Source organism: Triticum urartu, chromosome 6, assembly GCF_003073215.2.
Source record: "Triticum urartu cultivar G1812 chromosome 6, Tu2.1, whole genome shotgun sequence".
Taxonomy (NCBI): domain Eukaryota; kingdom Viridiplantae; phylum Streptophyta; class Magnoliopsida; order Poales; family Poaceae; genus Triticum; species Triticum urartu.
The window spans coordinates 377,667,170-377,811,348 of record NC_053027.1 but is presented as its reverse complement, the minus strand read 5'-3'; positions in this window follow the sequence as shown (position 1 = coordinate 377,811,348).

Genomic DNA, 144,179 nt, shown 5'->3' with positions numbered 1-144,179 from the left:
GAGGCCGAGGCCGCCGATGCGGAGAAGAAGCATGCAGAGGAAGCCGCACGCCGCCAGTCAACGGTGTTTGTCGTCACCTTAAACTCCGCACCGCCTCCACCGAAGTTCTCGACGCAGACTGGAGAAGCCGGCGATGAGAAACCGGACATGCAGAGGGACACCGATGTCACCGCTAAGCCGGAGGTCATTGTGCCGCCACCGCCACCCTCTGAAGGCGCGCCAGGCGGACAAAAGGCGGATCCGCCAGTGCCGCCAACCGGAGGCGCGGCGGTGACGGGCCTGGCCCTCGAGGTCAGTATGCAGACGCGCCGCCGTCTCGCGAAGGCGGCCTCAGCGCCGCGTCCTCTAGAGACCGGCGCTGCGAGCTCCTCGATCCCGGACACCGAGGTGTCGAGCGCCGTGCCCACCGGGTGGGTGCGGGGAGGCGGGGCGGGCCCGTTGAACTGGGCGCTCTTGGACGTCCATGCTAAGCTCCGGGCCGAGGGCGACGCCATCAAGGAGTGCACTAAGGCCTACCTGGCGTCACGAACGGCCATCCAGGTACGCATCCTTTCTTTGCTTTGCTTCCTTATTTTTTCTTTGTGGGGGCGCGCCAGCGCACCCACTGGGTGTAGTCCCCGAGTTTCGGGCCGGCTGCTGAGCAGGCGGCTCGGAACTCTAATCGGCGAGTTCCAAGTACCAACGCTTTTTCTGAAATTTTGATGCAGGATTACCACAATCTTCGCGTGACCTCCTTCAACGCCAATGTTGAGGAGCTGGCCAAGTGGACCGCCGACTTGTCGGACAGCCGGGGTGAGTTTTCTTCTTTCTCTGCGGGGGCGCGCTGGTGCACCCGCGGGTTGTAGTCCCCGAGATTCGGGCCGACTGCTGAGCAGTCGGGCCGGATCTCCCCGGCGACCTTTCTTCTTTGCTGACGACTGAAATCCCTCCCCCTCCTTTTCAGAGGCCAACGCCGCCCTTCAGCAGCAGCTGGGCGAAGTCAAAACCGCGCTGCGCGTCAGGGAGGAGGAGTGCGGTCAGCTGATGGAGGAGCGCGACCGGCTGGCTACGCAGCTGGTGGAGCAGAAGAAGCTGCTCCAGAGGGCCCAGAAGGAAGCGGAGGACAAGGAGACCGCCCTTCTCGCTGAATTAGCGTCCGAGCGCTCCTCCTGGACCGACAAGGAGGCGACGCTGGTCTCCGGCTTCCAAGCAATCGAAGATCTTGTCGATGGTGAGCTTCCACTTGTTTCCTTTTCCGGGCTGCCGACTGCTAGTTGAGTCGGCCTTAAATTTTTATCTTTGTTTCTTTGCTCTTCTTCCTTAGCAGACTTCTTCCCCGGCCATTCTAATGCCTCCAATCAAGCCATCGAGGCTGACCGTGAAGCACGGAGGGCGGACGGCGCACACGTCGCCGCCGACGCCCCCCGAACTCTCAGCTAGCAGATTCTAAGCATCGAGGCCTGTCTTCGGCCAGCCCACCGGATGCTGCGCCGGCTTCAACATGTCGGCGCCCAGGTGATTGCCGCCCTGTGGTCGGACATGCAGGCGCCACGCACCCCCAGTCAGACTGCCGACTGGTTGGAGGTGGCAGCCGGCCGTCTAGAGGCCTGGAAGGGTTCTGCAGCCCGGGCTGGAGCCCGCCGAGACTTGAAATTCACCAAGGCGTGGTATCCTGGGCTGAGTTTAGCCCAGTTAGCCACGTTCCGGCTGGATGCTCAAGCAGAGCTGGCAACGGTGGAGGACGATCTCGTCAGGCGTGCCGCATTGATTGCTGAGTACACCGACACCAGTGTCTTCGTCCCAGAGCAGGCTGAGAATGGCGAGGAGGCGCCGCCGGAGTGGTTCGGGCTGAACCCGGATGACGGCGAGGACTCGGCGGAGGTGATCGACTCCAGTGGCGAAGAGGAAGGCGAGGAGGAGGAAGGAGACGAGGAGGAGGCACCAGAGGTCGAGGCAGACGGCCAGCCCCAGCCCGACCGCGCCTCTAGCAACGAGCCGCGCTCAACTGAGCCAGCTGTCGCCAGGGGTGATCAGGCGGAGACCAACCAGCCAGCTGCCCTGCCAACTGGCACCGCCGACCCCTCTGGTCCTCCGAGTCCGTCCGCGGCTTCCTAGGCTGCCACTTTATCTTTGTTTTACCTGCTTAGTAGTCTCAATGAACTTGTTATTTTGCACAATTCCACCCACTGGTTGTGGGTGTATCCTGAACTCCTATTTGATGATTCGGCCAAGGGCATTTCTATGTAAATATTTATCTGCGTTCTATCTCTTCTTGCTTATTGCTCTTTGGCTTTTTCCTTTGCTGCCTTCCCTTGGTTGCCGTTTGGCTAGTCGGTCAGCCGCTCTGCGGACTGCCGCTAGATCAAATACTTGGCTTCTTTGGGAGGCAAGTACTTAGCCATTTAGAGTTTTTAGCAAGTTAATTTAGAAAACGACGAGCCGGCTGCTCAAGAGTTGGTTGCAAAAGGCTGGAAACTGGCTTGAGCTATGTGCATGCTTTGAGTCCTTAGCCATTTTTCATATGGACACCCATTCTACCTTACTCCTGCTTGCCAGTCAGTCGCTCTACGATCTGCGGCTTCTAACAGGAGACGGCTTGAGTGCCACACACTACTTGTTCGGCTGCAGGAAGTCATTTCATAGCTCGAGACGGCAAGTCCTCGGGCCGACTAGTCGAACCCGGTGCCAAGTGGTAAAGAATAACATATTCATAGGCATAACTCTTTATCATATAGATAAAAGAAGGTAGTCCCCGAGATCTTCTTGAGGGGCCCGAAGTCTTCGTACTTTAATACAAAAGGTAGCGTGATACATACTTCATTAACTGTAAAATCTTCGGAGGAGATTTGCATTCCATGGCCGCTCCGTCTCTTTGCCGGAGTCATCCCTTTTGCGCGCTCGGGGCTTCTGAGCGTCGATCAGGTAGTAGGAGTCATTGCCCAACACCTTGCTGATGATGAAGGGGCCTTCCCAAGGTGCTGAGAGCTTGTGCTGGCCAGCTGTTCGCTGAATCAGCCGAAGCACAAGGTCTCCTTATTGGAAAGACCGCGGCTTGACCTTCCGATTGTAGTATCCGCGTAGGCTCTGCTGGTAGATGCTGGACCGGCTGAGTGCCAACAGCCGGCCCTCTTCCAGCAGATCAATGCCGTCTTGACGTGCTTCCTCTACTTCCTCCTTGGTGTACATGGTGACTCGAGGGGAGTCGAACTCTATGTCCGTTGGGATGACGGCTTCGGCACCGTAGACGAGGAAGAAGGGCGTGAAGCCGGTTGACTTGTTTGGAGTCGTGCGCAGGCTCCAGAGGATGGCTGGCAACTCATCAAGCTAGCAGCCTGCCGAGTGCTCCAGAGGCTCAACCAGCCGGGGCTTGATGCCGGACAGGATTAGGCCATTTGCTCGCTCTACTTGGCCATTGGACTGCGGACGGGAAATGGATGCTAAGTCCAGTCGGATGCCCTGTGTCGCGCAGAAACGGGCCAAGGCACCCTTGGCAAAGTTTGTGTCGTTGTCGGTGATGATGCTATGCGGTATGCCGTACCGAATTGTGATGTTGGAGATGAAGGTCACAGCAGTCGGACCATTCAAACTCTTGATTGGCTTTGCTTCTATCCACTTGGTGAACTTGTCCACTGCAACAAGTAAATGAGTCAAACCATCTCGCGCCGTCTTGAATGGTCCGACCATGTCCAGGCCCCAAACAGCAAAGTGCCAGGCAATAGGAATAGTTTTGCGTGCCGAAGCCGGCTGATGAGGCTTAGAGCGGAACTTCTGGCACCCCTCGCATTTTTGGACTAGAGATTTGGCGTGTTCAAGAGCAGTCGGCCAGAAGAAACCATGGCGGGAAGCTTTGGCGACGAGTGCTCTTGAAGCCGTGTGATGGCCACATTCACCTTGATGGATGTCTTTGAGGATTGCCTGGCCTTGCTCTGGCTCCACACATCGCTGGTGAATACCAGTGACGCTGCGCCTTACGAGCTCTCTATTGATGATGGCGTACGCTGCCGCCCGACGTTGTACTTGCCGAGCCGAGATCTCATCGGCTGGCAGCTCTTTGTTCACCATGATTTCTAGGATGGGCTGGGCCCATGAAGGTGCTGCAATTTCTGCAACTGCCAAGACTGTGACTTGGACGAGGGCGGCTGGGCCGGGAGGTGGCGGGTTGGAGTCGGCAGCCGCTTGCTGCGTCGATGAAGCCCCTGGGCAGAATGGCGCAGTCCCTGGGCCGGGCTCGAAAGTCTCCGGGCCGGGCTCCGCAGTCCCCGGGCCGAGTGCGACTGCCACGATCCCCGCGCCACCTGCCGGAAGCCGTCTGCGGGGGCTCTTGATTCGGATCCGACTACTTCAGGAGGAGCCCGCACGAAGATGGAGTCTGACTCCGGTGATGGTTTGACTGACGGCTTGAGGATGCGCTCGAGGGCGACGCCAGACGGTATCGCCTGACGGGTGGAGCCGATTCGCGCCAGGGTGTCTGCTTGGTCGTTGTCGTTTCTTGGTACATGGAGAAACTCGCATCCCTCTAAATACCCACTGAGTTGCTGTATGAGGAAGCGGTAGCTTGCCATGTTTGCGTCCTTGGCGTCCCAATCGCCTGACGACTGCTGGACCACCAAGTCGGAGTCACCATAACACAGGATCCGGTGAATGCCGAGCTCTTTGGATAGCCGGAGCCCGTGAATGAGTGCCTCGTACTCGGCCACGTTGTTGGAGGCGGCAAAATGGATTTGCAACACATACTTGAGCTTGTCGCCCTTGGGAGAGGTGAGGACGATGCCGGCTCCCAAGCCAGTGCGCATCTTGGAGCCGTCGAAGTGCATTCGCCAATGGGTGGAGTCGGGCGATGGTGGTAGATACTGGGTTTTGGCCCAGTCGACGAGGAAGTCGGCTAACTCTTGTGACTTGATGGCAGTGCAAGGTTGGTAGTAGATGGTGTAGGGGGCCAAATCTATGGCCCACTTGTCCACTCGTCCCGAAGCGTCTCGGCTGTCGATGATCTCGGCTAGAGGAGCCGTGCAGACCACAGTGATTGGATGCTCTTGGAAGTAAGGCTTCAATTTCTTGGCGGCAAAATGCACACCATAGCACATCTTCTGGTAGTGGGGGTAGTTTTTCTTGGAGGTCGACAATACTTCACTCAAATAATATACCAGTCTCTGAACTAGTAGTGCTTCGCCTTCCTCCTTGCGTTCTACTACAATGATCGTGCTGACCACTCGGCTGGTGGCGGCGATGTAGAGGAGCATGGGCTCCTTAGGAGTCGGAGCAGCCAGAACAGGTGGAGTCGCCACCATCTTTTTTAGTTGGACAAATGCTTCATCCGCCTTGTGGTTTCACTCAAAAAAAGTGGTCTTCTTCATGAGCTGGTACAGGGGGAGGGCCTTCTCGCCCAGCCGACTGATGAATCGGCTGATGGACGCCAAACAGCCGGTGAATTTTTGTATGTCCAGTAGTCGGCTGAGTACCTCCATCCTTTCAATTGCCTTGATCTTCACAGGGTTGCATTCTATGTCGCGTTCGGAGACCAGGAAACCAAGGAGCTGGCCGGCTGGTACTCCGAAGACGCATTTCTCCGAGTTGAGCTTGATCTGAAATCGGTGCAAGTTGTCCAAGGTCTCCTTGAGGTCTTCTAGCAGTGTTCCACGCTTCTCCGTCTTTACCACCACATCATCCACGTAGACGTGAGCATTTCTGCCAAGCTGCTTGAGGAGACACTTTGCATGCATCGTTGGAAGGTGGCACCGACGTTCCTCAAGCCGAACGTCATGGTTAGGTAGAAGAAAGCTCCAAACGGCGTGATGAAGGCAGTCTTCAGTCTGTCGGCTGGGTTTAACTTGATCTGGTGATACCCTGAATATGCATCCAAGAAACTCAACAGCTCGCATCCGGCTGTGGAGTCTATCACTTGGTCGATCCTTGGCAAGGCGAACGGGTCCTTGGGGCATGCTTTGTTGAGGCTTGTGTAGTCAATACACATTCGCCATTGCTTGTTCTTCTTTAGTACCAAAACCGGGTTGGCCAGCCATTCTGGGAAGAATACTTCCATGATGAAGCCGGCTGCGAGCAGCCGGGCAATCTCTTCTCCAACAACTCCCCTCTTCTCTTCTGACAAACGGCGTAAAGGCTGCTTGGGCGGAGGGGAGGCGGCTGCCCAGCAGGTGGGGGAGGCAAAAGGTCGTCTCCCTTTGCGATCTTGGTGAGCCAATGGCATTTCCGAGTTGTGTGGTTGGACAGCTTCGCGCCACTGTGGAACATGCAGGGTCCATCCAGAGTCTGCTCATATAAGAAAGCCGGCTGCCAGTTGGACTTGCCGCCCTTCTGTCGTCTGAGCGGAGGCTGCCCTTCTGACTGTTGGTCTTCAACTGTTGCCACCTGCCGACTAGTGGAAGTCGGCGGGGGGGCTTTACGCTTGTGGTCGTTCTACTGTTGACACCGGTTGGTGTCCCCAGCTGGGGTTCGGGGAGCCTGAGGAGCCACTTTGCCAGTTGCGCTGACTTGAATCTCTATCTTCATGGAGGAATCGGCCGTGGCGTATTTGTCTGCTATGATCAGCAGCTCGTCGAGGGTTTTCGGCTCATCGCAGAGAAGCATGTGCTTGAGGAGGGTGCCCTCTCGGCATCCTGCGGTGAAGTACTCAATAGCCTGCTCCTCGTGCACGCCCTCACAAGAGTTGCGGAGCTCGGCCCAGCGCGTGAGGCAGTCACGAGTTGACTCGCTGGGGCCTTGCACGCACAAGGAGAGCTGGTGGGGTTTGGGAGGTCGCTTGTACGTGCTGGTGAAGTTGCGGATGAAGGCGTCGGTGAAGTCGACCCAACTGTTGATGCTGCGGGGCCTTAAGCTGTTCAGCCACGTCCGGGCCATGCCCTGGAGCATGAGTGGAACGTACTTCACAGCAACACGCTTGTTGCTGTTTGCTATGCTGACGGTCGTGGAGTAGTTGACCAGCCAGTCCTCCGGCTTCATGGAGCCGGTGTACTTGGCTATGTCTCTAGGGAGCGTGAACTCTTTGGAGAAGGGCTCATCTCGGATGCAGGGGCCAAAACACGGCGGACCCAACTCATCTTCTTCCTCAAGCGCCAGGGATTGGTGGAGACGGTCAATCCGATGGCGGGCGTCGTTCTCACCGACTCCCTCTCGGCGGCCAAGGCGGTCGCCGAGCGTCGGGTGATCAACAGGCGGTGGGGAGACTCACCTTTCCCTCCGAGGGGGAGGAGGCGGACAGTCGTCCCGTTGTTCCACTGTTCTTGGGCGGCCGTCTCGGTCGCGCCCTATGGTGATGTGAGTCCGACTGTGGCTGGTAGCCGGCTCCTTGTCTTTTCTTCCGCGAACGCCGCCAGTCGGCGTCCGAGACTCCGTGCCTTGGTACCGGCGCAGAAGCAGGTTGTCGTTCCGTCGGCGCGGCACATCAGTGTGGCAGCCGGCCTCGTTCTGCTCAGCAGCCGCGTCCAGGAGTCGCTGGACGCGCTCCGTCATCAAACGACGCTCTTCGCCCTCGAACTTGTCCAGCTCGTCTGCCGCTGCCTAGGCGGCTCGAATATTCTCCGCAGGTGTGGCGTAGACGGGGCGATTCGCCCCGAACAGATCGGCGATAGCCGCACCGCGCTGCTGGACCGTGCCAAGGCGGCTAGGCCCAGCTGGAGCCGGCGTGCCGCCCACCGCACGGTCCATCTCGCACTGGTAGGCTTCTGACAGGCGTCTCATGCTGGCCAGCTTTTTGGCGCCTTCGACTAGCTGAAGGCGGCGTGCCTCCAGCGTCTCGGCGTCGGCATCTTCAGGGATGGGCGCTGCCAGGTCTTGCAGCGCCGCGTGAAGCGGGTCGTAATCACCCCCGCCGGAGTGCTCGCCATGATCGATGACAAGCACTTTCGTGACGGTGCTTCTGCCGCTCTCCGCGCGAGGAAGCGGCTCATCGCAGACCACCACGTTGGTGGGGAACGTGTCAAGCGACACGGTGTCAGAGTCGACCAACATCGGATCAGTGGAGCCTACGGACTCCGAGTCCCCAGCTGGCTCGCTGGCGACGTGAAGTTGATCAAGGAGGCCCGTGAGGAGGCTCTCGGGGCTGCCTGTGCCCGCGTCGGATGCGGGCTCGTTGGAGAGGTGGACCTCACCTACAAGATCGGCGAGGCAACTGGCCGCGCAGGCGATTTCGGCGCCGTGCAGCGCATCGGCGCAGACTCTGTCTGGCGTGCCGGGCTAGCTGCGCTCGCCAGGGAGGAAGAGGGTTCCCGTCCAGAACAGGTCTCCGGACGATGGTGCACCAGGCCCCACGGTGGGCGCTAAATGTCGGCGGTTGGGTGTGACATATGCCAATGGATGGCTTATCATGGTGGGGGCGAGTAGAACGTCGCCAGTGCCTGGAAACGGGATGAGGCGTAGACATGAACGCCGGCAGACTTTACCCAGGTTCGGGGCTCACCTAGGAGATAACACCCCTTGTCCTGCTCTGCGGGGTCTCCGCATGATCACTAAGGAAAAAGAGAGTACAATGATGCTCCTCGAGCTGTATCTGTGGGCAGGAGGAGACTAGGCCAGCTCTCCCCCTTCTCTAAGGTCTGGTCTAGTTCTAATGGATCGGAACCCTTTGCATGGGTGCCCTGGGGGGTTTATATAGGCCTACCCCCCCAGGGGTACAATGGTAAACTGACTGGGCACAGGGCCCAGCCGTCAGTCTCTTTGCCTGCCGGCCTCCATGCCGACTACTGGGGCCCGGAGGCTGGTGGGCCCCACCGACTGGTCTGGTACGGAGCCGACAGGCCATACTCGCCACTTGTGGGTCTTGCCGGCTGCCGATTACTATAGCCGTGCCTCTAATGACGTAGGCTTGGTCATGGGGTCATGGCTACAGCCCTGCTACCTGGCGGGCGATTACTGTAGCCACTCCCCGTCTCGTCTGGTTAATCGCGCGTGGGACCCGTGAGAGGGGCAGGCCGACTTCCGGGGGCCGGCTCCCTTCGGGTCCGACTGGTGGCGCTCTGCCGTCTTCTAGACTCTCGCTGACCGGTAGGGCCCATCATCCATGGTCCGTACCGATAGGCCGACGTGGGTGCAGGACTCTGCCCATTGTTGATAATGTCAGGGATGGCACGGCAACAGTGCCTCGCCAGATGGAGATCTCCACTGGTACGGCGCACTATGGCCTAGCCATCCCATGAAAAGGGGAGGGAGTGGGCTTTACTGTTGTCACTCCCGTCCCATCCCCCCTTATGAGGGCATGGGCTTTGTTGGTGTCGTGGGCCAACTCCCCGTGGCCGGCTTCTATGGGAGCCGCTAGGCGGGAGTCGGCCCGTCTTGACCTCGCCTCCAGGACTCGGCCGCATGCGGGCAGTCGGCTGCTCCTCTAGCCGGCCTCTGGAAGGCGGCTCTCCATCCTGGTGTCTTGAGGGGCGCAGTCAGCCCCGATGTCTTGAAAGGTTCTGGGCCTCGGGTTAGCCTACCCGTGGCCCATTACTCCGACACAACCCCTTATCGCGTTGGTTGCGAGGAATTATTTGTTTTGTGCAGGTACTAGGGACGCGCGCGCAACCTCCTACTGGATTGATACCTTGGTTCTCAAAAACTGAGGGAAATACTTACGCTACTCTGCTGCATCATCCTTTCCTCTTCGGGGAAATCCAACGCAGTGCTCAAGAGGTAGCATGGTACGTTTGATGTTTTCCAGGGGCTTCATAGCACCCCACACTACGACAACAAAAGTCTGAACACTTTTTATAAGTATAGTTCGGCACCCTGAATTTAGCATTATATGCATTGGCTCTGAATCATGTCTTTGGTCAATAGTTGGGTTGCCCGGCTCCTGTGCTTGCTACCTTACGTTCCGCTATATCTGCTAAGGTAGTAAAGGTAGAACTACTGCGATTGTGCCTTGGTTTATCCAAAAGAGCACCTCAGTAGAGAAAGCCAAAAACTGACTATCATGATGCGGCGAGAGCCGGTCAGCTGTTTGGAGGTTACAAATCGTTGGAGATTTCTTCCGCATTACGCGAAGGATTGGTACTTCCTGATCAGACGCTCATAGCACTCTAGTTCGAATACTAGGGGTTGCGCCCATGTTTTTATTGTTAAACTCCTATGGCTAAGTGAGGGCGTTATAGCCGCATAGTCTGGTTGCTTGGTTTGTTGCGCTAAACAACTCCTTCAAGCATTGGATCAAGATTGTTTAGATTCCATCCCGAACACCCCCGTACTACCTACATGGGGGCATAAGCTGACGACTAGGAAACCCTCAGATTTCATACAACACGGCCGCACAGGAAGTAAAAATATAAAAACATAACAAGCATTACATTGCGCAATCACTTTGTTTTATCATACAAGATAGAGGGAGCTCGAATACATTCATTCAAATATAGTGTCTTTCGCACAATGATCCGCAACAATGCGGGACCCCTCCAAGACATCGCTGAAGTATCGCTCGGGTGTGCGGTCCTCCTTGCCCTCCGGCGGCCCCTCGGTCGCTAATTTGACAGCGTCAAGCTTCGCCCACCAGACCTTGCAATAGGAAAGGCCAGACGTGCGCCCCCGATGCAGACGGACCACTTGACGACGTCCAGCCGAGGACAGGCATCCACTAGTCACTTCACGAGGCCGAAGTAACTGTCGGGTATAGCTTCGGCTGGCCACAACCGGATTATTAAATCCTTCATGGCCAGTTCGGCCACCCTATGTAGCTCGACCAACTATTTTAGTTGATCGCTAAAGGACACCAGATGTTCCAGCGCAAGATATTGCGACCAGAATAGCTTCTCCGCGGAGCTCTCTTCTTCGGCTAGGAAGAACTCTGCGGCGTCAGCCACACTGCGTGGCAGATCAGTAAAAGCCCCTGAAGAACTCCGAATCCGGGTTAGTAAACGATATTTCATCTTCACATTATTGCTTTACATGTTGAATGCCTTACCCGCCGCGATCTTCCTGGCCTCCCGGATCTCCTGGAGGGCGCCCTGGGCCTCACTCCGGGCTGCCTCCGCACTCTTACGAGCCTTGTCGAGTTCGATCTCTTGAACCGACGCATCGCGCTCCAAGGCCTCGCACTTCCTCACCGCGTCCTCGAGCTCCTGTTGGACCTCGTTGACCCGGGCCTTGAGCTTCTTCCGAGCGGCCTGCTCCTTCACTGCCTTCCCATCGGCTTCGACCAGGGCTGTTCTCAGGGTCTCGACCTCGATCGTAGCCTCTGTACACATCATGGCATTCCGGTCATTGCATATCAGTTTCCTTTTTTCGAATACATAACAGGTTATTACTTACCTTGTTTTTCCTGGAGTTGCCTCTTCACTTGGCCCAGATCCTCCTCGGCCTCCGCCAGTTTCTGCTTCAGTCCAGAAACTTCGGCAGTATGCGAGGCTGTGGCCAACAGCGATGCCTGTGTTTACATTTCAAAAAAAAATAGTTAGTTTCCTACAATAGGAGATTGATCCTTTGCCTGGCTTTTTCTCACCGAACGCCGGACAGTGTCTCAGGGGCTACTATATATATTGGGAATTTCTCTTTTTTGCGTCGCTTACCTCAAAACATGTCAGCAGGCTACTGCAGGCTTCGGTTAGTCCGCTCTTGGCGGACTGAACCCTTTCAATTACCGTGCCCATAAGGACACGATGCTCATCCACAATGGAAGTGCCTCGCAGCGCTTCCAGCAAATTATCTGGTGCCCTTGGTTGGACAGGGGTCACTGGCGGAATAGGCATCCCCCCTTCTTTCGAAGGAGGTTGCGTGCTGGATTCCGGAGCCGCATCGGTCTCTGGAATCGAGTCCGGCTGAGGGCCGAACTGAATACGGCCCTCCCCACCAGTCTCCTTGGGGATTGATTCCCCCTGGTGTCCGGTGACGGGGGTTTCGCCTTCTGGCGCCTCCTGAGCCTCTCCCTCGCCTGGAACAGTCCTTCAGGACAGCACCTCTGCATCGTCTTTGGCCTTGGGGGAATGAGCGGCCGGCGGTGACTCGCTGGCCATCGCCTTGGAATCCAACGAACCTCCTGACGAGGAACGCGGGGAGCTGTTGTGGGCCGGACTACAATAACATAACCAATCATGTCAATGCAATGAGGAGAAACTTTATGGGCGGATATAAGTCTTAGCACTTACGATGCGGCCCGCGGCTTAGTGCGGGGGTGTTGCTCCGGACTGCTTTCAATGTCCCATGCGGAGATGCCCACGAGTGGGCCTTTCCCCTTCTTGGGCGCCTCCGCCTCCAGAATTAGGGAGGCCGCCCTCTTTTTCTTACCCTCATCAGGGGGAGGGTTGTTTGCCTCCTCCTCCTCATCGTCGTTGTTTTCAGCGGCAGAGGACTGAGTATTGTCTTCAGACGTTGCGTCTGGAGCACCCTTGTGCCTGGCCCACTACGGACCCCCTTGGCCTTCCCTGTGGCCTTCTTCTCCGGCGCCTTGTAGGGCGCCGGCACCAGCATCTTCGCTAAACGCGGGATGACTGGTTCTTCAGGAAGCAGAGCTGAACATTGGATCCGCTTCGCCCTCTCCGTCCAGTCCTGAAGAAACGGTGACGATAACTTAGTCATCATCCTTGAAACGGGCAAGTAGGGGATGCAGTAAGAATAACATACCTCATTGGCCAGGTGGTTAATGTCATGACCGCGGTTCGAATCTGTGGCCGACGGTGTCACGTTGCCCTTAAAAAGAAACCTCTATGCATCTTCGTGAGTGGTTTCGAAGAGCCTCTTCAGGGTATGGTGCTTCTTCAGATTGAACTCCCATAGAGCGCGGCTGCGGCTTTCACTACAAAAAAAGACACATCCATGACATTTTGGGCTGAACGAATTTTTTTCTGTCATACATATGACACTTCTATGACGATAATTGTGACAAAACCTGGTATAATCATAGATGTGGTGGGCTCCTACTTCTATGACAAAAAATCATAACAGAAAATGGACTTTTCGTCCTGGGCGGGCGGGAGACGTAGCTGCATGACGTTCTTTGGGCCGTTCATGACGGAAAAAACCATGGTAGAAGCAAGGGGGAGGAAAATTTCGGGGAGTTCCCGGTTACGGTGGGAGGTCAGGGGCCGAGCGATGCGCGTTTCTCTCGTACACGTACGCGCGTGTGTGCGAGGCGTTGGCTCTAACTAAACCCGAGTGAGGTGTTGGGCTCTAACTGAGCCCTAGCAATTGCACTGCAGGCTACGCGTTACTGAACCCGAGCGATCGATCGATGGCTGTTAGCTGAACCCGATCGAGTGATTCCTTCGCTACTGCTGCTAACTGAAGTCAATCGATGGGATGAACAGTGAGCGTTGCGGGGGGGTTTGGATGAACAGTGGGCGGTGGCATTGCCTCTGGATGAACAGGAGGCCGTGGTGTGGTGGAGGGCTGGATGAACAGTAGACGGTGGAGGGGTGCCCGTGGAGGGGTGGATGAACAGGACCCCATGGTGTGGAGGGCTGGATGAACAGTAGACGGTGGAGGGGTGGTTGAACAGGACCCCGTGGTGTGGAGGGCTGGAGGAACAGTAGACGGTGGAGGGGTGGTTGAATAGGACCCCCTGGTGTGGAGGTCTGGATGAATAGTAGACGGTGGATGGGTGGTTGAACAGTAGCCAGTGGAGTAGCGCGCGGTGGAGGCTGGATGAACAGGAACCCGTGGAGGCTCGATGAACAGGAGCCCGTGGAGGCAGGACGAGGTCGACGGTGGAGATGAACAGTATCCCGTGGAGTCCCGTTTTGCGGTACACCACACCCCTCCCGATGAACAGGACCCCCGTTTCGACCGTAGCGCTCCAACACAAGTCCGTTTCCTCCATTTTGCGGTACGCCACACCCCTCCCGATCAACAGGACCCCCGTTTCGACCGTAGGAGGTCCGTTTCCTCCGTTTTGCGGTACGCCACACCCCTCCCGATCAATAGGACCCCCGTTTCGACCATAGGAGGTCCGTTTCCTCCGTTTTGCGGTACGCCACACCCCTCCCGATGAACAGGATCCCGTTTCGAACGTGGTCGGTCGAACACAAGGCAGTTTCCTCCGTTCTGCGGTACGCCAGGCCTCGTTTCCATCGCATGTTCCGTCCAAGCCCTCCCAATGAACACGACGCATTCCGTTGCCTCCCCATGAACATGACGCATTCCGTTCCGACCCAGTCAGTTGGCTCCCACGCATTCCGTTGCCTCCTGATGAACACGACGCATTCTGTTGCCTCCCCATGAACACGATGCATTCCGGTGCCTCCCCATGAACACGACGCATTCCATTGCCTCCCCATGAACATGACGACGACGCTATTTCTCTGTTCCGACCCAGCCATGTACACGAGCCCTCGCCGTACGTATGCGCGAGTAGGCGTTCGAGACCCCGCCCGTATGTACACATACGTGGCCGTATTTTCTTTCTTGTGCCCTGACCGCTGTACGTACATGTACATGCTACGTGCGCTCCTCTACTACGACACGTGCGCACCTCTACATCGACCAGTATATATGTATGTACACGTTCGTGACCAGAATGACAACGCTACGTACGCTTCGACCAGGTGGGTCCCGACTGTCAGGCACTTCCTTGCGTGCGAAGATGTAGCTGGTGAGTCCCAGCAGTCAAGGGGGCGAATCGTTTTGTTTTTTTGCCCGGACGCACTTCCTTGCGTGTGAAGGTGTAGCTGGTGGGTCCCAGCAGTCAGGGGGGAAACATTTTTTTCACGAAATACGGTGGCCCGTCGGATGGGTCCCCGCTGTCAGGTGGAGGAATAATTATTTTGCACGTAATAAGGAGGCACTTCCTTGCTGCGGCCGCGGACCCAGCTGTCAGCCTCTCCACATACAGTCCACGTCTGATGGAAGTCGTTCCTTGACCACGTTGACCACGCCGCGCCGAGAGCACCAGGGCGGTGGACGACGGCCAGGCCTAGGAAGGGGACGACGGGGAGCCAGGGAAGACACGGCAGTGGAAGCCCGCGCGGAGAGGAGTACGAGGGTTCACTGGTTTGGCTGCGGTGTGAGGCTGCCGTTGCCGTAGGGCCTGGCCAGTGGTGGGAATAGTAGGGGCGGTGAGGCCTCCGCGGCAGCACAGCCGGCCATGGGAGGCAGGAGCATGCGGCATGACCGGCGCTGCTTTGGGCGGCTGGAGCAAGAAGACCAGAGGTTGAAGAAGCACTACGGCCGTTGGATGGACATCGTACGGTCATTGGAGCTAGAATCGTTCATATTGACTAAAGTTGACAAAGGCCCCCGTCCCAGTCAACTTAGTAGGCCCACAAGTCAGCCTCCCACCATGGTGGGTCCCAGCTAGCAGGGGGAGTATTCATTTTTTTTGTGTAATAAGGAGGCACTTCCGGTGGGTCCGAGCTGACAGCGGGGGGAACGTTTTTTTCGCAAAATACACTGGCCCGTCCGGTGGGTCCGAGCAGTCAGGGGGGAAACGTTTTTTCGCGAAATAAGGTGGCCCGTCCGGTGGGTCCCTGCTGTAAGGTGGAAGAATAATTATTTTGCGCGTAAAAAGGAGGCACTTCCTTGCGTCCGCCTGGACCCAGCTGTCAACCTCTCCACATACATTACTCTTCCGATGGAAGTCGGTCGTTGACCATGTTGACCACGCCGCGCCGAGAGCACCAGGGCGGTGGTCTGGACGACGGTGAGGCCTAGGAAGGGGACAACGCGGAGCCGGGGAAGACACAACAGTGGAAGCCCGCGCGGAGAGGAGTACGAGGGTTCGCTAGTTCGGCTGTGGTGTGAGGCTGTCGTCGCCGCAGAATAAAAGGGGGTGTGGGTGAGTGGAGGGATGGCCTGGCCAGCGGTGGGAGTAGTATCGGGGCGGTGAGGCCTCCGCGGCAGCACAGCCGGCCACGGGAGGCAGGAGCAGGCGGCACGACCGGCGCTGCTTTGGGCGGTTGGACCAAGAAGACCAGAGGTTGAAGAAGCACTACGGCCGTTGGATGGACATCGTACGGTCACTGAAGCTAGAAACGTTTATTATTGACTAAGTTGACAAAGCCCTTGGTACGCTCCAACTTAGTAGGCCCACAGGTCATCCTCCGAAACGGTGCGCCCCAGATGTCAGGGGGAGGAATCATTTTTTAGGCAGCCGAAGGTAAGAATATCCGAGATTGAAGAAGAAGCACGACATCCAACGGCCATTGCTGCTAGAACCATGTGTTGACTATAATAAGTTGGCAAAGCCTTGCATACGCGTCAACTTATTTTTTTAGGGGACGCGTCACTTAGTAGGCCCACAAGTGTGTGGCAGAGAACTTATAGCCCATTTGTGTTTTGTAAGAATGTACAACCCATTTTGGAATTCTAATGGAATTTACAACAGCCCATTTATAGTTTGTTAAAAGTACAACCCATTTTCTAGCTAGGACAATGATTAATAATTTCAACCAACCGTTGAAGACAGAATTCAATAAAATTTCACACATTTTGATGGGCTCCGAAATATTTTTATCCCGAAATTTCTAGTTAGATTAAATATAAATTTGTATTACGTAAAAATCCAACGAAACATTGTGCGTGCAACAATGAAAATTTAAGATTTTCAAAATCCATAAATAATATTTTATAAACTAATTTCGTGTTTGGTGCATTTTTTTATAGTTACTGCCCAGTTTTTATAATTACATCTCATTTATTATTTTTAAAGCCCATTTTCCTGTTAAGCCTAATGCATCCCTCCTAGGAAAGATTTGCAGCCCAGCGGGGCGGAGAATAATAAGTTGACCTTGCCTGGGTATTCCTCAAAAAGACGTATAGCTGGGCTAGCCATTTTCATCTTGAAAAAATTAGTATCTAGGCTGGATATCTGGCCTGGGCTAGACGGGCCACAGCCCACCCAGTTAATACCCTGCTCTCCTCTAAACAACAACGAAATCATCGCCAAGAAAAACTCTGCAGTGCTCACGCCTCAAAAACACAAATACTGCTCGAGCTGCTTGGTCCCAGCTGTTGGCCGCACCTTGTGCAATTCTCTCGTTTATATTGACTACATAGGTTGACAATGGTGTGGGACCGTGATGTCAGGAAACCAGGAGAAAGCAAAAAAAATATAGTTGTACATAATAAGGAGGCACTTGCGTACGTACGGCTATGGCCCTAGTGGGTCCCTAGTGTCATCCAGTCAAAATAAAGTCATCTCCTGAATCCTCATGTTCGTTGATGATGTTAATAATGCTCGGCGCCACGGCGAGCGCAAAAACTCGAAGGACAACGGAGAGGGCCTCGCGGGCCCTACGGATGGTCTGATACAGTGCCTGCTACTCATTCAGCAAGCCAGGATCATCGGACACCTATGAGCACCTTCGAGAAACTGAGACGGCATGAAACGGTAAGGTCGCGCTTGGGAGCTCTGGTTTATTTCAAACATGTATTAACATACAAGTGTAATTTACTCGTCATCGAAAACAACACATAAAATACAGGCATAATGAAACCGAGGGCCCGAGGTCTGTAAGTAAAACCGGCAGATTACGCGTGTAATTTGAGAGACCAGTGTATATTTTACGGGCACTGCGATATGGACGACATTACCAGACGATACATGCACGACGTGCGTATCATGCCATCCATGAGCAAGGCTGAAACAGCAGCTAACGGCTGGATTAGCAATCGTCCGAGTGTCGTTCAGCGTTTTTATCGTGTGTCAAGTACTTCCGGTATTTTACTAGTCGAAATCAACCAACCAAGCGCCTTCACCCGAGACCATCTGCTTTAATTTACAAGCGTCAGTTTTACGAGCGGTTTTGGTTGGAAAACGACGATCCAATCACGGCCTAATATCATGAGTTGGTCGGAAGATCATATGGTTTCATGTCTAACCTACCCGACTTGTCGTATAGGCTATGAATGAAACATCAGACGATGAACTTCTTAAGCACGGAAACAACACAAGAGGATGATCTTCTTAACAAGCAAATCACTGGCATTAGATCGACATGCAAAACAATACAAAGCATTATTCTCAGGAGGCACGGTGAACAGCTCGTGATGCCACATGCCACAACATTCCAAGCTCAACTTTGCAATCAAACACAAGGCCTGGCATTACATAGACAATATTCAGAACAAACTCTTAACACAGGAATATCTCAGTAGAGTAACTATTTACTTCTAAACTGAACACATGAATAGGAAAAAACACTCGACGCTGCTCACGGCAAGGGCGTCCCACTCAAAAATATCAAATGCATGTCCTCTGGCTAACATCAATGAGCAAATTTTGACAAGGTTTTCCAATTCCAATATATTAAACTAACGTCTTCTTGCTAACATCAATGATTAAACTTTGACAAGATTTTCCCATTCAAAATATGTAATGCATATGATCGTGGAGTCCTATCATAGCTTTTGTACTTGTTTGGGCACTTTTTGCCCAGGGCATTCCACGTGTTGTTAAATTGTCAATGGTCTCTGCAGACTAGTCATGTCACTGGTGTCTAATAATACTCTGTAAAGCTTCTCGGTCATTCCTTCTGTAATGTAGCGCAAACAGTGACTGCTTCTTTCTGCAAAGTGGAACGACCAACTAGACCCAGTAATGCAGCAGTTTGCCTTACACATTGGCTCCTTTTGTGCAGTTCAACTAAAATTGAAGTCGGAATAAAACCGAGCTTTAATTTTGATATCCCTGTAAGCAACAATAGGTATAAGGGAAACAATTACTAAGAAATAACGGTTGATGACTTGTACTCCTAGAATAAAAGCATCTATTGATCTACTTTATCTTAATTGGAAACAAAGCAGGAGAGTAGCAATTCTCCATCAGTGTGATTCATTCATATTGGCTGAGACATTATCTTAACAATGCCTTGTTTCAACATGTATAAAGAACGACAAAGCTTATAAAGCGGGTGATGCTGAATTTGTTGTAACAAAGCAACAAGCATCATGTCTGGGTTGGTCCCATTTTTGTTCACTACTTAATGGGAAAGACAGCAATACAATAGCTTCAATTCATCATTTATTTAAAACAGTAGCAATACAAGTAGCACAGCATCTCAAAACACACTGCATGATCATGTGGATGAAGGCAAGTACCAACCTATCATGACGCACACAAGATCACGTATGAATCTGCCAACATGAATAGGAAAACCAATCAAGTTTTGTGCAGTTGCACTGAAATCAAGCAAAGTGTTCCGCGTAGCGAAGCAAAATGTCACAATAGCAACAAGTTGAATAGATATCCCTGTATAAACAGAGGCAAAAAAGGAATCAATTACTGGCTAATAAAGGAGGATGAAACATGCGGCCACAAAAATGGTAATCCCGCCAATCCCTAACAAGTGTTGCAGTTTTGAAATAAGATTCAGTAGTTAATTCTGAGAGTGGCATCAATTACTGGCTTATAAAGGGGGTGATGCTGAATTTGTTGTAACAAAGCAACAAGCATCATGTCTGGGTTGGTCCCATTTTTGTTCACTACTTAATGGGAAAAGACAGCAATACAATAGCTTCAATTCATCATTTATTTAAAACAGTACGAATACAAGTAGCACAGCATCTCAAAGCACACTGCACAATCATGCGGATGAAGGCCTGTACTGACCTTTCTTGAGACGACCAACATAAAATACGAATCTACTAACACGAATAGGAAATCCAATCAAGTTTTGTGCAGTTGCACTAAAATCAAGCAAAGTTGCCGGTGTGACATTTAAGTTTTATATAGCAACAAGTTGAATAGATATCCCCGTTTTAAGAGGCAAAAAAGAAAACAATTACTAGCCAATAAAGGAGGATGAAACATGCGGCTGCAAAAATAAGCATCTACCTTATCTTGATGGAAAACAAAGTATAGGACAGTAGCATTTCTAAAACGGTTGCATTGATTCATATTAACAGAGAAATTCTTTTAAAACAGATCAGTAGTTAATTCTGAGATTAACAATAGCAAAATAGCTGCATGGGACATGCCAGCACCATGTGCGTCCACACGTATAAATGGGTGATGCAGAGTATGTAGCCAAGCAGCATATATGCGCTGGTCCCATATTTGTTCTCTTTGAACCTTCATGCTATGTGAGGGCAGCAAATCTAGTCGTGCACAAAGTACCCGACCCCCCAGTTTCTTTCCCTTTTCAACAAAGAGATCGGTTCCTTACAGATGTGTGTACTGGGTTACCCCCTTTTTCCCTTTTCGACCTACAAAGCGGCTGCATAGCCAGTCTATACTACTTTCCGCCCCTCCTTTCCTCATTGAACCACGTCCTAGATTCTTGCTCCAGCCCACCGCGCCCTTCTTTCCTCTTTGAATCAAGACCTAGATTATACTATAGAACAAAAAAGATCCACATGCATCTAGAGCAACGATGATTTCAAAGAAACTTATACCTTAGGGTCGCCGGGATGTGGCAAGGCATGCGGCAGGAGGCCGGATCTGCCCACACTACGTACGTCAGCGAGGAAGAAGGGGTCGGTGGCCCTCCCGCACAGGGTGCTGGGTGAAAGAGAATAGCGTAGCCGGCAGTGGATTGCCTCCCTCGCCGAAGGCGATAGAGTGAACGCTGCACCTCCTCCCCTTCCCGGTGCGACGGGATACGGACGCCTCCTTCACCGGCTGTGAGGGGGGAGAGAGAGACAAGAGGCCAACGCAGTTTTTTTAGATCTGGTGAAGAGAGGGTGAGAAATTGTGAATATAGCAAACCCTAGCAAATGAACGCTGAGCCTCCAGCGTGTAACATATCTGTAGTGCGGCGAGCTTGTGTAGAGTGCAAACCCTAGCGAACAAGCGCTGAGGCTCCCACTTATATATATACTACTGTAGTACGGACTAAGCTCCGGTGCCTTCACTGCACCTGCTTTTGGCTGTATGACAGGTGAGCCAGCCACATTTTGGGCCCACCTGTCGTAAAACCCTAGCGAAAATTGCACCAACGTGAAAGACGACTGCGTCTCCAACGCAACCAAGGTGAACTGACGAAGGATATCATCTTTGTGCGTAACAAGCAAAGAGCACTGATGGAAGATAGCTTGTTTTTCGTTGAAAATCGATCAGCTTCACCAGCCGGCGCAACCATGCGGCGCAACCATGAGCATCGATAGGTCATCGCGGTGATGCATCATCCATTTGGCATCAAGTTTGGGTGAGGCACCTAAGAAGTTCGACAAATCCTCATTGTGGTCTGTTTCTTCTCAGTAATCAAGCTCGAGGAAGGAAGAACCACGTGGTAGAGGACAGTGAGGCGGAACAACAATGGCCATCCAATTTTGTGCAGTTCCACTAAAATTGAGGAAGACATGCCCGGGTATGGAGACACTCATCGCTCTTTCCAAAAATATAAAAAAGGGTTAGCAACGACATCTCAATTGTCAGTAAGAATTAATGAAAAGTACACCAACAAACAGAAGCATCATAATTATCTTGATGGGAACAAACCAGGATACCCGAGAAAAAAAAGCATTTCTTCATTTAACCAGTGATAGTACTACCACCATATGGACAATGACTGCACAACCACCATGTACTTTTTGTCGAAACAACATGTATACCTCCACCGAGGCATAAATCAGGACAACTTTTTGAGTGGCATTTCCTCTATAATAGTACTAGTAGGTGATGTTGGACCAGCCGACGAACCCTAGCTACTATGCATGGGGAGCTGGGGAGTAGTCGCATAGAAGAAAACCCGCACGCGGAGACCTGGGGAGTTGGACCGGTACAAGAAGTTATACCTCAGGTGGGCGAGATGTCGTTTAGGTGGGCGGGCGGGATCTGCCCACACGATGGCAGCGAACAAGGGCGCGGAGGATCTTCGTTCACGCCAGCGCCAGCTCCGAGAGGACGGTGCGCATCGGCTTCCTCCGTCGCCAATGGCGACAACGTCAACAGTGCACCTCCTCACCTCCCGCAGCGGACGGGATTCGGCCGGATCTGTGACCACCGGTGAGGAGAGAGATAGAGTGGACACTGTCATCTTGTTTTGATATGGAGAGGGTGAGAGAGCGAGACGCGAGAAACTCTATCAAACAAGAGGCTATAATGGAGTAAAAAAATCTCTCCATAGCAGTGGTTTTAAATAGAATACGCGCGTTCATGGAAAAAAGAAACAAAAATTGGCGGACAATTTTTTAAGGGTCTGTCTAGGACACATCTAGATGTGACATAGTTATGTCACATATAAGTTGATGTCCACTCTGTTTGTGGTTTTTTCCTAGTTTTTTTTGTTTCTTGTTGCTATATTATATACTTGTGGGAGCTTAGATGTGATATCCTTAAATAACATCTAGATGTGAATTAGACAAACTGATTTTCTAACGTACCAAGAAAGAAAACTCGATCAAAAACACGCCCCCGCTTCCAGGTCGCGAGAGTCGTCGCGCACACACAGATAGACATAGACATGCATATCCGTGTTTACGTAAAATTCCATTTCCATCTCCAATCATATTTGTCCAACTGGCACATTATTTACGTTGTTAATTATATACGCATCAACATTAACATACAACATCTCTTGTTTGCGCACGTCCGGACCGCTGCCACGGCCGGTCCTGACCAACCGGAACCCTCTTCATCACCCGCACATGCTTCCCGCCTGAAACGGTCAGTGCCGCATTCATGCCTGGCCAGAGCGGACGCGACCTCTCACTGGCGCCGGCATTGATTGCGGCGCGCCGGCCGAGAGAGCGTCGCCCGCGCCGCTTCCGAGTGCACGCGGCTGCTCCGCGTTCAAAGGTCGCAATAGCCGACTACAACATGCGCGATCTCTTCCAGTAGTAAGTTCTTGGGAGTCCGTGCTACAGCTAGCTGTCCTCCCCCAACTCATTAATCTCTTCCCGTAGTGCTAGTACTCCATGGCGTGATCCATCGACAAGCAGGCGGGAAAGTTATGGTATACTACTCGGTTTGCGGTGAGTGGCATGCCGAGCAACCATGTGGGGTCGAGCCGTGGAGGAGGGTGAGACATGAACACGACAGACGTGATTTAAACGTTGGTTTTGCTCGATGGCGCGATCCAACAAAATGAAACGTTGGTTTCTCTCCGTTTCCATTTTTTCTCCAGAAAAACGGAAACTTTTCCACTCCATTTTCATTCCTATTCCAAGGTTGCCCCGTTACAACATTCCACCAAATACAAAGGAAAACTAACACGCATGCTGATGCATCTCAATGATTCACAGATCATAGCCAATATTTACTTCACAACTAAAGAAAAAAGTTGTGAGAGCGTGTACGATAGAAAAATTACTGATGGGGTCACTACGACTTAAATCCTAAACCCTAAACATGATTTAATTTCCTGGCCAGGTAGAACCTGTCGAAGGAATGTGCTAGAGGAGATTCTTTAGTGAGAATGTCAGCAACAATAGAAGCAGCACTCTTTGGTTCTCCACCTTCTGGTACCTCTTGTTCCGTAGCACTTTCCATGTCGGGAAGGAAAGACAGCTGGCACCCTCGGATCATACGATGCTTTTGTGAAGTTCCACTAAAATCGTCCTAAGCATCCCTGATGGCAAAGATATTGAAGAAGTGTGATTAGAATAATAGTACTGGCACTAGTTCATGAGACATAAACTCATCACAAATAGAAGCCAGTAGAAGTAGAGAAAGATCAACATGGAGATGGAGCTACGGCAGTGGAGCAAGCCGCTCCAAAAGGAAGATGGACTACCTGGGACGTCGGGCTGTAGCTAGAAGGGCGGTTGGGACACGGCATCGGCCCATACCGCGGTGACCCCCGATTGGGACGCACCGACTGTGGGTTTTCTCCCTCGCCGATGTCGACCGCGTCTACGCAGAACATTGTTCCCTTCCCCCAGCTGCGGGATCAGGCCCGTCGTTCTATGCTTGTGAAGAGAGCAACCTAGGCAAGCAGGCTTGTATCTTAGGCTCCTGCTAGTGTATATATAGTGGTTTTCTTTTTCTCTCCATATCAACCATTTTATATTGCGTACGTGTCATTCAAGAGTGAAATGATGGTTGCTTCTTCCGACTAACTTACTGTGTGATTTGACTGCTCCTTAGTGGCCCTTACACGTACTCCCCCTACATGTATGAAACAGTCACACGTACACATGGACGCAAAAACGCGCACGACGCCCTAATGCATGCATGTCCGAGCACACGATGGAACACACACAATCACGCTCAAGTGCTAAACCTACGTGTGCATGCACACACATACTCAGTCAGGGTGAGCTAGTGACCGTATGAACACCGGAAAATATATATATTGAGCGCAATGAGCATATTATGAAGTCCACTGACCGTATTTTTACAAATATACAGTGACAGACAGTGTATTTATCTCGTTTGAAATTAAGCCATATTAACCGGAGAGGAGGCAGCATGGACTAGCATTACTTTGTTGTGTCCCGTCAACTTGCCGAACGAGGAGAAGGTTGCAGGACGGGAGAAGCTTGCGCACGGTGGCTTGCAGGACAAGGAGAAACTTTTGACTAATGCAAGCTCTCCCTCGCTCAGGCGGTGGACGTGCAACAGTTAATTCGGTGTCAGATTACCAGAAGCATACACTATACTACTACTAGTGCTATTATTGTTCGACTTCCTGAACAGCCAAGCGGAAAGTTTACTAGTACTACTACTATAGTCCATAAAGGTACATACTATACTAGTACTAGGAACCGGATGGAGGAGCGTCTGCACTCTTATTATAATTTTAAAATGTGATAAAGCAATCTTCAACACATTTGGTTCTCTTCGAGGGTTCTTGCATGTGATAATGGAAGTTGATTGCATGGAACACTCGCCACAATTCTCGCTTAATTCTGGCTCATATCCTGTTACAAATAGTAGCGCTCAGTAATATTTCCTCTTTTTTTGTTATTCAGCATGTAAACAGGTCAGCAAACCTTGCGGCACATCTTCGTGTGAACCGTGCTTGCTGCACTTTGAATGTGGCCGAGAGCTGGCTTGATGAAACACCTCGCTTCCTACTTCTTTTTTGCGGGGTACCTCGCTTCCTAGTGACCAGTGTCTTGGCTGATCGTCCTAACAATGCTTATATATGAATAAAACTCTCTCATTTACCCGCAAAAAAGATTAAGCCATATTAACCGGAAAGGAGGGAGTATGGACTAGCACTACTTTTTGGTGTGTCCCGTCAACTTGCGGAACGAGGAGAAGCTTGCAGGACAAGGTGAAGCTCGCTTACGCCTTTTGACTAATGCAACCTACCCTCGGTGGACATGCATCAGTGCATTCGGTGTCAGATTATCAGAGGCATACACTATAGTACCCAACATGCGGAGTACCATCATTGTTCGACTTCACGAAGGGGCGAAGAGCCAAGCGCAGTAGTACGCGTACTTGGTTTTGCACCTTCATACTACTCCACCCTCTGTCACAGTTTACAGGGCGCGCTTCATTATGATGCATTTCTCTCAATGCATTTCCACCACCAGAGAGACTTTAGACGTGTTTGGTTTAATGCTCAATTAATTAGGGCGTGGTAACCGCAATCAAGTCCACAATTTTCTCTCCATGTATTGTACTACTACGGAGTACATGCATGTGTGTACCCGGGGTCGAAGCACTGCATGCATGTGTGTACGCATTATTCCCTCTAGTAATAGACACCGTGCTATAACTACCAATGCTATTCTTCAGGCCGATTGCTAGTCGCCTTGGTCCCATAGATTTTTTTTCTTTTTTTTGAAGCGTGCTGTATAAACAGTGACGGATGGAGTAGTATGAGCGGATTCAAAGAAGAGCGTATTGATGGTTGCTTCTTCAGAGCAACTTACAGTGGGAAAGGTGGGGCTTATGATTTGACTACTCATTACTCACTATTAATGCGGCGCAATGACCGGGCTGAGTCTCCCATGCGGTTGTGCACTACCCCCTCGGTTCTTAAATATACTCTGGAGTATTTGTCTTTCTAGAGATTTCAACGAGTGACTACTCAAATATTTGTCTTTTTAGAGATTTCAAATGGACTAGCACATACGGATGTATATAGACATATTTTAGAGTGTAGATTCACTCATTTTGCTCTGTATGTAGTCACTTGTTGAAATCTCTGTTAAGACGAATAGAATATTTAGGAACGGAAGGAGTACACATACGAAGCAAAATGAGTGAATCTACACTCTAAAATATGCTCGTTTGAAATTTGTAAAAAGACAAATATTTAGGAACGAAGGAGTATAATTTTGTGCATGGCACATGGACCCGGATGATGAAGAGGCTTCTGGCAATGCTATCAAGCTTCCATCATTTGTTTACATAATTGACGTACTATACAAATAATTTTCTAGCGACATGAAATTGTACAATGGTGTGAGCTCTCAACTTTTGTTTCGCGTGTCTTGCCATCGATGCTCTTTCGGAAACAATAAAAAACTAACTTCCTTGCTAATGCATGTCAATTATTAGCAGATCAGAGCTAATAATTACATCACAATTGAAGACAAAGTTGTGAGAAGGTGTTAAATTAAAATTGATCCATGCTTTCATTGGCAGCAACGTCCCCCCAGCTCTGTCTAAATCAACAAGGCATGTTGGGAAAAAAGTAGCTGTCTGGAGCATGCAACATTCTGATCATTTTGTCCAGTTCCACTAAAATAGAGCTGAGCGTCCCTATTCCAAAGATATCAAGTGTGATTACGATAATAGAGGACTGCTGATGAAACAATAAACACACAAATAGAAGCCGATCACCTTTGTAGTCTCTCTTAAGACTAACTAGTTGGAGAAGATTAGGCTCGGAGTTGGATGAGGAGGATAGAGCAAAACCAATCTCCCTTTGTGCAGTCGCACTGAAATGTAGAGACGTTGCCCGTGTGACATTTTAGTACAACTGCACAAAACACTCTTAAGAAAAAAGTGATTTGTGCAGTTCACCAAAAGTTCGCAATAGCAACGACGTGAAATGGATAGCCCTATTTGCAAAAAAGAGGTAGAAAGGAAACAATTACTGGCCAATAACAGTTGATGACACATGAGACGACAAAAAAGAAGCATATTCCTTGTCCTAAGGGAAGATAACAACACGGTTGTGTTTGTCTAAAACGGTGTGAGGACGAGAATGCAATATGGAAAGTACGCCGGACGAGCTACGTTTTGGGCAAAGAACTATGGAAGATCCACATGCAGCGATGTGGGAAAACAGGCAGTGGAACAAGGCCGGAGGGGATACTTGGAGGTCGTTGGGATGTAACTAGGTGAGCGGCGGCGGGCGGAATCTACGAGCAGGTGGCGTAGGCCTTGCCACGCTGGAGCTTGGTCAGAGAGAACGACGTGTACCGCAGATCGGGACGTGCTGCCTCGGCGCCATCGAACGGAGAAATGATGCACTTCCTCCCTTTCCCCCGGCGGACGGGATGCGACCGGATCAGTGACCAATGGTGAGAGAGAGAGAGGCCACCACACTCCCTTTCCCCCGGCGGACGGGATGCAGCCGGATCAGAGACCAACGGTGAGAGAGAGAGAGGCCACCGCACTCCCTTTCCCCCGGCGGACGGGATGCGGCTGGATCAGTGACCAACAGTGAGAGAGAGAGAGGCCACCGGAGCCTTGTGTGAGATACTTTGAAGAGTAGACTACCTTTTCCTCCATAAAAATCGTTTTATATTCTGTGTACGTGCCATTGAGCATTATAACTTTATTTAAAAATAACGCGGCAACGCATCAAGTCGAACTTTCTTTCGTGCACGCATGGTACATGACCTCCCTAGGTAAACAACCGCTACACGCGTTCAAATTAGCACGTGGGATGCCATTTCGTAAAGAAATGAGCTCCACCGTGTACCCGCGCGGGTGTGGCTGGGCACGAAGCGTGAGTATGTGCACAGTGCACCTATTCTCTTATTATATACGTACACCACCTACGTGGGGTTGTGTGAGAGAGATACAAACCTAGAGAGATATAGTGTGTGGGTTCTTGAGAGTTTTTTTTGGGGGGGGGTCAATCAAAAAATTTAACATATGCAATGTGTGTGAAATAGAGTCCTGGATATAACATATATATAGATGGGGCGATCCACAAGAAGAGAGTGGAGGTATCATCGGCTTGAGGTGTCCATAGAATCGAAGAGAGGGATGATGTGTGTGTGTGCGTGCGCGCGATCGATAAAGAGTGCCATCGAATTTGTGTGTTCCCACGTCAAAGATATAGAGTGGTTGGCCTACTGGAACGTGAGATGGGACATCTGCAGTTTGTCTCTATGGCATGGATACCTACCTGCAGCGCTCGACTATCGGTGTGTGGTGGGGGAATAAGGAGACCCAATTAACTATAGAGGTACAATGGCCAGTATATGTGTGGAGGAGGAGAGAGGCCTACCTCATGTATTAAGGAGATTGATCTGCCTCATGTATTAAGGGAGATCGATCGGCATCCATGCATATGTGTAGGAGATGAATAAGGTTGGGAGAGAGACAGAGCTAGAGTGTTGGAGGGGGTGGTAGTGGAGTTGCTTCTAACAAATGGTGGGATAGGCTTGCTAGAAAAACGGAGGGCACGCCCGCAATATCAATAAGAGAGGAGATGGCTGCTTGTTGTCTGTGCACGTGCGTGTGAGAGACGGGTCAGGAGGCATGCACGAATGATGAGGGGGGATGATGTGGCTATGGTAAGCAGACATAACTACATAGGAAGATCAATCGCCCTCTGTAAGAGAAAGGAGAGACATAACTTGTGAGGTACGTCGATCGATGGGGGGGTAGTTAAAGTCGATCTAGGTATATGTTGGGAGATCGATCGGTATATATGCATGTGTGTGTTAGAAGCAAACGAGGCACGAGGAGAAGGATAGAGAGAGAGAGGGATGCATGTAGGAGGTGGTATGAGAGGCATACTATATCGAGGGGGAGGAGTGTGCGAGTACGAGAACGATGAAAAGAGTGGTGGGAGTGAGGCATGGACGGTGAAAAGAGAAGAGGGGAAGCATGTGTTTGTGCTAGGCACACCTAGCTAGAGAGGCATATCGATCGATGTGTGCCGTAAAGAAGGAGCTGGGGGGCCTACACACACCGTGGGTGAACGACCTAAAGTGAAAAGACGAATTTGCGTGATGGAGCTAGAGAATGCTGAGGGAGGGTGAGAGGGATGCGGGCGTGTGCATGCACAAGAGAAAGTTAGCGCCAGCTACAAAGATCAGAGGGTTGTGTGGGTGTAAAAGACGAATAGAGATCATATATACTTCATTATAAAAAGTGAGTTTGGATATTTGAAAAATTTATCATAGTGTTTCAAACCGACGGATGTGTGAATATATATAACGGTGATACACATGGTGTGGTTATGAAAAAGGTATACTACATTTAATATATTTTATCTCTACTCTTATAAAAACAGAGTTGTTGATGATGGTGTGCCTGGCATCCTGCATTATAGGCCGTCTGATTTATATCTGGCGGATAGCAAGGAAACTATGATGGTTGAAGTTGGCAACAATCATGATTGTAGATTCTTATTGAAATAGAGAAACGAATTCAAATTTAGTTCGAATTGCAGCGGTAGTATAGACATTTGGAATGCACTAAAATGTTGGTATGAGTAGGTTACATGCATTACACAGCAAGCGAAAAAATTTAATCGGACATAACATGGATTCATACTCCCTCCTTCCATCTATATAGGGCGTAATGAGATTTTTAAGACCGCCTTTGACTATTGACAAGATTAATAGTACATGACATGCACAATGTGAAAATTATATCATTGAAAGAACCTTTCACAGACGAATTTAACGGTGTGCTTTGTGTAAGTTGCATGTCATATATCATTGCTCTAATATTTGGTCAAAGTTAGCATCGAAAAACGCATTAGGCCCTATATAGATGGAAGGAGGAAGTAGCTTTGAATAGCATTTGTATAGTAAAATGGGGCAAGGCTCTCTCTTTGTGTGGTGTGAATAGTTTTATTTTTTTCGTTTTCTTTTTGGTTGAGGGAAGTGCGAATTGATTTGGTACGTACAAGTACAATATTACTACACGTTAGGCTTGTCCCTAAAATTCAACCCGCGTCTTGTTATATCCCGAAAATTCAGATGTCGTGCTCCCAAAACTGGCGCCTTCACAACCCGCGCCTTGCTATCCCAAAATTACAACGTGCGCGAAAACTCCCTCCAGCTGCCAAATCCCGACACGCGAAATCCCCCTTCTAACCCTGAGCCGGAAGGGCCTCTAGTTCAAATCGGTGGGGGGTACTTTTGTAACACACCCTACATTTTGGACAAGCGCGTTCCTAAGTCATGCTTCACCCCCTCCCATCGCCCCCTTTTCGCCATTCGAAATCCCAGGCCGCCATAACCTCTCCGCTCCAGCCGCGAAACCCCACCCTCCTCCGTCCTCCACGTCATAGCTACCTAGCCAGAGCCTCTTCCCCGATGACGTCGTCCACCGCAACAGCTCGACGTCCCTCGTCCACCTCCCAGGATGAGGATCCGTCGTCCATCTCGCCGTCCCGCCAGTTCAGCCCCCCCGTCCTCCACCTCCAAGGAGCTGCTCCGATGATCGCCTCATCTATCGTGGCTGCTCCATCCCCACAGCGCCGCCTTAACCTGCTCTACCGGAACCGCAGCATCCTCACCGACTCCTCGGACGAAGCCGAGGCCTACTCGGCGCCACCAAAGAGGTTGTACACTCATCGCATCGCACCTTCTCCTTAACTCGACCTCCCAGCGCTGACAGTGCTCCATCCCGCACCCCCATGGAGCGGCTACCTTGAAGCCGGTGCCGCGGGCGACATCTCCACGGCGGCTCTCCCCCAGTGCGAGGCCCCTTCGGCGGCGGCGGCCATACCAGCCGGATCTGGCGCTCGATCGCTCGCTCGCCCAGCTGCTGCTGCTGCTCTCCCCCTCGCTCGTGCTGCTGCTCTGCTCCGATTAAGCCACACTTCAGTCGACTGAATCGAATTTTGGGTCAGTCTATTTTTAGGGGTTGGGGGCTCGCCGTAGTTAAGGAAGAACCACCCGCAGCGGGGACGGGCGCTCGCCGGAGAGGTACCCCACTATCTATCTTAGGGTTCAGGGTGGGGGCGGGGGGCCTAGAGGGCTGGCCGGGGCGGCGGTGGCGAGTTGTTTCAGGCGGCGAGGCGGCGCTGGGGCCGGCGGTTCGGCCGGTGGTGGCTGGCGGCTCAGGGGGGTGCAGGTTGAAGATAAACTGCAGACCCTCCCTAAACTATATGTCAAGTGCCTCTCTGCTACCATTGCGTTCAGTTTCGACAGTAGCATTCAGATTCCACAGTAAATTTCAGTTTCGACAGTTAAGTTCAGAGTCAACAGTTTTTACCTCATCTGTTGTAGTCAGGTGGTTTTTGGTGATGTTAAATTTACATCCATTTTACATCATCTATTGGAGATGCTATTACAATCCCACTTGAGATTGACGATGTCTATCTTGTGCTGCTTTAGCCTTGACGTCTTACGGCTCACTGGAGCTGCTCCAACGACAGAACGATCCATCACAACAGAGCAGTGCCCTGGACGTCATCTACAGATTCCTCAGATCATCCTCCACACCTCCGACAGCCACCTCTGCCTCAACTGCTTCAGCGACCAACCCAATGATGCTGAGGTCGACACGGCTACGGAAAGAGGTTGTACACTTGTTGCATCACTTATTACTATACATTCACTTCGATCCATTAGGGCTATTTTGGTTCAACGGAAAAACATCGATCCACTGGTTGTTACCATCACTCTAAATTTCTGCATGCTCTCCTTACATAATCTCACCATATTTTTTTGTATGCATGTCAGATATTGTACACAGTCATGCTGAACATGTAGAGAAAACGAGAAGAGGTTTGCGCGGCAATACAATGTCATGCAGACATCGCTCCATGGTGGGTTCAATGGCAAACCCTCCCCACCCCTCTCCAGATTGTAATCCAGAGGAAGATATCTATTCTGAGGCGGATTCGGACGCCGCTGACCACTCCTATTTACCCCCCAAGGTGTTTGCTCTACCTTGGCATGATGATGTTAGTCATATCATGCATATGTTGCCTTGCAGTGCCTACTTTTGACATCATATATGTCATCTGCTTAGTTTAGACATGTTATGTAATGCCACCTGTTTAGTTTCTATATCATATATGGGAATTATGCAGTCTCATGTATTTTAGCCAGCCATAATATATGTGAAATGTGCAATGCCTTCCTGTTTAACTAGGCATCATATATTTGAATGATATCTTGCCCATCCTTTTCTTCATTACGTTTCCATTTGTCGACAATGTTTGTACATTAAACTACTCTTCCTGTGAATCAGCCATTTGGGCGGGGGATGGAAAAATCTGGAGTGAAAACAAGGCCTTCAGAGCAGACAGTGCTACCTGTCGAAGCAGATCTCTTGTTGGGTCCCGATAGCTCCTCAGAGATGGATTCAGAGACAGATGACCAGTCCTATTCCCCCACTAAGGTGTATGCTCTAACTTGGCACGGTTATACTGCTCATATCATGCATACGGTGTCTTGCATTGCATAGTTTAGGCATCATATACACAATATTCAACACCATGTTCTTAGTTCAGACATCATATAGAATGCCCTCTGTTTAGCATATAAATCACATATGTGAATTAAATGATGTGATCCTGATTACTTAGATAACATGTAGGTGAATTATGTCATGCGATCCTGTTTAGTTATTCATCATATCTTTGAATTATGTTATGCTATGCTATCCAGTTTAGATAGACATCATATATGTGAAATTATGTCATGCTATCCATTTTAGTTAAACAATATACATGTCAACTATTTCATGCCCTCTTTTTTACACACTATCTATTGCATTTGTCTCTCATACGATGTCTGTACATTCAACTATGTTTCCTGTTTATCAGCCATTTGAATTGGAGCGGGTGATGCCAGTATCTAGTGGACTAAAAACACGGTCTTCAAATAAAACAGTGCTACCTCTTGGTGGAGATAGCACCCCCGTTGTACATGCACAAGAACCAGCCCTACCACACATAACCCAAACTCTCGCAAATTGTACCCCTACTACGATGGACAGAGAACCAGCTTCACCCAATCTAACCCCAACCCCAGCCGATAGTAACCCAGTTCCTGTTGAGACAGCACCATCTCCACCACAGAGCTCCCAACAAGAGCAGTTAGTAAGGCAGCTCCATTGCCCAAAGGGCCAGTACTATCACGGCGAACCCCAACTCCACCAGTTAGTACGCCTATTCCTGTGGAGGAAGCACAACCAGCTAGTCGTAGTTTAGCATCTATCGCATTTGATGTTGTTAAATTGTATGTGCGTATCTTCCCATCTTGGAAATATTATACTGAAGATGAAGGAAAATGCCAGTTGCAGGTGTTTGTCCAGGAGTTATGTGTAAGTAATGTTATTCATGGCAATTACTTTGCTTCGTCCCATACATCCTACCTCCATGATGGTTATAGTACAGCAAATTTTCCCATTTTTCTCTATAGAGAAGGACCGATTTGGAAACTCAGGATGAGGTAACATGTGCTAATACCTCTGCTATCTTCAAGAATGCTTGGTGGCGGTATCGGAATTACCTGAAGAAAACGTACTTCACCGACAAAGAAACTCATCAAATTCCCTTACGTTCTCCTGAGACACATTTACTAGACGATGACTGGGAACGCCTTCTTCTGTACTGGTCCCGAACCAAGAATGTGGTAAGGTCTATGAGCTCATTTTCTATTTTTTTTAAGTATTATATTCTTGCATCTTACTGTACTCTGTTCATGTAGAACAAGTGCCTAAACCTGAAGAACAACTGTTCTAATTTAAGATTCCATTGCTACCGTAGGACATAGATATATGTTTGTTTGATGCTTTTATTATGTACTAGTACTTGGCAATAGAAGACTTGGTAGTTTAATCTTGTCCACCTTACTAATGAACTGGTTCACCGAAATGAGTTTCATATACTAGTACATGCTAAACTTGTTATGTGTCTGCTTGTTTCTTCTTTTAGAATGTTGACAGAATATTGGGGAAGAGTGCCTTATTAAGCAACGGTAAAGTAAGTAATGCAGATAAGGTTTAGGATAGTGACACATCCTGTCTTGGTTTAGTGTTGGAGTTACTGGCCACTACCGCTTGCACAAGCTATTCAAACTCACTATCTGAATCAGTTCGGTTTCTTGAGTCTCAACTACAAGCTGAAAGACATCGATCAGCTATGCTGCGACAAGAAGCGGAAGGACTGCGAAAGTCCCTGGAGCATTTAGATGCATACTTTCTGGTGCAACAGCAAGCGTTGGAGGATTTTAGCGCCAAACAGGACAAAGCTAATCAGCTTGCTAAGCTTATTGCCAACATGGTGGATACCCAGGATAACGTTTCTTGACCTCTTCTGAAGTTGTTTTAGTTATGCTCTTGTTTTGCTGCCACGTTTATTTGCACTGGTGGCCAATTTTGACGGCTAGTGTATATGATATGCTGCTTTGTTCCCTATATTTGCACTGGTGGCGAACTTTGATGCCCAGTGGATGTAATATGTGTAATAGTCGTGATAGCCTAGCGTTAGTTGCTTGCTTATTTATTTCCTTGTTGTCTTGTTTATTTGTTTGCTTGTAGTCATTGCAGTTCTTTTTCCGCGGTTAACTAGTGGCTGCAATAACCTATTTTTTAAAACTAGGACACAATAACCATGGGCTAATATTTACTGTAGTGACACTGGGCCTCCTATGGGCCGTAGAAACAGTGGGCCTTCTACGGGCCGTAGAAACAGTAGGCCTTCTACGGGCCGTAGAAACAATGGGCCTTCTATGGGTCGTATCATCAATGGGCCTTATACGGGCCGTATGATCGATTGGCCAAACATGGGCCAATAACAGGCCGCATTATGGCTGTAAACGGGCTAGAGTTGGAATCGTCCGTTCATGGGCCGACCGTAACGGGCCATCGTTAATAGGCCATATTTGCTGATGCTATGAAAACGGCCCAACGTATTAACGGACAACAAACGAGCCGACTGTAACCACGGGCTGAATTTGGCCCACAAGCAGAAAATGATAGTAACGGGCCGTAAGTAAACAAATGCTGGAAATGAGCCCAAGAATATATGGGCTCTGAGAAGGCCGAAAGATAACATGGGCTGGAAACGGCCCAACGGAATAACGGGCCATTAATGGGTATAAATTGATACACTGTTCATTACGGGCCAGTTTCACCATGGGCCGTTAATGGGTGTAAAGTGATACAATGTGCATTACGGGCCAGTTTCACCACGGGCCGTTAATAGGCCAAGAGTTACATAGGGCCTCATATGGGCCGAAAGACGTCATGAGCTATACATGGGCCAGAAGTGAAAACGGGCTGGAATCATATTGGATGGCCCAGATGACGCTACTAGGCCTAATTCAGATAGGGCGTAATGGGCCTTGGGTTAGCGGGCTGTAAATGGGCTATATGCGAACAGGCCGTTAACAGGCTTTCCATGGGCCGGCCCGCCACCTTTTGACCAAGTCAAACGGGCCGGCCTTTTCACAGGAATGGGCCTCTGTTGGGCCGTGCCACGTGTGGACGTATCATAGGCGCCTATCTGACCCACTAACGAGCTGACACATGTTTCATCCGGCCAATAAGAATTTTACACGTGGAAATTTCCCATTGGTCGGGGCTGTTAATGGGTTATCGGATCCAAAACCCGACCCGATAGCTTATCGGCGTTCCATTACGGTGGATGCCACGTGTCAGTCACCCTTGACGAAAGCACTTCTGTGACGCGCGATTTATCGTCATGGAAGTGGACACTTCCCTGATGATAATTTTGGTAATGTCATGGAACACTTCTACGACAACACAGGTATGACTATCTTGATTCTGTCATAAATTTTTCATGGATGTACATGCATGACAAAAAAGCGACCTACTGTGACAAACACGTATCAGCATGGAAGTGTTTTCTTGTAGTATTTGGCATGGGAGAATCCGATGAACTAGCATCACCTAGATTATATCGACGAGTTTGATATCTTTATCCACCATGCTTTGAATGCGCGTTTGTAGCACTGTCAGCTCGTTTGGCGAACACGAGTTTGGGCCCATCTCGACCCAGGAGGTGAGTCGCATGGGAGCGCGAGAGTTGAATTCGGCAGTTGTGGCCCAGGTGGTGCCGCGGGGTTCTGTGATATAGAACCAATGTTTCTGCCATTCTTTCACAGTCTCCATGAAAGTGCCTTTTGGCCAGGAGACATTGGCCAGCTTGCTCACCATGGCGCCTCCGCACTTTGAGTGTTGGCCATCCACCACCTTCGACTTCACATTGAAGACCTTGAGCCACATCCCGAAATGGGGTTGGATGCGGAGGAAAGCCTCACACACGGCGATGAACGCCAAGATGTTGAGGAGGGAGTTCGGGAATAGATCATGGAAGTCTATCCCGTAGTAGAACATCAGCCCGCAGATGAAGGGGTGGAGTGGAAACCGTAACCCGCGGAGGAAATGAGGGATGAATACTACCCTCTCATTGGGCTCCGGCGTGGGAACAATTTGTCCCTGGGCCGGAAGGCGGTGGGTGATTCCCTTCGCTAGGTACCTGGCCGCCCGAAGCTCGGCTATGTCCTCCTCCTGGACGGAGGAGACCATCCACTTGCCTTGACCTCCTGATCCGGACATGGTTGAGTGCTTGCTCGAGACGGAGATGATGAGAACTTGGGCACTGGAGCTCAAGAATGGAAGGACAGAGGAAGAGAGAAGGTGTGGGTGGAGAAAAGGGATTCTTATCTCCTTATAAAGGCAGTAAATATTGGATGACTCCCCACTCACCTTAAAATTTGCCTACTCCAAGGGATGTGTAAACGGCACAGTTGGGTTACCCACGCCCGTATTGATGAGAATCCCGTAATAAGGGGACACGATCTCTGCTTTGACAAGACGTGCCAATGGCAAGCGCGTCTCGAAACATGGAGCGGCAGACGAAAAATGGTTCAAAATTATGACCGGACAGATGTGATGTCATGTTACGAAAAGTTGTCAGCAGATTGGACTCGTGTAAAATTATATTCTCTCTGCGGTTGTGTGTGTGATGTGTGTTACAGGTCCGGACACGTTCAATATGTCCGAAGACTATCTTGGAGTTCGGAAGGAGGAACCCGCCCTGCAATGCCGAAGACAGGTCTACGCGCTGGATACGTTGTCATTGATGCCAGGTTCAGGCGATACTGAGGGAGTCCTGGACTAAGGGGTCCTCGGGTGTCCGACCTGTTAGCCATGGGCTGGACTGATGGGTTGTGAAGATACGAAGACCGAAGACTGCAGCCGTGTCCGGATGGGACTCTCCTTGGCGTGGAAGGCAAGCTTGGCGACTAAATATGTAGATTCCTTTCTTTGTAACCGACCTTGTGTAATCCTAGATCCTCCCGATGTCTATATAAACCGGAGGACTTAGTCCAGACGGGATACTCATTATCATAGCCATACAAGCTAGACCTCTAGGGTTTAGCCATTACAATCTCGTGGTAGATCAACTCTTGTAATACTCATATTCATCAAGATTAATCAAGCAGGACGTAGGGTATTACCTACATAGAGAGGGCCCGAACCTGGGTAAAACATTGTGTCCCCTGTCTCATGTTACCATCGACCTTAGACGCATAGTTCGGGACCCCCTACCCGGGATCCGCCGGTTTTGACACCGACACTAGCCACCTATGTAATTGGATGTTTGCCGCGTATTACACACATCTTGTTTATGTGAAACATTTCTATTCTCTTGGCTCAACACAAACAATTTATCGAAATGAACTGTATGCCCTCCATTGCGCACACCTGGATCTGGATGAACTGTTTCTGTTGCGTTGCCTAATCGAAAACAGTTCATCCGAGTGAACCGTATGACGTATATCGCACACACCTTGATCTGGCTGACCGTTTCTGTTGTGTTGCCGAATCACAAGCAGTTCATCCGAGTGAACCGTAAGTTGTATATCACACATGCCTTCATCTGGCTGCCCATTTTTTTGTTCTGCCACACCGCAAACAGTTAATTGAACTAAACCGTATGCCTTGCATCACACACGTAACTAATATCTGAACCGTGTTTGATGCATCCGTCATCGCAAACGTTTTGCACCTTTTTTGATGCGTTTTTACACCACCGTTTGCGATTAATGCATTGCACATAGTTTTGTCAAAGGGTCTCTAATCGTAGTGTCGCGTTAGCAGCAACCTGCAGTAGTGCATGTGCCATTTCAGTGTGCAAAATGATGACAAACCCTGCCCATTCCACAATCATAGGCATTACATATTTTGAATGGGAAAAGCTTGTCAAAGTTTAATCATTGATGTTAGAAAGAAGACATTCGTTTAATATTTTGGAATTGGAAAACCTTGTCAAATTTTGCTCATTGATGTTAGCCAGAAGACATGCATTTGATATTTTGGGGGACGCCCTTTGTTGTGAGCAGCGTTGATCGTTTTTTCCTATTCGTGTGTTCAGTTCAGAAGTAAATATTTACTCTGCTAAGATGCATAGTCATGAATGTTGATTAATGTAAGGTATTTTAAGAGTTTGTTCTGAATGTTGTCTATGAAATGCCAGGCCTTGTGAGTTTGATTGCAAAGTTGAGCTACGAATGCTGTGGCATGCGACATCACCGTGCCTCCTGAGAATAATGCTTCGTATTGTTTTGCACATTGATCTAATGCTAGTGATTTGCATGTTAAGATGATCATCCTCTTCTGTTGTTTCTGTGCTTAAGAAGTTCATCGTCTTATGTTTCATACTTTCATTCATAGCCTATACGATAACTCGGCTAGGTTAGAAGTGAAACCATATGATCTTACGACCAACTCATCATATTAGGTCTTAATTGGATCGTCGTTTTCCAACCAAAACCACTTCTAAAACCGACGCTTGTAAATAAAAGAAGATGGTCTTGGGTGAAACACTTGGTTGGTCGTTTTCGATTGGTAAAATATACACTGATTTCTCAGATGAACACGTAACTCGTTGGTTTTCGTTACAGACCTTGGGCCGTCGATTTCATTCCGCCTATATTTTACGCGTTGTTTTTGGAGACGAGTAAATTACACTTGTATCCTTAATATAGGTGTGAAACAATCCAGAGCTCCCAAGCACGGCCTTACCGTTTCATGCCGGCTCAGTCTTTCGAAGGTGCTCATAGGGGTCAAATGATCCCGGCTTCCTGAACGACCAACAGGCGTTGTATCAGACCATCTGTAGGGCCCATGAGGCCCTCTTCGTCGTCCTTCGAGTTGTTGCACTCGCCGTGGCGCCGCGGTCTCGCGTTGTCAACATGGTCAACGAACATGAGAAATCAGGAGATGACTTTACTTGGAGAGGGTGACAGTAGGGACCCACCAGGGCCATAGTCGTACGTACGCAAGTGCCTCATTGTATACAACTATAACTTTTTTGCTTCCTCCTGGTTTCCTGACATCACGATCCCACACCATTGTCAACCTATATAGTCAATAGGTGAGATAATTAAACAAGGAGCGGCCGATAGCTGGGACCCAGCAGCTCGAGCAGTATTTGCTTTTGGAGGTGTGAGTAGAGTTTTTCTTGAGGAATGTTTTTGTTGTTGTTCGGAGGAGCAGGGTATCAACTGGGCGGGCTGTGGCCCATCTAGCCCAGGCTATTATTTTCTGTCGACCAAATATCTAGCCTAGATATTAATTTTTTTAATGTAAAAATGGCTAGCCCAGCTATACTTTTTTTTGCGGAATACCCAACCCAGGTCAACTTGTTATTCTCCGCCCCGCATTCGGCTTGCCAAGAAAATGTTTAAGAAATAATAAATGGGATGTAATTATAAAAAATTGGTTGTAAACATAAAAAAACACATCGAACAGGTAATTAGTTTGAAAATTACTATTGTTGGATTTTTTAATTTCATTACTTGTTGCGCGCACAAAATTTCGTTGGATTTTTACCTAATACCAATTTATTTTGAAATTATATTTAATCTGACTCCAAACTTTGGGATAAAAAATATTTCGGATCCCATCAAAATGTTGGAAATTTTGTTGAATTTTTTTTTTGACCAGTTGGTTGGAATTATTAACCGTTGTCCTGGCTAGAAAATGGGTTGTAATTTTAACAAAAGTAAATGGGCTGAGTAAATTCCATTAGAATTCAAAAATGGGTTGTACATTATAACAAGTCGCAAATGGGCTATATTTTCTCTGCCATGGATGTGATGGTCACTTGTGGGCCTACTAAGATGGCGCATACGCAATGCTTTGTCAACTTATAGTGAATACACGATTCTAGTAGCAGTGGCCGTTGGATGTCCATCCAATGGCTGTGGTGCTTCTTCAATCTCGGATATTCATGCTTCAGCCGCCCAAACCACCGCCGGCGGTACCACCTGCTAACGCCTCCCATGGCCGGCTGTGCTGCTGCTCAGGCCTCACCGGCCCACCCTACTCCCATCGCCGTCCAGTCCATTCCTCTATTCACGAACACCTCATGTTATTCTCTAGTGATGGCAGCCTCACACCATAGTCGAACCAGTGAACCCTCGTACTCCCCTCCATGTGGGCATCCACTGCTATGTCTTCGTCGGCTCCAGGTCATTCCCTTCCTAGGCCTCACCATCGTCCATCGCGTTGGTTCTCTTGGCGCCGCGTGGTCAACATTGTCAACAAATGACAGCCATCCGAACAGGCATGTACATGGAGTGACTGGCAGTAGGGACCCACATGGCCCATGGCCACATGCGAGCAAGTCCCTCATAATGCGAAACAAATGATCCCCCTGACAGGTTAGAGCCACAAACTACATCTTCGCACGCAAGGAAGTGTTTCCTTTATTACGCAGAAAGAAAGTTACCTCTCCCTGACAGCTGGGACCCATCAGCTTTATTATGATCCATTTCGCGAATATATAGATTGTACCAAAGATGCTAAATTTTTTTTTATTCTAACTCAAAAAAGAAGAAATTTTAGAAACCAGAAAACATCTTTGTACGCAAGCAATTGCCACCTTATTACGAGCAAAAAAATGACTCCCCCCTGCTAGCTGGGATCCACCAGATTTGGAGGCTGACTTGTGGGCCAACTAAGTTGATGCGTACGGGTTCTATCAACATAGTCAAAATGACTAGCTGTAGTGACCGTTGGATGTTAAATCAACGGTTGTGTTGCGTCTTCAACCTCTAGTCTTCTTGCTCCAGCCACCCAAACCAGCGCCCGCCATACTGCCTGCTCCAGCCTCCTGTGGCCGGCTGTGCTACCTCATAGGCATCATGGACCGACCATACTATGACTGGCCAGGCCTTCCCTCTACTCACCCACATTCCATGTTATTCTCCGGCAACGGTAGCCTTACGCCGCAGTCGAACAAGTGAACCCTCATACTCCCCTCAGCGTGGGCATCCACCTGCCTCGTACTCTCTGGCTCGGTGCTGTTCCCTTCCTAGGCCTCACCATCGTCCACCGCCTTGATGCTCTCGGCGCCTCGTGGTCAATGAGGTCAACGAATGACAGCCATCGGAAGAGGACTTTAGGCTGTGAGGCTGACAGCTAGACCCACTAGCTACATCTTTGAACACAAGGAAGTGCCTCCTTATTACTCGCAAAATAAAAATGATTCCCCCCCCTGACAGCCAGTACCCACTAGTTATATATTTGCACACAAGGAAGTGCGTCCTTATCCTCCCTGACAGCTGGGACCCACGCGGGTGAAGCATACGTAGCGTTGTCTGTCTGGCCGCGAACTTGTACGTACATACTGGTCGATCGGTCTCTCTCAATGATGAACCGTGGCTGAACAAGCAGCGGCACGTGTAGTAGTAGAGCCCCCGACGTAGCAGTTCAGGCAGTCCAGTCTAAACCGTCTACACGTACGTACATCCAAATGCCAAAAAATATGGCCACGTACGTACATACGGGCGTAGTGTCGAATGCCTACTCGCACAAATGTATGACTAGGGCTCGTGTACGTGGAGAGGCAACGGATGGCAACAACTACGTCCTATTCATCGGAAGCCAACCGGCTGGGTCAGAATGGAGAAACTACGTCGTGTTCATCGGGAGGCAATGGAATGTGTCTTGTTCATCGGGAATGAACCGGCTTGGATGGAAAAGCCGAAACGGGGTTTGGCGTACCACAATACGGAGGAAAACGGCCTTCTGTTCGACCACGTATGGTTGAAACGGGGTCATGTTCATCGGGAAGGGTCTGGCGTACCGCACAACGAAGGAAACAGACTTCTGTTCAAGTGCCTACGGTCGAAACGGGGTGCTATTGATCGGGAAGGGTGTGGCATACCGCAAAACGGAGTAAACAGACTTGTGTTGGAGCGCCTACGGTCGAAGCGGGGTCCTGTTCATCAAGAGGGGTGTGGCGTACCGCAAAACGGGACTCCACGAGCTACTGTCAATCCATCGTCTACTGCCTCGCTCCAGCCTCCACGGGCTATTGTTCATCCACCGTCGACTTCCTCCAGCCTCCACCTGCTACTGTTCATCCACCGTCGACTTCCTCCTGCCTCCACCAGCTACTATTCATCAATGGGGTCGCCTCCACCGACTACTGTTCAACCAGCCCTCCATGGGGTCCTGTTCATCCAGCCTCCACCGCCTACTGTTCAACCAGCCCTCCACTGGGTCTTGTTCATCCACCCCCACCTCCTCGATCGGGGTCCTATTCATCAAGCAGCAATGGCCTACTACTACCACGGGGTCCTGTTCATCCAACCCTTATTGGGAACTGTTCATCCAACCCCCAACAATGGTCACTGTTCATCAAGAGGGAACAGGTTCGATCGGCTTCAGTTAGCAGCAGTAGCCAAGAAATCACTTGATCGAGTTCAGTTAACAGCCAAGGAATCGATTGATCTCTCGGGTTCAGTAACGTGAGTAGCTAGCACAATCGCTCGGGTTTAGTTAACAGCCAAGGGATCGATTGATCTCTCGGGTTCAGTAACGTGCGTAGCTAGCGCAATCGCTTGGGTTCAGTAAGCGAATGCCTTGCTTGGGTTCAGTTAGAGCCCAACGCCTTGCGCACATGCGCTTACGTGTACGAGAGAAACACGCAAACCTCCATGCATCCCTTGGCCCCGACCACCCACCATAACCGGGAACTCCCAGATATTTTCCTCGCCCTCGCTTCTACCATGATTTTTCCATTATGGATGGCCCAAAGAATGTCATGCAGGTTTCGTGGCTCCCCTAGAAGGTTTTGGGGTATTTGAGAATATATATATATATATATGCAAAAGAAATAGGTCGGTGGAGTCACGAGGGGCCCACAAGGGTCGGGTCGTGCCCTCCAACCACTACAAGAAATATGTCAACTTATGACCACCACTATTGGTCACTGAATGGTCACAAATTTCCATTTATGACCTTTTTGTGACCAAAAACATAAGGTCAAAAGCTGGGCGTCGTAAACTGACTATAGCGACCTTTCTTCTGGAATGGTTCCAAACATTTATGACCAAAATATGTCCACTGTGGCGTTTTGGTCACTAGCAACCTCCCCAGGCCACGTAGGCATCCAGCGTGGCAAGCTGATGTGGCACAAGATTCAGCCCGGTCCAATTCAGTTTTCTACATGGGCCGAGCCCAACAATTCGGCCTTTTTATGATTTTTTTTTCCTTTTAATTTTGGTCAGCTACATGGGTCTGGCCCAACAATTCGGGATTTTATTTATTTCTGGTCCATGGCCTTTTAACATTTCTGGTTTACATTCAGCCTTTTTATACATTCAAATAACAATTCGATCCTGAAGTTGGTCCAGTACTCTTTTCATCCCATTCACATATTCGTACAAATGATCCTCCTTTTCGACAAATTTTGCAAATAATTTCATATTTCAGCACTAAATATCTTTACATCACAGGCCATAAAGCCCTACAAAATAGTATCACTTGTTCCTATACAAAAGTATCAAATGATACGTACAACAAAACAGAATACATAAAATTTAGTTCAACAAAAATAAGTTTTCTTCCTCTTCCGTCTTCCAGAACACACAACACCTGTGAAAATAAAGATGCCACAATAAAAATGGAAGGATCAGCCATTAGAACCAATAATATTGAATACAAGGGAAACAATCAAACTAAAGAAATGAAAGGCATGCTGATGATTACCATAACAAATAGAAATGTAATCTGATTGCACAAGACATATGTCATTATCACACACCCAGACAAGCAAAGCATTAACATGTGAGGATCAGACAAACGAAGCATTCACGTTGATGATTAACTTATAAGCCTAGCCACCCTCAATCCTCAATACAACACTAAGTTTTACTACTCCGGCAACCTAATACACTACAGTCCAGAGGCACCTCAATGCATTACTGTCACAGTGGGGATGAAAGGTGCTTGTTAATTAAAAAGGCACCTCAATTTTAGCACAAATAGGAGAAGGCGTCCAAGCACAAAACAGACGCAGCCATTCCCTCCTTGCTGCGAGGCTCGGTTCAAAACAGAGTCTTCAGCCAAGGAATGGGAGAAGTAAGCAGTAGTACTCGTCAATGTGAAAATCAGATATATATTTTTTGGGTTGATGATAAACTCTGGCACTAAACTGAAAATTAAACTTGAACTGAACATTGTATACAGTACGTTTGGTAGTGCTTCACTTCCTAATTTAATTTGTAGTATTATTAAAACTTTCCTAAATTATACAGTAAGCCCTCGTTATTAATCTAAGAAATACTGTACAGATTTTGAGCGTTTATAAACACTGGCACTGGTCTAAAAATGTACACTTAAACTGAACACTGTTAACGTTAGTTTTAGGCATTCTGTACCATTTCGTCCCCAGCTCAGGCAAAACATCAAACATGCAGCATGCAAACTGATAAAAGCACATGTAGAGAAAACGCATTTCAGCATGTTCTGAATATCTTCACCAAGCTCCGTTTCCGACAGTACTTACAGAGTTTATTGGTTGCAGAGTCACCTATGCGTAGACCTCGTCAGTGTCCTTGTCAGCCTGTGCAAAAAAAGCAGCATTCATCAGGATTAAATGGTTAATGCATAAGGCCACTAACCCCTACACCTGAACCTGAAGATGAACCAAGTAGACCTACATGCATGGTGATGTTGTGGACTTGACACAGCAAAATCGACTCCAGGAAATATCAACAATCCAATTCACAGATATAGAGAAAAGTAATACTTAAAAACGGGAAAATGTCTAAACAACAAGCTAGCTGCACGTTATACAGCGTCAGCTTATTTCACTGCTCCATGGATGGAGCTTACAATACACTAACCACTTAGACACACTAATGCAGATTAAAGGGATGATATGCATGTTTTGTGCATGTTGGTTTAGGTAGATCTATTCTGGATACCAATGTTTATCTCCTTAGACCTTAGGCATTCCATCAAATTGGTATTCTACAATGAACTGAATAATTCAAGGAATCACCTAGTAGTGGCAAGAATATACAATTGTACAAATGCAGTGCAAAAAGACTAACTACGCAATAGTAGTGGCAAGAATATTCTACACCTGAAGCGTACAACCTCAACAAGCATAGCACACAGTAGCAGAATTAGACAGTCTGATCCTGATGAAACAACCAATTATTGCTGCTTGATCCAGTTCGGAATTTAGACACTGTTGTGGTTAGCTTGCGTTGTCTTAATTACCTTGAGGCTGCCGTGGCAGGAGCAGGGGGCTTCCATGCTGGAGTCCTAGTCCTGCTCCTGGCAGATCCTGCACTCCACCATCTTGCTCGGCGTTGGCGGTCCGCGGTCACCGGCGGCGGCAGTGACGTTGCAGCAGTAGTCGATGGCCAGCGCCGCCTCCGTGTCAGGCTGCTTCCTGGTCCCGATGGCCGTCTCCAGCATGGACTCCGTGAGCAGCCGGTCCACCAGCAGCGCGAGGTGTTCACCCATGGGCCCTACAAGCACGCACGCACAGCATCATCAGCAGCATCGAGATGGGGATGCGTCTAGTGGAGGCAGCCAGCAGTAGAACCTGATCTTGCCGTGGCTCATCTGGAAGTCCAGCGGCCGCACCTCCACGCCGATCGTCGCTACAGAACACCGTGCAGATCAACAACAACAGTCAGCAACATCAAAGGCAACATCGTCCCTCGATAGAAACACGAGATGCGACCGAGGGGCGGGGAAGGAACCGAAATAGAATTGTCGACAAGCGAAAACAATGCAGCAACCGCCTCGAAATTCGTCGAAAAGCAACCGCCTCGGAACAGATAATAGAGGAAGTTGAGGAGATCCACGCACCATTGCGTCGTTTCCTCGGCGCTCTGCTTGGACTTGGAGCGGCATGATGCCCATGGCGGCAGCACGCGCCCGGGAGTGCGAGGACGAGAGGTCGGCCAGGCCGAGGAGCTCCAGGGTGGTGGTGTACTCGACGTGCTGCGGGTGGCGCTGGAGGACGCGCGCGACAGATCTCGACAGGGAACGCCGGCCTCCCCAAGCCCCGCCGGTGGGGAGAGCCAATAAATTCCCCGCAGGCGTAGATCTCATCCCCCAGTCAGAGGGCACGGCTTTGCTTTGTTGGAGGAGGAAGGGTGCCGGGTGGGCTGGTTGCTTTGGTTGGGTGGGGGAAGGGGAAGGGCGAGAGGATTAGGGCGTGGGGGGGCCATGGGCGGCGGCGAGCTCGGCCGGAGGGAGGTGGCGGCGGTGATCTGGAAGGGAGGAGGCGAGCTCTCGCTCTCTCTCTCTCTCCATCGGGCGAGACAGCGAGGAGATGGAAGGGGATCGATGGATGGATGCGGGAAAGAAAGGAGGCGGGGGGGTGGATGGAAAATGACCAGCTAGGGTTTCGGGGTTGGTGTGAAAGGGTTGAAGAGGGTCGTTGGATCTGCGAGCATCCGACGGCGTACGATGCATGATCCGTGTGAGACACCCACGGACCAATCAGAATGCAGTATGATGTTATGACCATCTAAATAGGTCATAGTTGCCTAAAAATAATGTGTTAAAATCGTGTCAGTTATTTTATGACCTAACAAATTCAAAAAGGAAATGGAAAACCTTTTCATTGTGTCACCAAAATGTGAACAAGTTTTCATAAAAGAATAACAAACATGAAAAAAGATAAATATCTTTTAAAAGGTGTCGTGAGAAATGAGTTTTTTGGCAAAAAAAATTATTTTCCATTTTTCGAATGCCCAAAATGAGTTTTTTGTGAAGGACCTCCCATATATTTGTTGCAAAATTGTACCAAATTGTTTTGATAAAATACTAGGCCATATTTAATGCACAATTGACAAAATGGTTGGGTGTAAAATGTTTTTATCCACCTCTCGTGAAAAAGACAAATTTTCGCCGATTCAGCTGGAAGCGGGTCAAATTTGAACTATAGCTGCCTTGTAGTTTGCTCTTTATTTTTTCCAAAAATCATTTCTAGGTACATAAGTATCAATTTAATCATAGAAACACCAAAAAAATTCCAAGATTCAACCACTAGCTAGGAACGGTCAAGCCCGCCGTTTTGACCGCATTTTCAAACGGGCATAAAAAATTCAAAAAAAATCAAAAAATTGGGAAACCTTCGCATTGTGTCATCATATGTGTCCAAGTTCCCAGGAAAAATAATAAACTTGTAATACGGCAATTATTATAAAAAAGTGTTCTCAGAAACGAGCTATCACGTGTGGAGATCAATGGCTTTCAAGCCAAATGATCAATCTTATGGCCACATTCATGGCATAGTTTGTTCAAATGATATCATATTGTGCACAAGGGTGCATATTGGAATGGCAAACGATGTTGCTTAAGGAAGTTTTCATTTTCTTTGGACGAAAAAACCATTTTCCATTTTTCGAGTGCCCAAAAGGAGGTTTTTTTTGTGAAGGACCTCCCAAATAATTGTTGCAAAATTGGACCAAATCATTTTTCTAAAATACTAGGCCATATTTAATGCAAAATTAACAAAATGGTTGGGTGTAAAAGTTTTGATCCACCTCTCATGAAAAAGACAAATTTCCGCCGATTCAGCGGGAAGCGGGTCAAATTTGAACTGCAGCTGTCTCATAGTTTGCTATTTATTTTTTCCAAAAATCATTTCTAGATACATAAGTACCTATTTAATCATAAATACATGGTTTGGTGGCGATACGTCGAGGTTTGGGCGGTGGCCGAGGGCCCCAACTCTAGAGCGCGTAAACTCGCATGCCCGCCGCGTGGTCACCGCGTGACCCTGGCATTGCCATGTGTTCTGGGCGGCATAGGCATGTCTAGTGGGTTGGGCACTCCCCAGGTAGGTGCTAGGAAGAAAATTACAACATAAGATTCTCACGAGGAGACCGATCGATGCTCAAACATGAATAAGCAGCCAAGTGTTTGATTAGCGGTACGGGAAATGCACATGGCCAATGGGCGTGAGTTTTGGCCGAGGATGATCATCTACTAAGGAGAATGTATTCACAAATTTTCAGCTCAAAAGGAGGATCCTAGGTGGTACTTGCTTTGCAAAGTACCACACTGGAAAAAAATATGAATGTTGAAGCTGGGCTCAAAATAATGAATGGATTGAGCTGAAATTTGGTGGAGAATGGTTATTTGGGCATAGGAAAGCATTGTAGAAAATTGATATCATTTTGACATGCCAAAGTAGTACTTCCTTCACAATGCTCTTCTATGGACAAAAACTTAGGAAAACTAGTGAGAGAGATTGGATGAATGAAATAAGCTAAAAATTGGTGTATGTAAGTTACATTGGCATGGTCATGCGCTGGTAAATTTTCAGATCATTTGGGTAAGCCTAGCTAGTACTTACTTCACAAAGCTTCTCTCAAGGTAGAAACTTTGGAAATTTCCTGAGAAAGATTTACTAGGAAAATTGAGCTGAATATTATCATGTGGAAATGATTTGGGTATGGAAGAGTGTCTGAAAAGTTTGAGGGTAATAGGAGGGGTCTATATAACACTTGCTTTGCAACGTGCCAATTTGGCCATAAAATATAAATTGAACCTGGGCTCACATAGATGATTTGACTAAGCTACAATTTGGAGGAGGGTGATAATTTGGGCATATGAAGGAACTGTATAAATTTCATGTCATTTAGAGATATAAAAAAGGTACTTCCTTCACAATGCTTCTAGGTGGACAAAAACTTTGGAAATTTGCCGAGGAAGATTTGCTAGGCAAATGGAGCTGAATTTTGTCATGCGGTAATGATTTGGATAGGAAAGAGTGCCCAAAAATTCCAGGGCAATCAAGAATATAAAAATAGCACTTCCTTCATAAAGTGTTGTTGTGAACAGAATAGGAAAATGAATATTGTTGAATTAGTTTTGAACTAGCCAAGGAAGGATTTTTACATATTTGATGAAGATATGCCCCAAAGAATTTATGAGATTTTTTGGGAATTTTGGGAATGATAGAAATATAGGTTGCTTCACAACCTAGGGCAAAAACTGCCACATGGACATGACACATAGGCAAAACTGATGAGATGGCGCCTAGTCATCACAACCCACCACAATCTACAAGGCTATGACCATCTATATTAGTCATTAACAACTAGAAATAAGGCAGCGGACTAGCACTGTTTGCTTTGTGACCATTTCGTGTAAGGAAATTACGACCTTTCTGACAAAAATGGTCGCAATGGTTTAGGGTTTGGAACCCCCTGAACAGCTTTTGACCAATTGGTCTAAAATGGTCATAAATTTATGACCAATTCTTCGAGGGTCACTGACAGAAGGTCATAAGTTGACATATTTCTTGTAGTGAACCTTGTGGCCGCCTCGTGGCTTTCTTGACGTGCACTCCAAGCCCTGTGGATGTCTTTTGGTCTAAGAAAAATCATCATGAAAGTTTCATTCCATTTGGACTCTGGTTGGTATTCCTTTTCTACAGAACTCTAAAACAAGGGGAAAAAACAGAAACTGGCACCGGGCTCTAGATTAATAGGTTAGTCCTAAAAATTATTAAAATAGCATATAAATGCATATAAAACATCCCAAAGAGATAATATAATAGCATGGAACAATAGAAAATTATAGATACGTTGGAGACGTATCACCCACCACATCTATGATGGTACGTGCTTTTGTCACAATTATCGTCATAGAAGTGACATAAGCATGACAGGAAAAAATTCGTTCAGCCCAAAATGTCACGGATGTGTCTTTTTTTGTAGTGTCTACATGCTTCCACTCCACAATGGTGAGACACCAATAGAGAGTTGGTATTCTCAGATATTTAATAGAGAATTAGCCATGTGCGCAAGCAAACATGTGAGCATAATGGGAAACCACCTCAACGGCTTCTTCAAAGAAGAAAAGTTTGCTTTTATGGAAGTTAATTTTCAGACTCGGTATTTGCTCAAACGTTGAAAGCAAGAGTTTCAGGTTTCGAGCCTTGTCCATGTCATCACTGGTACGTCGAGGTGCTATACAAACGATTTTTAACCCCTTTCCGCGGCGGCATTTTGAACCATCGCCAAGTGAGTGTGTGCGATAGGGGGGTCCTTCCCACACGACCCAGAAACCGTCAGGGATAGGCCCTCACGCTAGGAAAAATGAGATCGTGTGCAATGGGCAAGCGATCAAATACAATTATTCAGGCCCAATCGGTTCCGGTCATAAGTACATCCCACACAGTCAGTCTCAGACAAACGTTTGTTTGTTATGTCATTCTGCACAGTCAATCCAAGGAATACGTTTCTGTTCTTATGTACATCCCACACAGTCAATCCAAGAAGTACGTTTCCGTTCGTATGTACATCCCACACAGTCAATCCAGGAAAAACGTTTCCATTCGTATATACATCCCACACAGTTTTATGTATAGCCTCGTGTGTGATAGGTGTAACTATCACACACACTCTGCCTCGGTTAACCGTTTGCTTTTATTCAACTACATCACACACGGTTTGATGAAGAATATTGTATGGCATTGGGCTATCCATCACAACCGCTTTTACTGCTAGAACCGTTTGCAAAGTTCCATGGCCCATTTAGCAGGTTCATTAGTTTACTATTAATAATTCCATTATTACGCAAATTCACATTTCATATCGATCAGTTGTTTACCAATTTCATATCAGGCACATGAATATATTTTAACATCATAGTATGATAGATACCTGAAAACGGCACAGTACAATATATAAGAACAATATTAGAACAGTATATTCATTTCCCAAATCGAGATGATCCAGGCTCGTCTTATCCACCTCTGCTTTCAGTTCAGTAAGAACCTGTTTTGCACTGACCAACTCAGAAAGTGCCTCTCCTTCGCCAACACCATCTTAGCAAAGTCTAATTTAAAAAATCTGAGCTCATTCTCCATTTTCCTCTTTTTTCCCGCATCTTGAAATATTCTTTAGTGTTGACAACACTTTCTCTAAGCCTACCTTTGTTCTCTTCCGCATACATGCTCCAGAGCTTTGCTAGGCACATCTTCAAAGACTGTGTCCACTCTTGATCAATCCACTCCAGGTAAGAACACTTATGTTCATCCTATTATATTTAAGACTAGATCAGTAACAATTGTAGCGGAAATGGGTTTCTAGCAACATAGAAAATCACCAAATACATATTTTGAAAAATTGAAGAAGCTATAAGTAACTATAACAATGCTACAAGTTCTTAGTCATTTACTATAAATAACAAATTGAACATTTTATGAGGAAGCTAAATATAACTGCAACAGAATAGCGACAGTGTTTGGATGACATCAAATTGATACTAACGGGTGTGTACATGCACAAATTTAGTAACATAGAACACATAGCACTAAGAACGTCCACTATGTATGCCAAAACCGGTGTCAAGACAACTGTTGCTACATTTGGCACCGATGCCCTGCACTGGCGAGCCGATGCAGTGGAAAAAAAATCAGGGAACCGGACTCCAGAGCTCCTAGTTGCTCCGATGCCTAGTTCCTTCATGCCATAAAGATTTAGTATTTTACTGCTTGGCTGCTCGGATGTGTGGAACAAAGTTGGCTGCACAAACTACTGAAGCGGTGCCAAATAATTTTCTAATGGCACAGTTGATGAGATGGAAACATTTTTAGATACTAGGTACAAACTGTGACACTATCTTAACATCCAGAATAACATAGCATAGTGACAGTGTCTGAATCACATCTAACAAATGATTTTTAACAATGAAAGTGGGACCAACCTTCTCTGTACATGCTAGAAACTTCCTCCCACTGTCCACAGATTCAAACGCAACTAACTTCATGCATGGAGATTGATGGTGACAATGAGCAGGCAAATCTTTAGCCACCTCGCTCCATTCGTTCCAACTGATGGTCCTAGGGAGCTACAAGAGGAAGAAATGACTCAAATCGACCGCTGGGTTAAATTCCTTCATTCCAAGTCATAACCCGAGAGAGAGAAGAGAGGCATACCCAGATGGTGAAAGAGTCATCATCAGAGGAGGAACCGCTTGAGAGGTCATTGAAGAAGACCTTAGCGACCCCGACGGTAGGATGCGAAACGGCGAGAGAGAGGAAGCAAGCGAGGAAGCGACGATAGCTTCAGAAGGAAGGAAGGAGGAAACAGGGGAAATATGACTTATGGTCGGGGATAAAAGGGGATGGGGAAGGGGGCGGGGGTAGATATTTTTGTGGTAGGCCAAAAATTTTGAAATGTGGAGGGGAACTTTGCGCGCGGTGCCGCCTGACACCATTGACTTTGAACGATTATGTGCACCGCAAACAATTCTTCTGCTATACGCGCATGGGATGTGTTTGATAATTCAAATTTTGGTGGAAATTTCCCTGGGTACTATCCTCATCCACGTAATTGCATAATTTAACATCGCTTGCTAATTTGGGCACACAAAAGAGCGTACAGCACACAGACCACACTTACTGAATCGAGCAATTTCAGTAATTAAATAGAGCCAGTTGACCTAAATATTACTCTAACAAAAGACCAGCATTAAAAACAAAGCCTGAGTACGCATAATTTTAAAAAAGCCGCCACCGAGTCGGCCTATGCATCGCTGGTGTGAGATGAGACGTCGATGACCTGTCCTGGCGACATGCCGCCGTTGGTGGACTCTGCGTCCCCCTACTGAAGTCGACCGCGTCCTCGTCCTTGTCCTTCGCGCCGCCCTCATAGTACTCGTATTAGTGGTTGCGCCAGAGCTCGCGTTGGTACTCCACCAATGATTCCTCGACGGACAGACTCTTCTCTACCTCGACCTCGGCCACGCGCAACTCCTCCTTCCGGCGCTCCTCGATCTCTGCCGCCTCTTGCATCTCCAGCTCCCGCTCGAGGATCTCATGAGGAAGCCGGTGCTCCATGGCCATTGCCGCCTTTTTGGATGTGGGTTGCATGCTGGATTCCAAGGTGGCATGGAATATCTTGGCATGTGTGTCCTCGATCTTGGCATGGATGGCCTCGACCCAGGCCAGGGCGACATCGGTGGCACGGACGCCAGATCGAGCGCTCTCAGCATTGGCAGCCACCATCACAGTAGCTGCTGCAACCGTCTCGGCTGCTGCAGCTGCCATGTCGGTTGCAACAGATGCCTTCTCGGCAGATGTGGTCGCGCTCAATGCGGATGCGGCGGCACTCTCGGCGTAGGTGGCCGCGCTCTCCGCACAGGAGGCGGCGCTCGGGGAGGATGCGACCACTGTACGGGCCCTCACGAAGTGTTTCCATGGCGTCATCTTTGCAAGAAGGGGTTGTGAGAATGGGCATCGGGATTCATGGATTCGAGGGTTGCCGGCACCGGAGCAGATGAGCCGGCGAAGCTTAAGGAGGGAGACTTAAATAGACCCACGAATTTTCATCGCAAATTGTTCCCACAAAAACATTGTGTCTGATGTTGTTGATATTTTTTATAAGCTGTGAAAGACGAATCTAGAGTAAAGTGGCAACGGATGGTGTTTTAAATGTACGAGAAACATTCGTAGTACTAATACAACTGTCATGTGAAAATTTGGAAATTTTCAGGGGTCATTTAACCTTTTAAGACATTTAAGTGATTTTTTATCCATTTAATGACTGTAATTCAAATTTGAACTACATGAACATGAACATGCAACAGCTAACGATAATGGTTGGAAAATTCATATTTGTGTACTTGTGTGCAAGTTAATTCCATCTGCAGTAAATTGGAAGGAATTTTCAAACATACTAGTCTCACGGCTATGACACAGCATGGAGTGTCGTGGCATTTAAATTCCAAAAAATTAAAAAAAGATCAAAAACACGTGAAACCTTGCTTAATGTAATGTCATGCCACCAAGATGATGTGGTAAAAAATTTGGCATGTTTGACAAAAGTTTGGACACACACCCCTCACAAACCGAAGCAACTCACTAGAAGGCTCGTGGTTCCGAGAGGGAACAATGCATGTTTGATGACGAACGGGTGATAGCTTCCTATTACAGCCTTCAAAATTTTCTACAGTTAACATGCACTAATACAACTGTCATTTGAAAATTTCGAAAATTCCACGGGTCATTTGACCTTTTAAAGACATTGAAGTGATTTTCTAGCCATTTAATGACCGTAATTCAAATTTGAACTATATCTACATGCAACAGCTAACCATAATGGTTTGAAAAATCATATTTGTGTACTTGTGTGCGAGTTAATTCCATTTGCAGTAGATTGGAAGGAATTTTCAAACATATTGGTGTCACGACCTGAACACATGCATGGGGTTCCATGGCATTTAAATTCTAAAAAATTAAAAAAAGATCAGAAACACATGAAACCTTGCTTGATGTAATGTCATGCCACCAAGATGATGTGGTAAATTTTTGGCATGTTTGACGAAAGTTTGGACACACACCCCTCACAAACCAGAGCAACTCACTAGAAGGCTCATGGTTCCGAGAGGGAACAATGCATGTTTGATGACGAACGGGTGATAGCTTCCACTTACGGCCTTCAAAAAATTTCTACAGTTAACGTGCGCTAATACAACTGCCATTTGAAAATTCAGAAAATTCTAGGGGTCATTTGACCTTTTAAAGACATTGATGTGATTTTCTAGCCATTTAATGACCGTAATTCAAATTTTAACAACATCTACATGCAACAGCTAACCATAACGGTTTCAAAAATCATATTTGTGTACTTGTGTGCGAGTTAATTGCATGTGCAGTAAATTTGAAGGAATTTTCAAACATATTGGTGTCACGGCGTGGACACACATGCATGGAGTTCCATGGCATTTAAATTCCAAAAAATAAAAAAAATCAGAAACACATGAAACCTTGCTTGATGTAATGTCATGCCACCAAGATGATGTGGTAAAAAATTTGGCATGTTTGACGAAACTTTTGACACACCCCTCACAAACCGGAGCGACTCACTAGAAGGCTCGTGGTTTTGAGAGGGAACAATGCATGTTTGATGATGAATCGACGATAGCTTCCTCTCATGGCCTTCAAAAAATTCTACGGTTAACGCGGACTAATACAACTGTCATGTCAAAATTTGGAAAATTTCTGGGGTCATTTGACCTTTTTAAGACATTTAAGTGATTTTCTAGCCATTTAATGACTGTAGTCCAAATTTGAACTACATTTACATGTAGCGGCTAACCATAATGGTTCAAAAACAATATATTTGTGTTCTTTTGTGGGAGTTAATTCCATGCGTAGTAAATTGGAACGAATTTTCAAACATATTGGTGTCATGTCTTGGACAAATGCATGGAGTGCCAAGGCATTTAAATTCAAAAAAAATAAAAAAATGACCAGACGATGTAAATATCTGGTGTTCAAAAAAGAAAATATAAAGATCTGGCAAAACAACCAGGCCCCACACGATTGGCACTCTATTTCGCGCATCGAGGTTTGGAAGGTGAGTAGCGTGGGTTATTAATCAGACACGGTTCTATATTGGAAACCATCAGCTATTAAGTTCATACACGGCTTTTCCTGCAGGAATTGTGTGTAATTCAAACTACAGTACTCGTAAGTTCCAGCGACCGGCATGTTTATTATTCCCGTTGATCTAGATTCTGGCCGCCAATAAATACTACCTTGCTCATGTCGTCCCGCCTTCATTCTCATCAAAATACTCCCCTCGCTCGCCCTCTCTCTCTCAAATCTCTGTCATGGCGCCACCAATCTGCCCACGTGCCGATGAGGAGGCGCCGCCCCCCGAGGACGCTCGATCGAAGAGCAGTGATGAGGAGGACGCCTAGGCACTGCTGGACGATGTTGCACCAGATGCCCCCAACTTTGGAGTGATTTGGGGGCCAATACAATCTTTGTCTGTGGAAGTTGTTGCCGCCAGCTGAGAAAGCCAGGCAAGTGGCATTCAAGAAGGAGATGGCAGAGGAGGAAGCTAGGTATCAGGCGGCCTGTGAAGCCCGTGATGCCGCCTGGAAAAAGGAGGCAGTGGAGCCTTGGGGGCGGGCGCGTTGTCGTGCTGAGGAGGTGTACGAAGATGGGTACTTCACGAGGAAGGTCAAAGGCGCTAGGCACCTCATCGCTATGTGGAGGTGGGCCGATAAGCTCCAGTGTGCCACTGACGAGAGCTCTGGTGGGCTCCCAATGAAATGGCAAGATCGTTCTTGCTCATCTGCTAGCAAGAGGTAGATCGGTACGTCAAGCTCTGCAAGGCGGAGTACTGCCTCCACACTGGGAAGACGCCCCGCGCCAGGGAGCTGCTGGTGAGGGGCTGCCGGAATACTGCCCCCAGGTGGGATTATTAGTGTTAGTATTGTTCGTTTTCAATTTTATGCATTGTACCTAGTAGTTAAGTATCATTGACGAACTAATGAACAATTAATATATATATATTATGAATTACATTTCTATCTATTTTCGTACACTAATTTCTATCTAGATGTTATCATCCACACGTACAGAATGGAAAGCATATATACGCACATTAAAATAGAACATATAAGAATGGAAAATATAGTACACACATTGAAACAGAGCAATATTATGACTGCTGTGAATACATAGCAATCCACGTCAAAACAACTCAACAAAATAAAACGCGTCCATGAGACCATGACCAGCAGCCCTTGCCTACGGTAGCTCTTGGCTCTTCCTGAACTCGTGCAGGCGTTTGTCCAAGCGGTCCACACACTCGCGGTACATCTGGAGCGCGATTTCGAGCTCCAAGTTGGCTATTTTATCTGAGATCACCAGCTCGAGGATGCGACGGCCATGTTCCTCTACTGCGCCCAGGTGGAAAACTGGGCCAAGGAGGCGGCCGAGCCTAGCGACCAGCGCGTTGGCATCGAGCGGGCCGCGGACAAGGCGAACGGCGTGACCCATGCGAACGGCACGGCAGGCGTCCGGTGCAAGTACATCACAGACGGCCTCTGCCCACTCCCGGCGAGGAATGGGGGTACTGACGGGACGTGTACCCAGCTACGACGCCTTGTCGAAAGCAGGCAAGCGCTGATGGGTCCGCTCTTGCTATGCGGCGCACCGCGCCTCTCGCTCTGCGGTGCTCCAACGGTCTCGCTATGCGGCAAGCCACAGCCTATCAGCACAGACACGCCTAGCTTGCTCTGCGGCACGCCATCGATCATGTTGTGCGGCGAGCTACAGCCTCTCGGCGCTGACATGCCTATCTTGATCCGCGGCGCTGAAGCGACATGCTCCAAGGGTCTGCTCAACCCTTGTGATGACGCGCATCACGGCGTCGTCCATCACGTTGCTGGGGAGCGCCCCAGCCTCGACGGGTTGTGGCGCCTTCTCGTTTTCCTTGTCGAGGAGGTTGATGGCAGAGGCGGCGCTTTGGTGGGTTGGCATGCATGGAAAAGGTGGATGTGCTATAGGCCGCACTTGTTGCCTTCGCGCTTCGCGTGCCGCCTAGTTTTATGTGCAATATCACTATGGTGGTGACAGGAAACCGGTGAGGAAATGGCGGAAAACGGTGGCATGTTCATAAACGCCATTAATTAATGGAAACTTAGCATAGAAGGATCATCGAGCTAGCATGATGCGTGCGGGCACATTGCTCGCCCAAGGCTATTATCCATATACTTGTGTGCCCAACAAAGCACACTATTCAGAGTAAAGAATATTGTTCTGTTTATCCTAGTAGAGTAGTGGCGGCAAGCGTCACAAGAAGTAGATGATGATCAGATGATCGTTCATCCTAGTTAATTATGCATGTAATAGTTTACTTTGGTGTGTGGAAATGTCATGTGTGTACTATCCACCTATGCAATTGGATGTTTACCATGTATCACACACATCTTGTTTACATGAAACATTTCTGTTCTCTTGGCTCAACACAAACAGTTTATCAGAATGAACTGTATGCCCTCCATTGCACACACCTTGATCTGGCTGAACCATTTATGTTGCCTTGCCTAATCAAAAACAGTTCATCCGAGTGAACCATATGTCGTATATCGCACACATCTTGATCTGGCTGACCGTTTATTTTGAGTTGCCTAATCACAAACAGTTCATCCGGGTGAACTGCGTGCCGTATCTCGCACACACCTTCATCTGGCTGCCCGTTTCTGTTGTTCTACCTCATCACAAACAGTTTATCAGAGTGAACTGTATGTCATATACCACACACGCCTTCATCTGGCAGCCCATTTCTATTGTTTTGCCTCATCATAAACAGTTCATTGAACTGAATCGTATGCCCCGCATCACACACACAACTAAAATCTGAACCATGATTGATGTACCCGCCATCGCAAACATTTTGCATCTTTTTAGATAGTTTTTTTACATCATCGTTTGCGATTAATGCATCGCACACAGTTTCGTCGAAGGGTCTGTGATTGTAGTGTTGAGTTAGCAGCATCCTGCAGTAGTGCATGTTCCATAAAAAGAATTGTGTGATACGTCTCAAATGTATCTATAATGTTTTTATTATTCCATGGTACTATAGTATCAATCTTGGATGTTTTACATGCAATTATATGTGATTTTATCTCATTTTTGGGACTAACCTATTAACCTAGTGCCCAATGTCAGTTGTTGTTTTTTTGCTTGTTTTTGGCTTTTTAGGAAATCAATATCAAATGAAGCCCAAACAGAGAAAAATCTTTGGATTCATTTTTTATGAACTAGAAGGAACCCACGAAGGTTCAAGAGAAGACCAGAAGAGCCAGGGGGCGCTCCCTGAGCTTGTAGGCCCCTCGTGGCACTCTTAACCTAATTTCGCCTGTATAAATTCCCAAATATTCCCAATATACTAGAGAGCCACCCGAAATGTTTTTTCCGCTGCCGCAAGCTTCTATTATTCCGTGATCCCATCTGGAGGCCTTTTTTGCTACTCTGTTGGAGGGGGAATCGATCACGGAGGGCTTCTACATCATCCTTGCTGCCTTCCGATGATGCGTGAGTAGTTCACCATAGACCTACGGGTCCATAACTAGTATCTAGATGGCTTCTTCTCTCTCTTTGATCTTCAATACAATGTTCTCCGTGATGTTCTTGGAGTTCAATCCAATGTAATCTTCTTTTGCAATCTGTTTGTTGGGATCTGATAAATTGTGGGTTTATGATATGAATATTTATGAGAAGTAATGGAGTCTTTCTGAACTTTATTATGCATGATTGTTATAGCTTTGTATTTCCCTCTAATCTATCCGTTTGGTTTGGCCAACTAGATTGATTTATCTTAAGTGGTAGAGGTGCTTTGTGATGGGTTCGATCTTGTGGTGCTCTATCCCAGTGATAGAAAGGGACAAGACATGTATTTGTATTGTTGCCATTAAGGGTAAAACGATGGGGTTTATTCATATTAGTTCAGTTTACTTTGTCTACATCATGCCATCTTGCATAAGGCATTACTCTATTTCATTAACTTAATACCCTAGATACATGACGGATAGCGGTCGATGAGTGGAGTAATAGTAGTAGATATAGGCAGGCGTTGGTTTACTTGTCTCAGAGTCATGCCTATATACATGACTATTTCCTTAAATATCGTGACAACTATGCGCTTTTATATCAACTGTCCACAATAATTTGTTCACACACCGTATGCTATGTGTTTGAGAGTGAAGCCTCTAGTGAATACTATGGCCCGCGGGTCTACTTTTATCATATATAAAATCCAAAATATCCTTAATGCAATTCTATTTATTTTCTTTTTTGTTTTTCAATTTACTATATCTATCTATCACTATGAGAATTAATCCTTGCAAGTAATGAGTTCAAGGGGATTGACAACCCTCTTGCCCGCGTTGGGTGCAAGTATTTGCTTTTGTGTGTGTAGGTGTTGTTCACGAGGGTTTGCGTGATTCTCCCACTGGATTGATACCTTGGTTCTCACTAAGGGAAATACTTATCTCTAATATGCTGCATCTCCTCTGCTCTTTAGAGAAAATCCCAACACGGCTCACAAGTAGCAGGAAGAATTTATGGCACTGTTGCTGGGGAGACATCATCAAAACCTATCAAGTACCGTCACACAAACTATCATCTACTTGCTCTAATTTTTTTGACTTTTTATTTGCCTTTGCCTCTCAATTTTATCGCCCCCACTTCTCATAAATTTACAAAAACACAAAAATATTTTTGTTTGCTTGCTTTGTCACTATGTCTAGTGTTACTATCCCTCCTCTCTATCCAGATCTTGAAGTTCTTTACTTCAAACAAAAACAAGGAGAGAATTTAAAAAGGTGATTGGTATAGAATAATGGGATCTTATTGTGTTTGCACTATAAAAAGGGATATAAAAATTTTGCTTCGAAACTTTTATGTGGGGCTTACTATGTCTAATAGACAATTTCTTGATTTTGCTACAAAGGGTAATTTTATTGAAAGTGACGCTAACGTTGCCTATGAAATAATAGAGGGATAGTAGGAACTCCACCTCCACAAAAAAGATTAAATTATACTCAAGGAGGAATCCAAATCTTGGAGAAACTAGGTGATATGCAAAAAAAAATTAGTAGAATTGCAAAAGTCTAATGAACCTCTTAAAAACATTAGTGGAAACCTCGATCGCATGAACTCCCTTCTTACCATTTGCAATAAGCGGCTAGATACTTTAGACAATAAAATGCCTCTGTCTCTGAGAATAATGGAAAATGCAAAGAACCTCCCGGCTTTGAGAAAAGCCCTACTAGGTTGGTTAAAACTAAGGATGACAATACTTGAAACTATGCATTACACCTAGCTAGGGCGTAAAACAATAGCGCTTGTTGGGAGGCAATCCAATAGTTATATTTTATTTTCCCTTTTCTTTTCTGTTTTTGAGTGTTCACACAATTATGCTACTGTTATAATTGTGTTTTTATGTTTAATTAGTGTTTGTGCCAACTAAAGCCTTTGGGATGATTTGGTTGATAGTTGACTTGATCTTGTGAAAAATAAAGAAAGCTTTGCGCCATGTGCTGGAATTTCCATGACTTACTGAAATGTGATAAAAATAATTTTACACATTATTGATGTACAAATTTCCCACATGTTCCTAATTTTTGAGATTTTTTAGAGTAACAGAAGTATTGTGTTTGTTCACATCATTATAGACTATTCTATTTTAGACAAATTTTGTTTTTGTTGCATAGTTTGCTTGTTTTAATGATGCTATGGATTATATTGGGGGTATAAGTCATGGAGAAGTTAGAATACATTATGTATCATGCCATAATAAAATATGAATGGTTTCATAACAGTACCTAAAGTTTATGATTTGCTTCTTATACTAACGGATCTCACGATCTTTCTGTTGAGTTTTGTGTGCTGAAGTTTTTAAGTTTTAGGTGAGATCACGATGGATGAAGGAATAAGGAGCCGCAAGACCCTAAGCTTGGGGATGCCCAAGGCACCCAATGTAATATTCAAGGAAGGCTACCACTTGTGAGTTGCGTTGGGATTTCCTCGAAGAGGAGAGGATGATGTAGTACAGTAGAGATAAGTATTTCCCTTGGTTAAGAACCAATGTTATCAATCTAGTAGGAGAACCATGCAATACCTCATGAACAATACCTACACACAAAATAACAAATACTTGCACCCAACGCAAACAAGGGGTTGTCAATCCCTTGGCGGTTAATTGCAAGGATCAAATCTCATAGTGATAGACAGATGAACAAAAACACAAAATAAAATAAAAGTAAATAAAGTGCAGCAAAGTATTTTTGGATTTTAATATATGATAAAGATAGACCTGGGGGGCATAGTTTTCACTAGAGGCTTCTCTCTTGAACATAGCATATGCTCGTTAAACAAATTATTGTTGGGCAATTAATAGAAAAGTGCATAGTTGTGACGATATCCAAGGCAATGATCATGTGTATAGGCATCACGTCCGAGACAAGTATACTGACTCCTGCCTGCATCTACTACTATTACTCCACACATCGACCACTATCCAGCATGCATCTAGAGTATTAAGTTCATAAAGAACGGAGTAACACCTTAAGCAAGATGACATGATGTAGACAAAGCAAACTCAATCAATATGAATAAACCCCATCTTTTTATCCTTAATGGCAATGATAAAAGATGTGTCATGTCCCTTTCTGTCATAGGGATTGATCAACGCAAGATCGAACCCATCGCGAAGCACCTCTCTCATTGCAAGATAAATCAATCTAGTTGGCCAAACCAAACGGATAGATCATAGAGAAATACAAAGTTATAACAATCATGCATAAAAGAGTTTAAAGAAGACTCAAATAATATTCATAGATAATCTGATCATAAACCCACAATTCATTGGATCCCAACAAACACACCGCAAAGAAGGATTACATCGAATAGATCTCCAAGAACATCGAGGAGAACATTGTATTGAAGATCAAAGAGATAGAAGAAGCCATCTAGCTACTAGCTATGGACCCATAGGTTTGTGGTAAACTACTCACACATCATCAGAAGGGAAGCAAGGTTGATGTATAGGCCCTCCGTGATTGATTCCCCCTCTAGCATAGTACCAAAAAAGTCTCCTAATGGGATCTTCAAAGAACAGAAACTTGTGGCGGTGCATAAAGTATTTGGGGTGGCTCCTTGATGTCCGGGGAATATTTGGGTATTTATAGAATCTGATTTAGGTCAGGAAGTGCCACGAGGGGCCCACAAGCCTAGGGGGCATGCCCCTCTGGGGCGCACCTGGTAGGCTTGTCACTGCCTCGTGGCACTTCAGGTCTTCTCCTGAAACTTATAGGGTCATTTCTGGTCCAGAAAAAATCGTCAAAAATTTTCATAGCGTTTGGACTCTGTTTGGTGCTGATTTTCTAAAAAGCCAAAAACAAGCAAAACAACAACAATTGGCACTGGGCACTAGGTTAATAGGTTAGTCCCAAAAATGATATATAATTATATAATAAACATCCAAGATTGGTACTATAATAGCATGGAACAATCAAAAATTATAGATACGTTGGAGACATGTCAACCAAGCTTAATTCCTTCTCGTCCTTGAGTAGGTAAATGATAAAAACAGAATTTTTTATGTGTAATGCTACCTATCATATTCATCATGTAATCTCTTTTATGGCATGAATATTAAGATCCAAATGTTTCAAAGAAATAGTCTATAATTTGGCATAAAGACGCCAATACTCAGGCGTACCAACAAACAATCATGCCCTTCAAAATATCAATGCTAAAGAATGTTATCCCTACAAAATCATATACACTTGTCATGCTCCATCTTCTTAACACAAAATATAAATCATGCACTACCCCGGTGTCAGCCAAGCAATTGGTTCACACTTTTAAACGTGCTTCAGCATTTTCAACTCTCACGCAATACATGAGCGCAAGCCATGGATATAGCACTACGGGTGGAATAGAGTACAGCGGTAGAGATAATATGGAGAAGACAAAAAAGGAGAAAGTCACACGTCGACGAGGCTAATCAACAGGCTATGGAGATGCCCATCAATTGATGTCAATGCAAGGGGTAGGGATTTCCATGCAACAGATGCACTAAGAGCTATAAGTGTATGAAAGCTCAAAAAAAGAAAACTAAGTGGGTGTGCATCCAACTTGCTAGCTCATGAAGACCTCGGGCATTTGAGGAAGCCCGTCATTGGAATATACAAGCCAAGTTCTACAATGAAATATTCCCACTAATTATATGAAAATTAAAGCATAGGAAATTCTCAATACGAAAAATATGGTGCTACTTTGAAGCACAAGTGTGGAAAGGATAGTAACATTACCCCTTCTATCTTTTTCTCTCACTTTTTTTCTTTCTCTTTTTTGGGCTCTTTTGGCTTCTTTTTTCTTGGGCAATTTTTGGCCTTCTTTTATTTCCTCACTCGGGACAATGCTCTAATAATGAATAATGATGATCATCACACTACTTACAAGTCAAAATTACAACTCAATACTAGAACAAAATATGACCCTATGTGAATGCCTGATGACCCACAAGTATAGGCGATCAATCATAGTCCTTTCGATAAGTAAGAGTGTCGAACCCAACGAGGAGCAGAAGGAAATGACAAGTGGTTTTCAGTAAGGTAATGTATGCAAGCACTGAAATTGTAAGTAGCGAGTAGTTTGATAGCAAGATAATTTTCTAACGAGCAAGTAATGATAATAGTAACAAAAGTGCAGCAAGGTAGCCCAATCCTTTCGAGGCAAAGGACAGGCCAAAACGGTCTCTTATGATAAGCAAAGTGTTCTTGAGGGTACACGGGAATTTCATCCAGTCACTTTCACCATGTTGGTTTGATTTGTGTTCGCTACTTTGATAATTTGATATGTGGGTGGATCGGTGCTTAGGTGTTGTTCTTACTTGAACAAACCTCCTACTTATGATTAATCCCCTCGCAAGCATCCGCAACTATGAGAAAAGTATTAAGAATAAATTCTAACCATAGAATTAAATTTTTGGATCCAATCGGTCCCTTACGGAATAGCGCATAAACTAGGGTTTAAGCTTCTGTCACTATCGCAACCCATCATCTAATAACTACTCCACAATGCATTCCCTTAGGCCCAAATATGGTGATGTGTCCTGTAGTCGACGTTCACATGACACGACTAAGGGAATCACAACATACATACCATCCAAATATCGAACACATATCAAATTCACATGATTACTTGCAACAAGATTTCTCCCGTGGCCTCAAGAACAAAAGTAACTACTCAAAAATGATAATCATGCTCAAGATCGTAGGGGTATTAAATAGCATATTGGATTTGAACATATAATCTTACACCAAATAAATCATATAGTAATCAACTACAAGATGTAATCAACACTACTAGTCACCCACAAGTACCAATCTATAGTTCTGGTACAAAGATTGAACACAAGAGATGAACTAGGGTTTGAGAGGAGATGGTGTTGTTGAAGATGTTGATGGAGATTGCCCTCCCCAAGATGGGAGAGTTGTTGGTGATGATGATGACGATGATTTCCCCCTCCGGGAGGGAAGTTCCCCGGCGGAAGCGCTCCGCTGGAGGGCAAAAGTGCTCCTGCCCAAGTTCCGCCTCGGGACGGTGGCACTTCCTCCCGAAAGTCCTCTCCTTATTTCTTCTAGGTAAAAATGAGTTATATACCAGAAGATGGGCACGGGAGGTGGGCTGGGCTGAGCACAACCCACCAGGGCGCGCCTGGGGCCTGGCGCGCCCTGGTGTCTTGTGCTTACCGGGTGGCCCCCCTCCGGTAGTTATTTGCTCCAACATTTATTATTTATTCCATAAAAATTCCTTGTGAAGTTTCAGCCCATTTGGAATTGTGCAGAATAGGTAGCCTGACGTAGCTTTTTCAGGTCCAGATTTCCAGCTGCCGAAATTCTCCCTCTTTGTGTGTACCTTGCAAATTATGAGAGAAAAGGCATTAGAATTACTCCAAAAAGCATTATTTTGCATAAAAACATTATAAATAATAGTAGGTAAATATGATGCAAAATGGACGTATCAACTCCCCCAAGCTTAGACCTCGCTTGTCCTCAAGCGAAAACCAAAATCGAAAAACATGTCCACATGCTTAGAGAGACATGTGTCAATAAAATGAAATACAGACATAGAAGCATTATGTGAATTATTATAACAGCAACAAACTTTAGCATAGAACTTTTATCATATACTTCTCATGAATAAGTAACAATTCATCACAACATCGAAGTATAAAGCATAAACTCTATTGGAAACCAACAAACTATGTTCTTAGTCAACTTTGCAACTACAATTCATCATCTCTTCAGGTAGGGTTGTGTATCGGAACCATTAGGCAAGTCCACATACTCAACCATCATATAGTCTTCTATGATTTCTAACACTCGCCACATACACATGAGCAAAACGTTTCAACCGGACACATAGAAAGATAGGGGCTTATAGTTCCGTCTCCCAACGTATTCACCTCAAGGGTGATGTCAACAATAATAACTCATGCTACCCATATCCAACTGGATATATGTGCCTAGATCTTTCCTCACCACATGATGCTTGCCAAATGAGAAAAATAAAATGGAATAGAGAGAAAAACTTTGAATCTTGCATGAAAGTAAATACATAAAAGTAAAAGATAGGCCCTTCATAGAGGGAAGTAGAGGTTACCATGCGCTTTTTGTTTGTATGCTCAATCCCTTAGTGCAAAAGAATGTCACGTTATATTGTCCCTTGTGATAGCAACCTTTATTATGCAGTCTGTCGCTTTTATTCTTTGCCATCACAAGTTCGTATAACGCTCAATTTTCTCTTACACTAAATGATCTAACACTTTTAGAAGCAAATTTTATTGCCTTATGCACTGATGACAACTTACTTGAAGGATCTTACTCAATCCTTAGGTAGGTATGGTGGACTCTTGAAAATAAGATTTGGGTTTAAGGGTTTTGGATGCACAAGTAGTATCTCTACTTGGTGCGGAATTTTTGGCTAGCAAAGATGGGGGCAAGCACCACATGTTGAAGGATCTATGACAATATAACTTCTATGTGGATATGAACAAACATAAATCATTAGGTTGTCTTCCTTGTCCAATGTCAACAGTTTTGGCATATAATATTTTGATGGGGGCTCACAATCACAAAAGATTTCCAAGATAGTATATTTGCATGTGAATCTTCTCTTCCCTTATTAATTCTTTCATGAATTGCATCATTAACCAATGCTATGTTTGTCAATCTCCAATAAAATTTTCTACTTATACTTTTCCTTATGTGGTGTCATTACTTACCATAATATTAGCATATGATCTTTTTCATTTATTTCCTTTCTTTTTATTGAACATGAAAGTAAAGAAAGAAAAACTCAAACTAAACTTTATTATATATCTCACACACGATTACAAAGATAGATCACTAAGCAAACTCTCGAAAAGAAATGATCGTACTAAACTTTTATTCATCTAAAGCAAAAGATAACTATGGATCGAACTAAGATAAGTAAAGGCAAAAGATAATGGAGGTGATACGATACCGGGGCACCTCCCCCAAGCTTGGCGCAAGCCAAGGGGAGTGCCCATACCTGATACTCAATTTTCTTTTGGTGATGAAGAAGGAGGTGATGGTGATGAAGTGGAGGGTTTGTCTTTCTTCCTTAGCTTACGCTTGAGGATGGAATTCTCCTCCTTTAAATCACCGATCTCCTGCTCGAGCTCCAATACCTTTTTGCATAAATCTTTCTTGTTTTCCTGCAAAAGACGATAGGGATAAACTGGATCTTAGGCTTCTTTGCTTTGTTGGGAAGACTTGACTTCTTAAATTCAACGTGCATATCCCCAGGTTGAGGCAAATGGGCTTCATCCTTGTCTGAGCTCGTCTCCTCCTCCCTTTTTGGCTCATAGTATTCTTCCTCCTCCGAAGTCCAGCTATAGTGCTCCACATCCCCATAAACCTTAGGGTTTACGATATAATCAGCAACATAGCTCTCACCCTCCGAGTCTTGGGATGACATATTTTCAGATCTGTCAGGAAAATAGCGAGAAAATACAATAGAAGATTTCTCTGCAATACGGTGGTCAATAGGTTCGGGGGGTATATAGATATTTTTTATCTTGGAAAACAAGCAAACGGAAGAAAAACGGAGTCCGGAAGGTACCCGAGGTGGGCACAACCCACCTGGGCGCACCGTGGTGTCTTGTGCCCACCAGGGTCACCTTCCTGGTAGTTTCTTATTTACCTAATTTTTTAAATATTCCAATACAGACAAAAAATATTTTTACAGATTTTTCGGAGTCCGTTTACTTACCGTATCACGTACCTCCTCTTTTTAATGATTCTGGAGTGTTCCGGAAGGTTTCTTTTATGTGCTCTTCCAGTGTCATAGTTTGGATAATATTGCTTTCAACACTAATGGGCGTACCTGAGATATAATGTTTTATTCGTTTCCCATTAACAACCTTCAGGTTAGTACCTTCGGCATTATTTATTTTGATGGCTCCAGATTGATAAACCTCCTCGATAACATAGGGTCCTTCCCATTTGGAGAGGAGTTTTCCCTCCAGATTGATAAACCTCCTCGATAACATAGGGTCCTTCCCATTTGGAGAGGAGTTTTCCTGCAAAGAATCTGAAACAAGAGTTGTACAAAAGAACATATTCTCCAACTTTGAACTCACGCTTTTGGATTCTTTTATTATGCCATCTTTTAACTTTTTCTTTAAATAACTTGGCATTTTCATAAGCTTGGGTTCTCCATTCATCTAGTGAGCTAATATCAAATAACCTCTTTTCACCGGCAAGTTTGAAATCATAGTTGAGTTCTTTAATTGCTCAATATGCTTTATGTTCTAACTCAAGAGGCAAATGACAAGCTTTTCCATAAACCATTTTATAAGGAGACATACCCATAGGATTTTTATATGTTGTTCTATAAGCCCAAAGTGCATCATCTAATTTCTTAGACCAATTCTTCCAGGACCTATTGATAGTATTTTGCAAAATTAGTTTTATTTCTCTATTGCTAAGTTCAACTTGACCACTAGACTAAGGATGATAGGGTGATGCAATTCTATGGTTAACATCATACTTGGCAAGAATTTTACGAAAAGCACCATGAATAAAGTGTGAACCACCATCAGTCATTAAATATCTAGGGACTCCAAACCTTGGGAAAATAACTTCCTTAAGCATTTTGATAGAGGTGTTGTGATAAGCACTACTAGTTGGAATAGCTTCTACCCACTTAGTAACATAATCAACAGCAACTAAAATATGTGTATACCCATTAGGGGAAGGAAAAGGTCCCATGTAATCAAAACCCCAAACATCAAATGGTTCAACAACAAGAGAATAAATCATAGGCATTTCTTGATGCTTACCAATATTACCTATTCTTTGACATTCATCACAAGATGAGACAAACTTACGAGCATCATTGAAGAGAGTTGGCCAGTAAAATCCATATTGTAATACCTTGTGAGCAGTTCTGTCTGCCGCATGATGTCCTCCATAAGCTTTGAAGTGACATTTCCATAGGATTTGTCCCTATTCATGCTCAGGTACACAACGTCTAATAATACCATCTACTCCTTTATAAAGATGTGGGCCATCCCAAAAGTAATGTCTTAAATCATAGAAGAATTTGTTTTTCTTTTGTTGATATGTAAAGCTAGGTAGTATGTATTTAGAAACAATATAATTAGCATAGTCAGCATACCAAGGTGTACTATTAGAAACATTTATTGCAGCTAATTGCTCATCAGGAAAACTATCATTAATAGGTTGTGGGCCATCAAGATTATTTTCAAGCCTAGAAAAGTTATCAGCCACGGGGTTCTCCGCTCCTTTTCTATCAGTGATATGCAAATCAAATTCTTATAGCAAGAGAACCCACCTATTGAGTCTAGGTTTGGCATCTTTCTTTTCCATAAGATATTTTATAGCAGCATGATCACTGTGAACAATAACTTTAGAATCAACAATGTAAGATCTAAATTTATCACAAGCAAATACCACTGCTAAGAATTCTTTTTCAGTAGTAGCATAATTTCGTTGAGCATTGTCTAGATTTTTACTAGCATAATGAATAACATCCAGTTTCTTATCAACTCTTTGTCCTAGAAGCAGCACCAACAGCATAATCACTAGCATCACACATAATTTCAAAAGGCAAGTTCCAATCAGGTGGTTGAACAATAGGTGCAGAAATTAAGGCTTTATTGAGTGTTTCAAAGGCTTCTAAACAATCATCATAAAAACAAATGGAATATCCTTTTGCAAGAGATTTGTAAGAGGCCTAGAAATTTTAGAGAAGTCTTTAATAAACCTCCTATAGAAACTAACATGACCGAGGAAACTACGAATACCTTTGATATCTTTAGGACATGGCATTTATCAATTGCATCAACCTTAGCTTTGTCCACCTCAATACCTCTTTCAAAAATATTATGGCCCAAAACAACACCTTCATTCGCCATAAAGTGGCACTTCTCCCAATTCAAAACAAGATTTGTTTGATCACATCTCTGCAAAACTCGATCAAGATTGCTTAAACAATCATCAAAAGAATTCCCATAAACAGAAAAGTCATCCATGAAAACCTCAACAATCTTTTCACAAAAGTTAGAGAATATAGCAGTCATACATGTTTGAAAGGTAGCAAGTGCATTGCATAAACCAAAAGGCATATGTCTAACAGTGTAAGTTCCAAAAGGACAAGTAAAAGTGGTCTTTTCTTGATCAGGTTGGGAAACAGGTATTTGTGAACCAGAATATCCATGAAGGAAGCAAAAAATGTGTGTGCTTAGATAATCTTTCTAGCATTTGATCAATAAAAGGCAGAGGGTAATGATCTTTTCTAGTTGCTTTGTTTAATTTTCTAAAAATCAATTACCATTCTATAGCCTGTAACGATTCTTTGTGGAATGAGTTCATTCTTATCATTAGGAACAACAGTAATGCCTCCTTTCTTAGGGACACAATGAACATGACTTACCCATCTACTATAAGCTATAGGATAGATTATACCTGCTTCCAGAAGTTTTAATATTTCCGTTCTTACCAGTTCTTTCATATTCGGATTTAACAGACGTTGGTGATCAACAATGGGTTTAGCATTAGGTTCCACATTAATCTTGTGCTGACATAGAGTGGGACTAATGCCCTTAAGATCATCAAGAGTATATCCATTAGCAGCTCGGTGCTTCCTTAGAACTTTCAATAATCTTTCTTAGTCATGTTCTGAAAGGTTAGCACTAATAATAACAGGATAAATCTTTTTCTCATCGAGATAAGCATATTTCAAAGTGTCAGGCAATTATTTTAATTCAAACATGGGATCACCTTTAGGTGGAGGAGGACCTCCAAGAGTTTCGATAGGAAAATTGTGTTTAAGCAGAGGACATTGTTCAAAGAAAATCTTGTCTATTTCATTTCTCTCATGCATATGTAAATCATTCTCATGGTCTAGCAAATATTGTTCTAAAGGATCAGTAGGGGTACAACAATAAAAGCAAGACCAATAATTTCATCCTTATTAGGCAATTCTTTTATATGAGGTTTTCTACTAAACTTGAAAAAATTAAACTCATGAGACTCATCACCAAAGCTAGCACCGATAGTTTGTTTTTCACAATCTATTTTAGCATTAACGGTGTTCAAGAGAGGTCTACCAAAGATAATGGGAAAAAAGTCATCTTCTGGGGAATCAAGAACAAGAAAATCGATAGGGTATTTTACCTTCCCACACAAGACTTCAACATCTCTGACAATCCCAAGTGGTGTGATGGTGTCTCTATTAGCTAGTTTAATAGTAACATCTATGTCTTCTTTTTTAGTGGGTGCTATGTCATTCATAATTTCTTGATATAAGGTAAAGGGAATAGCACTCACGCTAGAACCTATGTCATATAAACCATGATAACAGTGATCTCCTATTTTAACTAAGACAACAGGCATGCCAACAACGGGTCTATGTTTATCTTTATTATCGGGTTTGGCCATTCTTGCAGCTTCATCATAGAAGTAAATAACATGCCCATCTATATTTTCTTCCAGGAGATCCTTAACCATAGCAACACTAGGTTCTACTTTGATTTGTTCATCTGGTTTAGGTCTTCTAATATAACTTTTGTTGACCATAGTTGAAACTTTAGCATGTTCCTTCATCCTAACAGGGAAAGGTGGTTTTTTTATATAAGCAGTAGGAACAACTGGATCAACATTTTATAAATAATAGCATCATCTTTAGCTATTACTGGTTCTTCAATTTCTTCTTTAATAGGTGGGTGATATTTAAACCACTTCTCTTTAGGGAGATCAACATGAGTAGCAAATGGTTCACAAAAGGAGGCTACTATCTCAGAGTCAAGTCCATATTTAGTGCTAAACTTTTGAAAAGCATCGGTATTCATAAAAGATTTAACACAATCAAACTCAAGCTTAATACCTGACTCTTTACGTTCGTCGACTTCCCAATCTTCAGAGTTGCGTTTAATTCTTTCCAAAAGATCCCACCGGAATTCAATAGTCTTCTTCATAAAAGAACCAGCAGAAGAAGTATCAAGCATGTATCGATCATTATGAGAAAGCCGAGCATAAAAATTCTGAATAAAAGTTTCTCTTGAGAGCTCATGATTGGGGAATGAATATAACATTGACTTAAGCCTCCCCCAAGATAGAGTGATACTTTCTCCTTCACGAGGCCAAAAATTATATATATATAATTTCGATCACGATGAACTAGATGCATAGGATAATTTTTTGGTGAAACTCCAATTTCAATCGATTCCAATTCCAAGATCCAATATCATCGCATAGCCTATACCATGCCAATGCTTTTCCCTTCAAAGATAAAGAGACAACCTTCTTATTAACTTCATCTTTGGGTAAACCTGCAAGCTTAAACAACCCACAAATTTCTTCCACATATATCAAGTGCATATCAGGATGTTTGGTTCCATCTCCTGCATAAGGATTAGCCAGCAGTTGTGTCACACCCCGGATGTAACTTACCATATTTGTACTCTGACTCTTGCCATTTTCGGCTCTAAGTTATGAGATTCCCTCGTGGTTGGGTTTTGTCTTCATTTTTCATTTTGTTCATGTCATGCATTTCATATCATGTCATCATGTGCATCTCATTTGCATACGTGTTCGTCTCATGCATCCAAGCATTTTCCCCGTTGTCCGTTTTGCAATTCGACACTCCTATGTTCTCCGGCACCCTCTTTTGCCTCTTTTTCCTGAGCGGGTGTAAAACATTCTCGGAATGGACCGAGATTTGCCAAGTGGCCTTGGTACACCATCGGTAGACCGCCTATCAAGTTTCGTGCCATTTGGAGTCCGTTTGATACTCCAACGGTTAAACGGGGAACCGTAAAGGCCTCGTGTGTGTTGCAGCCCAACACCCCTCCAAAATGGCCCAATAACCCATCCAAAACCCTTCCATGTCCTCAGCCGTCGGATCACGATCGCGTGGCGAAAACTACACCTCATTTGGACACTCCCACCTCTTCTATGTATAAATGTGTGCACCTCTCCAAAATTACCGGTCTAAACCCTAGTCTCCCCCTTCCTCCATGCGCCGGACACGTTCGCCCGGCGCCGGACACGTCCGTCGCCGTCCCCTCGCCCAATCGTTGTGCGCCACGTCACCGGGACGCGCCCCACTTCACCATCGCCGCCACCGAAGCCCGCAGGGCCAGCGGGAGGCCCTCCCGGCCCGGATCGGGAGCCGCCGCCCCGCGCTGGACCCCGCCGCCTCGCCGGTCGCCGGCCCCGCCGCCTCGACGCCCGCCGCCCGCGCCTCCTCGCCGGACCGCGCCGCTGCTCGTCGGGCCTCCACCATCGTCCATCGCCGTGCCCGACCACCTCCAGCACGTTGCCCGCCGTCGCCCGCGCCTCTCCTCACCTCCGGCCGTCTCCCCACACTGTTCTCCAGCGAGCTCGCACCGGCCTTCCTCGGATTCCGCGCCAGATCCAGATCTGGAAGAGAGGGTTGACCTTGTTTTTCTCCATTAAGTCTTTTTCTGCATTATTTTGTGCCTCTGTTCATCATGCCATAACTCCTCATCCGTAGATCTGTTTTGCATGCATGATATATCAAAATGTTCATCATGATGTGCTCTTCATTTTGTTTCATTGTGCCATGCTTGTTTGAATCCATCTTGATGCCCAAATGACTGATGCAAGAGTGCTATAAAATGTTAGGTGCTGATTCTTAGCAGAGTCTGAGCATTTGTCATTTTTGCTACATTTGTTGTGTGCTGCATATGGGCATGAGCTCTACATGTGTTTTGGGCTATGCCATGCCATATTTACAGGGGTGTATGGCATGTATTTTTTTGATCAAGGTGGTGACTAGCACAAGCATGCAAAGTAGCTCTTGTGATATTGCTGATTTCAGGGACTTAGAATTTTACTAAGTCTTTGCTCTGCTGTTATTTTTATGCCATGTATCCATGATGCTACAGAGTGATCCATGATTGTTTTGAGTATCTTCAGTAACAATGATTATGACGTATGGTTATGCTCTATCCATCCATACCCCTGTTTGCAATTATGGAGTGCCCTAGCATGACTTAATCTTGCTCTACTTTTGCTATAAAATGTTCCTAGCAGATTGTTTACGTGTTAATCAATTTTGCCAAGGTTGTTGTACTTGATCCATGCATGCTATGAGCTTGTTCTTGCTTTGGTTAGCTTCATGATCATGTCTTCTTGCTGGGAGTATGCTTAGTTTGTCATGCAAGGCTTTGTGATGAGTGAATCGAGCTCGCAAAGTTGCCTTCATATTTCTGTTTATGACATGCTTAGTTTTCTGCTCAGTCTGAATCTGTTAACAAAACTTGCTATGTTTACATGGGTGCCATAATATCTTATGTGCCTTTTTGGCTCTTGGTCAGTAAGGAACTTTTGTTCTATGCTTTGAGTAGATTCATGCCATGCCTTTATTTGCTATGTTCTGTTCCTGTAGCATGTTGTTATCTTGCTCTAAACATTGCTTCCTGATGTTAATTCCTAGCATGTTAGTATTTTCACTTAAGTCTGTGATGCTGATATCTTTTGCACTTTTGCCATGCTTGTTTGAACCTGTTATAGTGTGATTTTGCCGTAGCTCAGTGTTCATTTTTGTCAAGCATCTTTACTAGATCACTGCCATGTGCTTTGTTGCTATGTTGGAGTGCAGTAGCTTAGTTTCTTGTTGCATTTTAGATGGCATTGTGTTGTTAATCCCAGAATTGTGTCATTCTTGTTTTGCTTGCCATTTGCAAACCGTGCATCCGATTCCGGTGATCTTTATATCGATTTCGACCGAAATCAACTCATCTTTCCAGAGGCGCACTTGGTTTGCCAAGTTGAGGCCTGGTTCAATCTTTCCCTTCCGGAGCACGCATATGCATTGCATATCACATCCCGCATATCATGCCATGTTTGCATCATCTTTCTTGCGCATTGCACCGTGATTGATTGTTGGTCCTTTGCCTGTGTTTTTGCTTTGGGTAGAGCCGGGAGACGAGTACGTGATCGAGGAACCCGTTGAGTACGCTTACGAGGATCAAGCTTTCGTCAACTCGGAGAACTTTGCAGGCACGGATGACCATACCCTCCAAATCACTTCTATCTTTGCTTGCTAGTTGCTCGCTCTTTTTCTACGCCTATGCTGCGATACCTACCACTTGCTTTTCATGCCTCCCATATTGTTAAGCCAAGCCTCTAACCCACCTTGTCCTAGCAAACCATTGTTTGGCTATGTTACCGCTTTGCTCAGCCCCTCTTATAGCGTTGTTAGTTGCAGGTGAAGATTGGAGTTTGTTCCTTGTTGGAACATGGATATTTTGTTGGGATATCACAATATCTCTTATTTAATTAATGCATCTATATACTTGGTAAAGGGTGGAAGGCTCGGCCTTATGCCTGGTGTTTTGTCCCACTCTTGCCACCCTAGTTTTCGTCATATCGGTGTTATGTTCCCGAATTTTGCGTTCCTTACACGGTTGGGATATAATGGGAACCCCTTGATAGTTCGCCTTAAATAAAACTCCTCCAGCATGGCCCAACATTGGTTTTACCATTTGCCACCTAGCCTTTTCTTTCCCTTGGGTCGGCCGGCTCAAGGGTCATCTTTATTTAACCCCCGGGGCCAGTGCTTCTCTAAGTGTTGGTCCAACTGAGCGATGTTCGGGGCTACCAGGGGCAACTCTGGGCTGGCCTACCCGATGTCTTGCTTATCCAGTGTGCCCTGAGAACGAGATATGTGCAGCTCCTATCGGGATTTGTCGGCACATCTGGGTGGCTTTGTTGGACTTGTGTTACCATTGTCGAGGATGTCTTGTAACCGGGATGCCGAGTCTGATCGGATTGTCTTGGGAGAAGGAATATCCTTCGTTGACCGTGAGAGCTTGTGATGGGCTAAGTTGGGACACCCCTGCAGGGATTTGAACTTTTGAAAGTCGTGGCCGTGGTTATGGGCAGATGGGAATTGGTTAATGTCCGGTTGTAGAAAACCTGAAACTTATCTTAATTAAAATGCATCAACCGCGTGTGTAGCCGTGATGGTCTCTTCTCGGCGGAGTCCGGAAAGTGAACACGGTGTTAGAGTTATGCTTGAATGTAGGTTGTTCTAGGATCACTTCTTGATCATAGTTTCTCGACCGTGCCTTGCCTTCTCTTCTCGCTCTCATTTGCGTATGTTAGCCACCATATATGCTAGTGCTTGCTGCAGCTCCACCTCATACTTTTACCCTACCTATAAGCTTAAATAGTCTTGATCGCGAGGGTGTGAGATTGGTGAGTCCCCATGACTCACAGATACTTCCAAAACTAGTTTGCAGGTGCCGATGATATCGTGCAGGTGACGCAACCGAGCTCAAGGAGGAGCTCGATGAAGATCTTGTTCATTGTGTTGTTTCATTTCAATTGATCAGTAGTGGAGCCCAATTGGGACGATCGGGGATATGTGTAGCATTTGGGGTAGTCTTCTTTTATTTTGGGTTCCGTAGTCGGACCTTGTGTGTGTCGGGATGATGTATTGTTATATTCATGTATTGTGTGAAGTGGCGATTGTAAGCCAACTATGTATCTCTTTCCCTTATGTATTACATGGCTTGTGTGAAGATTACCTCACTTGCGACATTGCTTTCAATGCGGTTATGCCTTTAAGTCGTGCTTCGACACGTGGGTGATATAGCCGCATCGAGGGCGTTACAAGTTGGTAATCAGAGCCTTCCCCGACCTTAGGAGCCCCCTGCTTGATCGAATCGCTGGCGTTGTTGAGTCTAGAAAAATGTTTTGAGTCATTTAGGATTATATATATCGGAGAGTAGGATTCTTTTTACTCCTCAGCCCCTTCGTCTCTCTGGTGAGGTATCCTGACACAGAGTTTTGACTCTTCTCTTCTCAAATTTTCACTAAATATTTTTTTAGGATCACGCGGGTATCTTGGAATCGTTCCGATGGTTTTGTGATGAGAACATTGTTCTTGGTGCCTCCTGACATTTAGGGGTTGTGGCAGTGTCCCGGGGAGTTGAGCTCCGAGGTGTTGTCGTCACAATTTTATCGTTGCAGTTCTGGAATACCTGAGTGTTGCCGACATCGAAAATCTCTTTTATGCAGTTGTTGGTGAGATAACCTCGATGCCATCCAGTACTGGGGCGGGAGTTCGGGAGTATTGCCATAACTTGTATAACGGATGCTTTTCGAAGGTTGAGGTAAACGATTTCCAAAGGTTTCTTGGTTATGTGTTGAAGGATGGATACACCTAGATGTAGGATTTGTTAGTTCTAGGTGAGATATTATGCTTCCCCTGTATCCCCAACACTTGATTGCATAACCGGAAAATTTCGGGAGTTTATAAGTGGGAATTCAAGTAGCTCTTAGGATATCTTTCTGACAGATGTATGATATGATATTGGGGTTCGACGTCTAGTGGTCCGCTTATCCATGGTCGGTTTTACAGTGGTCTCATTGTGTCTTAAAGAGTCCTTGGCTTTGCTGACTCGGGGACGCTTCATATGTCATGTGCACTGCCTTGTACATGATGGTGTTGTACGATCGAGCCCGTGTAGGCCCAACAACGAAAACTTCGGACGAAATCTCGATCATATGTTTGTTCTGGCTTATTCTGCAAGCCAATCCTTTGTTTTGTTTTGAGTTGTGGTATTCGAGTTGCTTCGAAGTCAAGAGTTGATTCCATACCTTTCCTAAGCGATGTTCTCATACTCCTATGCGAATACTAATCCTTCTTGATAATCGAGATTGCCATGTCAATCCTTTTCACCGGTGTGTTTCTCTTCAAGTGGACCCGATCATTTCAACAACCGCAAGATCAAGTATCAGTTCTTCTCAACGGTGTTTGTTTCATCCGTCTCCAAGTTGCCTTTGTTTTACCCGCCCACCCACCCTTTTTCTTCAAGGACTAAGATTTTTTATCAAGTATCTATCTTGTGGTTATGAAGTCTCTCCATTCTTTTCCGTCAATGTCCTTACCCGGTGATTCTCAGGAAGATCCTAACGGAACCTCAAGTTCATCATTCTTCATTCTTTTCCTTCTTCGGTGGATTCAATTCAAGCTTTGGTATTGAGCATAGTCTTTTCTTTTTACCCAATGCTTTTCTTATGTCGGTGCACCTCATAATCATTCCCCGCTTGCTATTCAATTGTTCCGGAGTGTTGAAGAAATCTCAGAAGGCTCGTTTTGGCATTCAAGATCCGTTCAACTTATTTCGAGGTGGTTATCTCATTCAAGCCGTTAAATTCAACCGGTGCATTCTCTCTTTTAAATTGTTCTACGGTGTTTCTTTTGAGTGGGCCCTAACCCACAGGTCTTTTTCCAGGATCTTACCTGACTCTTTTCTTTTCCTGGGGCTATCCTCAAATTTTCTCAAAGTTTGACGTAAGTATGTGTTATCATCAGTCATATGTCTTTCTCTAAGATCTTTCAAATTCATTGTTGATTCAACTTTTATATTCTTCTTTATTCCGGAGTGCCTCAACAATTCATGGTGGTGTTTCTCGTCGTCATTCTCAGATTGGAAGACCGAAGAAGATTTTTTTTTCTCTCAATCTTCCTCCATTCTCTCGGAGATTCGTGATTCTAGCTTGATGTCATCCTCTCATAATTGGTTTTGATTGTGAGAATTCTTTTCACCCATCCGGAGCAGTTCAGGAGTCTTTTCAGTTTGATTCTCCGGAACCCATCATCTCAGAATTATTCTTTCTACCTTTCAGCTCTCCTTCTCTAAATCTTACCGGTGCGTCATCCAAGTATTCTCTTCCTAGCTCGGGATCTCTTCGTTTCACTTGTATCTAAATTCTCTCAAGCATCTTCGTTCATTTGCAAATTCTTCCCGGTGTTTCGTTATCTTTTATTCGTTCATTTTCAATCCTTACGGTGGTTCGTTTAAGATTTCTCTTCCTTCCTTATCATATCAATTCATTCGTTGTTTTGATTCCATCGGTGGTTCGTTGAAGACCGTCTCAAGTTTGTGCCATATCTCTTCTTAACCCTTTCTACGAGAATAAGTAGTATGCCAAATCCATTACTTATCATCAATTTAAATTGGTGAAGGATAAGCATAATGTAATTCTTATTATTGTTTCACCGAGTAAATTCAATTCCTTATTCCGGAGGCTCATCAAATTCTCGTTTTCATTTGTTTCATCTTTCTTTCCCGGTGTCCCAAGTTCTATCAAATGTATCATCATGAAGTTCCATTTAAATCATCGCAAGGCTTCACCTTGTGTTTTCAACTTCTTTTTCCTTTCGTCTTCATCATCCTTTTTGTTACTAGAGTTCTTCATGGAGGTTCTACATGGTGGTTCATCAAGGAAATAATTCCTTCTCCAAGTGTTCATTGAGATTCTTTTCTAAGGAGCTCAAGCATTTCTTCATCTCGCATTCCGAAGTGCAATCCTTTCTACCGTATCATTGGAGATCGTATTATGTCATTCTTGATAATTTGAGTTCATGTTTCATGATTCACTTGTTGGTTAGAATGAGATAGTTAAACCCATCAATCTCTTCTAGCATGAGCTCTTCTCAATCCATCAATCTCTTCGTTGGAGTTATCTGGTGTTATATTTCACCTAAAGCTTTCACTAAGGATCGTTGCTATTTGTGGTGCTTATAAATGACCCAAGCTCTTCATTTATCCTCCCAGTGAAATAAGTTCTCGTCTCCTTGTTGATATCAATCCAATCTATTGTTTCGTTAGTGGCAGAATTTCACCTTAAAGTTTTGAGATGTTTTCATAAGACCACAACAAACTTACTTCTTTTCGTTGTTGGGTTTCCAACAACTCTGTTCAATAATTGTTTCTAAGGATGCTTCTCAAATTCTATCGTGGTAGGAGATATCATTTTCTTCTCAACTCTTTCCTTTCCAACGATCCAACTTCCATTCTTTTGTTCCGGAGGCATTATGTTGTTGCTCTCTTCGTCACATCAACTCATTTTGCCAAGATCATGTTCTTTCCTTGCTTATCCGTTAAACCGGAGTGTTGTATCCTCTACTCAAGTTCTTTTCGCCTTATCAAGCCTTGCATCTCTTTTCAACCGGAGTGCTGCCCGAATTTGTTCTTCCTTGTTCCTTTTTCCTAACAGAGTGCTTTCAACTTCGTTCATCTCCGTTGTTTTCTTTTCTCAAAATGGATTAACCTTTCAAGGTTCTTTGGTTTCAATCGTTTGTCAAAGAAGCAACTTAGTTTTACCTCTTCTCTTTCTCTTCCGTTTTCCCTCCAGTGCCATCCTAGATCTCGGGACGAGATCCTCTCGTAGTGGTGGAGTGTTGTGATGCCCCAAGACCGGAGCTTCAGATGCCTTCCAGGGTTTCTGGGTTTTCATCGTGTGATTTGTTTGGTCCGTTGCATTTCATCTTTGCATCACGTGCATTGCATCATTTCATCATGCCATCATCTCATAAGTCTTCTGCATCTCAACTAAATAAATGGCATGGATCTTTGATCCATTTAAATCGAGGGAATTCACATGGTGATTCTCTTTATAACATATCCTCCCGATATTAGGGAGCTATATTAAATATTCCATCTTTGGAATCACCCATAACACACGTGCAAAATATTTTCCATGTCTATTCCTCTTCGAGTTTGATCTTCAAACCTTGCCAATATTTTCTCATCCCTTTTATCGAGGCTCCTCTAAAAATCTCAGCCCATTTAGAGTCCTTTCGAATGGGTTTCAAAATTCAAACATGTTGAATTAAATTCAACATGTGTGAATCTATTGTTCTCCAAAAATCCTCTTGCCATTTTATTTAAATTCCTCACATTTTTGTGAGTCCAAGAAAATTATCCGCTTGTCCAATTTCTTCCCCTAACACCTCCTTCCTTTTTCTTCTCTTCTTTGTTACTTTTCCTGTTTCAGATATGAGAGAGAGGAGTTCAGCCTATCTGGCCTTCTAGGCCTCTCAATCATCCGTCAGCCCACCTAAGCCCTCTCTCTCTCTACTAGGCCTCCCTGGCACAAGGTTCTCCCGCAGCCCCACTTCAAACCCTAGGCCCATATTCCTCTAAGGCCCAGCCTCCTTTTCCCTAACCCTAGTCTTCCTGAGCCCGATTCCCTTGTTGCCCATCTCTCTCCCTCAACCCTTTCCTCTGCCGCCACCTCCTAGCGATCCCCAGCGCCCGCGCCCGATTCCATCGAGCCCCGCTCGATCCCCTCGCGCACCCCATCTCCCTCGAACCCCCTCCTCCTCCTTCATCCCTTTTCCCTCGCGCCGCCAGAAGCTCCCTCGACCTGCCCGCGCCCCTGCCGGCCCTCCTCCGACCTCATCCTCACGAGCATGGCCACCGGGACGCCACTTCGCCGGTCCCCGTCGCTCCGCCTCTCCAGGAGCCAGCAGGGCGCGCCGCCGCCTCGCCAGGAGATCGCCGCATCGTCGGAGTACGCTGAGCGCCACCACCCCATTCGGCTCCCTCATCGGAGGCCGCCACCGCGACCCTGCCGGCGCCCGCCGTCCTCCACGAGCAGCCAAGCCCCGCCATGGTCGCCCCCATCCTGCTGCTTCACTTCGCCCGGCCCTGTGCCACCTCGTCCACATCGCTCTTCAGTTCGTGGCCGCCGGCGACCACCTTGTCCCGTTGCCGCCTTGCACCAGCGCCGCGACTTGCTCCTTTGCTCGCGAGTCCCTGCTTCGCCGCTGCGCCTCCTCTGGCCTCGCTGCAGTGTTCTTCCTCAAGCCACCCCTTCATGGTTCCTCTTTGCTGTGGACCGCCAAGTACCACCGCCCCGAGTCTTTGCCTTTGCTTCGTTTTGGACTGAAGACCGAGACGAGACCGCCAAGATGCATCCTGGTGTCGCCGAAGACACATGCACGACTACATGACGACCCGCCAAGACCGACTACGATGCCCGAACGAGCACTGTTTTCGCGGATGGCGCCAAGTTCCACTACCGTCGACCTCGAAGACCTCGGATTCACAAGTTCCCACGACGACAAGTGTGACCCTTTGGATGTGCCAAGTTCGTCTACACAAAAACGCCTCATGTCGGCAAGACCCGCAAGTCGGACCCCGAACGATCGATGTCTCGTGGACCGTGTACAACTACCGTCGCTCGAACGTTTACAGAACATGTACCGTCGACCCTCGAAGACCGGTGGACGGCAAGTTCCTTGTTGACCCCGAACACCTACGGAGTGTGAACATCTACGAAGCGAGAACGACTACTTCCACTACCGCCGTCGCGATAACGCCTACTTCCCTCTACGAACGAGAACCATCCCCTTTGCACGCTCCGAAGCTATAACCCCGAGACGACGTCCGTGAACGAATGCTTGCGATGTTTGAGATGCTCATGTTTGAACCGTGTCCGAATTGTCGATGCACGTTGCCCCTCTTTCGCCTTGTCACCATCGTTGACTCATGGGACACCCGGTATCCGAGAGCGCCCCACCATCTTTTGCACGCTCCCGCCACATTTCTTTGCACCGACATCTCAATGAGTTGTCGGAACCGGAACATTGCCGTGGTACCATTTCGTTATCGTCGTCGTGGCACCCCTTTTGTTTCCACCACGATGACAAATGCCTCATCTCTTATCATGTTAACTTTTAATAAAACTTGCATAAAACTTGAACATGTCATCCGCATCATGTTAACAACATTTGAATGTTTAAAATTGTTGTTGCATTTAATTGCTAAATGCATATGGGGATTTACCGGATTTGTTGTTTGTTACATCCGGCCCCATTTAAATTGATTAGATGGTATAGTTTTTGTTATGCTTCACCTCTTGCCATGTTAACCAACATTTAATATTGTTGAGTACCTAAACGAGAGAGACCTAAATAATTGATGTGGTGTTCCGTCAATATGCAACCCGTTTCATATTGAGCTCCACTTAATTTGTAGTATTGTTTCTTGCACTTTGCCATGACATGCTTCTTTAAACCGGACATGCATCATACTTGGTTGTGCATCATGCCATGCTTGTGTTGGTTGTTTACTATGTTGTTTGCTTCTTTCCGGTGTTACTTCTTCGGGTTGGTTTCGATAACGCCGCGCTTGTGAGGATTCGTTCGACTACATCCGTTTATCTTCTTCATGGACTAGTTCTTATTCCTTGCGGGATCTCAGGCAAGATGACCATACCCTCGAAATCACTTCTATCTTTGCTTGCTAGTTGCTCGCTCTTTTGCTATGCCTATGCTGCGATACCTACCACTTGCTTTTCATGCCTCCCATATTGTTAAGCCAAGCCTCTAACCCACCTTGTCCTAGCAAACCGTTGTTTGGCTATGTTACCGCTTTGCTCAGCCCCTCTTATAGTGTTGTTAGTTGCAGGTGATGATTGGAGTTTGTTCTTTGTTGGAACATGGATATTTTGTTGGGATATCACAATATCTCTTATTTAATTAATGCATCTATATACTTGGTAAAGGGTGGAAGGCTCGGCCTTATGCCTGGTGTTTTGTTCCACTCTTGCCGCCCTAGTTTCCGTCATATCGGTGTTATGTTCCCGGATTTTGCGTTCCTTACACGGTTGGGTTATAATGGGAACCCCTTGACAGTTCGCCTTGAATAAAACTCCTCTAGCAAGGCCCAACATTGGTATTACCATTTGCCACCTAGCCTTTTCTTTCCCTTGGGTCGGCCGGCTCAAGGGTCATCTTTATTTAACCCCCCCGGGCCAGTGCTTCTCTAAGTGTTGGTCCAACTGAGCGATGTCCAGGGCTACCAGGGGCAACTCTGGGCTGGCCTACCCGACGTTTTTCTCATCCGGTGTGCCCCGAGAACGAGATATGTGCAGCTCCTATCGGGATTTGTCGGCACATATGGGTGGCTTTGCTGGACTTTTTTTACCATTGTCAAGGATGTCTTGTAACCGGAATGCCGAGTCTGATCGGATTGTCTTGGGAGAAGGAATATCCTTCGTTGACCGTGAGAGCTTGTGATGGGCTAAGTTGGGACACTGAACTTTCGAAACCATGCCCGCGGTTATGGGAAGATGGGAATTTGTTAATGTCCGGTTGTAGAAAACCTGAAACTTATCTTAATTAAAATGCATCAACCGCGTGTGTAGCCATGATGGTTTCTTCTCGGCGGAGTCCGGGAAGTGAACGCGGTGTTGGAGTTATGCTTGAACGTAGGTTGTTCTAGGATCACTTCTTGATCATAGTTTCTCGACCGTGCCTTGCCTTCTCTTCTCGCTCTCATTTGCGTATGTTAGCCACCATATATGCTAGTGCTTGCTGCAGCTCCACCTCATACTTTTACCCTACCTATAAGCTTAAATAGTCTTGACCGCGAGGGTGTGAGATTGCTGAGTCCCCGTGACTCATAGGTACTTCCAAAACCAGTTTGCAGGTGCCGATGATACCGTGCAGGTGACGCAACCGAGCTCAAGGAGGAGCTCGATGAAGATCTTGTTCATTGTGTTGTTTCGTTTCAGTTGATCAGTAGTGGAGCCCAGTTGGGACGATCGGGGATCTGTGTAGCATTTGGGGTAGTCTTCTTTTATTTTGGGTTCCGTAGTCGGACCTTGTGTGTATCTGCATGATGTAATGTTATATTCATGTATTCTGTGAAGTGGTAATTGTAAGCCAACTATTTATATCTTTCCGTTATGTATTACATGGGTTGTGTGAAGATTACCTCACTTGCGACATTGCTTTCAATGCGGTTATGCCTCTAAGTCATTCTTTGACACGTGGGAGATATAGCCGCATCGAGGGTGTTACACGTGCATCCGGGAGGAGCCCTTCCCCAAAGGATTCATGCTCCCTCGCGACACCCCCAAGTACAACGGGACAGTGAAGCCAGAAGACTAGCTCACCGATTACACCACGGCCATTGGCATCACCGGTGCCAATCATCGTCTCGTCGTGCGCTACACACTGCTCATGCTCCAAGGGTCGGCCTGCACGTGGTTGAACAGCCCGCTGATGAGCAGCATCAACACGTGGGTGGACTTTGAGGAAGCCTTCGCCCGCAACTTCACGGGGACCTACAAGCGGCCCGGCCGCCCTAGCCAGCTCGCCATGTGCATGTAAGGGCCTACGGAGACCGGTCGCGAGTACCTCGCACGCTGGACCGAGCTCCGAAACAGCTGCGAGGGCGTCCATGAAGTCCAGGTGATCAAGTACTTCGTCAGCGGGTGCCGAGACGGCACCCTCCTCAAGCACAAGCTCTTACGCTCTGAGCCGACCACCATGGCCGCGCTCATGGTGACGGCGGACAAGTACGCCACCACCGACTCCGCCATGAAGATCTAGGTGGCGCTGGATGAAGCCGGCAAGACGAAGCCGGTTCCCCCTCCGAAGCCGGCCGGCGAAAGCAGCCGGCAGCAGCATCACCAAAACAACAAGCGCAAGGCCGACCAGCCAGCACCGCGTCAAGACAACCGGCTCATCGCGGCCACCGAGCCCGCGGCGGACCCGGCGGCGAAGCGCCGGCAAACCGGCAAGATGGCATGGCAACCCGCCATGAGCTTCGAGCAGATGCTCGACGCCCCCTGCAAGCACCACAGTGGCGCAAAACCCTCCACGCACACGCTTCGGTAGTGCGCCATCACCAAGCGCATCATGAGGGGCGACGTCCCGCCCCCTCTGGCTCCGGCTCCAGGCGCGGGACAGCCGCTTTCGCCTCCATCGCCACCTCCAGCTGGTGGCACGATGCGCGACGACGCCTACCCGGACCAGAACGTGGCCTACGTCGTCTTCACCAGCCTCGGCGACGACAAGCGCAGCGAGCGCCTCCTTCGGCAGGAGGTGAACACCGTCGTCCCGGCCAAGCCGGAGTTCATGCATTGGTCGGATTGCCCGATCACCTGGACCCGGGAGGATCACCCGACAGTCATGCCAAGTCCGGGTGGTTACGCCCTCATCCTCAAACCCACCATCGTCGTGCGGCGCACATGCAAGTTCTCCCGAGTCCTCCTCGATGGCGCCAGCAGCATCAACATCCTCTACCGCGACACGATGACCAAGCTCGGCCTCAAGGCCGAGGACCTGGAGCCGACCCGAACGATCTTCCATGGCATCGTGCCCGGCCTCTCCTGCTCCCCCATTGGCCGGGTTCGGCTAGATGTTTTGTTCGGTGACAGCGGCCACTTCCGGCACGAACCGATCTGGTTCGAGGTGGTGGACCTGTCCAGCGCGTATCACGCATTGCTGGGCCGGCCCACGCTCGCCAAGTTCATGGTGGTTGCCCACTACGCCTACCTGAAGGTGAAGATGTCAGGTCCCAAGGGCCTCATCACCATCACCGGCGATTACCGCAAGTCCCTGGAGTGCGCCCGAGACGGCGCCAAGTTGGCCGAGTTGCAGGTCATTGCCGAGGAGCGACGCCAGCTCGACTGGATCGTCGCCCTGGCAGGCGAGGCCTCTGCCGCGTCGATCCCGACCTCGGACCCGGCCGACGAGGCCGCCTTCAAGCCCTCCAAGGAGACCAAGAAAGTGAAGCTCAACCCAAAAGACCCCAGCTACAGCAAGTACGTTGTCATAGGTGCCCGCCTCGACAACAGATAGGAAGGCGAGCTCGTCGACTTCCTCCGTGAGAATCGGGATATCTTCGCATGGACCCCAGGGACATGTCGGGTATCCCGAGGAAGTATGTCGAGCACAAACTTCACGTCCGCAAGGACGCCAAGCCTGTCCGTCAACCCCTACGACGATTTTCCGAAGAGAAGAGAAGAACCATTGGAGAAGAGGTCGCCAAGCTTTCGGCAGCCGGCTTCATAATGGAAGTGTTTCACCCCGAGTGGCTGGCCAATCCAGTCCTCGTCCTGAAGAAGAACAAGACCTGGCGCATGTGTATCGACTACACCAGCCTCAACAAGGCATGTCCCAAGGATCCGTCTGCCCTCCCGCGGATCGACCAAGTCATCGACTCGACTGTCGGGTGTGAGCTCCTGTCCTTCCTGGACGCTTACTCCAGCTACCACCAGATCAAACTGGACCCGGCCGACGCCCTGAAGACGTCCTTCATCATGCCCTTTGGGGCGTATTGCTACGTCACCATGTCGTTCGGCTTGAAGAACGCCGGCGCCACCTTCCAGCGCTGCATGCAGAAATGCCTGCTGCCGCAACTCGGCCGCAATATCCACGTATACGTGGACGACATCATGGTGAAGACGAAGCAGCACCTCACGCTCCTCGACGATTTGAAGGAGACCTTCACCAACCTCCGCGAATACAAGGTCAAGCTTAAACCCGAAAAATGCGTCTTCGGCGTCCCGGCCGGAAAGCTATTCGGTTTCCTCGTCTCGGAACGTGGCATTGAGGCGAACTTGGAGAAGATCAAGGTCATCGAGCGCATGCGCAAGCCGGCTTGGCTGCGCGACGTCCAGAAGTTCACCGGATGCTTGGCCTCGGTCAGCCGGTTTCTAAGCCGGCTGAGTGAGAGGGCGCTACCCTTGTACCAGCTGATGAAGAAGACGAGCCCGTTCGAATGGAATGGCAAGGCAGATGAGGCCTTCCAAGACCTCAAACGCATGCTCTCCACCGCACCAGTCCTGGCCGTGCCGACCGACAAGGAGCCGTTGTTTCTCTACATAGCCGCGACCTCGCTGGCAGTCAGCACAGTGCTCGAGCGACCAGAGAAGGGCAAGATCCAAGCCGTCCAGCGCCCAGTCTACTGCCTGAGCGAGGTGCTCTCCATCTCCAAGAAGAACTACCCGCACTACCAGAAGATGTGTTACGGCGTGTACTTCACCGCCAAGAAGCTGAAACAGTATTTCCAAGAGCACGTTGTCACTGTGGTCAGCACGGTGCCTATCAGAGAAATCATCGGGTGCCGGGATGCCTCTGGCCGGGTTGCCAAGTGGGCGATCCAGCTAGCCGGCCACACCATCCTCTACGAGCCCCACACCGCGATCAAGTCTCAAGCCCTGGCCGACTTCCTCGTCGACTAGACCGAGACCCAGTACTTGTCGCCGCCTCCCAACTTGACGCATTGGCGCATGCACTTCGACGGGTCCAAAATGCGACACGGCTTGGGGGACAGCATCGTACTGTCGTCCCCAAAGGGCGACCGACTCCGCTACGCGCTCCAGATCCACTTCGCCGCCTCCAACAACATTGTCGAGTACGAAGCCCTTGTGCACGGCCTCCGGCTTGCCAAGAACTCGGCATCCGGCGCATCCTGTGCTACGGCGACTCGGACCTGGTGGTGCGGCAGTGCTCCGGCGAATGGGATGCCCGCGACTCCAACATGGCAAGCTACCATTTCCTCGTCCAAGAAGCTGTCCGGATCCTTCGAGGGCTGCGAATTCCTCCACGTCCCGCGCATGGAGAACGAAGTAGCCGACACGCTCGCCATGATCTCCTCGTCACGACAAGCCATCCCGTCCAGCGCCTCCCTCGAGCACCTGCGCAAGCCGTCCCTCAAGCCATCGCCGGACTCTGAGTCCATCCACGTTCCAGACGACCCGGCCGCACCTCAACCCGGCCCGGGGACTGCTGAACCCGACCCAGGGGCTGCTCAGCTCGACCCGGCCACCATCGACCCGGACCTGGCCGTCGCCATCCCCGACCCGGGGGCTTCTCAACCCGGCTCGGGGGCTACCGACTCGGAACCCACCCTGGTGGCCGTCTTCGCCGTGGTTGCGGCTCCATCTTGGGCCCTCCCAATATCAGAATTTTTGGAGAACGGAGTTCTCCCCATGGACGAAACCGAAGCTCGGCAAGTACAGTGCCGGGCGTTCTCCTACGGCATCATCAAAAACGAGCTCGTCAAGCGCAGCTCCTCCGGCGTGTTCCAGCGCTGCGTCGAGCAGGAACGGGGCATCGACATCCTCCTCGACATACATCAGGGCGAGTGTGGGCACCACGCAGCATCACAATCCCCGGTAGCCAAGGCGTTCTGCCACGGTTTCTACTGGCCCACGGCCCTCCAAGATGCCGAGTCACTCGTCCTCAAGTGTTAGGGATGCCAGTGCTTCAGCAAACGCAGCCACCAGCCGGTGTCAGCACTCCGCACCATGCCGATCGCCTGGCCCTTCGCGGTCTGGGGACTCGACATGGTGGGACCCTTCAAAACCGCTCGAGGCGGCATGACACACTTGCTGGTGGCAGTGGACAAATTCACCAAGTGGATCAAGGCAAGACCAATCAAGAAACTCGACGGGCGGACAGCCGTCCGGTTCATCAAGGACATAACGGTGCGCTACGGCATGCCGAACAGCATCATCACCGACAATGGCACCAACTTCGCCAAGGGCGCGCTCGAGCAATACTGCTCCGTCTCCGGCATCCACCTCGACTTGGCCTCCGTTGCGCATCCACAGTCCAACGGGCAGGTCGAGCGGGCCAATGGACTCATCCTGTCCGGCGTCAAGCCGCGACTCGTCGAGCCACTCATCCGCTCACCCGGCAGCTGGCTTGACGAGTTGCCCGCCGTTCTCTGGAGTCTACGCGCCACGCCGAATCGGTCGACCGGGTTCACCCCGTTCTTCTGTCTACGGAGCCGAAGCCGTCATCCCGACCGACATCGAGTTCGACTCGCCGCGCGTCGCGATGTACACCAAAGCCGAAGCCAGAGAAGCCCGCGAAGATGGTGTCGACCTGCTCGAAGAAGCATGCCTCCTGGCGCTCAGTCGCTCGGCCATCTACCAGCAAGGCTTGAGGCACTACCACAGCAAGAAGATCAAGCCCCTCGCATTCCGCGAGGGCGACCTTGTCCTCTGACTCGTCCAAGAGCAGGCAGGCCAGCACAAGTTGTCCCCTCCATGGGAGTGCCCATTCATCGTGAGCAGGGCCTTGTGCGACCGCAATGCCTACTACCTCGTCGGCGCACGCAAGTCAAGGAAGCGCAAGAAGGACACCGCCGATGAAGAAACGACCCGGCCGTGGAACGCGGAACTCCTCCGCCCGTTTTACAGTTAGCCGCACGAGCGTATGTATCGTTGCCTTTTGTAAATGCATGAAACTACGGGGTCCTCAAACGAGACTCGGGGGCTGCCTTTTGTCGACCAATTTATTGTGTCCTATTTTCTTGCATCACTATACCACTGAACCCGGCCACTGGTCCGACTCGCTCGACCCGGGGGCTCAGGGGCTGGCCGGCTCGGTCACCACCCCGCCGCCTTACTTGGTGATTCCTGATAAAGTTAGGATGCCGCGGTCCCCCACTTCGCCCTAAAGCCACAGATCCAGCTTTGGCTGTCGGCTGCCAAGCACAACGGGCCAAAGCTCCTTTACGCTTCATACACTAAGTCAAAGGCTGCCGGGTCGATCAACCCGGCCCACCATTCATCAAATGAACAGCCGCACGACCGGCTGCTCGCCAACCGGCTTCGCCGGATTGCCCCTAGCCGGCCAAGTGGGTGTTTCGCTCGCGCTCAACGTTTTGAGGGACCCAAGTCCTGCGCGCTCCTCTCAAAGAACCGAACTCCTTGTCACGGACCGGAGCCTCGGCCGTCTGACTCATGGGGGGGGGAGGTTTGAGAAAGGAAAAGCGCATGAAATTGGTCCAAAAACGGAAGGCAAAAATGCAAAAGCACCCACGACATCTACACAAGTATTTAAGAAAAAGCCCACAACCCGAGTTCATTACACCCTAAAAACCCCCAGTGGGTGGACCTGCTATTTAACAGACTTTACACAAAGTGCCTCAGGCATCTCCAGCACTGCGTCGCGACATCGACGGCTCTCCTCTAGCGGTCTCCGGGTCCAGCGAGGCGCCGGTGTCCTCCTCAGCACCCGCGTCGCGGTAGACACCCGTCCCCTCCGAGCTCCCCTCCGGATCGTGAAGGAGCAAGCCGTAGTCGTCGCCGTCCATGGCCCTGCCGTCTTCCGTCCGCTCCGGGTGGAACTCATCGTGGAAGGCGAACTCGGCGATGTAGCTGGCCCAGGAGGCGATCCGGCCAGCTTGCTCCTGCAAGTACTGCTCTGAACCGGCCCGCTGGCCCATCAACGCGTCCAGCTGCAGGTCCGGATGCCAGGACAATGCGAACCGAAGCGCCATCTCAGCACCGGCATAAGCGGCGGAGACGCGCCACTCACCAAGCTGGTCCGGCCCCATCTCCAACCAACGTGCCAGGCGCGAGAAGCTGCTCGGTTGGACGCAGTGCGTCCATAGGGTCGCCGTCATTGCGGTGCCGGCCTGGGACAACCGCCCCAACTGCGTTCCCAGGACCTGCAGGCGGACCTCAGCGGCGGCGATGATCTCCAGGAAGGTCCAGGCCACCCGTGGATCCGTCCCGGACCCAACGACGCCGGTCGGGTCGCGCTGATGGCGGACGGCTTCCTCCGCCAGCCGCTGCTTCTCCGGGAAGGCCTCTGCCGCAAAGGAAGAAGCGAGTTAGAAGAAGAACAACAAGGAAGAAAGGCCGGATCCCAACCCGGCAAACGACAATAAAAAGCACTTACTGGAGAACGACTCTTCCAGGTGCTGTGCCTCAAGCAACGTACCACGCCGCTCCCGTTCGATGGCGCGATCGCGCTCCTTGAGCGCCTTCTCCAGATCGATCGCCTTGGTAAGGGCCGCCTTCAGCTCGGCATCCTTGTCTTCGGCCACCTTCTCGGCCGCCTTGCAGCGACGGGCCTCGTCCTGACGGGCCCCCTTAGCCGTGGTGACCTGCCCCTGCAGGCGATCCACCTCGGCCTGGAGCCGGCCCTTGTCGTCGCCCAGCTGGCCGCGCTGCTGGTCCGCCTCCACCAGGGCCTGCTGCGCCTCTGCCACCTTGGCGGCTTCCGCCTTAAGGTGCTCCACCTCGGCCTTGAGGCGGCTCTTGTGGCCCGCCAGCTGCTCATGCAGCTGGTTGGCCTCATCAAGAGACCGCCGAGTCGCGGCCGCCTCCGCCCTCGCCTGCGCCGCCTCGACGCTAAGACGGCCGATGTCGGCAACGAGCTGGTCGTAGTAATGACCGGCCCGGAGCAGACGAATCCGCCAGGACAACACCTCAGCTGCGAAAAAGAAGGACTCAGCAGAAGAAAAAAGCAAGACTTAAGATTTGGCCCAACTGTTACACAGTTGGCCCGAATCTCGGGGGCTACACCCAGTGGGTGTGCTAGCACGCCCCCACTAGAAAAGAGCACGAGAATACCTGCGGCTGCGTGGAGCTCCTCCTCCTTGGCGGCAAGCTGCTCCATGAGCTCCCGGTGCTTGCCCAGGAGACGATTGTAGGCGGTGACCCGAAAAGCGTCGAGATGCTGAAGAAAGCAGAAATCAGAACAAGGCCAACACTCTAAAGATTCGACCCAACTACTACGTAGTTGGCTCGAACCTCGGGGGCTACACCCAGTGGGTGCGCTGGCGCGCCCCCATAAAGAAGAAATTACAAGAAGACTTACCAGAACGGCGCGCTCCAGGTCGCGCGTCCGCTCCACCTCGGCCTGGGCGAAGGCCACGAGCCGTTCCGTCCGGCCTCGCAGGCGGCGACTGACGGCGTCCAGCGCCGCCTCCTCCTGGGTCTGAGGCCCGAAGACAACAGCGCTCCCGCTCCGACGCCCTTCCTGCCAGGGCACCAAGGCGTATTCCCCGCTGGCCGCTCGCGACACGGCCAGCACCTCCTCTGACGCCCTTCCTGATGCCGACGATGACCCGGACGCTGGGACGCCCTGCGTTGCCGTCTCCGGCCCAGCTGTCGGGGCGGCCTCCGACACCGCCGCCCGCAGCGTCTCTTCCAAAGCGGCGCCGCCTCCACCACAATCAGTCCCCACTCGCTCGACCATGTCGGCCCGCGGCGGGGTGTCATCCGCCACCTCCACGACCGCCCGGTCGGGGATCACCACCTTAGCCCAGCCTCCATGGCCGCGCTCCCTCACCAACGACGGATCAAAGACCGTCACCGCCACCACTGTGCCCTCCGGCATCTCGCGCGAGGCCAGCTCCGTGCCGCCTCGCGCCCATGCCGCTGCCGCGTAGGTCCAAGCACGGACCGACGTCTCCTCCAGCTCCGCCTCGGCCCGGTTCCTGTCCCGCCAGGTCATGGCTTCGGCGTTGTTCGGATCCAGGCCGAGGTCCGAGTCGGCCTGTCCCTCCACCTCGGCCTGGTCGGCGAGGTCGGACCGGCTCCTGCGGAACTCGGCCCTTTCGGCAGCCACGTATTCCGCCGCCGCCCTCGCCAGCGCGATTGGCAACCTAAAGAAGAAGACAGAATGAGCAGAAAAGAAACAAGACTAGCTCAAGAAAAAAAATCGAAGCGCAAACGAGAGATGAAGCTTACCCCGCCAAGACCGAGACCGGGGTTGGCCTCCCGTCCCCGCCGCCGCGCTTGCTCTTGGCCGGCCTCCCGGCCCCGGCCGGGTCCTCGTGCACTTCGGGGCCTGGGGTCGCGGCGCGACGCTGTCTTTCCCATGCAGGCGGCTCGGCGCCGTCCCATGCGAGGACCCGGCTCCGCCCGCATCGCCGCCTCCCCCTCCCAACGCCACTACACCGACAACTGGCGTCAGCACCGACCTTTCTGTGCCGTGTTCAGCAAATCAAGACACATGAAGAAAAACACGAGACTTACCCATGCGACGCCCAGCGCCGGCATCGGACTCGGCCTCCTCCTCCCCGCCATGAGCCACGGGCTCCTCTGGCGCCACCGGCGTCACCTCCAACGAGGCCCGGGCATAAGGATGGCGAATCGCATTCAGAAGTACCCCCCGCGTCACGTCAGGACAGATGAAAAGGTGCATGGCAGCAAAGTAAGAAGGCCAGGCACTCACCTGCGGCGCCGGGTTCGACTGGCTGTATGGCGCCTTGCCGAACCGCCAGTCCTCCCCAAGGTTGGCCTTAGAGATGTCATTCACGCCGCGCGCGATCTGCTCCGCGGACAGCCGCGTCGACCCCATGCGGTTGGGGTCTTGAAGGCCGACCATTTTGCCGATAAGGCAGGAGTGCCCCTGAAGCGGAAGGACCCGGCACCTGACGAACGTGGTGAGGAGGTCGGTCCCGGTGAGCCCCTCATGTGTCCTCATCACCGTCACCCGCTCGTAGAGATTGACGATCTCCTGCGACGGGCGCCTGGGCGAGTAGCCCCAGTTCGTCTTCGCCCGCGGCGGCACGATGGCCAAGGCCGGAAGGTTGATGCGATCCGCACCAAGGTTGCGGACGTAGAAGAAGGAGTTATGCCACTTCTTGGCAGAATCCTCCAGCGGGATCTTGGGGAAAACCGTCCCCGACCGCTTCGAGATGACGGCGGCGCCACAATCGGCGAACTCCCCGGCCGACGGGCCCTGCTGCTTCAAGGAGAAGAAGCGCGCCCAGCGGTCGATCGTAGGCTCCTCGACCCCCAGGTACCCCTCGCAAAGGTGACGAAGCCGGAGAGTTGGACAATGGCGCCGGCGCCAAGATGATGCGGCTGGAGCCCGAAGAACTCCAAGAACGCGCGGAAGAAGCTCGCTGGCAGCCCGAACCCGCGCTCGAAGTGCGTGAGGAAGACCACGCGCTCCTGCCCCTCGGGCCGAGGCCTCTGCTCGCCGCGCGGCAGGCGGACGCCAACGTCCGTCTCCCGCAGCAGGCGCCGCGTCGCCCGGAGTTGGGTGATGTCCTCGGAGGTGACATTCGAACCCATCCAGGAGCCCGATGGCAGCGACATGATCAAAGGAAGAAGAAGGAAGATGGAGAGAAGGAGTTCTGCTCGGAGCAGCGGGCGCCGCAGTGCATCAGTTGCAAAGAGCGGAGCGAGAGCAAAGGGACAGGAGGGCGCGAGCGAGAATAATGTTCGCCGCCCCCTGCCCCCTAATTTATAACCCTCAGTATGAACGTGGGGAAGTGGGGAAGTGGGATCGTCTGCACGCACCCGTTCCACTACCTCGCAATAAGTGTGCACGTACACGCGCAGTAACTGCCCGGGGAAGAGCAACCGGCCCCCGGACGCCGCAATAAATCCACGCGCTTGGGCCGAGGGCGCGTGGCGGTGGGCCCCAGCCCGTGGCCCGGTCCCGTCACGCGCGTGGCCCGTAAGGCCCCTCCGACTTCCGGGCACCATGTGGCGCTCGCGCGAAGCCCGAGGGATTGCCCCAAGATTCGGTGGACTTCTCGGTTCCCGACACGGCCGGGATGCCACGATCCGGTTTCCAAGAAAACCGGCACACAGCGGGTGTTGCCGGACCCGGCGCTCGTAGAATCCACCTTGCTTAAGGGGAAACTGCGAAGGCCCAATCATCCGAAGACGGCGGACCTTCACAGCTTTGGGGACTACTGTCGGGGGGATGGACCTCGGGCAGGCAACGGAACCCGGATCCTCTTCAAAAAAACAACGGGGTTGGCACCGCCCTTCAATACCGGCACGCGCTTGGCCGGGTCGCTCGACCCGACCAAGCCCCATGAGCCGGCCAGACTAGCCGACCCGGCAAGACACGTCAACTCGGCCCCAACAACTAGCGCAAGACAGCCGAACCCGACACGACAAAAGCCTCCGCGACAAGCCAGCACCACCCGTGGCGTGCTACACAATCCAGCCACGGGTCAACTCCCGTCCCATCCAGGCCGTATGATGGGACGAGACTTCAATCAACGATGACCGAGGTAACAGTGCCCCGTCCATGCCTCTGGTCAGCAGGAACGTGGCAACAGTGCCCCTCACCTACCCGCTGACCAAGGCCGGCGTGGCTATAGTGCCCCCGCCTTCACCTCTCACGACAGCAAGCGGCAACCTGACGAAGAGCATTGTACGTGACTCGACTCGGCCACACCCTGACGATCGACAAGACGGCGCACAGTCCCCCTGGGCATGCGGGGCCCGCACCTAGGGGAACCCGGCGAACCACAAGCCCTCGACGGGACCCAGCCCGGGTTCCCGGACACCGACAATACGGACCCACCGACTTGTAACATTACCATTGTACCCCCGGGGGATTGGACTATAAAACCCCCCAAGAGCCCACGATCATGGGCGAGAGAGCAAGAGGGCAAGCAAAAGACACATATGAGAGAAAAGCAAGTAAGCGTAGGACTAGCCACAAAACAACAACACCGGAGAGAAGGAGCAGCGCAAGCCTTGGCCAGCTTCCTTCCTCCTCCATACAGCTCCAGGAGCAACATTGTACTATCGATCATCCAACTACACTCGGCAGGACTAGGGGTATTATCTCTCCGGAGAGCCCCGAACCTGGGTATGTCCGGCGTCCCGCGCCCGCTCATGCCAACCCCGCCTCTGGAGTCCACCAGCGCCCTCGAGCCTCCTCCTCTCTTTAGCCATCCCTTGGCATCTGCTATGCGCCCACCACGACACTCCGGCTGGGCGGCTTTACCATGACCGCCCGTTCGGTCGTTAAGCTAACGATGACCTCTCGGGTCATCGAAAACCCCCTTCGTATCAACTCCGAACACTCCAAGAAGATGGATCCGGCGGAGCTTTCTTCCTTAAACGAGCTCCTAGATCGCATCGCCGCCCTGGGGGTCACCATAGAGTATGATCGAATTGGGCTTAAACCCAATCAGAGAGAAATCAAATCTCCACCGATCACCCACCAGATAGCGGTAGTCGAGGAGTGAATTAACAACTCTTCCTCCATAATAAGGGTGGACCATGTCCAGATCTCTGGTCTCGAAGAGCCGGACACCTACCCGCGAGGAGATGCATCCTGCCCTCCGAACATAGAATCGGATGACGGGCCTAAGAAATTAGTGGACATCCTGGAGCCCGATCTGCTAAGTTTGGAAGACCTTCAGACTCCGGATCTAAAACTGGGTCAGGGTTCAGATTTAAATCCACCCACCCGAATACAAGCGCTCTGATGAGCATACAACAGCAGTCTCAGGAAACGGTCCACCACTTCTGGGCCAGATTCCTTCTTGTCAAAAACAAGATTAAAGATTGCCGCGACGAGGAAGCGATCTCAATGTTCTGCAACAATTGCAGGGACAAAGGAATCCTCAACGCCATCAACCGTCATCGCATCCTACACTTCACTAACTTGGCAACTACCGTACAGAAGTACAATGCAATGGAAAGCGCTTGGAAAACTCAAGCAGCCTGTTGGGAATCATTGATCCCACTCAACCCCTCATTCAGGCGAAAAGGGCGCACCCTTGCAACACACCCGGTTCAATAGTAAAGAAATACAAGTCCAGTACGGGGTGCGGAACTGTTTTGGAAGGATGGCTCGATGGGCCATGCAAAATACATGCAACACCGGATAACATACCAACACATAGCCTTAGAGCATGTTGGATACTCCTGTCGGATTTCGGGTTTCAGCAGACCCTTGAGGTTCGAACACTTTGGTGCGCGCGGAGATCTCTCCCCTACCGATCTACGTCCGATCTCCTCACGTGATTTGAGCTGGAAACAACGAACAACACGAGGGACACAAGGTTTATACTCGTTCGGGCCACCGTTGTGGTGTAATACCCTACTCCAGTGTGTGGTGTGGTGGATTGCCTCAGGGGCTGATGATGAACAGTACAAGGGAAGAACAGCCTCGCGAGAGGTGTTCTTGAGCTGGTGCGATGAACTGCTTGGGTGAGTTCAATCGCCTCTCTCTCTTTCTTTCTCTAGATGGATGGGTATGTCCCTCCGATTTTTCCGATGTCCTTCCTCTGTGGTGGCTAGCTCTATTTATAGAGGCCCTAGGCCTCTCCCCAAATAATGAGCAGGAAGGGCGCCAACAATTGGCCATTTTGAAGGGGAACATCTAGTACAAGTTATCCTGACCAAAGGTGGTCTTCGGCTGCCAAAAGTACTGGTGATGACGCCGTCTTGGGCTCCACAGTGACCTCCGTCCCGCCGCTTTGCTGGTCTTGGTCTCGTTGCACCGGAATGGTAACCTTTGCCCGGTGCCTTGGCCTGTGCTTGCCACCTTTGCACCAAAGGGGAAACAAGGACACTACGCGGGCCAGCGCCTGCCTGGCGCCCGCCTGGTCTCGATCGTCATGGCTTGCGTCACGGGCTCCTTGTGAGGTACCCTTGCCTTGATCTCTCCGCCTCCTCGCGAGCCTGCCTCATGAGGCTGCTTCAGAGGAAGCTTCCGGTCGTCCGCCCCGCGAGGCTTGGCCCCTCGCGAGGGTCTTGAGCTTGAGCTGATGAAGATGGGCCGCGCTGGGCCCCCACTTGAGCCACGCCGCAGGCCGCAGGCAGGCAAGTCTGGGGACCCCCGTTCCCAGAACACCGACAACTCCGGCAAGTGGCCAAGAGCGGCGAGGATATCCACACCAAAAATAACCCCGAACAACACCCCCCAGGGGACAACGACCCCAAAGTACTGGCGGTCTTCGAGACATTCGCTTCCAACAATAGGCGCAAAAGAGCACTACGCGGACTCGTCGAAGTCTGTCAAATAGCAGCACTAAACCCTTGGAACGACACGGCTATAAATTTTAATGCCGGTGACAAACGAAGATACAGGACAGTCCGAGCACTAGCCGCCTTGGTCCTCAGTCCAATCATGGATGGCTTTCGACTCACCAAGGCCCTCATGGACGGTGGCAGCGTACTAATCCTCCTCTATGAGGATACAATACGAAAAATGGAAATAGACATGAGCAGCATCGAGCAAAGAAACACGACCTTCTGAGGAATCATTCCCAGTCGGGAGGTACGATGTGCGGGAAAAATCACACTCGACGTGGTATTCGGCACACCGGAGAACTATCGGTCTGAAGAAATAACCTTCCAAGTGGCCCCTTTCAACAACGGATATCACGCCCTCTTAGGGCGAGATGCATTTACGCGCTTCCAAGCGGTACCCCATTACGGATACATGAAGCTTAAGATGCCTGGGCCCAATGGTATAATCACTCTAGCTAGTGATCCGGACATAGCACTCCGTGCCGAGAATAAAACCGCATCCTTGACCCTCAAGGCCTTATCTGAAGCCCTCGCGGCTGAAGAATTAACCGCGCTGTGCTCCATGGTGGACAGGGATGATGTGGTCCTAGGCAAACGACCCAAGTCCACCTCCTTCAAACCAGCAGAAGAAATAGTCCAATTCCATGTCCATCCAGTGGACCCCAAGAAGACAGCATCCATTGGAGCACAACTAGACCCAACGGTTGACGCCGCGCTGCGAGAGTTCCTGCGTGAAAATTGGGATATATTTGCCTGGCACCCTTCTGATATGCCAGGAATCCCACGCGAGTTGGCCGAACACAGCCTCAATATATTGAAGGGATATAAACCGGTCAATCAAACACTACGGCGCTTTTCCAAACCCAAACGTCAAGCTATGGGGGAGGAGCTAGCCAAACTAATCGAGGCAGGACTCATTAGAGAAATAAAACATCCGGATTGGCTGGAAAACCTGGTGATGGTTCCAAAGAAAGACAAGTCATGGCGCATGTGTGTCGATTTCAAAGACCTCAATAAGGCTTTCCCTAAGGATCCCTTCCTCCTCCCCCGCATTAACCAGATCATTGATGCTACCGCAGGACACGACTCAGTATGCTTCCTTGACGCATATTCCGGATACCATCAAATTAAAATGAAGGAGTCCGATCAAGCTGCAACAGCATTCATCACCCCATATGGGCCATTCTGCTTCAACACCATGCCCTTCGGACTCAAGAATGTCGACGCCACTTATCAACGCATGATCCAAACATGCGTGGAGAAACAGATCGGAAAGACAGTTGAAGCCTATGTGGATGACGTCATAATCAAGACAAGGCACGTCGAAACACTAATAGACGACCTACGCCTCACATTTCACAACCTCCGCGCATATGACATTAAGCTCAAACCGGAAAAGTGTGTTTTTGGCATCCCCACTGGAAAGCTGCTGGGCTTCATCGTTTCCAATAGAGGAATTGAAGCAAATCCAGCCAAAATCCGAGCCCTGTCACAATTGGCTATGCCAACAGACATTAAACAAGTCCAAAAACTTGTGGGTTGCGTGGCAGCTCTAAGCCGCTTTATCTCCAGATTGGGAGAAAAGGCACTGCCACTCTATCATCTTCTACAGCGAACCGATCACTTCGAGTGGACGAACATGGCAACAGCCGGACTGGAAGAAATAAAAACCCTCCTAGTGAGCAACCCAATCCTGGCTGCACCAAACGTCGGCGAACCCATGTTGCTATACATATCAGCAACACAAAAGGTGGTAAGCACCGTACTTGTCGTTGAACAAGAACAGGACGGACACAAATTCCCGCTTCAGAAGCCAGTATACTACGTATCCACTGTCCTTACTCCATGCAAATCCCGGTACCCCCATTATCAAAAGATAGCATACGCGGTGTTCATGGCATCCCGAAAGCTACGACACTACTTCCAGGAGTGTTCGATCACGGTGGCTTCCGAACTACCACTCAACGCCATAATAAACAACCGCGATGCCACGGGCCAGATTGCCAAATGGGCCATTGAGCTCCTCCCATTTGACATTACATATAAACCACATCGAGCCATTAAATCCCAAGTACTGGCTGACTTCGTCACCGAATGGACAGAGGCCGAACTCCCTAAAGAGTACGACACATATTGCAGTTGGGTTATGTATTTCAATGGCTCCAAAATGCTGGCAGGACTAGGGGCGTGCGTCGTTTTAACGTCCCCTACCGGAGACGTCGTTCAGTACGTACTCCAAATACTATACACAGACTCCAATAACGCAGCCAAATACGAGACCTTATTGCATGGTCTCTGGATGGCTGTCTCCATGGGCATACAGCGCCTGGAAGTGCGCGGGGACTCCAACCTCGCAATATCTCAAATAAATGGAGACTTCGATGCCAAAGACCCGAAGATGGCAGCTTATCGTAATGCCATCCTAAAAATGTCGGCTCGGTTCGAGGGACTCGAGTTCCATCATGTGGCCCGAGAAAGTAATCAAGCGGCGGACGTTCTTGCTCGCATAGGCGCTAAGAGCGACCCCGTCCCGCCCAACATTTTTCTGGAATGGCTTTTTAAGCCATCCATGGTGTGGCAGGGGGAGGGTGGCAACACTAGTCCGAATCCGAACACAACCGATATTGTCGGAGGCTCAACCACCGAAATAACACCTTCGACCCATCTCATTATGGCAGTCATTGCCCCATGGACCGAACCATTCCTGGCCTACCTTAATAAGAAGGAGCTTCCCGAGGATCAGAATGATGCCCACTGCATTGTCCGGCGTTTGGAGACCTACAAGGTTCATAACGGAGAGCTCTATAAGAAGAGCGCTACCAGAGTTCTTCAAAGATGTATCTCCGAGGAAGAGGGGCGACAGCTCTTGGCGGAAATTCACGCCGGACTCGACGGTCACCACGCCGCAGCTCGGGCCCTTGTTAGCAAGGCCTTTCGTATAGGATTTTATTGGCCAACGGCCCGAGCAAATGCACAGGACCTCATCCAACGTTGCGTTGGATGCCAACTCTTCGCCAACCAAAGCCATATGCCCCCACTGCCTTACAAACAATCCCCATCACTTGGCCCTTTGCAGTCTGGGGACTCGATATGGTCGGACCCCTTAAAGGAGGAAGCCATAAGAGAAAGTATCTGCTGGTCATGGTAGATAAATTCACTAAGTGGATAAAGGCCAAACCAGTCAAAACGGCTGAGGCGGGGCCGGTAATAGATTTCATATCCGACGTGGTACACCGTTATGGTGTTCCACACAGTATCATCACCGATAATGGCTCTAATTTCACAGCCGATGAAGTGAAAACTTGGTGTGCTAATCTGGGCATTAAGCTCGATTATGCCTCTATCTATCACCCGCAGACAAACGGTCAAGTCGAACGGGCTAATGGTCTTATTATGAGCGGCATCAAACCTATACTAGTGCGGTCTTTGAAAGAATCGGACAAGCACTAGGTGGAGGAACTTGACTTCATACTCTGGGGGTTGCAGACCATGCCCAACCGCACTACTGGATATACACATTTCTTCATGGTGTACGGTGCGGAAGCAGTGTTACCCTGCGACATTATTCATGACTCACCTCGAGTGCGCATGTACGAAGAGAGAGAGGCCGAGCTTGATCGGGAGGATAGCTTAGATGCCCTGGAGGAGGAGCGCGATGTCGCAAAAGCCCGTTCCGCATTTTAACAATAGTAGGCTCGCAGGTATCAAAGCAGAGAAGTGCGGGCCAAGACTTATAACGTTGGTGAACTCGTTCTATGCCTGCCGGAGAAGAAAAAGGACAAACTCAAGCCCAAGCGGGAGGGTCCCTACATCATTGACGAAGTTCTCACTGGAGGAGCGTACCGCCTGCGCGATGCATCGGACAATCACTTGGAGCCGAACCCCTGGAATGCGGCCAGACTCCGACGATTCTATGCCTAGCGCCGAACTCTGTGTTCGTCTCCTTCCTCCTGTTATTACTGTTATTTTTTCTCTCTTTTCGTTTTTTATCTCGTTTTGTTTTGTTCTTTAGCCCTATGGCTTTAGTACGGCCAAACCATGCTCCCATGATGCTTACATCTCCAAATATGTACGTTCATTGTACCTGGGGGCTTCTTGTACAGAAGCTTGCTATTATCCTTCAAGCATCAAGCTCACCACATATGCATTCTTCTCATATGTACCTTTTCTTCGCCATTATATGCATCGATATGACTTAAGTTTTGGCCAAGCTGGGTTGCCTGGCTCCTGTGCTTATGCCCTACGTTCCCGTTAGTTCGGCTAGGGCATAAAGGGAGCACCTCTGCGATTGTTACTGCCGGGTCATCCGGATGTGTACCTCAGACTGGGTGAAGCCGAAAGCTAGAGTTCTTAAGGGAATATTCGGTCGGTGAATTAAAGACGTTTCCGCATTCACTCCACTGTGAAACCCCAGAAGTTACTTATCTGTGATTTTTTTTCACTCACAGTTCGGACATGCACAGTAAACGCATGCACACCCAGGGAAAGGAACCCTTAACGGAACTATTCTCTCTAGAAGATGTTTCTTACATAATGTAATATAACATAACTAGCCGGATATACATTATCTATTCAAGCAATTATGACCCCTACACATGGTACCCATGCATACCCCGGTATATTCTACTGCTAGGGTATTCAGAAACACTCCGCACCTTTGGGTCCAGAGGTCGAAGCAAAAAAGGTCGGCCATGACAATTGTTTTTATAATCCAACTAGAATCACATATGTCAGGGAAAGTACATAGTCACCACGACTCAAAAATTTCCTCCTCTATGCCTTCCAGCAGGCGGTCTAATTTACAATCCTGCTGGGAATATCTGGCGGCTACTTCTACTTGTTCATATACTAAACTAACGGGAATTTCTTCCCCATTTGACCCTAGCGGTCTGACCCGGGCCATGTGATTCGGATCCAGCTTGGCATACCGCATTTTTACCATGGCCCAAGCCTCTCGCGCACCCTCTTGGCAGGCTGATATCTTCCATAGCCAGATACGCCGCCGTGCTCCCTTGAACAGCTCTACAAGCTTCTCCATACTCCCTAGAGGGGAGGCGGATGGCCATCAGGCCTTGGCTACACTCCGCATTGCCTGCCGAGCTTGCTCGTGTAACTGTGACAGCCCTTGCAGAAGATCACTTGATGATCCGGATGCCTCCTCTTCGGGACGGCCCGTCAACATACCTGCAATCACAGCTATATCAGCTAATTGTACCCCCAAACTGTTACAAGGTAAATTCGGCCACATACTGAATATGTCGCCTCACAGCTTTTTGTTCTCCTTCACAGAGTCGGCTAGCTGAGCTCGCACATCTTTCAGTTCTTCGCCCAGTTTGATGTTTGAATCCTAGAGTTTGTTTTTATCCTCTCTGACTCGGGTCAGAACATGCTCACCTACGGCATGTTGTCTCTTCGCCTCTTTTTCGCTCGTTTGAGCGGCCTTCAGTTCCTCTCACAGTTGGTCCGGTGACCTTGTTATGAGACAAGCAGCTGTTGCAATACAGCTGGCGTATAGTTTTTCTTTTTGGTTTCTCGATGGAGGGAAATATTACCAGAGGACGCCTTCTTGAACTTTTCCAGTTCGGTGGCAGCAACAATTAGCCGCGTCTGGCACTGCTCCAGCTCTTGGGCTAGCAGGCCGTTCTTCTCCGTAAGAACCTGGTTATACAATGATCCTTAAAACATTTGTCCCAACTGCTTCAAGTCTCGGGGGCTATGAGCACATGGTTATCAAATTTGGACAAGGTAAACTTACCTGCACATCTTTCAAACGTTGCTCGGTGGCTCGGTTAAGCCCATCTCGAGCAGCTCGGATGTATGCATCAGCCGAGCTGAAGGCACCGAACGCCTCTTTTGAGAAGCGGGGATTTCGTAAAACGGCCCTCCGGCGCCGGTGATTCATGTCGCTCTCCACTTCCGAATTGGTGACAGACATATTTTAGGAACCCTCAGTAGAAGGAGAGTCTGGCGCCGCTCCCATATCGGGCCCCGTCTCTTCGGCTGGGACCGAACCCTAGTGATCAGGAGTATGACTGGTCGGGTCCCCGGACATAGTCCGTCAAGCCTTTTCCCTGATACAAAATGAATATATAAGTCACAACTGGACGCGACTGCTAAAAAGAGCATAGTTGCAAACCCATACCTCTTCAAGGAAGGCCCGACCGTATCTTTGTTTTCCTTCCTCTTCGAAGGCCTACCCGACGCGGGAGCCGCTCTCTCTGGAGATGCCCCTGGGGCAGCATGACGCGCCAAATGCCTCCCCTTATGAGCACAGGTTAGTGCGGTGAGTGAGGAAGAATGAGAAAACCCTCTCGGACAAAGTGTCTCCTGATTACTTACGTGAGAAACAGGAAGGAGGCCGGGGTAATCGGCGATGATGGGTACATCTGTGCCGTCATAACTCGTCTGATAGAAAACTCCATCTTTGAGCTCCACGAATATGTCCGGATCTTCCTCATATCCAGGGTCAAGATCTCGATTGTGATTCTCCGGCTAAGGGGCAGGGTCATGGATCCCCTCGACAGCCTTTCACCATTCCTATCATGAATGAATAAGATATCACCCTTCAAAAATAATTCAGGAGAGGGGTCGAATAGTGGAGTTAGATCTTACCCAGCTAGGAGAATTGTACATAGAAAACCCATCTCGATTTTGGAGACGGGCGAACTCCTCCTGCTCCCCTTTATACAGTTCGGCCAGTATTTTGGCCAGAGCGGCAGGAGTCTTCGGGCCCTTCCGACCGTAGCGAGAGGCGTCGTCTTCCCCATTGAAATGCCACATGGGTAGCCCTCTATATTGGAGTGGTTGGACCCCCCGTGTTATGGAGACCGCCATTACCTCGACTATTGACAATCCGGACTGGGTGAGCATCTTGGTCTTGCCCAGCAGCAGACTGATCTCTGCGCTATCCTCTTCCTCGAGGCTTCGAGGACGCCAACTATGGTGTTTCTTCAACGGAGCACTTGAAAATTTGGGGAGGCCCATCCGGACTGGGTCGGGAAGTGCGACATCGTCAATATAAACCATTCAGAGGTCCACTCTTCGGAAGCTTTCTTCGGTGTGCCAGATAGGTATCCGGTCTCAGCAATGCGCCATATTTTGGCCCCGCCCACTTCAAATATCGATCCCTCATGGTTGCGCGGGACAAGACAAAACAGCCTTCTCCACAGATCAAAATGGGCCTCACAACCCAGGAATGATTCGCATAAAAGCGACGTAGCCTGCAATATGCAAGATGGAGGCTGGGGTAAAATTGTGTAGCTGGAGGCCATAATACTCCAGAAGCCCTCGGAGGAATGGGTGAATTGGAAATCCCACACCCCTTAGCAGATAGGGGACGAAGCACACTCATTCCCCCGTGGAAGGATTGGGGAAATCCTCTGCCTGGGTTTTGCCATTGAAGGAAGCCAACCCTGCTCGAACAGGGACCAGATCCGCAGGGGGGAGAAATCCCTGCGTTTGCAACTTCGCCAATCGACTGTGGGACACGAAGCACCTCTCCCACTCACCTTTCTCCGGGTTGGAACGGGAGGAGGAGCTAGGAATGTTGGCCATGTTGGAATGGTCTTTCCTGGCAATCTCTGAGGATTTTCTCCGTATGATGCCGAATGGATCTGAGACCCAATCTCCTTAAATAGACGCTCTTTCTCGCATGGCTAGGGTGTTATTTGCAAAAGGATACCCTAACTGTCTGCATTTGCCCGACGCATGGCGGCTGAAGTCATCGATGCACAGAAGCCGAGGGGTGCGGCCTTGAATTAAAAACTGAATACGTTACTTGAAAGTTGTCGGAGGAGGAACCCGCCTTGCAATGCCGCAGACAATCTGCGCGCCGAACACATCGTCATTGAAGCCTGGTTCGGGGGCTACTGAGGGAGTCCTGGACTAAGGGGTCCTCGGGCGTCCGGCCTGTTAGCCATGGGCCGGACTGATGGGTTGTGCAGATACGAAGACCGAAGACTACACACGTGTCCGGATGGGACTCTCCTTGACGTGGAAGGCAAGCTCGGCGACTAAATATGTAGATTCCTTTCTTTGTAACCGACCTTGTGTAACCCTAGATCCTCCTGGTGTCTATATAAACCGGAGGACTTAGTCCGGAGGATAGACATTATCATAGCCATACAAGCTGGACCTCTAGGGTTTAGCCATTACGATCTCATGGTAGATCAACTCTTGCAATACTCATATTCATCGAGATAAATCAAGCAGGACGTAGGGTATTACCTCCACAGAGAGGGCCCAAACCTGGGTAAAACATTGTGTCCCCTGTCTCCTGTACCATCGACCTAAGACACACAGTTCGGGGCCCCCTACCCGAGATCCGCCGGTTTTGACACCGACAAGAGTGTCGAACCCAATGAGCAGCAGAAGAAAAATGACAACGGTTTTCAGCAAGGTATTTTCGGCAAGAGAGAAGTCTATATTACAACCCCGAACTACCACCAAAGTTTAAAATACTACCCTGAACTTCAAAACTGGTCACTTTACAGCCTTTAACTTTGAAAACTCGACAAAAATCAACCCTAGACCGGTTTTGACCATGTGTTGACTAGTTTTGACTAGTCAAACGCCCAGGCAACATCTAGTCAACCGCCATGTCACCACCTACCCAAATTATTCACGTAGTACAACACGCAAAGTACACCACAACGGCCAGGCACAAAGCCAAGATGGGGCAAGCCGGAGCGACCACGCACGCGCCTAGCCGGAGCTAGATTACGCATGCTGCCAGCCGGAGCTAGCTCCGCTAGAAAGATCACGACACCACAACCAATAGTACATGGCAATATGGCATACCACACGTGTTCACTAGTACACATCGCACGGAGGGGAGCTTGTGTCCATGGCGTAAACTATGGCGGGGCATCAGCCAAGCACTCAAGCACAACTCCACATCAATAATCGCCCGGCAAGCAAGCGTCCTTGTTGGACAACACACGTGCAAGCCGCATGGCAACCACCTAGCACACTGCATGGCCACGACACTACACGAACACCGCCTAGCCACCACACAGCGGGGGAGGACGACGGGGCCGGTGGAGCTCCCCTCGATCCCACCATGGATGGCGTGCCGCCGAATCTCGTTGAGGTCATGCGCCATGGATACCTTGTCGGTCATATCTGAGAGGGAAGTTCCAGGCCACGGTCAAAACCAGTTAGTGGGTGGGTGAGGATAGAAAAATATAGGACTAGGTTAGTGGGTGGGTGACGTGGCAAGCTGACTAGGCAGTCAATGGTCCAAACCGGTCAAAACCGGTTGAGGGTTGAGTTTTGTCCGATTTTGAAAGGTCTTGTAAAGTGAATGGTTTTAGGGTGGTGTCTTAGTCTTTGATGGTAGTTATGAACTTCTCTCATTCTGCAAACACTGAAATTATTGGTAACAAGTAGTTTGATAGCAAGGTAATTTGTAACGAGCAATAAGTAGTAACAGTAACAAAGGTGCATTAAGGTAGCCCAATCCTTTTTGTAGAGATGGACATGCCGGAATGGTCTCTTATAATAAGCAAAGCGCTCTTGAGGAAACACGGGAATTTCATCTAGTCATTTTCATCATATTTGTTTGATTTGCGTTCGCTACTTTGATAATTTGATATGTGTGTGGACCGGTGCTTGGGTGTTGTTCTTACTTGAACAAACCTCCCACTTATGGTTAACCCCTTTCGCAAGCATCTGCAACTACGAAAGAAGAATTAAGATAAATCTAACCATAGCATGAAACATATGGATCCAAATCAGTCCCTTAAGGAATAGCACATAGATTAGGGTTTAAGATTCTGTCACTCTAGCAACCCATCATCTAATTACTACTCCACAATGCCTTCCCTTCGGCCCAAAGATGGTGAAGTGTCATGTAGTCGACGTTCACATGACACCACTAAAGGAAGTAACAACATACATATCATCAAAATATCGAACGAATACCAAATTCACATGATTACTTATGACAAGACTTCTCCCATTTCCTCAAGAACAAAAGTAACTACTCACAAATCATATTCATGTTCAAGATTAGAGGGGTATTCAATATCATCAAGGATCTGAACATTTAATCTTCCACCAAATAAACCAACTAGCATTAACTACAAGCTGTAATCAACACTACTAGCAACCCACAGAAACCAATCTAGGGTTTTGACACAAAGATTGAATACAAGAGATGAACTAGGGATTGAGATGAGATGGTGCTAGTGAAGGTGTTGATGAAGATTGATCCTCCCATGATGAGAGGGTTGTTGGTGACGTTGATGGCTTTGATTTCCCCCTCCTGGAGGGAAGTTTCCCCGATGGAATCGCTCCACCGGAAAGCAAAAGTGCTCATGCCCAGGTTCCACCTCGAGATGGCGGTGTTTCGTCCTGAAAGTCCTCTCCTTATTTTGTCTAGGGAAAATGGGATTATATACCAAAAGATGGGCCACGGAGGATGGCCCGCCATGGTGCCTTGTGGGCACCTGGTAGGCCCCCTCTAGTACCTTTTTCTTCCAGTATTTTTTATATATTCCAAAATAGTTCTCCGTGAAATTTCAGCTCATTTGGAGTTGTGTAGAAATAAGTATCTCTGACATAGCTTCTTCAGGTCCAGAATTCCAGCTGCCGGCAATCTCCCTCTTCATATAAATCTTGCAAATTAAGATAGAAAGGGCATTAGAACTGCACCACAAAGTATTATATTGATAAAAACATCATAAATAACATTAGGAAAAAATGATGCAAAATGGGCGTATCAGCGCGCCACAGGGGCGCCCCCTGAGCTTGTGGGCCCCTCATGGCACCTCTTAACCTAATCCCACCTCTATAAATTCCCAAATATTCCCAATATACCAGAGAGCCACCTGAAACATTTTTTCCGCCGTCGCAAGCTTCTGTTCTTCCGCGATCCCACCTGGAGGCCTTTTCCGGTACTTTGCCGAAGGGGGAATCGGTCACGGAGGGCTTCTACATCATTCTCCCTACCTTCCAATGATGCGTGAGTAGTTCACCACAGACCTATGGGTCCATAGCTAGTAGCTAGATGTCTTCTTCTCTCTCTTTGACCTTCAATACAATGTTCTCCTTATGTTCTTCGAGTTCTATCCGATGTAATCTTCTTTTGCGGTGTGTTTGTTGGCATTCGCTGAATTGTGGGTTTATGGTATGAATATTTATGAGACGTAATAGAGTATTTTCTGAACTTTATTATGCATGATTGTTATAGCTTTGTATTTCTCTCTGATCTGTCCATTTGGTTTGGCCAACTAGATTGATTTATATTTAGTGGGAGAGGTGCTTTGTGATGGGTTCAATATTGCGGTTCTCTATTCCAGTGACAGAAAGGGATAAGAAACGTATTTGTATTATTGCCATTAAGGGTAAAATGAAGGGGTTTATTCATATTAGTTGAGTTTAGTTTGACTACATCATGTTATCTTACTTAAGGCGTTACTCTGTTTTCATTAACTTAATATCCTAGATGCATGATGGATAGCGGTCTATGGGTGGATTAATAGTAGTAGACGAAGATAATAGTCGGTCTACTTGTCTTGGACGTGATGCCTATATACATGATCATTGCCTTGAATATCGTGATAACTACGTGTTTTTTGTCAATTGCCTAATAGAAATTTGTTCACTCACTGTATGCTATGTGTTCAAGAGAGAAGCCTCTAGTGAAAACTAGGCCCCGGTGACTACTTTTATCATATATAAAATACCAAATACTCTTGCTGCAATTTTATTTCTTTTAGTTTGTTTTGCAATTTACTTTATGTATCTATCACTATCGGAATTAATTCTTGCAAGTAACGAGATCAAGGGGATTGAGAACCCTCTTGCCCACATTGGGTGCAAGTATTTACTTTTGTGTGTGTAGGTGGTATTTGAAGGAAATATGCCCTAGAGGCAATAATAAAGTTGTTATTTATATTTCCTTATATCATGATAAATATTTATTATTCATGCTAGAATTGTACTAACCGGAAACTTAGTACATCTATGAATACATAGACAAAACTGAGTGTCCCTAGTATGCCTCTACTTGACTAGCTCGTTAATCAAAGATGGTTAAGTTTCCTAACCATAGACATGTGTTGTAATTTGATGAACGGGATCACATCATTAAAGAATGATGTGATGGACAAGACCCATCCGTTAGCTTAGCATTATGATCGTTTAGTTTTATTGATATTGCTTTCTTCATGACTTATACATATTCCTCTGACTATGAGATTATGCAACTCCCGAATACCGGAGGAATACTTTGTGTGCTATCAAACATCACAACGTAAATGGATGATTATAAAGATGCTCTACAGGTTTCTCCGATGGTGTTTGTTGAGTTGGCATAGATCGAGATTAGGATTTGTCACTCCATGTGTCGGAGAGGTATCTCTAGGCCCTCTCGGTAATGCACATCACTCTAAGCCTTGCAAGCAATGTGACTAATGAGTTAGTTGTGGGACGATGCATTACAGAACGAGTAAAGAGACTTGCTAGTAAGAAGATTGAACTAGGTATGATGATACCGATGATCGAATCTCGGGCAAGTAACATACCGATGACAAAGGGAATGACGTATGTTGTTATGCGGTTTGACCGATAAAGATCTTCGTAGAATAGTAGGAGCCAATATGAGCATCCAGGTTCTGTTATTGGTTATTGACTGGAGATGTGTCTCAGTCATGTCTACATAGTTCTCGAACCCGCAGGGTCCACACGCTTAATGTTCGATGACGATTTTTATGAGCTATGTGTTTTGGTGACCAAAGTTTGTTCGGAGTCCCAGATAAGAACACGGACATGAAGAGGAGTCTCAAAATGGTTGAGAGGTAAATATTGATATATTGGAAGGTTATATACGGACACCGGAATGGTTCCGAAGAAGATCAGGGATTTTCGGGAGTACCGGGAGGTTACCGGAACCCCCCGAGAAAGTTAATGGGCCTAATGGGCCATAGCGGAGGAGAGGAGGCAGGCCCCGGGAGGTGGTGCCCCCCCCTTTCCTAATCTGAATTGGACAAGGGGAGGGGGCACGGGCCCCCTCTTTCCTTCTCCTTCTCCCTCCCTTCCCCTTTCCCCTTTCCGTTGGTTGGAAGGAGGAGGGGCCGAATCCTACTTGGACTGGGAGTCCAAGTAGGACTCCCCCCTTGGCACGCCCCCCTTGGGCCAACCACCTCCTCCTCCCCCCTTTATATACGGGGGCGGGGGCACCCAAAAGACACAACAGTTGTTTCTTAGCCGTGTGCGGTGCCCCCCTCCACAGTTTACTCCTCCGGCCATATTGTCGTAGTGCTTAGGCGAAGCCCTGCGCGGATCAGTTCACCATCACCGTCACCATGCCGTCATGCTGTCGGAACTTTCCCTCGACCCTCTACTGGATCAAGAGCTCATGGGACGTCATCGAGCTGAATGTGTGTTGAACACGGAGGTGTCGTACATTCGGTACTTGGATCGGTTGGATCGTGAAGATGTTAGACTACATCAACCATGTTAACCTAATGCTTCCGCTTTCGGTCTACGAGGGTACGTGGACACACTCTCCCCGTCTCGTTTCTATGCATCTCCTAGATAGATCTTGTGTGATCGTAGGAATTTTTTTTGAAATTGCATGCTACATTCCCCAACAGTGGCATCCGAGCCAGGTCTATGCGTAGATGATATGCACGAGTAGAACACAAAGAGTTGTGGGCGATAATAGTCATACTGCTTACCACCAACGTCTTACTTTGATTCGGCGGTATTGTTGGATGAAGCGGCTCAAACCAACATTACATGGATGTGTTCATGAGACTAATTCTACCGACATGCTTCGCACACAGGTGGCTGGCAGGTGTTTGTTTCCCCAACTTTAGTTGAATCAAGTTTGACTATGGCCGATCCTTGTTGAAGGTTAAAATAGCACACTTGACGAAAAATCATTGTGGTTTTGATGCGTAGGTAAGAACGGTTCTTGCTAGAAGCCCACAGCAGCCACGTAAAACTTGCAACAACAAAGTAGATGACGTCTAACTTGTTTTTGCAGGGCATGTTGTGATGTGATATTGTCAAGACGTGATGAGATATAAATTGTTGTATGAGATGATCATGTTTTGTAAAAGTTATCGGCAACTGGCAGGAGCCTTATGATTGTCACCTTATTGTATGAAAAGCAATCACCATGTAATTGCTTTACTTTATCACTAAGCGGTAGCGATAGTCGTAGAAGCAATAGTTGCCGAGACGACAACGATGCTACGATGGAGATCAAGGTGTCAAGCCGGTGACATTGGAGATCATGACGGTGCTTTGGAGATGGAGATCAAAGGCACAAGATGATGATGGCCATATCATGTCACATATTTTGATTGCATGTGATGTTTATCCTTTATGCATCTTATTTTTCTTAGTATGGCGGTAGCATTATAAGATGATCCCTCACTAAATTTCAAGGTATAAGTGTTCTCCCTGAGTATGCACCATTGCTACAGTTCGTCGTGCCGAGACACCACGTGATGATCGGGTGTGATAAGCACTACGTTCACATACAACGGGTGCAAGCCAGTTTTGCACGTGTAGAATACTCGGGTTAAACTTGACGAGCCTGGCATATGCAAATATGGCCTCGGAACACTGAGATCGAAAGGTCGAGCGTGAATCATATAGTAGATATGATCAACATAGTGATGTTCACCATTGAAAACTACTCCATCTCACGTGATGATTGGACATGGTTTAGTTGATATGGATCACATGATCATTTAGATGACTAGAGGAATGTCTATCTAAGTGGGAGTTCTTTAGTAATATGATTAATTGAACTTTAATGTATCATGAACTTAGTACCTGATAGTTTTTGCATATCTATGTTGTTGTATATCAATGGCCCGTGCTACTGTTCCCTTGAATTTTAATGCGTTCCTAGAGAAAGCTAAGTTGAAAGATGATGGTAGCAACTAGACGGACTGGGTCCGTAACTTGAGGATTATCCTCATTGCTGCACAGAAGAATTACGTCCTGGAAGCACCGCTAGGTGCAAGACCCGCTGCAGGAGCAACTCCGGACGTTATGAACATCTGGCAGAGCAAAGCTAATGACTACTCGATAGTTCAGTGTGCCATGCTTTACGGCATAGAATCGGTACTTCAAAGACGTTTTGAACGTTATGGAGCATATGAGATGTTCCAGGAGTTGAAGTTAATATTTCAAGCAAAATGGAGGAGAATAGTTATGTCAGTGAATACATACTCAGAATGTCTGGGTACCATAACCACTTGACTCAGTTGGGTGTTAATCTTTCTGATGATAGTGTCATTGACAGAGTTCTTCAATCACTACCACCAAGCTATAAAGGCTTCCTGATGAACTATAATATGAAAGGGATGGAAAAGACGATTCCCGAGCTCTTCACAATGCTAAAGGTTGCGGAGGTAGAAATCAAGAAGGAGCATCAAGTGTTGATGGTTAACAAGACCACTAGTTTCAAGAAAAGGGCAAAGGGAAGGAGGGGAACTTCAAGAAGAACAGCAAGCAAGTTGCTCCTCTAGGGAAGAAGCCCAAGTCTGGACCTAAGCCTGAAACTGAGTGCTTCTACTACAAAGGGATTGGTCACTGGAAGTGAAACTGCCCCATGTATTTGGCGCATAAGAAGGATGTCAAAGTGAAAGGTATATTTGATATACATGTTATTGATGTGTACCTTACTAATGCTCGTAGTAGCGCCTGGGTATTTGATACTGGTTCTGTTGCTCATATTTGCAACTCAAAATAGGGGCTACAGATTAAATGAAGATTGTCTAAGGACGAGGTGACGATGCGCGTGGGAAATGCTTCCAAAGTAAATGTGATTGTCGTCGGCATGCTACCTCTACATCTACCATCGGGATTAGTTTTAGACCTAAATAATTATTATTTGGTGCCAGCGTTGAGCATGAACATTATATCTGGATCTTGTTTGATGCGAGACAATTATTCATTTAAATCAGAGAATAATGGTTGTTCTATTTATATGAGTAATATCTCTTATGGTCGTGCACCCTTGATGAGTGGTCTATTTTTGTTGAATCTCGATTGTAGTGATACACATATTCATAATATTGATGCGAAAAGATGCAAAGTTAATAATGATAGTGCAACTTATTTGTGGCACTGTCGTTTAGGTCATATTGGTGTAAAGCGCATGAAGAAACCCCATGCTGATGGGCTTTTGGAATCACTTGATTATGAATCACTTGATTCTTGCGAACCATGCCTCATGCGCAAGATGACTAAGACTCCATTCTCTGGAACAATGAGCGAGCAACTGACTTAATGGAAATAATACATACTGATGTATGCGGTCCGATGAGTGTTGAGGCTCGTAGCGGGTATCATTATTTTCTAACCTTCATAGATGATTTGAGCAGATGTGGGTATATCTACTTAATGAAACATAAGTCTGAAACATTTGAAAAGTTCAAAGAATTTCAGAGTGAAGTGGAAAATCATCGTAACAAGAAAATAAAGTTTCTACAATCTGATCGTGGAGGTGAATATTTGAGTTATGAGTTTGGTCTTCATCTGAAACAATGTGGAATAGTTTCGCAACTCACGCCACCTGGAACACCACAGCATAATGGTGTGTCCGATCGTTGTAACCCTACTTTATTGGATATGGTGCGATCTATGATGTCTCTTACCGATTTACCGCTATCATTTTGGAGTTATGCTTTAGAGACGGTTGCATTCATGTTAAATAGGGCACCATCTAAATCTGTTGAGACGACACCATATGAACTGTGGTTTAGCAAGAAACCTAAGCTGTTGTTTCTTAAAGTTTGGGGCTGCGATGCTTATGTGAAAAAGCTTCAACCTGATAAGCTCAAACCCAAATCGGAGAAGTGTGTCTTCACAGGATACCCAAAGGAGACTGTTGGGTACACCTTCTATCACAGATCCGAAGGCAAAAATATTCATTGCTAAGAATGGATCCTTTCTAGAGAAGGAGTTTCTCTTGAAAGAAGTGAGTGGGAGGAAAGTAGAACTTGATGAGGTAACTGTACCTTGTCCCGAATTGGAAAGTAGTTCATCACAAAAATCAGTTCTAGTGATTCCTACACCAATTAGTGAGGAAGTTAACGATGATGATCATGAAACTTCAGATCAAGTTACTACCGAACCTCGTAGGTCAACCAGAGTACGGTCTGCACCAGAGTGGTACGGTAATCCTGTTCTGGAAGTCATGTTACTAGACCATGACGAACCTACGAACTATGAGGAAGCGATGATGAGCCCAGATTCCGCAAAATGGCTTGAGGCCATGAAATCTGAGATGGGTCCATGTATGAGAACAAAGTGTGGACTTTGGTTAACTTGCCTGATGATCGACAAGCCATAGACAATAAATGGATCTTTAAGAAGACTGACGCTGGCGGTAATGTTACTATCTACAAAGCTCGACTTGTTGCAAAAGGTTTTCAACAAGTTCAAGGAGTTGACTACGATCAGACCTTCTCACCCATAGCGATGCTTAAGTCTGTCCGAATTATGTTAGCAATTGCCGCATTTTATGATTATGAAATTTGGTAAATGGATGTCAAAACTGCATTCCTTAATGGATATCTTAAAGAAGAGTTGTATATGATGCAACCAGAAGGTTTTGTCGATCCTAAAGGTGCTAACAAAGTGTGCAAGCTCCATCGATGCATTTATGGAGTGGTGCAAGCCTCTCAGAGTTGGAATATACGCTTGGATAGTGTGATCAAAGCATATGGTTTTACATAGACTTTTGGAGAAGCCACTATTTACAAGAAAGTGAGTGAGAGCTCTATAGCATTTCTAATATTATATGTGGATGGCATATTGTTGATCGGAAATAATACAGAATTTCTGGATAGCATAAACGGATACTTGAATAAGAATTTTTCCATGAAAGACCTCTGTGAAGCTGCTTATATATTGGCATCAAGATCTATAGAGATAGATCAAGATGCTTAACTGGACTTTCACAAAGCACATACCTTGATAAAGTTTTGAAGAAGCTCAAAATGGATCAGTCAAAGAAAGGGTTCTTGCCTGTGTTACAAGGTGTGAAGTTGAGTCAGACTCAATGCCCGACCACTGCAGAAGATAGAGAGAAAATGAAAGTCATTCCCTATGCCTCAGCCATAGGTTCTATCATGTATGCAATGCTGTGTACTAGACCTGATGTGTGCCTTGCTATAAGTTTAGCAGGGAGGTACCAAAGTAATCCAGGAGTGGATCACTAGACAGCGGTCAAGAACATCCTGAAATACCTGAAAAGGACTAAGGATATGTTTCTTGTTTATGGAGGTGACAAAGAGCTTGTCATAAATGGTTACGTCGATGCAAGCTTTGACACTAATCTGGATGACTCTAAGTCACAAACCGGATACGTATTTATATTGAATGGTGGAGCTGTCAGTTGGTGCAGTTCCAAGTAGAGCGTCGTGGCGGGATCTACGTGTGAAGCGGAGTACATAGCTGCTTCGGAAGCAGCAAATGAAGGAGTCTAGATGAAGGAGTTCATATTCGATCTAGGTGTAATACCTAGTGCATTGGGTCCAATGAAAATCTTTTGTGACAATACTAGAGCAATAGCCTTGGCGAAGGAATCCAGATTTCACAAGAGAACCAAACACATCAGGAGACGCTTCAATTCCATCCGCGATCAAGTCAAGGAGGGAGACATAGAGATTTGCAAGATACATATGGATCTGAATATTGCAGACCCCTTGACTAAGCCTCTTCCACAAGCAAAACATGATCAGCACCAAGACTCCATGGGTGTTAGAATCATTACTATGTAATCTAGATTATTGAATCTAGTGCAACTAGGAGACTCAAGGAAATATGCCCTAGAGGCAATAATAAAGTTGTTATTTATATTTCCTTATATCATGATAAATTGAAAGCACAAGTGCTCCCTAGGTGGTTTTGGTAATTAATGTCAACATATCTCTTGTTGGACTAATATGTTTATCTAGTATATTTCAAACAAGTTCAACAAGTGGAGTGGCTTGGACAAGAGGATATGGAACCTCTGCAAGATGCTAAGAACAAAGGATTGGCTCAAGCTCAAAAGCTCAAGACTCTATATTTTCATTTTAGTGATCCAAGATCACATTGAGTCCATAGGAAAGCCAATACTATTAAAAGGGGATGAGGTGTTGCTCAATGGCTTGCTTGCTCAAAGTGCTTAGTGATATGCTCCAAAGCCCTCAACCACTTTCTCATATCCACATATGTCCCAAATCAAAAGTCTAACTTGGCCCCACCGAAATGTTCTATCCGGCGCCACCGAGTTCACCTGACATAGCCACTGCCAGAAACCCTAATCAATTCGGTCTCACCGATGGGATCTCGGTCTTACCGAGATGGGCTCGCAAACTCTCTGTTACCTGTTGTAATTATTGAGGTCCCACCGAGATAAGCAATTGGTCCCACCGAGTTTGCCTGACCAACTCTCTGTTTTGCTTATTACCAAAATCGGTCCCACCGAGTTTGTGTAATTGGTCAAACCGAGATGAGGTTTTACCCTAACCCTAGCACATCGGTCCCACCGAGTTGACCAAATCAGTCCCACTGAAATGCCTAACGGTCACATTATGAACTGAATCGGTCCGACCGAGTTTTCTGATTCGGTCCCACCGAGTTTGGTAAATTGTGTGTAATGGCTAGATTTTGTGTGGAGGCTATATATACCCATCCACCCTTCCTTCATTAATAAGGAGAGCCATCAGAATGTGCCTACACTTCAGCATTCATTTTCTGAGAGAGAACCACCTACTCATGTGTTGAGACCAAGATATTCCATTCAAATCATTTGAATCTTGATCTCTAGCCTTCCCCAAGTTGCTTTCCACTCAAATCATCTTTCCACCAAATCCAAATCTGTGAGAGAGAGTTGAGTGTTGGGGAGACTATCATTTGAAGCACAAGAGCAAGGAGTTCATCATCAACACACCGTCTATTACCTTTTGGAGAGTGGTGTCTCCTAGATTGGTTAGGTGTCACTTGGGAGCCTCCGTCAAGATTGTGGAGTTGAACCAAGGAGTTTGTATGGGCAAGGAGATTGCCTACTTCATGAAGATCTACCCTAGTGAGTCAAGTCCTTCGTGGGCGATGGCCATGGTGGGATAGACAAGGTTGCTTCTTCATGGACCCTTCATGGGTGGAGCCCTCCGTGGACTCGCGCAACCATTACCCTTCGTGGGTTGAAGTCTCCATCAACATGGATGTACGATAGCACCACCTATCGGAACCATGCCAAAAATCTCTGATTCTCCAATTGCGTTTGCACACTCCAATCCCATCCCTTTACTTTCTTGCAAATTGCACGCTTTACTTTCCGCTGCTCATATACTCTTGCCATGCTTGCTTGAATGTATTCTGAATGGTTAAACTTCTTCTAAAACTCCACCTTAACTTAAAGAAATTAAAAACTGCTACTTTTCTTTGCTAAGAGTCTATTCACCCCCCCCCCTCTAGACACCTCTTCTTGATCCTTTCAATTGGTATCAGAGCTTTGGTCTCCATTGCTTTGGTTTAAACACCTTTGGAGGAAGATGGATGGGTCTACGTTGGGGAGTCTTAGACGTAGAGTGCCTATACTTGATGGAGAGTTCTTTCATGAGTGGAAAATTGAGATGCTTGAGATTTTCAATGAATATCATTTGAACAAGTATATTACTAGCCCTTGTGCACCTCATGTTGATCCTTTGCATCCTACCCTTGATGAGTCTATTGACATGATCCGTAATCTTAGAACTGTCAATTTAATCACTAGAGGATTGCCTAGAAACTTGTTTGCTAGCTTGCCTTCTCTTGATTGTGCCTACACCATATGGAGATTTCTTGAGGAATGATTTCCAAACTTTTCCTTGCAAAACTTGTATGAAATTCTTCATAAGTCTATTTCCTTGAGTAAGATGAGTTCCAATGATCCCAAATTTGGTGACTGTTTGTTTGAGCTTACTAATCTTACGCGTGCCAAAGGAGATGTTGGAATCATTAGCAATATCATCTCAGAAGCCATTAGAATTTATAAAGATGACTATTGTGATGACCATTTATATAATGAATTACCCTCTCTAGGAATTGATCCATCACAAGATGATGTTGAACATGGATACTATGATGAGGATGGTGATAGTGACTTCGATCTCGATGAGTCTATGAGACACTTTGGTCTTATGGCTAATATTCGCGCTACATGGCTGGAGGAAAGGAATGGGTTCTTGATAGTGGGTGTACCGATCACATGACCAGAAACAAGGATATGTTTCGTGAGCTTGCTGAAAACGACGGCCCTCGAAAGTATGTCACTTTTGGTGACAACTCAAAGGGCAAGGTGGTTGTACTTGGTAAGGTGGCCATCTCACATGATAGCTCCATACAAAATGTTATGCTCGTTGAATCTCTTGGATATAATCTACTTTCCGTATCTAGACTTGCTGACTTTGGTTTCAATGTCCTATTTACTGAAGTAGATTGCCAAGTGTTTCATAGAGATAACCACAATATGGTCTTTACTGGTTTACGTAAAGGTGATCTTTACATTGTTGATTTCACTAAAAAGGCTCAACCTAGAACTTGCTTAATTGCTAAATCTTCTAAAGGTTGGTTGTGGCATAGAAGATTAGGTCATGTGGGCATGCGAAATCTTGATAAGCTTATTAAAGGTGATCATATCCTTGGAGTAAAAGATGTTATATTTGACAAGGATAGATTGTGCAATGCTTGTCAAGCCGGAAAATAAGTTGGAGGAAGTCATCCCCTGAAGAACATCATGACCATGAGAAGACCGCTCGAGCTACTTCATATGGATCTCTTTGGTCCCAATGCCTACAAAAGTCTCGGTGGTAACTCATTTGGTCTAGTAATAGTCAATGATTTGTCAAGATTTATGTGGGTGTTCTTTCTTGATGATAAATTGCAGGTCCAAAAGATCTTCAAGAACTTCTCTAGGAAGGCCCAAAATCAATTTGAAGTGAAGATCAAGAAGGTTCGAAGCGACAATGAAACGGAGTTCAAGAACGCAAATGTGGATACCTTTCTTGACGAAGAAGGGATTTCACACAAGTTCTCGGCTACGTACACACCTCCACAAAATGGAGTTGTTGAGAGGAAGAACCGGACTCTTATTGAGATGGCGAGAACGATGCTTGATGAGTACAAGACGCCAAAACACTTTTGGGCGGAAGCGGTTAAGACAGCTTGTCATGCAACAAATCTCTTGTATCTTCACAAGCTACTCGGCAAGACGGCATACAAGCTTCTCACCGGTAACAAACCCCAAGTTGGATCCTTTCGAGTATTCGGCTCAAAGTGCTACATTCTTGATAAGCATCATCGTTCTAAATTTGCTCCTAAATCTCATGAGGGTTTCCTACTTGGTTATGGCTCAAACTCTCACACTTACCGTGCCTACAACGATTTCACCCAAAAGGTTGAAGAGACGGCAGATGTGAAGTTTGATGAATCTAACGGCTCGCGAGTAGAGCAATTGCCAATTGATGTAGGAGACAAAGACACTCGGGAAGCAATCCAAGACTTGTCTATTGGCAAGATTCGTCCAACGGAGGTGAAGGAGAGTACCTCATCCGTCCAAGTGGAAGCTTCTACCTCACGACAAGGTGAACCAAGAGTTGACATGGAAGCATCCACAAGTGGAACACGCCAAGATGAAGAAAACGAGGAAGTACACCAAGATGAACCTCATCAACCTCCTTCTCCACCTCGACAAGAGAACGACAACGTCAACAACGAAGAAGGACAAGAAGAAGAACGAGATGATGAAGAAGATGCTCCACCTCGACCCAAACAAAAGCTCCCACAGGTTTGAGAAAGAGTCTCAAGAGACCATCCCGTCGAACAAATCTTCAATGATATCCAAACCAGGTGAATCACTCGCTCTAAAACTCGTTTGGCTAATTTGTGTGAACATTATTCATTCATCTCTAGCATTGAACCTATGAAGGTTGAAGAAGCATTGGAAGATCCGAATTGGATAAATGCCATGCACGAAGAGCTACACAACTTTGAGAGAAACCAAGTGTGGACATTGGTCGAGAAGCCCGACAACAACCACAACATCATCAGTACCAAATGGGTGTTTCTCAACAAGCAAGACGAAGATGGACAAGTAGTTTGCAACAAAGCATGTCTCGTCGCCCAAGGCTACACTCAAGTCAAAGGTATGGACTATGGTGAGACATATGCCCCCGTTGCTAGACTTGAGTCCATCCGCATCTTACTTTCCTATGCCAATCATCATGATATCACCTTATACCAAATGGACATTAAAAGTGCTTTTCTAAATGGTGAAATTGAGGAGGAAGTTTATGTTAAACAACCTCCTGGCTTTGTTAATCCTAAGAAACCCGATCATGTTTACAAACTTCACAAAGCTCTTTATGGCCTTAAACAAGCTCCTAGAGCGTGGTACAAATGCTTGACCAAGTTCATTATTGAAAAAGGCTTTGAGATTGGAAAGATTGATTCTACTCTTTTTTACTAAAAGGGTTAATGGTGAATTATTTGTGTGCCAAATTTATGTTGATGATATCATATTTGGTTCGACTAACCCTCATTTTAGTGAAAAGTTTGGGAAGCTAATGTTGGAGAAGTTTGAGATGTATATGATGAGTGAACTCAAGTTCTTTCTTGGTTTGCAAATCGAGCAAACTAAGGAAGGCACCTCTGTCTCTCAAAGAAAGTACACCAAGGACTTATTCAAGAAGTTCAACATGCAAGAAAGCAAAGGTATGAAAAACCCCATGCCTACTAGTGGACATCTTGACTTGACCAAGGATAGCAAACCGGTTAACCAAAAGGTTTATTGCTCTATGATTGGTTCATTATTATATCTATGTGCCTCTCATCCCGATATCATGCTAAGTGTATGCATGTGTGCACGATATCAAGCGGCCCCCAAAGAATGTCATCTTAAGGCTGTGAAAAGGATAGTGAGATACCTAATACACACACCAAATTTTGGCATTTGGTATCCTAAGAGGTGTTCTTTTGATCTTGTTGGCTACTCCGATTCGGACTATGCCGGTGACAAGGTTGATAGAAAGTCCACCTCGGGTACTTGTCAATTTCTGGGTAGATCTCTTGTGTCTTGGTCCTCCAAGAAACAAAACTCGGTATCCTTATCCACCGCCGAAGCGGAATACATTGTCGCCGGTTCATATTGTGCTCAATTACTTTGGATGACCCAAACTCTTAAAGATTATGGGATCTATGTGAAACATGTTCCATTGCTTTGTGACAATGAAAGTGCTATTAACATTGCTCATAATCACGTGCAACATTCTCGAACTAAGTTCATTGAAGTTCATCATCATTTCATTTGACATCATGTTGCTAAAGGGGACATTGATCTTAAGCATGTTCGTACCGATAAGATATTGGCGGATATATTCACCAAACCGCTTGATGAGAAAGTATTTTGCCGTTTGAGAGGTGAATTGATGAAGGAAATATGCCCTAGAGGCAATAATAAAGTTATTAATTTATTTCCTTATAATCATGATAAATGTTTATTATTCATGCTAGAATTGTATTAACCGGAAACATAATACATGTGTGAATACATAGACAAACAAAGTGTCACTAGTATGCCTCTACTTGACTAGCTCGTTAATCAAAGATGGTTATGTTTCCTAACCATGAACAATGAGTTGTTATTTGATTAACGAGGTCACATCATTAGTTGAATGATCTGATTGACATGACCCATTCCATTAGCTTAGCACCCGATCGTTTAGTATGTTGCTATTGCTTTCTTCATGACTTATACATGTTCCTATGACTATGAGATTATGCAACTCCCGTTTGCCGGAGGAACACTTTGGGTGCTACCAAATGTCACAACGTAACTGGGTGATTATAAAGGAGCATTACAGGTGTCTCCAAAGGTAGATGTTGGGTTGGCGTATTTCGAGATTAGGATTTGTCACTCCGATTATCGGAGAGGTATCTCTGGGCCCTCTCGGTAATACACATCACATAAGCCTTGCAAGCATTACAACTAATCTGTTAGTTGTGAGATGACGTATTACGGAACGAGTAAAGAGACTTGCCGGTAACGAGATTAAACTAGGTATTGGATACCGACGATCGAATCTCGGGCAAGTAACATACCGATGACAAAGGGAACAACGTATGTTGTTATGCGGTCTGACCGATAAAGATCTTCGTAGAATATGTAGGAGCCAATATGGGCATCCAGGTCCCGCTATTGGTTATTGACCGGAGACATGTCTCGGTCATGTCTACATTGTTCTCGAACCCGTAGGGTCCGCACGCTTAAGGTTACGATGACAGTTATATTATGAGTTTATGCATTTTGATGTACCGAAGGTTGTTCGGAGTCCCGGATGTGATCACGGACATGACGAGGAGTCTCGAAATGGTCGAGACATAAAGATTGATATATTGGAAGCCTATATTTGGATATCGGAAGTGTTCCGGGTGAAATCGGGATTTTACCGGAATACCGGGAGGGTTACCAGAACCCCCCGGGAGCTATATGGGCCATAGTGGGCCTTAGTGGAAAAGAGAAGGGGCTGCCCTAGATGGGCTGCGCCCCCCCCCCCTTCCCCTAGTCCTATTAGGACTAGGAGAGGTGGCCGGCCCCCTCCTCCTCTTTTCCCCTCCGAGGAATCCTAGTTGGACTAGGATTGGAGGGGGAATCCTACTCCCAGAGGGAGTAGGACTCTCCTGCGCCTCCTCCCTTGGCCGGCCAGCCTCCCCTCCTCTCCTCCTTTATATACGGAGGCAGGGGGCACCTCTAGAGACACAAGTTGATCCACGTATCTATTCCTTAGCCGTGTGCGGTGCCCCCTGCCACCATATTCCTCGATAATACTGTAGCGGAGTTTAGGCGAAGCCCTGCTGCTGTAGTTCATCAAGATCGTCACCACGCCGTCGTGCTGACGGAAACTCTTCCCCGACACTTTGTTGGATCGGAGTCCGGGGATCGTCATCGAGCTTGAACGTGTGCTGAACACAGAGGTGTCGTACATTCGGTACTTGGATCAGTTGGATTGTGAAGACGTTCGATTACGTGAACCGCGTTACTAAACGCTTCCGCTTTCGGTCTACAAGGGTACGTGGACACACTCTCCCGTCTCGTTGCTATGATTCTCCTAGATAGATCTTGCGTGATCGTAGGAATTTTTTTTGAATTACAACGTTCCCCAACAGTGGCATCCGAGCCAGGTCTATGCGTAGATGATATATGCACGAGTAGAACACAAAGAGTTGTGGGCGATAATAGTCATACTGCTTACCACTAACGTCTTACTTTGATTTGGCGGTATTGTTGGATGAAGCGGCCCAGACCGACATTACATGACCGCGTTCATGAGACTAGTTCTACCGACGTGCTTCGCACACAGGTGGCTGGCGGGTGTCTGTTTCTCCAACTTTAGTTGAATCGAGTTTGACTACGGTCGGTCCTTGTTGAAGGTTAAAACATCACACTTGACGAAAAATTGGTGTGGTTTTGATGCGTAGGTAAGAACAGTTCTTGCTAGAAGCCCGTAGCAGCCACGTAAAACTTGCAACAACAAAGTAGAGGATGCCTAACTTGTTTTTGCAGGGCATGTTATGATGTGATATGGTCAAGATGTGATGAGATATAAATTGTTGTGTGAGATGATCATGTTTTGTAAAAGTTATCGGCAAGTGGCAGGATCCTTATGGTTGTCACTTTATTGTATGAAATGCAATTGCCATGTAATTGCTTTACTTTATCACTAAGAAGTAGCGATAGTTGTAGAAGCAATAGTTGGCGAGATGACAACGATGATACGATGGAGATCAAGCTGTCAAGTGATTGACGATGGAGATCATGACGGTGCTTTCGAGATGGAGTTCAAAGGCACAGGATGATGATGGCCATATCATGTCACATATTGTGATTCCATGTGATGTTTATCTTTTATGCATCTTATTTTGCTTAGTACGGCGGTAGCATTATAAGATGATCCCTCACAAAATTTCAAGGTCCAAGTGTTCTCCCTGATTATGCACCGTTGCTACAGTTCATCAAGCCGAGACACCACGTGATGATCGGGTGTGATAAGCTCTACGTTCACATACAACGGGTGCAAGCCAGTTTTGGATGTGCAGAATACTCGGGTTAAACTTGACGAGCCTAGCATATGCAGATATGGCCTCGGAACACTGAGACCGAAAGGTCGAACGTGAATCATATAGTAGATATGATCAACATAGTGATGTTCACCATTGAAAACTACTCCATCTCACGTGATGATCAGACATGGTTTAGTTGATATGGATCACGTGATCATTCAGATGACTAGAGGGATGTCTATCTAAGTGGGAGTTCTTAAGTAATATGATTAATTGAACTTTAATTTATCATGAACTTAGTACTTGATAGTTTTTGCATGTCTATGTTGTTCTAGATCAATGGCCCATGCTACTGTTCCTTTGAATTTTAATGCGTTCCTAGAGAAAGCTAAGTTCAAAGATGATGGTAGCAACTACACGGACTGGGTCCGTAACTTGAGGATTATCCTCATTGCTGCATAGAAGAATTACGTCTTGGAAGCACCGCTAGGTGCAAGACCGGCTGCAGGAGCAACTTCGGACGTTGTGAACGTCTGGCAGAGCAAAGCTGATGACTACTCGATAGTTCAGTGTACCATGCTTTACGGCTTAGAATCGGGACTTCAAAGACGTTTTGAACGTCATGGAGCATATCATATGTTCCAAGAGTTGAAGTTAATATTTTAAGCAAATGTCTGAGTTGAGAGATATGAAGTCTCCAATAAGTTCTATAGCTGCAAAATGGAGGAGAATAGTTCTGTCAGTGAACATATACTCAGAATGTCTGGGTACCACAACCACTTGACTCAATTGGGAGTTAATCTTCCTGATGATAGTGTCATTGATAGAGTTCTTCAATCACTGCCACCAAGCTATAAAAGCTTCATGATGAACTATAATATGCAAGGGATGTATAAGACAATTCCCGAGCTCTTCGCGATGCTAAAGGCTGCGGAGGTAGAAATCAAGAAGGAGAATCAAGTGTTGATGGTTAACAAGACCACTAGTTTCAAGAAAAAGGGCAAAGGGAAGAAGGGGAACTTCAAGAAGAACGGCAAGCAAGTTGCTGCTCAAGTGAAGAAGCCCAAGTCTGTACCTAAGCCTGAAATTGAGTGCTTCTACTACAAAGGGACTGGTCACTGGAAGCAGAACTGCCCCAAGTATTTGGAGGATAAGAAGGATGGCAAAGTGAAAGGTATATTTGATATACATGTTATTGATGTGTACCTTACTAATGCTCGTAGTAGCACCTAGGTATTTGATACTGGTTCTGTTGCTCATATTTGCAACTCGAAACAGGGGCTACGGATTAAACGAAGATTGGCTAAGGACGAGGTGACGATGCGCATGGGAAATGGTTCCAAAGTCGATGTGATCGCCGTCGGCATGCTACCTCTACATCTACTGTCAGGATTAGATTTAGACCTGAATAATTGTTATTTGGTGTCGGTGTTGAGCATGAACATTATAGCTGGATCTTGTTTCATGCGAGACGGTTATTCATTTAAATCAGAGAATAATGGTTATTCTATTTATATGAGTAATATCTTTTATGGTCATGCACCCTTGATGAGTGGTCTATTTTTATTGAATCTCGATAGTAGTGATACACATATTAATAATATTGAAGCCAAAAGATGCAAGGTTAATAATGATTGTGCAACTTATTTGTGGCACTGCCGTTTAGGTCATATTGGTGTAAAGCGCATAAAGAAACTCCATGCTGATGGGCTTTTGGAATCACTTGATTATGAATCACTTGATGCTTGCGAACCATGCCCCATGGGTAAGATGACTAAAACTCCGTTCTCTAGAACAATGGAGCGAGCAACTGACTTATTGGAAATAATACATACTGATGTATGTGGTCCGATGAGTGTTGAGGCTCGTGGCGGGTATCGTTATTTTCTAACCTTCACAGATGATTTGAGCAGATATGGGTATATCTACTTGATGAAACATAAGTCTGAAATATTTGAAAAGTTAAAAGAATTTCAGAGTGAAGTGGAAAATCATCGTAACAAGAAAATAAAGTTTCTACGATCTGATCGTGGAGGTGAATATTTGAGTTATGAGTTTGGTCTTCATTTGAAACAATGTGGAATAGTTTCGCAACTCACGCCACCTGGAACACCACAGCGTAATGGTGTGTCCGAACGTCGTAACCATACTTTATTAGATATGGTGCAATCTATGATGTCTCTTACTGATTTACCACTATCGTTTTGGGGTTATGCTTTAGATATAGCTGCATTCACATTAAATAGGGCACCATTTAAATCCGTTGAGACGACACCATATGAACTGTGGTTTGGCAAGAAACCTAAGCTGTCGTTTCTTAAAGTTTGGGGTTGCGATGCTTATGTGAAAAAGCTTCAACCTGATAAGCTCGAACCCAAATCGGAGAAATGTGTCTTCATAGGATACCCAAGGGAGACTATTGGGTACACCTTCTGTCAAAGATCCGAAGGCAAGATATTCGTTGCTAAGTATGGATCCTTTCTAGAGAAGGAGTTTCTCTTGAAAGAAGCTAATAGGAGGAAAGTAGAACTTGATGAGGTAATTGTACCTTCTCCCGAATTGGAAAGTAGTTCATCACAGAAATCAGTTCCAGTGATTCCTACACCAATCAGTGAGGAAGCTAATGATGATCATGAAACTTCAGATCAAGTTACTACCAAACCTCGTAGGTCAACCAGAGTACGGTTTGCACCAGAGTGGTACGGTAATCCTATTTTTGAGGTCATGTTACTTGACCATGATGAACCTACGAACTATGAGGAAGTGATGATGAGCCAAGATTCCGAGAAATGGCTTGAGGCCATGAAATCTGAGATGGGATCCATGTATGAGAACAAAGTATGGACATTGGTTGACTTGCCCGATGATCGGCAAGCCATAGAGAATAAATGGATCTTCAAGAAGAAGATTGACGCAGACGGTAATGTTACTATCTACAAAGCTCGACTTGTTGTGAAAGGTTTTCGACAAGTTCAAGGAGTTGACTACGATGAGACCTTCTCACCCGTAGCGATGCTTAAGTCTGTCCGAATCATGTTAAGAATTGCTACATTTTATGATTATGAAATTTGGCAAATGGATGTCAAAACTGCATTCCTTAATGGATATCTTAAAGAAGAGTTGTATATGATGCAACCAGAAGGTTTTGTCGATCCTAAAGGTGCTAACAAAGTGTGCAAACTCCAGCGATCCATTTATGTACTGGTGCAAGCCTCTTGGAGTTGGAATATACGCTTTGATAGTGTGATCAAAGCATATGGTTTTATATGGACTTTTGGAGAAGCTTGTATTTACAATAAAGTGAGTGGGAGATCTGTAGCATTTCTAATATTATATGTGGATGACATATTGTTGATTGGAAATAATACAGAATTTCTGGATAGCATAACAGGATACTTGAATAAGAATTTTTCAATGAAAGACCTCGGTGAAGCTACTTATATATTGGGCATCAACATCTATAGAGATAGATCAAGACGCTTAATTGGACTTTCACAAAGCACATACCTTGATAAAGTTTTGAAGAAGTTCAAAATGGATCAGTCAGAGAAAGGGTCACTAGTAGAAAATAGGGCTTTGGTTCAGGCCTGGCCTGCCCATTAGTCCCGGCTCAATCATGAACCGGGGCCCATGGGGGCATACGTCCCGGTTCGTGCGCCCAGGGGGCCGGCCGGGCCTCGTGGGGCATTGGTCCCGGTTCGTCTAGACCCTTTTGTCCCGGTTCCAGACACAAACCGGGACCAATGGGCCTCGCTCCTAGCCCACAACCATTGGTCCCGGTTCGTGGCTGGAACCGGGACAAAAGGGGAGCCTTTAGTCCCGGTTCCAGCCACGAACTAGGACCAATGAGGTGCCTATATATACCCCCTCACCGGCGAGCAGAGCACTCCACACTGCTTTATTTTTTTCTGGACGGCGAGGGGAGAGCTTTGTGGTTCTCTAGCTCACCTCCTATGCACATGAGGTGTTAGATGAAATGCCCGAGCCACGCTAGTTAAGCTTTATCTTCTCGAAGCTCGACCTCCAAGCTCCATTTTCCTCGAGATTTATCTAGGTTTAGCGGTCCGTCAAGTCCTGTCCCCGTCTTCACCGCCGTCGATCGCTTGCGCCGATCTCGTCGTTGGCACTACTGTGGTGAGCCTCTTGTTCTTATCTTCTTTCTAAAAGAAAAAAAATTCTTACTTGTATGATTAGATAGATACTTGTCTAATTTTCTTACTTTTATTATTGCTTGTTATTATATAGTGTGATGGTTTTGGTATCCGCCCCCGTCGGCCCTCATCCTGTCTATGATTCTGATGTGGTATATATTATCTTCTATAACTATTTGGTTCATTTATTGTTTATGACAATTATGCCAACCAACGTGACATAGATTTTACTTATCTAGGAGGTATGTGAACCGGAAATTCCAACCGACCCTATTGTCAAGAGGTTAAATTTAGTTGAAGAAGAAAACAATTACTTGAAGGAAAAAATAAAAAAATTGAGGAGGAGAAGATGATATTGGAGTTGCATGTTGCGGATGTCGTCGATGATCACAAGATCAAGATGGATGCAATGCGTTTGAAGATTAGAAAATATGCCATTCATACCGAGGCTTGGTATCATTATGCCGTTGGATCAATTGTTACCTTGGTTGCGATTACGATCGCATTTGTTTTTGCATTGAAATGTTTTACATAGTTTCAATGTATGGTTTAGTTAGATGCTCTGGAGAGCTATATGTTGTTCAATGAGAACTATGTATGTATTTTGGTTTTAATGTGATGATGAACTTCTATTAATTTGGTCACTTATCTATTCATGATGTTTTGTGATGGTTTTTAAGACACTTAATTATATATAATGCACGCAGATGAACCGGCAATGGATGTACGGTGACAGACACACCTCCGAGTACATTAAGGGCATGCATAATTTTCTCGAAGTGGCTGAGGCAAACAAGCAGAATGGTTTTATGTGTTGTCCATGCCCTATATGTGGGAATACGAAGTCTTACTCTGACCGGAAAATCATTCACACCCACCTGCCTTATAAGGGTTTCATGCCACACTATAATGTTTGGACCAAGCACGGAGAAATAGGGGTTATGATGGAAGACAACAAAGAAGAAGAGGACGATGACAACTATGTGCCCCCTGAATATGGTGATGCTGCAACGGGAGAAGCTGAAGATCAAGAGGAACCATACGATGTGCCCGATGATGATCTCCGCCGGGTCATTGTTGATGCAAGGAGACAGTGCGAAAGTGAAAAGGAGAAGCTTCGATCGCATGTTAGAGGATCACAAAAAAGGGTTGTACCCCAATTGCGAAGATGGCAACACAAAACTCGGTAGCGTACTAGAATTTCTGCAGTGGAAGGCAGAGAATGTTGTGCCTGGCAAAGGATTTGATAAGCTATTGAAAATATTGAAGAAGAAGCTTCCAAAGGATAACGAATTCCCCGACAGTACGTACACAGCAAAGAAGGTCGTATGCCCTCTAGGATTGGAGGTGCAAAAGATACATGCATGCACTAATGGCTGCATCCTCTACCGCGGTGCGTATGAGGATTTGAACGCATGCCCAGTATGCAGTGCATTGCGGTATAAGATCAGACAAGATGACCCTGGTGATGTTGACGACGAGCCCCCTAGGAAGAGGGTTCCTGCCAAGGTGATGTGGTATGCTCCTATAATACCACGGTTGAAACATTTGTTCAGAAACAAAGAGCATGCCAAGTTGATGTGATGGCACAGAGAGGGTCATAAGAAAGATGGGAAGTTGAGAGCACCCGCTGACGGGTTGTAGTGGATAAAAATTGAGAGAAAGTACCAGACTGAGTTTGCAGGTGACCCAAGGAACGTATGGTTTGGTTTAAGCGTGGATGGCATTAATCCTTTCGGGGAGTAGAGCAGCAATCACAGCACCTGGCCCGTAACTCTATGTATGTATAACCTTCCTCCTTGGATGTGCATGAAGCGGAAGTTCATTATGATGCCAGTTCTCATCCAAGGCCCTAAGCAACCCGGCAACGACATTGATGTGTACCTAAGTCCATTAGTTGAAGAACTTTACAGCTGTGGAATGGAAATGGTGTACGTGTGTGGGATGAGCACAGATCGGATGAATTTAACCTACATGCGTTGTTGTTTGTAACCATCAATGATTGGCCTGCTCTCAGTAACCTTTCAGGACAGACAAACAAGGGATACCACGCATGCATGCACGCACTGCTTAGCTGACACCGAAAGTACATACCTGGACAAATGCAGGAAGAATGTGTACCTGGGGCATCATCGATTTCTTCCGACCAACCATCAGTGTTGAAAGAAAGGAACGCATTTCAAAGGCGAGGCAGATCACCAGAAGAAGCCTGCCATGTGTACCGGTGATCACGTACTTGCTACGGTCAATGATTTACACATAATATTTGCAAAGGGTCTCGGCGGACTATCTGTTCCGAATGATGCTGAGGGACGCGCACCCATCTGGAATAAGAAATCTATATTTTGGGACCTACCCTACTGGAAAGACCTAGAGGTCCACAATTCAATCGACGTGACGCATAGACGAAGAACCTTTGCGTGAACCTGCTAGGCTTCTTGGGCATGTATGGGAAGACAAAAGATACAGCAGAGGCACGGGAGGACCTGCAATGTTTGCACGAAAAAGACGGCATGCCTCCAAAGCAGTATGAAGGTCCTGCCAGCTACGCTCTTACCAAAGAAGAGAAGGAAATCTTCTTTGAATGCCTACTTATTATGAAGCTCCCGTCTGGCTTCTCATCGAATATAAAGGGAATTATAAATATGGCCGAGAAAAGTTTCAGAACCTAAAGTCTCATGACTGCCACGTGATTATGACGCAACTGCTTCCGGTTGCATTGAGGGGGCTTCTATCGGAAAACGTTCGATTATCCATTGTGAAGCTATGTGCATTCCTCAATGCAATCTCTCAAAAGGTGATCGATCCAGAAATCCTACCAAGGATAAGGAATGATGTGGCGCAATGTCTTGTCAGTTTCGAGCTGGTGTTCCCACCATCCTTCTTCAATATGATGATGCACGTCCTAGTTCATCTAGTTGACGAGATTGTCATTCTGGGCCCCATATTTGTACACAATATGTTCCCCTTTGAGAGGTTCATGGGAGTCCTAAATAAATATGTCCATAACCACGCTAGGCTAGAAGGAAGCATCTCCATGGGCCATCAAACAGAGGATGTCATTGGGTTTTGTGTTGACTTCGTTCCTGGCCTTAAGAAGATTGGTCTCCCTCAATCGCGGTATGAGGGGAGACTGACTGGAAAAAGGAACGCTTGGAGGGGACTCAATAATATGTAGGGACGGGCATTTCTTGGTCTCAAGCACACCACATAGTTCTACAGAACTCTACCTTGGTGACCCCATATGTCGATGAACACAAGAACAGTCTACGCTCCAAACACCCGGAGCAGTGTGACGACTAGATTACATGTGAACACATCAGGACTTTCGGCAGTTGGTTGGAAACACTTCTCAGAGGTGACAACACTGTTTCTGATGAGCTGTACTCGTTGTCCAGGGGACCATCTTTGACTGTATTGACTTACAAAGGCTACGAGATAAATGGGAATACATTTTACACGATAGCCCAAGATCAAAAGAGCACCAACCAAAACAGCGGTGTCCGCTTTGATGTAGCAACCAATAGGGGAAAGGACACATATTATGGTTACATAGTGGACATATGGGAACTTGACTACGGACATGATTTTAAGGTCCCTTTGTTTAAGTGCAAATGGGTCAATCTGTCAGGAGGCGAGGTACAGGTAGACCCAAAGTACGGAATGACAACAGTGGATCTGAAAAATCTTGGGTACACAGACGACCCGTTCATCCTAGCCAATGATGTGGCGCGGGTTTTCTATGTGAAGGACATGTCTACCAAACCGAGAAAAAGAAAAAATAAGGAAGCGAATACATCATACGATGAGCCAAAGTGCCACATCGTTCTTTCAGGAAAAAGAGACATCATGGGATTGGAGGGCAAGACAGACATGTCTAAAGATTATGAAAAGTTTCATGCAATTTCTCCCTTCGAAGTCAAGGCTGGCCCAAGCACCCTATTAAGCGATGAAGAATATCCATGGTTACGGCGCAATAAGCAAAGGACACAACTGAAGAAAAAGTGAAGACTTTCTCTCCACAACTATTATGATGATGCCTTTGATGAAGAATATCACTGCAGTTACATGTGAAGAAATGAAATTCCTTTTGAAACACACTAGTTTCCGTATGAAACCTTGATACTTCGAGAGAGATTGTCCGTTTTGTACACGAAGTGCATCTAGTTTTTGCCGTAACCCTCTCCACTTTTTAGCACATGCTATGTGGGTGAAATGATGATACCATGCCAACTTTCAACCTTTTCTGAGTTCATTCGTAGTGATTTTCAATTTCAGGGTCATATAGCTCAAAAAACAGTAAATGCATGAAAAATAACAAAGGAAGTCAGAAAGGGTTGAGAATTGATGATGTGGCTTTGAATGGTGCATTTTGAACACACAAAAAGTCTGGAGTTCAAATAAGTTCAAAAAATGAAATCCCTTTGTAACAGATGAGTTTTCGTCTAAAACCCTGATACTTCGAAAGAGATTGTCCATTTTGTACACGAAGAGCATCCAGTTTTTGTCGTAACCCTCCCAACATTTTAGCACGTGCTATGTGGGTGAAATGATGATACCATGCCAATTTTCAACCTCTTCAGAGTTCATCTGAAGTGCTTTTCAATTTCAGGGTCATTTAGCTCAAAAAAATCAGTAAATGCATGAAAAAATAACAAATGAAGTCAGAAAGGGTTGAAAATTGATTATGTGAATTTGAATGGTTCATTTTGAACACACAAAAAGTCTGGAGTTCAAATAAGTTCAAAAAAATGAAATCCCTTTGTAATAGATGAGTTTTCGGCCGAAACCCTGATACTTCAAAAGAGATTGTCCATTTTGTACACGAAGGGCATCCAGTTTTTGCCGTAACCCTATCAACTTTTTAGCACATGCTATGTGGGTGAAATGATGGTACCATGCCAATTTTCAACCTCTTCAGAGTTCATCTGAAGTGCTTTTCATAAAGAACTTTTTTTGTTAGAAACTTTAATAGCAAAAAGAATTATCATAAAGATTTTTTTCGTTAGAAACTAAATTAACAAAAAATATTTTTGAATATAATGATAAAACACAATAATATTAAATAGCAGGAAAAAGAATCTATTCGCACATGAACACGTCACCGTGTACCCTCGGCGTCGAGCGCGATACACAAGACACGTCGCCGAAGGAGGCTCACCAGAAGCGCGATACGCAAGACAATCCAGCAAGCTCTTTTGAAGACCTGAAACCCCACACGGTCGGGAGAGACCCCGTCTGGACGCACGACAGTGATGGGCTGCCCTAGGTCGGTTCGCCCGCCCCTAGGACTTCATAGATCGAAGCTCTCCAAAGCGAAGAATGCCGATGAACGAGAAGCGGAAAACTAGGGTAGGAGATGAAAGTTTGTAGATGGGTTTTGCGATTGTGTGTTGTTATTCAATCGGCCGTCACCCCTTAAGTATATAAAAGGCGGCTGGACTTCCCGTGCAAGGAAAAGGCTCGGATTCACGTCCAAAACCCTAGTCAAATTTGGATTGGTTGTGTCCGAACTTTCCAAAACTGTTCGGTTTAAACTGGCTGCACCTTGCGGGTAATTTTTGAGGTGGTAAACGACCTCGGATGGAAACAAGCCCAAAAGCAATCTTGACCATTTTGACGAGGCAAACAACTTTCATGTTAAACGTTTTTCGATTTGAGGCCATATTTTGGGCCAAAATAGTCACGTAGAAAACCTATTCGCTCGCGCTACCCATCAGACCTATGTCTGGTGGGGGGCGCCACATCTCGCCTCGTGACAGGGCTGCACTCCGATAGCTCTAAATTTTGCATACGAACTCGTATTGGGACGATTTTTATATCAAAATTGATCGTTTCGACGAGGAGAAGACAAACCGTGTAGAACATTTTTCCATACGAGGCAGTCTTGGGGGCGTAATGAGCCGAATAGTGTTCTGAATATAAAATCTCAGTATTTCGAACACAACTTCGGCCTTCGAGATGAGATCGGATGGTGATGGCTCAAACTCCAAAGATGTTCATATCAACAATATGAAACTTTTTTTATGTAGATCACTTCTTCATTTTAGGCCATATTAATTAAGTTATTGACCGTGCCAAAATTTGGTGTTAACAGAATCACTCCAAAATATATTTTTATAGTAAAGTTAATCACAAACTAGTGATTCACACAAATTTCAAAGAATTCAAATTTAAACTATTCAAATTTGAAAACTAATGGCACTAAGAGAAAGTTTATATTTTTTGACCTAAAAGCAAAAAAAATAAAAAAAATGCAAAAACAAAACAAAATAAATAATGCAAAAAAACAAAACAAAAATACTAGAAAATTTTAAAAAAAATGCCGCCTACTGGGCCACTCGGCGTGCATACGACTAGAAACCCATCTGTACATGGGCCAGGATGCAGGCCCGCCGACCCAATAGGCCCAACACGGCAGTGACAAGGGTAGGCAAGTACAGCCTGCAATTAGAGAAGAGCTCAGCACCTTTGCCGCAACGCAGCTTATAAATAGGTGCTGAGCTCCCTTAGCTAGCGAGGTGGGATTAAACTCCCACCACACCATCGCTGAGCCACCCTTTTGTCCAGGTTGGTGGCACCAACCGGGACCAAAGCACACACTATGAACCAGGTTGGTGGCACCAATCGGGACAAAAGTCCACCTTTGGTCCCGGTTGGTGCCACCAACCGGGGCCAAAGGTCCCTATTTTCCGCCCTTTGGGCTGCTGAAAAGAGACCTTTACTCCTGATGGCACCCATCGAGACTAAAGAGGGCCATTGGTCCCGGTTGGGGCTACGAACCGGGACCAATGCTTCGTGTATATATAGCAAAGACTTAGCAGTTTCTGCAGATCACTTCTCTTCTCCGCCCGACGCCCCAGCGCTGCTCCTTGTCGCCGTTTCCACACCGCCCTGCTCCACCGCGTCGTCGCCAACGCCGTCAGGCTGCTCCACCGCGCTGTCGTCGCCGCCGCCGACAAGAAATTCTCACTCCATATGTGCAGGCACTCAACACAAGAAATTTTACCAAAAATGATTCAGATAGATACAAGTATGGATGGAGCACTACAAAAAATTTACATTAAAAGATCTTACTAGAATGAGGTACGTAAGGTAGACAAATCAGGTAATGCATGAGACTTCTTTATGATATCACCGCTTTTGAAGGAAAACAAGACTATAAGACCTACAAAGACGATCAAGACATATTAGTTATAATACAACCACATTTGAGTTATTTATGTCTCTCAATTTATTCAGAATCCTTTAAAAAATTTGTGTTCTCCTTTTAGGATTTTGTGGTCACATCAATAGCTGCAATAGAGATGTTATGAGAAATATCAAGTGATGGTATATGTCGTCTGATGATAAGGAAACTAACAAGTACAATGGTACATATCCAGAAATTGCAACACCTTCGTGTTCATATTATACTAATTTGAACATGATCGTTCCTATTATCCTACTCTACACTAATAACAACGGTATGGTAGGTATCATACTCGACTCCAAATTAGTGACTGTATAGTTACTACAAGTTGCCTTTGTTTGACAGGGACACCCAAAAATTGCTTAATAAATCTGTATCGAACTTGCTGAATCCATGGATGGGAAATATGAAGAAGCGTCAAAGATTATACAACAATTATGTTGACACAGACTTATCTTTCAATTCAAGCTCAATGATAGTGATCTCACCTTCAGCACACAAAACTATGTACTAAAAAAACATTTTCTGCATGATGATAGGCTTGAGAAGCGGTACATGAACGAACGGCAAATCTGATGAGTTATGGATGCATTTAATTCATCTTACATATGCTGCATAGGATTTGATGGATGATTAAGTGGATGCCCTGTTAAAATATGAAGCAAAGGAGAACATGCAGGATAAAAGGGTAATTGCTTTCTTTAGTAACATACTTTAAGATTTTTATAGAAGTGTATAATTTTCCAAACATATTTTTATTTTATAATTACAATGAAGATTCACTTAGGAAGAAGTTACATCAACTGGTGCGTGTTAAAGAACAAGCACACCATACTACTGGTACAAGGAATGATGACAACCAGGAAGAAAAAAATATCAGTGCCACTGAACAATTCAATGACAAAAGAAAAAGACGAAGATCTATAATATGCAAGAACAAGAAATATTTTGAAGGGGGGGAGTATATATGCCCAGAAAAGTGTGATAGAAAGAAAACAAAAATAAATATGCAAGACAAGAAACATATTGAAGGTGAAAAAAGACGGTGCTTGAATAGAAGACTTGGAGTCAGATGCCTGCAGTGGCAAAAGAAAATGTACTGCTACTATAGCCATAAAGAGAGCGCAAAAAATGCCCAAAAATGTTGATGGGCTCAAGACACAGAGTGTTAAATGTAAAATGCCAGGTGGCCAGTTGGAAGATAAATAGCTGAAACAGGACCTAGGACTAGGAGAATAAGGAGGTTGTCTAAATTCTAATTATTCGCAATTCATTTAAACAAGCAGTTTGGTGAATTCTATGTTTTTGGCAACAACTCTTCTATCTTATGGCCTTTTCAGTTCAAGAGAACCATGAGAATAACCTCGATATTTTACCATTGCCTACAACACATGCGAAAAATCCATTGTATGCCAATTAAAACATATGAACCAAATATCAGCCAATACATTCAAACCTTCTTCCTTTGTCTTAAATACACATATAACTAATATAACAAATCAATATATATATATATTGTAATAGAAAATGAACATAATATAATTTTTAGTCCAACTAGAGTCGGGAAACATACATGTCAAAGGATCAGCCGTTGTTGATGAAGGAATGGTGCAAAGTTGTACATAGCACATAAAATTTACAATGGTAGTGGTCCTATAGCACCAGCAATGAGGAAACACACAACTGCCTACATCTACAACCATATTTCTGTCTTAGAAACCATAAATTTCCATTGACAAATTTAAGCCTTCTTGGTTTGAATTAATGTATGCATGGTAACAATTTGGACTAGGAAGGATGCAAAGCAATAACCCTTACATTGGCAGAGGCGTGCCAGCACCTACAGTGAGGAAGGCGGCAACTCCTATTTCTCCCTCAATTGCCCGTCGAACTCACGAGGTCAGCGAGGATCTGCACCCTGGACACCGCGAAGAACGCGATGGGAGAAGTAGAGCGGGATAGCTTGGGCCTTGGGGTTAGATTCGTGACAGCTAGAAGCGACATCGGCCGACAGCTAATCGGAAGAGGTGGTGCATGTGGAGGGGGAGCCTGGTCCTGGTGGGGATCGACTGAGATGCGGCCTCGCTGGTGGACGGCGCATGAATCGCGGCCCGAGCGCGTGTCACGGCGCCAATGAGACCTAGCCACCAATGGAGCTATGGTGATGCACTGGTAGACCACTCCAATTTGGTACAGCCGCTGCCGCTGCTGCCTCGATCTGTTTTACTCTCTCACTCTTTTTTGTTTTAGGGATGTCTCACTCTCAGGCGGTGGGGGAGAGAAAGGGTATGTTTTGACGAAGAGGTGTGCACGTGCTGTGATGGGTAGCAGGTTGACCCACGGTCAGCCGGTTGTGATCAAACACGAGGTGATGTTTTCTACTCCTCTCCCAACATTGCTAAATGTATGTCTTTTATAGATCAAAATAACGACTACATACGTACTCTAAAAAAATAAGAACTACATACAAATGAATATAGACATATTTTAAAGTGTAGATCCACTCATTTTGCTCCGTATGTAGTTCACATTAAAACCTCGAAAAAGACTTATATTTAAAAACAAAGAGAGTATACTTATGTTCTTTGTAGTTAAAAACGTCTTATATTGGTGTATAGAGATATTATTTTCAGAGAAGATGTACAGATATATACCTCGCAAAAAAAGAAGATGTACAGATAGATACCTCGCAAAAAAAGAAGATGTACAGATAGATGCCTTTATAAAAGAAAAAATGTACAGATGGAAAGAACGTTAACCAGTTAGGCAGTCGTGAATTGCGAGTTAGTGAAAACAATTATAAGATTTTGCATCCTTTCATTGCAACATATGTATATTTAGTACTCTTTTCATGTAAAATAAGTGAAAGTTGTATTAAATAACTGCTCCCTTCCAGTCTGGATCCAACTACACCACCATAGAGACATAGTATTTTAGTGAATTATAATAAATATCTTCAGTTGTAATTTTACAGTTATTTTTAAGATAATTAAAAATTGGTTAGTTTGTTTATATAACCCCCCCCCCCTAAAAAAAGAAAGGAGAGTACTATCTTTTTCATGCTAATAGTGGAAAATGGCCCAAAGAGTTGTAGTAAATCGCATCGAAAAAAAATCATGTCCCGATTTGAAAAAAATATTCAAGACCGAAAGACTTTTGTGCTACAAAATCATCACATCTTTTATGGATATAGTTGAGAGAAAAGCTAAAACGTTTATGTTCGCATCACAAATACTCATTGCTTTGGCCAAGTGTGACCTGTATACCACCCGCTTTTGACCTAGTGATATTCGTTCTCATAGACACATAATTAGATGCGATGTAGCATAATTTCGAGAGAATGCTTTTCTCTTACAGGAAATTAATCGGGCAGATAAAATGTCGCCTCTTGATTTGAGTAGGGAAATCTCTATTTATATGGGAGGGTATATTCAGTTTCAAAGTCGAACCCCATTCACATCCGTTATTTTCTACGACCAGCACTTCTACTTGCTTTACAATCAATGGCCTTCATGCATGAGATACAAGATTTGAGTCTAGTATAGTACAATGATTGCTTTACAGGTGTACGTATATCGGCTAAAGTAGTTGGTCGAATGGTCTAGAGCGTCTAGAAAGAGTAATTGACTCTGCCGGCATTTATAGTGCAAGATTGGAATTGTCTCAGTCATAGCAAGTCGGTTAAGTGATTTTCTTCTGCAATATGCTCAAAATAAATCATACACTCAATTCGAAAATCTAAAAATATGTATTTACTGGAACATAATAGTTCAAAATCAGTTAATATTCGGCTCCGCGCAATCGCGCGGCGCGGTCTGTAGCGTTTATAATATCTAGTAGTTTCATGTACATAACAGGGCGAATGTCTTGTCGTCATATAAAACCCGCCTTCCTCCAGCTTTACCCAATAAGCCTAGCAAGTTCAAAAACATTAAATCCGGTTGGTGTGAGTTTGGTGTCTACTAAAATCGCTCCTGTAATTTTCATCATTATTAAATAAAACCGAAGTTCAAAATTTTAAAACACAGATGTTCAAAAAACTCGATTTTCCTCGTTACTAAAGAATAAAACTAAGAAGTTCAAATTAAAATAGCACAGAAGTTGAAGTACTGCAAGGAATGCATTTTAGGTGAGAATAAAAGTATAGAAAAAATAAAAGCTTAAAAGGTTTGTTGAAGGAAGTTTAAGTGCTGTGTCCGGAGATGTTCAAAAATTCTTGCGAGAGATGTTCAAAAATTCAATTTTTTTTCTGTATAAAAATCAAATACAATTCTTTACTAAAATATGAAAAGGTGAAGTTCAAATTGAAATAACATAGAAGTTCGGAGTTTATTAAAACCTAGGATATACATGTTCAAAAAATAAAAAAACACAACGCCCTTTTTTGCATTCTTAAAAACAACTCATAGATGAAAAAATGGTTGCTAGAAGTTCAAGTGCTCGGCGAGGAAAAAGTTCAAAAATTCTTGTGAGAGAGGTTCACCGTGTATTTAGATGTCCAAAATACATAAAAAATGTTGTTTGTTGTGTTTTAAAATAATTCACTCAAACCAGAGAGAAGTTCAAATTGATAACATCCAGAAGTTCACGTACTGCATGGTGTGTGTTTCGTATAAGAAAAATACAATAAAGTGAAACAGAGTGAAGTTCAAACAGACATGCCCCAGAAGTTCAACTACTTCACGTAGTGCAAAAAACAACATGTCAAAAACAGAGTGAGGTTCAAACAGACATGCCCGAGAAGTTCAACTACTTCACGCAGTGCGTTTCCCATTCGCAATGAAGGCAGAAATCATGATATCATCATTTCTCTAATTTACTTCAAAACGACATGAATATCATTTGTGTAAGTTCAAGTCCTCGGTCGGAGAAGGTTAAAAAAATATTGTGAGAGAGGTTTGTACAAAAAGAATATCATTTGTGTAACACTAACGAAATGGATGAGAAAATTACAAACGAAAATACGTCACAGAAGTTCAATGTGAAAACAGCAGGAAGTTCGACTACTATGGTGAATGAATTTGAGATGAAAAACTTTTAAAATCGTCACGAGTATGAAAAAAATGATTAACACGGGAAAGTTGCGTGTTTACATTAGGTTTCCACCAGTATATTACTTGCTCAATTACAGTGAGTGTTCTGGTGAGTGGATGGAGAGCTACGACCAAAAAAATCACGCGAAAAACAGAGTGAAGTTCAGGTACACACGCCGAGAAGTTCAGGTTCTTCACGCGGTGTATTTTCGAAGAATCTGTTTCGTGATAAAGGCAGAACGAATGATCTCGCCGTTTTCGAAATTACATGAAAACGGCTAGGAATCAGAGAAAACCATCAACATGGAAAAGTTTCGCATTTTCTATAGCTTTTCAACGGTATATTAGTTGTCTCATTCCGATAAAGTTTGTAGAAATTATGGGGAAATACATTTTTAGCCATTTTCGAAATTGACTTAAAATCGTAAGGAATTGGGAGAAACAATATATATAAAAAAGTTTCGCATTTGTTCAAGCTTTCCAACGCCATACCATTTGCTGCATTCGGACATACGGTTAAAAAATTAGCTCGAAAATACGAACTCGGTGGAACTTGTATCATTTTATAAATTACTTTTAAACCGTTCAAAATTAGAAAAAAAATTAACATGAAAAACTAGAGCATTTTCATAAGCTTTCCAACGCCATATTATTTGCCTCAATTGGATTAGCCGTTCAGAAATGACATCAAAAATACGAACTCGGGTGTTCCGTTTACGAAATTCTATGATTTTCCTAATTACTCTTTATCCATAGAAAAATAGAGAAAACTTTCAACATGTGGAAGAAGCGGTTTTGCAGCAGCTTTCCAACGCCATATTATTTGCCTCATTCCGATAAATGGTTTAGAAATGCGATCGAAAATACATTTCACGTTTTTTGTATGAAGAAAAAACGGTCAAAACTGCTCTTAAATCGCTTACATTTTGCAAAAATTTTAATTTGGGTCATGATACTGGTGTCCATATCTTTCCAACGGTATATCGCAAGGCCCATTTGGGCAATGTTGGCAGAATTTCAACCTAGCACTAGGAGAAGTTCAGGTCGAACAACTCAGGCAGTAAAATTGCAAAATGTAAGCGGTTTAAGAGCAGTTTTGAAAACCGTTTTTTCTTCATACAAAAAACGTGAATCGTATTTTTGATCGCATTTCTAAACCATTTATCGGCATGAGGCAAATAATATGGCGTTGGAAAGCTGCTGCAAACCCGCTTCTTCCACATGTTGAAAGTTTTCTCTAAGTTTCTATGGATAAAGAGTAATTAGGAAAATCGTAGAATTTCGTAAACGGAACACCCGAGTTCGTATTTTCGATGTCATTTCTGAATGGCTAATCCAATTGAGGCAAATAATATGGCGTTGGAAAGCTTATGAAAATGTGTTAGTTTTTCATGTTAATTTTTTTTTCTAATTTTGAACGGTTTAAAAGTAATTTAGAAAATGATACAAGTTCCACAGAGTTTGTATTTTTGAGCTAATTTTTTAACCGTATGTCCGAATGCAGCAAATGATATGGCGTTGGAAAGCTTGAACAAATGTGAAACTTTTTTGTACATATTGTTTCTCCCAATTCCTTACGGTTTTAAGTCTATTTTGAAAATGGCTAAAAACGTAGTTCCTCATATTTTCTACAAACTTTATCGGAATGAGACAACTAATATACCGCTGAAAAGCTACAGAAAATGCGAAACTTTTCCATGTTGATGGTTTTCTCTGATTCCTAGTCGTTTTCATGTAATTTCGAAAATGGCGAGATCATTCATTCTGCCTTTATCACGAAACAGATTCTTCGAAAATACACCACGTAAAGAACATGAACTTCTCGGCGCGTGTACCTGAACTTCACTCTGTTTTTTGCGTGATTTTTTTGGTCGTAGCTCTCCATCCACTCAACAGAACACTCACTGTAATTGAGCAAGTAATATACCAGTGGAAACCTGATGTAAACACGCAACTTTCCCGTGTTAACCACTTTTTCATACTCGTGACGATTTTAAAAAAATTTCATCTCAAATTCATTCACTATAGTAGTCGAACTTCCTGCTGTTTTCACGTTGAACTTCTGTGACGTATTTTCGTTTGTAATTTTCTCATCCATTTCATTAGTGTTACACAAATGATATTATTTTTGTACAAACCTTTCTCACAATATTTTTTTAACCTTCTCCGACCGAGGGATTGAACTTACACAAATGATATTCATGTCGTTTTGAAGTAAATTAGAGAAATGATGATATCATGATTTCTGCCTTCATTGCGAATGGAAACGCACTATGTGAAGTAGTTGAACTTCTCGGTCATGTCTGTTTGAACCTCACTTTGTTTTTGACATGTTGTTTTTTGCACTACGTGAAGTAGTTGAACTTCTGAGGCATGTCTGTTTGAACTTCACTCTGTTTCACTTTATTATATTTTTCTTATACGAAACACACACCATGCAGTACGTGAACTTCTGGATGTTATCAATTTGAACTTCTCTCTGGTTTGAGTGAATTATTTTAAAACACAACAAACAACATTTTTTATGTATTTTGGACATCTAAATACACGGTGAACCTCTCTCACAAGAATTTTTGAACTTTTTCCTCGCCGAGCACTTG